Source organism: Symphalangus syndactylus, chromosome 4 (genome assembly GCF_028878055.3).
Source record: "Symphalangus syndactylus isolate Jambi chromosome 4, NHGRI_mSymSyn1-v2.1_pri, whole genome shotgun sequence".
Classification (NCBI taxonomy): domain Eukaryota; kingdom Metazoa; phylum Chordata; class Mammalia; order Primates; family Hylobatidae; genus Symphalangus; species Symphalangus syndactylus.
This window is the reverse complement of record NC_072426.2, coordinates 128,984,154-129,090,314: the sequence shown is the minus strand read 5'-3', so window position 1 is coordinate 129,090,314 and position 106,161 is coordinate 128,984,154. Positions and strand designations below refer to the sequence as shown.

Below are 106,161 nucleotides of genomic sequence, written 5' to 3'. Positions count from 1 at the left end.
AGTGGCTTGTGGAGCTTCAGCCCTCATCAGCCTCATCCTTACACAATATGTGAGAAAGGAACTGCTCCTGTGAGTCACTCAAATTTTGAGTTTGTTTATTGAAAGATTAGGCTACTTTCAAAGACACAGTACCAGCTCAGGACCTTGCAGCCTGAAGATTGCTTACTGTGATAACTCTGCTTCCATGAACATCCTTCTTAGGGCAAGAAGCTGAGTAAATTGTTTATCCCACACTCTATCCATCCAAACAGGTAAGGGGCTGTGCCTTGCCCTTGTGTGAAGAAACCAGGTTCTATTCAAAAGTGTTACTCTTTCTGTGAACAGGAGGCAAAGGTATGAGCTGAGACTCTACCTGCTCTCAAAATCATCAGAAAGAGGGCTCAGAAGGAGTCACGATTACGGAACTGTTGACTGAAAGACTCTCTGGGGACTCAACCCATGGCTATTAATGTCAGTGTCACTGGGCCACCTCAGATGCAAACCCACCACTGCTGTGTCATCCACAAAATACATACGGCTATCTCATATCAGCATTGTAGGAGAACCGTATTAAAGTGAACCTCACTTTATAGAAACTGTATTCCTGACAGCCACATACAGTTCTTATGACCTTGAATCAAATCGCATTTATATGAACCAAGGCAAGTAATTTAATAGAACCCTATTACAGAATATAGGATTCTCTACAGGACAGACTTTACACAGTGAACATTCACACATAGTTTTATCATTAATTTTCATAGGGCAAGTTTGCTGTACTAGCTAGACATGCAAAGACTATGGGGCTCAGCAGGTAATATAAAGTGATGAGGCAGGTTGGGTGGGTTTGAGGTAAAAGTGAGTGTTGGGGAATGCAGTAAATCATGAATATTTACCCCACCCAAACGAGGCAGCTCCCACTCAGGGACAACGATTCATTGTAGAGACATTGTGGGCCAACTGATGCTACATACAATGAGTGATCTCGACTTCTTTGTGAAATCATATGATTTAAAAATGTTAGCATGATAACCTGATCCTACTTGGAAGTTAGTAAGTTAGCCTGCTGCATTCTGTAATGCTGGCAAAAACTATCAGATTTCTGGGTCAGTGAGTAAAGAATGTATTACTCACAGCAATAGCAATAGCCAGAGTAGCCAGTTTCTTGAGTCCCAAGTCCACAGGGTGACGAAAAGAGGTCCAGGTAACACCTGTCCATGCAGTAGGTTACATTACAAGAGAAGAACCCTGAACTTAGGGAACCTGAATCTTTTATACTGAACAGTAAGCATGCCGGCCCTTTGTTTCAGAAAGAAATACTGTCTCTGTCTTCCAAGACAATTTGCTGTACAAACACCCCAGGAAAGCTAGTGCAGAACAAAGACACTCAGAACCTCTTCTCATAAGACATGCATAAATATGAGAGACCACCTCCCAACAATATTCTCCCCTAGTTTCTACAACATCTTGTCTTCTGGAGAATTTTCCCATGGATACATCACTCCATCAGCACTCTGATTAATCTGATCAAGAGAGATGGGCCTAAGTCTGTTCAATTTGGGTTATATAGCATTTAACTGCAGTTACTATCAACAGGACTCCAAGCAGTAGAATGAGGCCAACCTGCAAAATTGACCTGTCATGCCCTGCCTCACCACCTTATCCAGTCCTGGACTCAACCAGCTGAACTAATCCCCAAACCACCAAGTCTACCTTAGAAAAACAGGTATGTTTCTCCTCAAGTTTCTCTAGTGATCTTTCCACTTAGCCAAAGGCATTATTGCAGATACAGCAGGGTGTATTTGCAATTACACAGACTCCACCTTGGCCTGCAAGGGGAAAGTATAGGGTGATTTTATTACCATTCATAAGGACCCTGGCCAGCAAGTTGTGCATTAGCTGAATGCCTTTGGCAGAAAAGGTGGTATATTTAATCCCTTCAGCTAAAAGGGAAAATTTTTAACTGTGTGATTCCCATCACAGGGATAACTGCTTGCATTGTGTGCATAAATGATTAATTAGTTATTCCTCAAGGAAGCTTCTCTAGAAATCAAGGATGGCTTCCCTTTGGAAACATCTCATAGTCTCATGCAGGTATCATGATCTACTCCTGGGATTTCCTTGAAGACACTTGAAGATCTCTTATCCTTCCTATGATGGTTACTTTTATGTGTCAACTTGACTTGGCGTCGGAGTGCCCAGATTAAACATTATTTCTGGGTGTGTTTGTGAGGGTGTTTCTGAATGAGATTAGCATCAAATTGATGGACTCAGTGGAGTGATTGCCCTCCCCCGTGTTGGTAGGCATCACCTGATCTGTTTGAAAGCCTGAATAGAACAAAAGGCAGAGGAAAGAAGAATTCAGTCTTTTTTTCTCCCTCGTTGCCTGAGCTAGACCATCTGCATTAGTCCGTTCTCATGTTGCTATGAAGAAATAACTGAGACTGGGTAATTTATAAAGAAAAGAGGTTTAATTGACTCACAGTTCCACAGGACCAGGGAGGCCTTGGGAAACTTACAGTTGTGGCAGAAGGCAGCTCTTCACAGGGCAGCAGGAGAGAGAATGAGTGCTCAGCAAAGGGGGAAGAGCCCCATATAAAACCCTTAGGTCTCATGAGAACTCGCTCACTGTCAAGAGAACAATGTGAGGTAATCAGCCCCAATGATTTAATTATCTTCACCTGATCCTACCCTTGACATGCGGGGATTATTACAATTCAAGGTGAGATTTTGGTAGTGACACAGAGCCAAACTATATCACCGTCTCATCTCATTGTTTCCTGCCCTTGGACTGGGATTTAGATAAACTCCCCTCAGTCTCAGTTCTTCAGATTTGGATTGAATTATACCACCAGCTTTCTTGGGACTCTGGCTTGCCTGCAGACAGCAGATTGTGGGACTTTTCAGCTTCCATAATTACCTGAGCCAGTTTCTCAAAATAATATGTATTTTTGGAAAACTCTAATGTAGATTTTGGTACTGAGACTGACTCTAAAGGAACGTATTAAGGATGAGTTTTCTGAATTCATTCCAAGGTTTATGAAATTGGCTGTCTTATCTGATTAGATTTAAAGATACCAGACTCTATTTCCTGCAGTAAAGAGTGCAGGGATAGTCAGTGGCATGATCTGGCAATAGAGATATGCAAAATACCTGCACTATATGCTTCCAGTGAGCCACTAATAAGAAGTAAGGAGGTGGGAGAATTTCTATACGATATTTTTGAACGTTTCTGGAAAACTAATGCATATAACAACATAGACTAGTTTGTCCTAATGTCATTGGAAAAGTTGCACAAAAAAAGAATGAGCTCAGGGATTCAAATTCCCAGCCATATAAATAATCAAAGAGCTTCTGTGTGTACCCTGAAAAAGACCCTTATCTCCTGCAGCCACAGGACTCAAACTGCTAAAAATTAAACACAAAACCTCATTCTGCAACTGGCTAAATTACAACGAAGTTGACTTTCCAGCTTTGCAGGATTTCTACACTAAAGTGAGGGCATCAATTGGAAAGAATGGGATTCTGTAAATTAAAGATAAAGACATGAGCAAAGATCCTGATGAAGCTGGAGACACTGAGTCCCTAAATTCCGATGAGTCTTCTTTGCCAGTGGAAGAAGTCTTCTGATCCCCACTGAAAGCGGCCTCCCCAGCCCCAGTGGAACTAATTCCCTAACCCCTGGCAAAGCGGCCTCCCAGCCCTCCATGACAGTGGCGTCCTTACCCCCAGTTGTATTGGGTTTTCCATCCTCATCTGAGGGGTTAACTTTGCATTACCTGACAAAATGGTAATAGTCTCTCTGAGGCATTGCTATGCAAGACAATGCTGTTTCTTCTCAGGGCCCATCCGAACCATCCCTCTTTCCTTTTAGACCTATAACTAGACTCTAGTTTTAGCAGGCTCCTGAACGTGAGGTACAATATATGACCCATGAGGAGGTGCATCACACTCTAAAAGAACCACTTTTGCTTTCTAATTTATGCAGACAAAAATCCAGAGAATATGGTGAGAATGGATACGAAGCGTGTGGGCTGATAGTGGAAGCAGTATACAGTTGGATCACGCTGAATTTATTGACATGGGCTCACTATGCAGAGATTCTGCATTTAGTGCCGCAGCTTAGGGAGTTAGAAAGGGCTCTAAAAGTTTCTTTGGTTGGTTGACTGAATCATGGACCACAAGATGGCCCACAGAGAGTGAACTGGAAATGTCAGACATTCCTTGGTTTAATGTAGAAGAAGGGATTCGAAAGCTTAGGGAGGTTGAAATGTTAGAATGGATTTGTCATGTAAGACCTACTCACTCACACTGGCAGTGTCCACCAGAAGACATACCTTTTGCCAATACTGTGAGAAATAAATTTGTGAGAGGAGCACTGGCATCCTTGAAGGGTTCTGTAATTTCTCTTTTCTGTAGGTCAGGCCTTATTTTGGGATCTGCAGTCACTGAATTAAGAAATCTACAGACAATGAGGGTAATAAAATCTGGAGTGGCAGGGGCCAAGTGGCAGTACTCAACCACCAAGAGCAAAGTAGACGTGGTAACCTTAATAGAGAGCAGAGTCAAAGCATCCATCAGACTAGTGTGACTCATGTAGATATATATAACATTGGCTACTTAATCATGATGTTCTTATAAATGAAATAGATAGAAAGCCTACTAAATTCTTACCTGACATATGTAAGCAAAAATTTTCACGTTAAGCAAACAAAAGTTTAACTTGAATCTTAAAAGCAAAGAATCGTGGCCCTCAATCAATTCCCGGATTTGAGCCAGTTTACAAAGCCAGAGCCCCTTGATTGAAGGGAATGCTTGGCCCCCTTGAGGATGCAGTCAGTATACCACCAAAAACATATACTGGTAATGTTTCTCTCATTCTTCCCCAAAGGAATCTCCAGCCTTTTCCCAGTGTAGTTGTGCAATGGGGAAAAGGAAATCATCAGACCTTCTGGGGAAGGAGATACTGATATTGATTTGAGAGCCTTGAAAGGTCTCTGTGGTCCTTTAGTTAGAGTATGTCCTAATGGAGGTCAGGCGTTCAATGGAGTTTTAGCTCAGGTTTAAATCACAATGGGTCCATTTCATCACTGAACCCATCCCGTGGTTATTTCCCCAGTTCCAGAATGCGTAATTGGCATATACATAATTAACAGCTGGAGGAAGCTCCACATTTGTTCCCTGACCTATGGAATGAGGACCTGGTAAGAAAGGCCTTTGGAACTTCCTCTACCTAGAACAATACTAAACCAAAAGTAATACCACATACCTGGAGGGATGAGAAAGATTAGTGCCAATATAAAGAAAAAAGATACAGTGGATGGCGATTCTCACCATATACCTGTTCAACTCTCCTATTTGGCCTGTGCAGAAGACAGATGGCTCTTGGAGAATGACAGTTGATTATCTGAAGCTTAATTAGGTGGTTACTTCAATTCCACTGCTGTACCAGATGTGGTTTGATTGCTTGAGCAAACTAACACATTTCCTGGTAACTGGTATACATACAGCTATTAATCTGACAAATGCCTTTTTCTCCATACCTGCCTATAAGGCCCACCAGAAGCAGTTTGTTTTCAGCTGGCAAGGATAGCAATACACCTTCACTGTCCTACTTCAGGGGTATATCAACTCTCCAGCTGTGTGTCATAATTTAGTTTCCAGAAATCTTGATCACTTTTCCCTTCCACAAAATGTTACACTGGTCCATTATATTGATGACATTATATTGATTGAACATAATGAGCCAAAAGTAGCAACTACTCTCTACTTATTGGTAAGACATTTGTGTATCAGTGGGTGGGAAATAAATTGGACTAAAATTCAGAGGCCTTCTATCTCAGTAAGCTTTCTAGGGGTCCAGTGGAGTGGAGCATGTCAAGATATTCCTTCCAAGGTGAAGGATAAATTATCGCATTTGGCCCCTTCTACAACCAAGAAAGAGGCACAAGGCCTAGTGGGTCTATTTGGATTGTGCAGACAACATATTGGGATATGTTGCTCTAGCCCATTCATCCAGCAACCCAAAAAGCTTCTAGTTTTGAGTGGGGCCTAGAACAAGAAAAGACACTGAAACAGGTCCAGGCTACTGTTCAAGCTGTACTACCACTTGGGCAGCATGATCCAGCCAGTGTCCTTACAGAACAGGTCCTTGCCATTGTAATTTACATGAATAATACAGACATAATCAATTACAACTTGTTTCCAGAGTTCATGATCCCCAAAATGGGTGCCTTCAATCTTCCAATATGTAGTATTCCAAATAGCAGACCAAACAGCTAGGACATTAGCAGCAACCTAAGAATAAGTAAAAATAGGACACAATTGGGTTTCAGGTTAGCTGAACTATCAGGGAAACAGGCATGGACACACAGGAAAAATCTGTGACTTGAAGGTTCCATTGAGCCAGCACCTTTGCTGTAAATGGCAAAGTGACGAATAAAGGTTTCCCCAGAGTGATAGCAGCTACTTTTTATTTAAAGACAAGGTGCTGCTAGCAGTGGGATAGCTGCATTCTTGAATATACTATTTCCACTTACCAAGTAGGGATTGTCAGGCCCTCTCCATCTTATTAATCATTGAGTCTGAGTCAACCCACCCAAAATGAAATTATCAGGCTGGAGAGTCACAAGACTTTTATGGGTCAGGTATTTGGTTTTGAAGGAGCATAGTAGCAAGCCAAAAATGCTTTAAATCAAAGTGATTTAACAGCTGTGTCAAGGAGGTGATGAGTCAAGACTTCAACAAAGACTTCTGGGTGAAAGCTGACCCCCTTTATCAGAGGCTCCAATCACCAAGACTATCAGACATGGAGACTTGTATCTCAGAGAAGTCATGAGGGTTGTGGAGCTCCTTTGTTGCTTGCACTTATCTACTTACTGCTGTTACTGATCAGGAGAATTTTCCACCACTTCCTGGATAAGGCGTATGAGCACATCAATTTCTAATGTATATTCAGACATGGATATGACAAAAAATAATACACTGTATTGGCCAAAAAGACCACAAACACAAGGTCACCCTTGCCTCCTTTCCCAACTCTAATTCCTGACAAAACTCTGTTAATGGAAGGTTTGCTGTCCCATTCTGACAAGGGCCCTGAGTGTCAGTATATGACAGAGGCATAAAATTATGATTCCCTCTCCTCCCCAAAGTCTCTGCCCCCGGCTGTACTTGGGCAGTTGCTTGTGGCCTATGATTCCACTTGGAGGCAAGGAGAGCTTGACCTCACCTCTAATAGTTTATCTCCTTAAAGTAGCTGAGATCAGAGTAGAGAGAGAGGGATGGGTTAGGTGTAAGATGTAGAGGGTAGCTTTCCACCAATAAGGGAGGAGCACTTACTTTTAGTTATGAGCACACACAGGCAGCTCAATCAAATGAACTTGCAGTGTATTCGACCTGCCCAACACTCTAATAGGTGGCAGAGTCCTCATAACTGACACCATCTGTTTCAGCTTTGGGGGTCCCTTGACCAAGCAGCCATAGCAGCATTGTATTCCAACTGTGGGTATGGATTTGTACCCATCACCTGACATGGGATTGACTGGCACAGAGACAACTTTTTAAAAAGGGATGCACCTTAATCTGAGACATTTGGTGCCCCATTATCAAGCAAATACACTTAAGTTCTTGTCCAATTTAAATGCAAGTGCTATAGGAGTTTTCCAAGGCTACAGGTCTGACCTTAGCAATTTATCTACAATGTCAGTCTCTCATTCTCCAGTGAGTCACTTTCATCAGCATTGCAAACCCAACTCAGGGGCATTAAAAGACCAAAGATTAGTCAATGCCTGTATTCATTTGTTAGGGTTTCCTTGATAAAGAACCATAATGCCTGGGTGACTTAAATAACATAAACTTATTGTTTCTTAGTTCTGGAGGCTGCAAGTCCAAGATCAAGGTGTCACCATCATTGGTTGCTTCTGGGGGCTGTTGAGAAAGAACGAGTTCCATGCCTCCCACCTAGCATCTAAAGGTTTGCTGAACATCTTTAGTGTTTCTGGGTATATCCAAGTAACACTGACTCTCTGCCTTCATCTTCACATGATGTTCTTCCTGTGTGTCTCTATGTTCAAATTTCTCCTTTGTATAAGGACACCAGGTATATTGCATTAGTGGCCCACCCTGCTCTAGTATGACCTCATCTTAACTTACCTCATTATATTTGCCATGACCCTATTCCACATAAAGACACACTCTAAGGTACTTGAGGCTATGACTTCTGTGGGGACACAGTTTAACACATAACAATGCCTTATGTATGCTTTCCTGTGGAAGTTTGTCAGCTCCAGAGAAATCTCCCCAAAAGGGACAAAGCTCCCATGGGAGCCAGGACCTACTGAAAAACACTCTGAGATCTTTGACTGTCATCTCTGAAAGAATCCAAGGTTGGCATGAAAGACTGCAAGAAGGGCTCAGCCTTAAGACTTCCCAGCTGTTGCCATTCTTCCTCAACAAGCGTTATGCATCTACTGCCCTCATCTCTCAAATGAACTGGCCAAGTTCTAATAACTTACTCAGTTTCTGCTCATAGGGGCCATATATTTTCTTCTTTGTGGTCAGTGTAAGTGTACACTGTGTTGGTCAAAGGATACAAAATTTCACTTAGGAGAAATAAATTTAGGAGATCTATTGTGCAATATGGTGACTATAGTTAATAACAGTGTACTGCATATTGGGAAATTGCTACAAGAGCAGATTTTAAATGTTCCCTCCAAAAAAAAGTGTGTGAGGTAATGGATATGTCAATTAGATTGACTTAGCCTTTCCACATATATCAACAGATCATGTTGTGTATCAAAAATATGTACAATTTTTATTTGTCCATTTAAAATAATTACTTGACTAATTTTTGTTTTTAAAATGGATATATCTGTAACTCTTGTCTGAAGAAGGTCAGAAACTTCCTCTAACCCAGGATGGTTATATGTTATGACCTATAAGAATTTTCCAGGGCTACAGGTCTAACCTCAATTGTTTATCTCGTTGACTTGAGGCTTGAGGAGTAGACTTGAGGCTGACATCCAGTGGAGGGAGAATCTGCTCACCCAGTGAGAGTTAACAACAACCAAGCCACTGTTTAGGCCGCTGCTTTTGAACCTACTTTCTGATGCTTGAGATGCAATGTTTTCTTAATTCATTCTCAATAGCAGGTGATAAAATTGGGGACCATTTCTCACTCTGCTGATTTATAATTTGGTTACCACATTTGCCATCGATTCCCATGAACTTTTTCCTCCAATCTCATTAATCAGCTCACAATACCCTTACTCTTTCTCTTCCAGGAAGCCAAGTTTCTGTCAGCATCCCAACCTCATTTCCAAACTGTCAATAATTGTGAAGGATCTGAGATTTTACTCTACCTGCAAGTTAAACAGCTAGACTGCCACAATTTCATGGATGCTGGCAGAAGACATGAGACTCCTGGGTCAGAGAAAGAGAACTTCACTGACTCACACAACTATATCACCTGACCAAGGGCATCAGCATTATCTTGCACTGGTTCACTGGGTCACACACAGCAATGTGAAAATAAATAAACTACACCTGCACACAGTGAGTTGCATGGCAGAAGATAAATCCTGAGTTTAGGAACACAAATCTTTTATAATGGGCAATAAGCCTGCTGGCTCCTTGTTCTTGGGAGAGACATTATCTCTGTCTTCTAAGGCTGCTTGCTATACAAACATCTTTGAAAAGATAATATAAAACAAAGGCAGTAGGTATCCCTGCCCTCTATAACATTCAAGCGACTGATAGAAAACTGTCTCCCAACAGAGTGCAATGGAGACACATTTATCCCCCAGTTTCTGCTACAAACCACTACACTTGGATAAGCCAAGCACAGTTTTATTTCTAAAGTTGGTGTTTTTTAAAAAAGTTTTGACTTTATATATGATTTGAAAAACCGAGATTTTTTTAATTTTGTTTTTTATAAATAGAAATTAAAATGTTATTTTTAAATTTAGGTTTTAAAACAATTGTGATTTTATGTATAATATGAGTTTTGTTGGAAATAGGAGCTTTAGAAATAAATGTATTTTGATTATGTTAGTACACTATTTAACAATAACTTTTTGAAAAGGGATTTGAATACATTGACCTGTACAGAGCAAATGCCTGACATAATAGTTGTTAATCCTGGTTTTCCATACTGTTACGTTGGAAGTTTTCTCTCTCTTTAGTAGCAAGACCTACATCAAAGCAAATATATTTGTATAACTTGGGACAGTGGTGTTTTTCCTTGATATAAAGTTCATTTTTCTTTTTAAACATAACTCATTTTAAATTTTAAGAAGATTTTTATTTAAACACTTTTATTACAATATTTAGTTGGCAGCAATATCTAACAAGCTTCTGAGACAGGAGGTAACATTCTCATAGACTTTGCAACTCAGCTAGAAGTAAAACTCGAAATAAATATGCCATTTAAAGCAACTATGAAGGTAATAATAAAAGGAGTGTTGTTAGTACTAAGAAGGTTCTCAATGCAGGGTCCAATAACTATATTTATATATACAGAAAAAATGAAATTAGTTACTAAACATAACAAAAAAACTTAGTATACCTATAGCAATGCATATTTACCAAAAACTGGTGAAAAATATATTGAGAGGTATGTTAAATATTTGCTGAAAAGAAAACTACTTGTCTGTATGTGAAACCCCATGAATCATTTCACACGTCAGGACCAAAAAACTAACTCCTTTTATTCCTCAAAAATCAAAAGTGGTCTCATCTAACCAAAAGTCACAGACTTGTCAGTTATTTATTGTCTTCTCATTTTGAACATTATCTACTATTTTTTCTCTCTACACAGTAAGTTCTTCATCAAAATTTATTATTTTGTCCTATCTAGACAATATGGTCTGTGGTACTTCACTAGGGTGGTCTAAGAGTAGATTCTAGGGACTTCCCCAAGCTCTGGCAGTACATATGTCTTGTACGGGGCCATATGCACATTTTTGGAGGGGTGATAGTCTATGTCTTTTATCCAGTTCTCAAAGCGATAAAAGTGAAGACCCACTAGCCAACTGTAGCAGTTTCCCAAGTAAAATATAAAGATGATTCACTGGGGTAGGTGAAGAAAATACTAGAATTTCTATTTATATTCATGCTCATTTAGAAAAGAAAAGCTGTCCTAATATGTAGTATATGGATTGAGAGCAGCATGTATGAGTCTACAGAGTTGTGCTACAATATTAACAGATTGCAGGAATCTAAAAGGTTGGAGAATAGTGCTCTAGGGCAGTGAACATCAAGTTCTCGTATTTTCCAAAACATCTTTAATTTACACGTGCAAGGAGGTGAAGGAATAGTAAATTCTCAAATACTAATACATTTTCATTCACTTCAATGTTATAAGATACAATTTATTCAGGGAAGATGGCAGCTCATTGTGTTTAAGCAGTGTCTGGATGCTGCACATCGCTGTATCACTGAGAGTCATTATTTCTAAAGGCCCAGAATTCCCAGACCACTGTTGCCATAACTTTCCAAAGAGCTTCAGTTTTGCTGCTCTTGTTCCAGGTGTATAATACTTAACACATTGGGCTGTCCAACTTCTGTAGTAGCATTTTTGTTTTGCTTTGTTTTGTTTTCACTTTCTCTGAAACTACCTCATAGCTCTTTCCTCAATACAGATGGATTTGGCAGCATTTCAGATGGAACAAACATCTGAGCAGATACTTTAAGATTTGGACATTATGCAAAGTCATTTTTGGCCAAGTAATTTTCCTCATAATCTGGAAGGCTCATTTGTGATTTAATTTTCTGACATAATATAATTTAAAAAATTAAAAAACTTGACAGGCAGCCACAACCTTATCTAAATATCTTCTACCAGAATATCTCAGATTAAGTCCTGGATATGCCATTTAAATTTTGTCCTGATTTCTCCCCCAGTGTTTAAATCCAAGATATTAACATTTTCATAAAACTAAGTTTATGATGATGGAAAAAACTGCACTGATGATAAAAGAAGTGTGGCTTTTAGAATATCACATTTTTTTCCTTTTGCTTAGGTTTTTCTGATTGAAATCTACACATTGATAAAACTTTTGCTACTATTTTGGCAGATACTATATATGAAAATAAATGGACATAAATAAGGTAATGGGATAGTTTTGGATGAAAAATGTGTGGGTTATGTGGGCTAGTCAAAACAGATGCAGGTGTGGCTGTAATAAGCAAAACTGCTTCGAGGGAAATACAGATGGCAATCATATGTACAGTGATTACTGCAGCTTAAAATAAGAATACTGAATGAGAGCACATCATCAATATAATAAAAGAAACATTTAAAGAGGAGCAACAGTTCATCAAAGATCTACTAGCTGATGTGCAAACAGCAGAAGAAAACTAAACAACAAAGATGACAAAGGATTAATTGCCTCCGTTACTGTAAGCTTACGGCTTTCAGTAATTGATTCTTCCCATTTTCACTAAAGGATACAAATATTTCCCAGGTCTTGAAAAGTATCATAACAAAGACCATAAACTCTAACAGTCAATTTTGGTTGAAAATGACATTCTGGTTTTCTCTGCTTAATAAGTTAAGCAGTCCCTACTTTTAGCCTGTGTTTTAACAAGAGAATTGCACTTTGCTACCTTCTCTGCAGCACTGAATTTCTGTTTTGGAGGAGATGGTTAAGCTCACAGGAATTGCAAGGCGTCTCTGCCCTCCCGCCTCTCACATATGCTGTGTTCTCCATCCCTGCATCCTTAAAGACAGTCTTCATTTAACTGTCAAAGTACAACCACCTAAAGAGTGAAATTGCATCCAAGTGCAAAATGAGGTGAAATAAATGATCCATGTTTTACTGTTCGGTGAAAGGTAGTGATCTAACAAGCTCCTCAACAAATATGTATCAAAGATTCAATTTTACTTATTAAAATGATTTATGTGGGTCAAACCCATGCACCTAAAACCACTGCAGTAATTCATTAACCCATTCTGCTTTGGGCTTCTAACATTTGCATCAACAAGGGCTTGACGGTGGATTTAAAGCGTTTTACAGCACTAGACTTCATTGGAGCTTTGCATGTAAAGCTCCATCTGGGCAGTTTTCCAGCTGGGTAATCTCAGAGGACTGATGTCTATTCCTCAGGCACTACTTAGACTAGACACTCTTGTTTATTCATCTCTTTCATTTCCTAGGCCTACCACAGACCACCCTCTTCCATCCTATGCCTTCTTTTAACCTAACCTGGGATGGAGCTGGGAAGTCTTTGCCTTGGTGTGGCTGGAAATATCAGGGAGAAGAAATTTGGAAGAAAGGTTAGTAAAAATGCTGAAGCAACTCTTCTTTCCTCCCTACCAAATGATCTGAAAGACTAATAGCCTTGAGAGTGATATAAAATTCTAATGCCCGACATCCCAGCTTTATGCTCATACTTATGGTAAAATATCCAGGATATAAAATGAATCATTTTCCCTTGAGGTATAAACAGATGTTCATTCAGTCACCTGTGCAAGTAAATATCCACCCTATCCTTATCCATGCTGTTTCTAATAGTCTTTGGAAAACACACATCTGATTATACCATTCTCTTGCTTTAAGACTTGAGAGAGGGAGTCAGTAGCCAATGGATCTAATTTTACTCATGTTGCTGCTGCTTTTTTTCTTTTCTTTTGTAAGATCTATTTTGAACAAGTGCCTCAAGTGAATAATAATAGCTCTTATTATAGTTATTAATATTACTATTATGGTAATGATAACTATTTAAGGTCATGTAAAGCTGTGTCATGTGTAGTTAATTACTATATATTAATATTACAATAGCAATATTAATAACTATCATGGCACCCCTTCGTGATTTTTGCCCAGATGGTCTTTTGTCCTTATTCTCCTCCCTCCCAATTCATCCCAGTTAACTGGCTGTCCAGAATGCACTATGCACCCCCAAGACCCCATCTTTTTGTGTGCTAATTTATTTTCCTGGACCATGTCCTTCCCCGTCTCTGCTTGATGAACTCTAAGACCAAAAGACTTCTCTCTAAGAACTGAGTCCCCTACTTTGTGCTCCCACAGAATGTTGCAATTATGTCTTACATTTGTCTTTCACTTTGCTTTCTTGATAGATTGGGCCATACTTTATCCTTAAATTTCAAAAATATAGCAATATTCCTGGCACATAGTAGGCATTCAATAAATTCTTCATGAATGAATAAATGAAAATGAGTAAATGAATCTATTCTTATTTAGGTTTTCTTAAACATACGCTTTGCATTTTCCTACAAAGTCTAGATAGATATAGAAAGACAAAGCAAAACGGAAAGAAACATTTTAATTCTGTATTTCCCTTTGCTTCTTGATGCAAAGCATCTTTAGAAACCTTCAGTATAACTCTGTGCTTGCCTGAGAAATATGTATAAGAAGCTAATTTATATAGTGTACCCAACACAAAAAAAACAACACGACAAGAAGCCATGAATGGAAACTATATAACCAGAACAGAAGGAACAGCCTCTGCATTTTCAGGAGAAACAGTCTGTTAGGGAAGCAGTCTTGAGACCCAGTCTTATTTTTTAGAATAGTTAAATGGCAACATAATTCATTACCTGTAGTCCCCAACCTGATTACAGGCTGTTTGTCCACTATTTTTCCATCTTCAATACCTCAAAGCTCTGACTTGGGCCCCTTATTTATTTTAAGAATCTATGCTCCAGGGTCTCTACTCGGCTACCATCAGTGGTCTGGATCTGAAAAGTTTCTCCCTAATCTCTATGCTTCAAAGCAGGTTAGAGAAAAAAAGAAATTCCTTAAATTTTTTAGCGTCTAAATTGTGAATTTTCTATGGACTCTGTCATGGAAATGTATGTTCATCCTCTTTAAGATCCACGAATTATTCTGTATTTAATGGGCCTTTGTAGGCTGGTCTGGGGAACCTATCACAGATGATTTAACTTCTCTGTGAAAATATATTTTTTGGTAATTTTTTATTTAGATATAATGCCAAATTTATAGAAAAGTTGCAGGAATCATACAAAAAACTCCCATACAACTTTTCACCAAGATTATATACATTCCCCTCATTTGTTTTGTGTATATGCTAATACACCACAAACACACAAAATACTTTTTGAATTCGGATTGAATTTTAAACTTTTTGAGTACAGATGGCAAGCAAATTGAGGTCTGCTGAAATGTTTGATCAAGACTACATTCCATTTCATGCTTTTACATTTTCTTTATTTCTATTATTTCCCCATAATAAGAGTTCGGTTCCAGAAAGAAAAATGTATTTACATTTTTATTTTCCTTGTAAGTAGTGACTTAACTTCATATATTTGTGAGGATGTAACTATACTTTCTCAAGGCCTATGGCACTTTCCAATAATAGGGTGAGTGTTTATTGAGTCAAAGTCAGTCCTGTAAGATACTGGGTTATCACTTAGTAAACAGCATCATTGTAATATCTATAGTAGTACCCTTGGAATACTAGAGGCCAATCAGTAATGAATATTCCTGATGTCACCATGGGCTAACCTGGGCACTAATAGAGGGAGTTAAAGAACTTTTAAACTCCGTTATTTCTCAGAACCCCAAATAAGAGTTCAGCCTATCTATGGCTCTGCTAATATTGATTTTAAAAGTATAACATTCATCTTTTTCTTGCTTTAAATTCGAGCTGTTTTTAAAATCAAATCCTTATCCCCAACCAAAATGTAGATTTTTTAGTTCACCAGAGAACTTCAACTGACCTAATTAAAAATAAAAGTTCCTAGCTGCTTAAAGGTTTATGTAAAACAAAAAGAAAAAAGTTGAAGCTCCAGAAAAAATACTTAGACATTTCCATAATGTGGTCACTGCCTCATTTGCTTCATCAATACTAACAGTTTTTTTTATCAAGATATTTCAAGTAGAATAAAAACACTTCATATATGTACATTTAATGCGACAAAAAACTTGATTCTTAGTTCATAGACATACACCAAAATGTTCAGCACAAATACTCAAGAAAAATGAGATATCCACCAAAAGAACAAGTCTTATTTTCTACTTCCGTACTTAGATTTTCTTCTTAAAACTTTAAATGGCTCAGCATGGCAACAGAAGATGTCTGCTGAAGTAGGTCCATATTGTTCCAAGTGTGCCTGCACGTGTGTGTACGTGTGTAAATGTTTTACCAATGTCCTTTATGGTGGGTCCCCTGGATGATTACTTTACTCCCATGTTGCTTCCAGCTAAATTAGATTTGAATAGTATTACTGCATTTTAACAGAAGATATAAACCTCTTTTATTCTGAATACTTTGCTATTATGATAGTAAAATGAATTAACAGGAATTAAATTGCTAATATGGATTAAAATAGCTTTTACCATTGTAGAACTAAAAAAAAAGTCAAACAAAAGAAATATGTATTATTAAAACACACGTTACTATGGGGAGTATTTTTAACTTCCAGAGCTAAAAATAATATTTGAAATTTACAGAACTATTTTATATTCATATTGCATCTAACCCCTAATTGCTTATTTTCTAAGAAGAAAAAAAGAAGAAAGTGCAATAGAGAAAAAAAGTCAGCATATATTCAAACATATACCAACAGTTCAATGAGAAAATGCAATAAAATGCAGAGTTGAAAGTTTGAAAGAACCGAGGGTGACAAAGAATGTAATTTCTATTCAAAAACTTTTTTTTTAGACAACACTATCACAAACACACTTTAATAACCATGGCATTCCACCAGGATATGAGATTGCAGGTGACTCCATCAGTTTGTACAATTGACTACAATTATCTGATACATGTACAAGGTGCTGAATTTTGAGTACAGGTAGTAAGTGCTGGTTATATAATAGAAATACTCCCCCAAAAGTAGTTTTTTAAGGTGTTTTTTTTTTTTTTTTCCAGAAAAGCTGAAGTACTGAAGTGAGTACATTTTGTCATGTTAAACAGGAGAAAGAGTAGATTGTGACTCGGCTCCTGAAATTTTAATACTGCTCGTTAGCCATCTACAATCCCTAAAGTGCTTTCAGAGGCTCTACACATCTTCAATGAGTCAAACCCCAAAGACTTATAAATAGGTATATAGGTTGCTAATCTATTCCCGATGCTTTGCCTAAAAAATTGGCGTTGCCATCTTCCACATCTTTCTTTTGGAAGCATGGTTTTGAGTTTGTTCCTTGTTGGTAAGCATCCAGAAAATGGCAGATTCCGGGGATTTCACTAGGGAAGTTTGGTGGAAGTTCCTCCCTTGATCGAGGGGTAAACACAAAACCAGGACAGTCTTTGAGTAATCTGAAAATATTAAAATAAAAATATTAAAATATAATACTGGCATAAATGTCCACTCAAAAAAAGAAGACAACATAATTAACTGAATGTTACTGAGAACATTAATAAACCAGTGATTTTAGGTGTGACAGAAAAAGTCTAATGAGGTTAACAGACATCTTCACAGAAGTACAATGAAGAATCAATTCACAGTAAGAAAATTGTGTCAATTAATGTATTTCACTTTACATTATAAAATATTTTTGCAAAAATAATATCCACACAACAGTGCAATTTGCAGTAGTGAAAAAATAATCCAAAGATTTAATAGTAGCAAAGTATTCACACATAACCATAACAGTATTAAGATTTCCTGAGTTGAAAGAGGTAAGATGTCCATTTATCAATTCATTAATTTTGTAAATATTACCGTAATCATAGGCAAAAAAAGTAATCATGGGCAAGAAATTGTGAACCAAAATTACAATGACAAAAATGATGTGAGAACAACTTTTGAATCTTTCAATAAAATTTTTATGAATTCTAGATTAGTAGGACTCAAATGAGATTTAATTGTACATATCACCACTCTACTTACTAATTGTTATTAGCAATATTTTTTCTCTTGAAATTCATCAGTTTACCAAATTACATTGTTTGCTATTTTACTACTTGTTCATTATGCTAAACCCATTTTAAATTCTAATCTTACTGATTAAGCTATTGGCGTCTCTTTCCATTTGCTTCCCTAGCTTTCCGTCAAATGAGAACGTAATAAGCCTTCTCTCTAACCTAATATTCAGGCCATAGATGAAAAATGTTGCATAGTTGTGGGCTCTCAACCAACTTCTACAGAAAAGCATTTATTATATTTACCCAAACAGACCATGGTCTTCTGCTCACTAGTCTCTAATGTCATGTCTACATTAAATAGAATGATGATGTTGAATTAGATTTTGGTACTGTGACAATGTCTATGTACTGAAGACACCAACTGAATAGAAATCTGTCTCAAGAATGACAGTTTAATTTTCATCAGTACATCAATAAATATGTAATCTGCTAAACAATAAAACTAATGAAAATGATGCCTTAGTCATGAATTTATAAATATTTTTGAGTGACTATTATCTGAGAATATATAATGAAAGGTATAGAATTAGACAGTATTAAAAGTATAAACTTCAAAGTCTGATAGCTCTAGCAGCAAAGATGTCCATTATCCAGACTTTAAAATGGGGAAAATAATAGTACATATTCCTCAGGACAGTTGTGAAAATTAAATAAATCAATTTTTAAAAACTGACTAGGCATCAGTTAGAAATCACACCACACCTATCATATTGGTAACAGTAAGTCTGACAATATCAGGCCTTGGGGAATAGCACCCTTCATACACTGTTGGTGGAGCGTAGATTGGTAAAATCATTTTGAACAGCTAATTAATGCTTGGTAAAGTTGAAACTGGGTATAGCCTATGGTCTGGGAATACCATTTTTAGTTATGTTATCTAAAGACATATGTATAAAGATATCTATTGAATCACTTTTTGTAATAATGAAAAATTGGATACACTAATTAACCACGGGTAGAAGATAGAGTCTGGCTCATTCATACTCTAGAATACATCTTATATCACATGCAAATATAGTAACATGCTATATCTGGTTCATACTGGCTTGTGAGAGCCAATTGTTAAACATTCAGGAACTTTGTAAGACAGTTAAGCCATCCATAGCCTGAAACCTGCCAGAGTGGACATAGTAACACCACAGAAATTGGCAAATGCTAGAATCATGGATTCTCTACCTCATCCTCCAAAGCTGATTTACCAGCAAACAACTCCATTAGCAATAGATAAAATGAATAATCTAGATTTATGACTAGATTTACATTTTATTAAGGAAACTATCACAGAAACATAATACTGAGTGGATTCAAGGCAAGTCTTAAAAGGATATGGACATGTTGACTGGGAAACTACTTTCCTCTGGCTTTATTTTTCTATCTGGCAGGACCTAAATGAAAGTGATATTCCTGCCTCTCTCTACCCATTTTCCTTCCTGGAAAGCAGAAGTGACATCTTACTGATGAGTTGTGGAGAAGCTGCTGAACATGCATCTATATTTGGGAGACTGTCTGCAGAGAATACATATTCTCAGCTCCTACAAGCTATACAGCACATAGGATCCATTGTGTCAGAGCATGTGACAGGGACCATGTAATAGTTTATATTTATATTTTATTATATTAATAGCTATTTACTTCACATTTTATTTTATTGTTTTTATAAAACAGAAACCTGAAAGAAATGTGGCAAAATGTTGATACTTAAATATTAGTATTGGCTACATGAGTGTCATCTTGTTTGCTTTGTTTTTTTTATATATTTAAAAATTAAATATAAAAATGTATACAACTATAAGAGTCTAATAAATAAAAACATATAAAACTATAAGTGATTAAAAAATTTATCTATTATTTTTTCTATCTATAGCAACCCAACATTTCCTACTAAATATGGTAATGACAATTATAATCTCTTATTTAAATGTATTATATAAAAAGATTCAGCCTTTAGAAGTGGCTTTAAAGTGCATCATTTGAATTTATTAAGGGCCTTGCTCTGGATCGCACGTCTGGTAAGTGCTGTGTGTGGGAATCTAAGGCATGTGTTCTGAATACTATGCTTTTTAAAGAAACTTAACAGACAAACATAATTAGAATGCTATGGAGTTAGAAATGTTCATTATATTGTCTTTCTTAAAAATCAGAATATATAAGAAAAACCATTCAGAAAAACAAACCATTTAGATGAAAGCTTGATGATAGCAACACCCAAAAAAGGCAGCAACAGCCCAGATGTCCTCACAGGTGGACATTTTTCTCTACACCTTCTTCACCAGACACCATTTTCCCCAAATTACTGCATCAATGCTCCAATTCTCTGTTATCTTTCCTATATTCCTTTATTCACTTTGTTCTTTCTTTTTACAGAAGTCAATTCTTGCTTCTCTAGCACAATATGCTCAGACTTGTCCTAAAAATAGGAGATTCTAGGCCTGTTTACCCCACACACTGGACAGCATCCATGCATCCTCCCCACTTGCCATTTTTGTTTCTAATGATCCCTGGATCACCACATAAACCTCTAACATTGACCCACTGACCTGGAACTAATGTAGTAGACCTGGATCCACTGACCCACTGATCTAATGTAGTCTCCATTATTCTCTATTAGTTTTCCTTACTTCAAAAAAGCAAACAAAATGCAGAATATTATCCCCTAAAATTAAAGTAAAACTCCTGACAATGTTTAAAAGACAGGAATGTATAATTGTCATTACACTGCTACATTCTGAATCACTGATTAGAATTTGGAAGTGGAAATTTGAAGATACAGGTTTTTGTTTGGTATAGATATGTATTCTGTGTCCTAAATTTACCTGTGTTTCAGAAATATATCATGGAAGCTACATTCAGTATTACACAGATTATTTTATTATTAAAGAAATATCATTCCAGAATTTAATGTATTGTCAATAAAGCTCTCCAAAGAAAACTGAGTTTTGTATCTGTACACCTTCTTTAGCATCCGCTTCTTGTACTGTACTTTGAGTAAAACTAAAATTATGCCCCTACTGTTGACTAAATTTCCCAAAGCATTGGATGTTTAATTGAAATTTAAATTATTTATATTATTTTAAGTTTTCCTAGCATATGGAAAAGTGAAGTATCTCTCAAAGAAAGGAATTTAAAATGCTGTTAAAAGCATTTCACTTTAAGTATTTATATTTTGCCTAAATAAGCCAGTATTAACTACTGCTTTCCCTTAGGCAAGACATAAATATCTCATATATGAGAATAAAAGGAAAGTAAATTATTATTGAAATCAGTACAAAAGGAAAAAAGCTATATCATATTTGTCTATGAAAAGTAGAAATGACTTCAGCAAATGAGCTGAAGTTCAATATAAATTAAATTAAAATTTCAATGTCATTCATGTATGTGCATATAAACGTAACTGAAACAAAGAAAGGCAGAAATGTTAATAGTTACTATCTCTGGGTAGTGAGATTATGACTTATTCCTATTCTTTACCTATTCTTTATAATTTACTAATTTTGTAAATTTTCTGAAATGGGCATGTGTTACTACGGTAATAAAAAATTTATTTAAAAGATAACACCATTTATGCTATAAAAACCTATATGTGCATTTCTAGTAACATTGCCAATATAGTGAATCTAAGATTTAAGTCATGAGCATTGTCCTGTTGCCAGAAATATATGTCAACATGTTGTGGTCCTCTGCTGAAATACATGAGATCCTGAATTATATTTTGAAGAAAAATGAGTAGTTAATATCAGTGCCTCCTAACATGACTCAAGACCACCAGACTTTGAGATACAAAATGCAAGATTTTTAAGGAGTTCAGTTTTATACTGTTAAAAACAATCAATATCGAAGAAAAAGGAAAATATGGTTTTTATATGTAGAAGTTTTGTTTTAAGGTAGGATTCCTCAGTATGCACATATACACATAACACATCACTTAACATTGAAAGAGAAACAGAGGTATCAGTGAAAGGATAGGCAACTGACTCCTACTTAATAGGATGATTCCTCTTAATGCCTACAGAGAGAGTAGACTCATATTATCCCAGGGCATGGATTCTTATCCCTACCTATTATACCCGGTAGGACCATAGGCCAATTACCATTACAATGAACCCCAGGGATTTTTCCAATTCTTAGGTTATACCGAGTTGTTTTCATATCCAGGAGTCAACGGTCAACTGGTAAATACTTCTTGCTTTCCTTCTGTGTTCCACGTGCTGATCTAGGAGCTGGGGATATAGAATGTGTACCACAGGAAGCTAACATTCTGCAAAGGGAGGCAGGCAATCAACCCATAAATAAATACTGCATAAGACAATTTCAGATACAGGTGTGAACTGAGAAGATGAAATAGGATAATGAGAGGGTATGTGAGGAGAAGGTTGTTGCTATAGTTATGATAGTTAAGGAGTGTCTCTTTAAAGAGAGGAGAAGAAATGATCACTGTTAAGGTCGATGGTCTGAGTAACTAGGTGGATGGTGATATAATTTTAAGGTGATTGGTAAGCTTGCCCGGGTGGGAAGTGGATTTCATCAGTCTGTGTGGGAAATCACTCATCTTAATTCGGTCCAGTTCATTTTAATATGTGAATTGGTCATCCAAATGGAAATATGGAATAGGATATATGAGTCTGTAGCTCCGCAGAGAATCATAGGATGGGCTAAAGACTTTTTTAAAAAAAAACAGTTAGAGTCATAAAAGTTCAGACACAGAAGAGAACAGGAACAGAGGCTCTGGGCACTGCAACAAAAGGTTTGGTAGGGAAGGAGTACCAAGAGAAGACACTGAGAAGGTATAGACATGGGGTAGTGAGAAAACTAGGTGAGTGTGGTGCCAAAAATTTAAAGAAGAAAATATTTAAATGAGGGAGTTCTCAGCCTATTCAAATGCTTCTGAGATGATAAGGAGAGAAAACTGACAGTGATTTTAGCAGGGCACAACGAAGACCTTGATAAGAACCGTTTGAATGGAGTAAACGCTGACTGGAGTGAGTTGAAGAGAAAATAAGAGGTAGAAAAATACAGAGAGTGAGTATAGACAACTTCTTTCAGTTTTGCTATAAAACAGAGCAGAAATTTAAAATTGTAGCAGAAGCCAGACTTGGAAACAAGGAAGTTTTTATTTTTCAATTCAGAGCTTTAATAGATATGGTTGTATTCTGTTGGGAATAATCATTTCATCAAAGAGAAATTGATCATAGAGAGAAAGAGTTAATTTCCACAGAAAAGTTATTGAGAAGGTGAGAGGAAATAGCACTCAGAGTAAAACTGTATCAACCAGGGGCAGGAGGGGAGCTGGCCCAATGTAACGGGAACAAAGAAGGAGGAGATGGGTACTGGGGCAGCTCTGCTGAGAGAACCTACAGCACAAAGATGGCAAAGCTCCTATCTGACTTCTATGCCGGTGGTGAAATATGAGGCGAGATTATCAACTGAGAGTCTGGGCTGGAAAGGAAAGGATGCTGGTGCTTTAAGAAGGGAGAAGGCCAGGTGCAGTGGCTCACGCCTGTAATCCTGCAATTTGGGAGGCCAAGGTGGGCAGATCACTTGAGGTCAGGAGTTCGAGACCAGCCTGGCCAACATGGCAAAACCCAGTATCTACTAAAAATACAAAAATTAGCCAGACGTGGAGGTAGGTGCCTGTAATCCCAGCTACTTGGGAGGCTGAGGCAGGAGAATCACTTGAAACCGGGAGGCAGAGCTTGCAGTGAGGCAAGACTGAGCCGCTGTACTCCAACCTGGGCCATAGAGCAAGGCTCAGTCTCAAAAAATATAAATAAATAAATAAGTGCAGAAGAAGAAGGGAGAAGATGCTATTAAAGAGTTATCTCTGAGAATAGGAAAGCTAACTTGCTTGGTGTAATTTAGCTACTGTATAAATCTGAAAAACTTTTTTGTTACTTAAGAGTTTCCAATATAATTAGACAAAATGTACATGATAGATATATTTCTACTTACCACAGATTGGTTTATTTTCTGGTTAAAGGTGGATAAGTGACACAAAAATGGTAGATTTTATTGACTCAGGCTGTACACTACATGTTGTCAGGGTGACAGTGAAAATAGAGGTTCTTCTGATGCTAGATGACACATGGCTCCTCTGACCATGTTAACACTTGCTGCCAGTCCATAAAACTGCAATCTTTGAAAAATGCTTGATGACCAGCTAGTTTTCCTCTGGTAAATTCTTCCCTGTATGATAGGGAATTTGACTGGCTGTTGTCCTTGATTGCAGGGAGGGAGCTTCTAAAATTCTTGGATTTTTTGAGTTATAGGAGTATCTGTTTTCCATGAGGCCCTTGGATCACTTTTGAGTTTATATTAATGAGATGACTCAGAATGGGGGCAGGGCCCCAGAAAAATCAATTTTGTGGATAAAAGGTGGGGGTTTTGTGCTAGCCTAACCTCTGGGGAGGAGAGTGGGGGTGGTGACTGAGTTCAATCACATGGCCAATGACTCAACCAATCATGCCCACATAATGAAAACAATAAGACTCCATAAACCAAACTCAAAGCTCAATGAGGTGGAGCTTCCTGGTTTGTGAACCCACTGATGTGGTTGGAGGGAGATAAGTTCTGATTCTATGGAAGCTCTGCATTTGGGACCCTCTGAAACCTTACCCAATCTGTTTCCTCATTTGGTTGGTTCTGATTTGTATCCTTCAAAATAAAACTTTAGTAGTAAGTACAGCAATTTCCTAAGTATTGTGAGTCATTTTAGCTAATTGTCTAACTTGAGAGGCTCATGGGAACCCCCAAAATTGTAGCTCACTCAGTCTAAATGCACCCTTAGGTCCTGAAGGGTGGCTGGCATCTGAATTAAGGGCAGGCTTGTTGGGTTCTGTGCCCTGTAACTTGTGGTTATGACTGTACTCATTCTGGGTGGTTACTGCCAGAATTGCACTGCAGTGTATTAGTTGATGTCAGAACACCTATCTACATACTGAGAGTATTAATATGTGCTTCTAAATGAAGAATGATGGAAGAATATGTAATATCTGTCATGGATTTATGGCTGGGCCACAAACACCTCAGGCGAGTCATTCTTAGGAGGCTAATAAGCAGTGTAAAAAAGTTAAAGTGAGGATGATAAAAGTTATCACGTTTCTTTTTTCCTTATGACTAAGGAAGAAAAAAGTTATGAAGAATGAATCAAATCAGTGGGGCAAAAGGCAATTGAATATAAATAAAAACAAGAGATTTTAGGTGTTTAACATAATTACTACCTGTAAGTTGTTGGGCTGACATTGATTTTTCGTGGTACACTGCAGGACTCAAATTTGTTAGCCAGAGTGACATTGTTTCCAAAAAGACAGTAACGGGGCATTTTAACTCCAACAACGCCAGCAAAAACTGATCCAGAATGCAGTCCAATTCGCATCTGAAAGCAAAAAATGACATGATGTTCCCAATCACTAGTAAAACCCTTCCTACTTGTCAGTGTCGTTTGAATACCGTCTAAATTATTTTACCATTCACCCTCAGGACACTACCCCTTTCCTCAAAACCTTCAGCCAACTTCCCTCTACTCCTCACATGCAATTAAAAATTACTAGCGCAGAATCAATAGTCACACTTCTTAACTCTTTTCCATTTAGGTTTATTACACAAACCATCTTAATTGTGTCTGTCTTCAACATCTGAAACAAGTTTTCATGCACAGGGATCATAGTTACCACAGCAACATAGCAAGGGGGATATGAGCTGTTTATGTGAACCTGCCACCTCTCATTCAAGTGAGATAGACATAATTTCTGGACTCCTGGAATCGTTTTCCCAAACACTGACAAAGAAGGGCAAATGAAGCTAGCTCTAAGGATATTAAATATGGTTTTTAGGCATTTTACCTCAAAATAGCTTTATACCAAACACTATCTCACTGTTCTAATGACTTACAACTGAGGAAATGAAATTGTAATATTTAAGCAGAAATTGACAGAGGAAGCAGAAAGTGGAAGTTACTCGAGTCCGATGACAATGTCTGTATACATGAAACTAAAAATCCAGACTGATGAAAGATCAGATTTGTGCCACGCCTAGATATAAGAGGTAGTCTGGGATGTGTTGTGGCAAAATTTTAGGAATTCTGGAAGTCTCCAGAGATTTGGAAAGCCACTGAGACAGAATATTTTATTTTATTTATTTTTTAGAGATAAAGTCTTGCTCTGTCACTCAGGCTGTAGTGCAGCAGCACCATCATAGTTCACTGTAACCTCGAACCCCTGGGCCCAAATGATCCTCCCATCTCAGCCTCCTGAGTAGCTGGAACTACAGGCATGCACCACCACACCTGGTTAAGTTTTAAATTTTTTGTAGAGACAGGGCCTTGCTATGTTGCCCAGTTGATTCTCAAACTCTTGGGCTCAAGTGATCCTCCTGCCTCAACCTCCCAAAGTGCTAGGATTACAAATATAAGTCACCTTGCCTAGCCAAAGCAGGATATTTAACAATGGAATCTTCAAAGGTCTGATTACTTGATGATCTTAAAGGATTCACAAATACTTAAATAACTGCTACTACAAAACAAGCTAAAGTGGGGATATTTTAAATGACAATGATGATACCATGTTCATTATTTTCAAACTCTATGTTTACTCAACCATTTTAAAAAGTTGTATTAGATGTATGCCTTTTGAATGAAGACCAAGAACTCAGTAACTTAGATATAATTTAGAAATCAGAAGAATTCAGTTATGTCTAGTTTTAATAACTAATTTCAGATATCTGCTAGAAACTTTCCAGACTCATTTACTTTTAAGATGTCATATGAATTCTTCAAAATTTTCAAACAAAAGCACTAGATTGTGAATCAGGAACTTTGTATTCTAACAAACTCTACTAGTAACTAGTAGTCTGGCTTCCTTAAGTCTCTTTACTTCCCTCTGATGATGTTTTCACCTATAAAATGCAGGGGTTTGATTATTTTTAAAGACCTTTCTTCATCAAAGTTTTACTTCAACAAGCAAAACTTAAATGTCTGTTATATATCTGACTTTCTCTCTTTTAGGAGAATACTAATTTACACCTATAACAAGTGATAGAGAGAGAGAGAGATAGATAGAATAAGGCTCTTCTGCCCATAAATATCGACTACAACTTTAGCATATTTAGATTGAGGAACTTTTGCTTTCTGTGAGCACTCTTCTGGTTAAACCAGTTTTTCTTCCTATACTTAGTTACTCCAGCTTATTATATGTTAAATTTACCATAGCATTTTAATCTTATTTCATGATTAAAATGTAAATATATTCTGCCTGTAAAAACCGAAGCCGTGCAGACAAGGCAAGTGTCCCTCCTAGTCCTTCCACGCTGTGCTGCCTTCTTCCCCTTCTCCAGTTTTGAAACTCTCAACCCTAACATTTTCTTACAGAGCTTTTCAAATTCATCAGCAAGATTTAAAACACAACGTGTTTAAGACACACATCGTGCCCCGAGCATATCTCTTTTCACTGGTAACAGACTTCCGTGTGAAATAGTGAAAGGCAAAGGCAGAATTCTGGCTCCCAGGAAAAGTTTGAATGCGAATCTACTAAGGGCATCTTCTATTTGGGATCACTTGTGGCATAGTCCATTTCTCATCATAAGCTTCTAGGCTTATGAAAGGAGGGGTACTAGAAGTTTGCTTCCGTGTTCACTTGTCACCTACTGACTTTCATGGTTACACTCAGCCCACTGGTCTCTGTCACCAACCCACCTGCTGCTTTCTAAGCCTGACTGGATGGATGTTAGTGAGGAAATCAATAGGAATAAGTGAATAGATGAATGATTTGCACATGTGACGTGCTAGAGGAAACCATAGTGTTTGAAAAATAAAAAAAGAAAATATTTTCTATTCTTTCACTTCAATTCTATACCAAGAGGTAGCAGGGCAAGAAGCAGAAAAAGCCTGGGCTTTGAAGCCACATGGACATGACACAAAATACTGACACATAGGAGACTTGACTGCTCCTGTCTGCAGGTGAATTGTAGATTCCTCTTTAAAGTGTTATTATAAGGATTAAATGAGACGATGTTTAAGTCACAATATGCTCCTTTTTGATACATGTTAAAGTTTCCCTACTAAAAATACTCTCCACTCTGCCTCTGTGAGGTTTCACAGGTATCTCTTAAGGACATCAGATATTTCCCAGGACTGCAGGTTAGTACAAATAAAAAGGTATGATTAATGACTCCCTTTATAGGTCTTTTAAACTAACCTATCATTACCCAGGTAACTATATTTGAAACTAGCTATAAATAATTCCTCCATCTTACAAAAATCTAAAAATACATTTCTACGAATAACAAAAATGCCATAAATTCCCCCACCCCAAACATACACATCTTAATTATAAAATGCATCTGTGTGAAAATCACTTAAAATGTTAATAGTCTAGATATTTTTAACATTTGCGTTGATGCTACAAGCCCCCTCAAACAAATCAGAAAGAGAAAGAAATATATAGTCCTCCTCTAAAAAAATGCAATTATCGAAACTAAATCTGAAAAAGTCAGGTATTGTGATGCTTTTAAAACACACTTGCAAATTATTTTACACTCCTTCTATTGATTCATGGGCTCTGAGCCCTCTCTCCTCTGGGCAGACTTATGATTGCTCTGGCTGATAGAGTACAGTGGAAGTGTTGCTGTGTGTCTTCCAAGACTAAGTCATGCAGCTTCCACCAGTCTTGTTCAGTGGGACAAGAACCACCTCATAAAAAATACGTATTAGCGCATCACATGTAACACTAACAATCCCAGCTGAACCCAATCTTTCAGCCATCCCCACCAAGGAATCTGACATATAAGTGAAGCAGCAGTCTTGGAATGAATCCTCCAGCTCCAATCGTTGCAATCCCAGCTATTCCAGGCACCCTCACCCATTTCAGTATTCCCAGCTGAGGTCCCATAGATTGTAGAGCACAGACGAGGTATTCCTGCTATGCCTTATCCAAATTTTTGATGCACAGAATCCATGCATAATAAAAGTTTGTGATTTTATATCATTAAATTTAGAAAAGTATGTTGCACAGAAACACATAAATGGGATGACAATAGACTTAGAAAATAGTTACGAAGGTTTAAACCTATGGCTTCTATTAAGGTTAAAGAGAGTTAAGGATAAACCTCTAAATATAGTTTTGTTTTTAAATTTCTTCTTTCTTCTCTATATGTTTTATAGCATATCGGATAAGATTTTACAATACCTCAAAGGCTTATTTCTGAAGGTAGTCAACTGTGGACTGTCCTATAAAAATTAAGGGGCAGATTCAATGTGAGACAAATAAAGGTAATCTGCTTATATTCTATCTGTTAAACCAATGCCTACCATGTTAACTTTATTTCCTCATGTGTGGTGAGATATTAGTCTGGAATCTGGCTCATCTAGAAATTAACTTTATTTCTCCATGTGTGCTGAGATATTATTCTGGAATCTGGCTCATCTAGAAATTAACTTTATTTCTCCATGTGTGCTGAGATATTATTCTGGAATCTGGCTCATCTAGAAATTTTGAAATGTCATGTGCCTTGGAAAATATTGGTGAATTAACAGTCAACATCCATTCAAATGTAATATCCTCTCCTCCAGGGATTGGAAAACTAAAACTACATTTTCTAAACTAACTTGCAGCTTCTAAATGCGTTAGGCTTGGTAAATCAGATGCACAGTTGCATGGGATTTGGCAGGCACAATCTCCACTATAACTCCAGCACAATTGTGGAAGCCTTTGTGCTTTCTATAGCATGCTTAGTAGAGAGTCCATTTTCCCGTTACTCATTTTGTAAGTCATGATGCAGGATTGCCATCTTGCTGATTATACAGTAGACGTGGTTTTGGAGAGGCAGCAGCTTTCTGAACATGGCAGTTTCCTGACTGTGGCTTTGGTAGGATAGTTTTGGAATCAGCTTCCAGATTTTTGAAAATGCAGTTGTTCTGAAGTTTGCCTTTAGGAGCCATTTTATTTGGACAATAGAAAATCCCCATGCTGTGGGAGACATTTTTTGAAAGCCCAACTTATAGATGGGTTCTTCTGTCCTCTCAACGATTCTGTAAGCCATTTAATATCCTATAATAAATTTCTTCCGATGTAAACAAGTTAGAGAAGATTGTGCTCTCTATATAGATTTTGCTTTCTCTCTCTCTCTCAACTAACCCCCAACTGATACACCACGGTTTTGGTAATCAACTAATACGCATTTGCTCTTGTGACATCTCCTGGACTATATATCATCTGTCTTACCTTGATAGGTTCTCCATGGGGAGACATAACTTCATCAGAGAGCTCCATCATCTTCAGGGCCATCAGCGCTATCTGAACAGCATGAGTATCACTCTCTTTGTGTAATCCCCCAGCTACACAATAGGCATCGCCAATGGTCTCCACCTAGACATAATATAAATGCTCAGGAAGAATCACAGCCTACATTGGATAGAAGAAATTAAGTCATATAGCAGAAATCTCATTGCTCAGGCCTTCTGGAGGATCAGGGTTAATCAGATACGCCCAGAAATGGCTGTCTCAGGAAATGCACAAGGTTTAGACCCATTACATTGAGGCACTGCACTGAGAGGCAGCACAGTCCTATGAACACAATAACAGCTGGCTTCTACTCCCAGATTTGCCACGGACTCATCATATCATTTCATCTCTTTTTTTTCACCATATAAGATAGTTTTTGTAGAAACAGTGTATTTTTGAATTATAATAAATTGTTTAAAGATGTTGGGATCATTTACTCATTTTATATCCTCCTCATCATAAAATAGTATTTTGCCTCAAGTCACTACCCAATAAATGTCATATGAACGTAGTAAAATTGTGCAATGTAAAACCAAGATATTAATAGTCATAAGAGTAAAGAGAAATGGTTTTTCTAAAGGACCCTTGGGGTCCTCACAGCAATTACATGTCTACTGGATACTAATTACAATTATAGAAACCAAGATGTTGAGCCAGCAGGTAAAAACAATGGTGGTGTTTGAAAGACCACTGGAAATCAAGCTATTATCAAAACTCTAAGTATTAACCTTATCATTATCATCATCATTATTGTTTTTGTTACAGGCAATTTTTGTCTGTCTGTGATGCTGGCTGCAGAAAGCAGATAGTTAATTTTAGTCCACAAATAACCCCCTAATTCTAAGAGCTGCATTTTTCTTCTTCTCCAAATGTTTGTTGTAATTATAAGACCCTATTATTCTTATGCAAAGCCTCAATTGTGAAAGGATGAGGGTGAGAAAGGAAACAAGAAAGGAGGTGCAAATCTTCAGAAATTCCCTACTCAGAGTAAATGCTGATATCCTTATTATGGCTCCAGATTTCTTCTTGACTTGTCTTTCTCCTAATCTCTGACTTTATCTTCTTATTCTCCATATTGCTCACTTAGTTCCAATGTCACTGCCTTCCATTATCCCTTAAGCACATCAGACATGCTCCCACTTGCTATTCCTTTCTCCTGGAGCAATCTCTCTGCAGATAACCAGTTGGTTGTCCCTCCTTTCTTTCAGTCCCTGCTAAAACCTCACCTTATCAGAAAAGCTGATTCCTACCACCCTCTAAGAAACAGCAATCACCCCTTACCCACTGCCCTTCTTCTTCCCCTTAACCTACTTTATTTTTCTTTCACATTATTATACTAACTGAAATACTATAAATTTGCTCATTTGTTTATTGTCTTTCTTCCCCCTAATCATATGTAAGCCCTTTGAGTTTGTCTAGTTTATTGACTCCTACATTACCTGTGCCCAGTAATGAATGAACCAGGTGGCAATGCCACCCATAAGCTTTTTCTCAGCAATGAGTACATAAGAAGTGCTCATCATGATGGCCATCACAGGTGCTCAATAAATATGCTAATTAGAAGAAGTCCTACCCCCACCCCTACCTGATGTTAGGGGCCTACCATATCTGCTTTTGCAGCCCCTTGTGCATGTTGCATCCCTTTGTCACGTCATATGGAAATCTGGCATTGGTCCATTCTGCCCTCTTCTGCCTCTCCATATGTGAACTTTCCTCACAGGGATTGTACCCTCTAGCTCTGTAGCCATTGCCCACCCATGCTGGCAAATGCTGGATAACCAGTACATATTTGCTGAAACAATGGGTAAATGAACACAGAGAGAAACAGAAAAATGGCCAAAACCCCCAGAAAGACAGAGAGAAAATAAAATTAAATAAAGCCCTAGTATAGTCCAGTCTCGGAATAAATAAGGTTGACTATTCTTTCAAAGCCATTTGCACTCATAGGGTAGGCTATGATTATACATTTTGTGTATCTGAAACCTTTCTATATTTATTTTCGGCTATCTCCAAGTAATCTCAAGCAAAATCAGAAGTGAAAAAAAAGTAGAAATGAGGACTGGCATAGAAGGTAATTTACTATCTAGCTACAACTCTAGTTAGATTAATCAGGGAACTCTGTGGCTGTTGTTCTTATAACTTACAGTGAGGAGCACAGTTTCAAAATGGTTGTTAGGATATTTAAAAACTATACCCTATATCCTTGATAGAAATAACCAAAAGTAGAAGAGGGCTACTTCTGTTAGCAATTACAGCAGTTTGCAAGGAAGAAAGACTTCCTTCTCACAATTCTAAGAGGGGAGACAGTCTCAAGATAGAAAATGTCTGCAAATAAATACAGTAAATTCCACAAGAGGCCATCAAACTTAACCTAACTGAAGCCAATTATTTTTTCTGTAATTATACATGGACCTCTTTTTCCCCAAGGGAATCATGGCTCTGTTTGGAATTTCCTGTTAGGAATTTTTAAAAGTAAGGTTTTACTTCTAGCATCTAGAACAAAACAAGAGAAGAGCTTATGTATTATCATGAATAATATTTGTTTCTTCCTCAATTATTTATTTCCTGTTGGGTTCAGCTCTGAAATGTGAGATTGTTATGTGGCAAGTTAAGAAGATGATTCAAGCCATACAAACGAGAAGTATGCTTTATTCTTAGTGCCAATGTCTAAAAGAAAGCAAAGTAATTTAAATCAGTAAAAACTTTTTATTCTAAAGAAGCAGGCAGAACTTGAAATCTCTTCATTAGCTCTCTTACTAATAGTAGTTACGTTTAAAAAAATAGGTATCAGGGACGGTCACTGCTGTATCCCCAGTGCCTACAATGATGCCTAGCTCATCCTGTATGCCTGATGAATATCATGTATTATCTAGCATAATCTTTATAACAATCCTGTTCATGAAGATTATAGGACATAATGTGTGTTATTCATGCGTATAAACTCTGTAAGTGAACATTATTTTCTCTGTCTTAGAAGTGATGAGAAAGGTTTTTTAACTTGGTCAGTTTACAAAGCAAGTAAGGCAGAGAACAAGATTTAAAGACAGGTCTTTATTTTTCAAATGTCTCTGCCCTTGGCCAAGCTGCAAAAGTGCCTTAAGTAGGTGATTTTGATTTCTGTTAACTGGCCATGAAAAGTATCATGTTAACTCTATATTGAATTAATCTATTTAAAGGCAATTTTTATAATCCTCATGTGTCTTTACTCTTACAGATACAAAGGATAATGTTTCCTTGTATAAGCCATACTTTGAATTATCTCACACTTAATAATTCAGCTCGGTTTCCACAGTGAAGTGGCAGGTTCACTGACTATTAAACTTCTCCTATTCACAGGTCCTACACCCCATCCTCCATTCTTTGAGCACCGTATCCTCCCTCCATTCTCTGCTCATTCTTTGAGAAGACAGTGTGGCAGTCCTCCCAGAACAACTATTTCTGTCTCTGGGCAGATCCAGAGCTATTTCTGGCTGGAAAACACCCACATAATGAATGCACCATACCTGCTCCCAGGACTGGGCTTGCAAGACCCTACAGAGGTGGCCTTTCAGTTGCATTATAATTCAGGTCCTAGGCACAGTGCTTGTTCCCCAGTGAGTTTGCTGGTAAAACAATCATTGCCCTGGTCCACCCCTACCTTGTAGACATCCAGCTCTCCACACTGCTGGTCGAAGCGAGTGTAGAGTGCATTGAGCATGGTGATGACCTGCAGCGGTGAGCACTGGGAGCAGATGGCAGTGAACCCAACGATGTCTGAGAAGAGCATGGTGACATTACTGAACTTCTTGGCTTGCACAACTTGCCCTTGCCACAGCTGCTGAGCAACCTCACAGGGAAATATGGAGCACAGAAGATCTACCGTCTTTTTCTTCTCCTCCTCCAGGGCTTGGTGGGCTTGCTCAAGGGTGGCCTTCAGCTTCCCCAGCCTCTTCTTCAGGCCGTCTTGAGCTCGGGCTTGTTCCCCTATTAAGACCACATCCCTCAGTGCATTGTGAATTGGGATGTCTGAGAGGTAGAGCCCTCGTCCTGTAAAATCTTCTAATCTGTCCACACAGGGTGACCCCAGAAACAAGATTGCACTGGATTCAACAATGTAGATCATTTGGCCTTTGAGGTCCATAACCTATGAAGGAAAGGATAACCAACTGTGGTTTATTCAAGTTTCCAACATCTTTCTGAGACAAAAGAAGGGGAAGTAGATACAGTAATAATCCCTTTGTGTTTAAACCTGCTGAAAAGGAACAATTTGCTTTCTTATAGTTCCAATTTTCTATGAGTTCTAAAATGAATGCGGACGTTTGAAGAGTATCTTAGAGTATACTCTACACAGAAATCAAGATTTACAATGAACAATGCAAAATGCTCTTGCTTCAAGGCTGATGCTTTTGCTACTATATTCTTGTTAATAGTCTCACTTGATTAATCTGAAGTTCTATTTTTTGTATAATATGCTACTCATGAAAATGTGTCCTTCCTTTCTTCCTTCTTCCCTCCCTCCCTTTTACTTTTTTCTTTGTTCTATTTTTTTGGCTTCCTTCTCTTTTAGCATGTTTCTCTTCTCTTCCGCACTTCTCCCATAAGTACTTGCTCCATCTGGCAGGTGTGGAAGTGAAAAAGTCTCTAAAGGTAAGATTTTTATCCTAATTTTTTTTCTGTCGTGAGAGAGATGGGGCTTCAAGTGATCATCCTGGACCACAAGAAGGTTTACTTCCATATGTGTGGACAAAGATGTGCATGTGTGTTCTTGCGGCAAAAAGCCAAAAGCAACCCAAATATCCTTCAATTGGGTACCAGTTAAATAAAGTAGAGCTTGGGAGTCCCAGGTGGGCAGATCACCCGAGGTCAGGAGTTCAAGACCAGCCTGGCCAATATGGCGAAACTTCGTCTGTACTAAAAAATACAAAAATTAGCAGGGTGTGGTGGTGCATGCCTATAATCCCAGCTACTCAGGATGCTGAGGCAGAGAGAATTGCTTGAACCCCGGAGTTGGAGGTTAGAGTGAGCTGAGAACACGCCACTGCACTCCAGCCTGGGCGACAGAGCAAGACGCCGTCTAAATAAATAAATAAATAAATAAATAAAAGTAGAGCACAACCATATAATGGGATACCACTAAGACTCCAAGAAAGCCAAATAGACCTATATCTAATGACATGGGAGGATGCACAAAATATATTGTTTTGTGATAAAAGAAGTTATAAAATAGCATTTTTTTGTTTTAAACAAAAATATATAAAAATAGTTTTTTCATTTTTTTTGCTACAATAAACACCTTTCAATATTACTCATTTTTTAAACATCTCAATATATTTCATTATTTTTTATGATAGAAAAACAATAATAAAGCTGTTTTCCTTTTGGGGAACAAATGGTGCTTCTGCTAAACTTATACATGTGTGAAACCTCTCTCTTAGCTTTGCTTGTATTATCAACTATGAGTTAGCAAACTTTCTTCCCTGAGACTAAATAATTACCAAAGTTCTCTACCATGAGATGACAGAATATGTTTTAACCTCCACATTTGCTAACAATTAATTAAATAAATTATTTGTTTTTTTCATGTCTATTAAATGTTGATTACAAGTCCATTTAGTTGCCTCCTACAAGAAACAAGTGACTTTTCTTCGTTGTAAAACAATACCTCTTATTATTCAACCTAAGTCAGCTATTTGGTAATTGAAAAACATATTTTTATATAAACCTTTATCAAATTTCATTATAAAACATTCCATAAAGATACTAAAAGGCAGACTGCATTCAATAAATATTTTTGGAGTAATTAATCAAGTAAGCAAACAAATGCAGAAAGAATTTTGTGTTAAGTTTACTACAGCTTTACAATTCTTTCACCATTGTTTTAAATATGTTTTATCAAAACATTTGAAGTGATGCATATATTTTTACCCTTTTGTTTCTTGCTCTTAAATATGAAATAGCTTTCATATTCAAGATAATATTATGTTTTCCTTACCCTCGAAGATTTCTTCACAGAGTTGTCCCATCTCCTCACTCGTACAACAAACTGCATATTCAACATAGTCATGATCCCGCTAAATGTCTGGTTGATTTTTGGAGTCAGAATTTCAAAGTATTCTTCAAAATTAGGCTTTCCTTGAAAGTCTCTCCTGTTCATCAGCCTTCTGATGCCATTGCCAAATTGCAGAATTGTCATATCTTTGTCAAACATGAAATGGAATGGAAATGTCTTGCAGAAGAGCGATGTGGGAATCACCAGCGAGGACTGGGGTTTGCTGGGGGACAGGGATGGCTTGGTGCTTTTCACGTGAACGGAGTACAACAAATAGGGCTGATTCACAAACTCGCTGCAATCATTATGGAAGCAGGGAGGCATTAATGACACTTCCACTTCCGTTTCATATAATACGCGAGCAGCTGCCTTTATGATGCCGGGAAGAATCAAGGAGGTGGTTCTCTTAGGGAAGAAGTAGTAAACATGTAGAAAATCATCCTCCTTATCCAGGCATAGAATGGAGGCGTCCTCAAGCCTGCCCCTTTTTCCTGCTTCTTGGCAATGGCTGCTCTGTTTCAGAAGGGTACCGAAGCTATTTAAAAAATCTTTAAGGGTGCCTCCAACCACCCCAAGGATGTTTTCATCTTCCTCGTAACATATTTTAAAAAGTTCTTCACCAAGAGATTCTTTGATAACCTCCACTGGAACTCCTGAAATCACATAATACATGTTCTGCCATAGCAAATATGCCACCTTGGTAAAGCTGTGCCATTATTCCTATTTTCAACTTGTGTTATTTGCTGATTTAGCTCCCTTTATATCTGCTAATAACATTTCCAACCAAAATAACAGTTCCAACCCCTATATCCAAATTATCTACCTAGGTTAGCTTCTACAATTCTAGTAACTGAAGAAAAATCCCAAACTAATTCATTAAAAAAGAATGACCAGTTGAGTATAATACACAACTTTTTATCTCCCTGAAACCTAACTATAAAAGAACAATTTGAATTCCAGTATTAAGTACATTTTGGCAAAAGTCCTCCAATCTTTCTGTTAACAACAAAAGCAATCCATCCTCATGAAGAGGAGCTTCCTCTATGAGGGTTTCCAGCAGCAAAAGGGTCAGACACGGAAGTTAATTTAAAATTACTGGCATGAAACTCAGTTTTGTCTAGAAATGATTACAAAGCATTTTTTTCCTGAATAAAATAGCATTCTTGTTGTTTAGTGTTAGCTGAATGAATATCTGCCTGAAATATATAATTTACTTTCTGTAGCATTTTCATGAGTGCTATAAGGTTAGAAATAAGCCTCTGTATGTCTGTGTCTTTTTACAATGTTAGGCTTTTATTAATTTTTTTTTTACCATAAAAGCCATGAGTTACATGAACTTTTTAAGGAGGCAATTTTTTTTTTCTTCTTTGAGACAGGGTCTCGCTCTGTCGCCCAGGCTGGAATGCAGTGGTGCGATCTCTGCTCACTGCAAGCTCCGCCTCCCAGGTTCAGGTGATTCTCATAACTCAGCCTCCAGAGCAGCTGGGACTACAGGTGCACACGGCCATGCCTGACTAGTTTTTGTATTTTTAGTAGAGACGGGGTTTCGCCATGTTGGCCAGGCTGGTCTTGAACTCCTGACCTCAGGTGATCTGCCCACCTCGGCCTCCTAAAATGCTGGTATTACAGGAGCGAACCACCGTGACTTGCCAAGAGGCAGTTTTTTTTAGTACTTTCTGTTTACTTGTTTCTTTTTTTTTTTTTGAGACAGAGTCTCGCTCTGTCGCCCAGGCTGGAGTGCAGTGGCGCAATCTCAGCTCACTGCAAGCTCCACCTCCCGGGTTCACGCCATTCTCCTGCCTCAGCCTCTCCGAGTAGCTGGGACTACAGGCGCCCGCCACCACGCCCGGCTAATTTTTTTGTATTTTTAGTAGAGACGGGGTTTCACCGTGGTCTCGATCTCCTGACCTTGTGATCCGCCCGCCTCGGCCTCCCAAAGTGCTGGGATTACAAGCGTGAGCCACCGTGCGTGGCCTGTTTACTTGTTTCTTAGAGCTACAAGCACACAGGCTCAAGTCACTCCACAAGTCAGTATTGTAAATGATACATAATAGTATGCTTAATTAATATAGAAAATACAAATGTTATAGGTTAAATATTTTGTAACAAAGTAACATTTAACATCAAAAGGAAAAAGAGATAGGAGAAAGAATTAACAAATGAGGGTGGGTATGGTGAAGAAGACAAAAGGAGTCTTGGTTTGGGTCAGGCCGTCTGTTGGTCTTATAAGAAAGACTCTTTGAGGTGGCAGAGGCTTTGGTGGCATATGTCTAGTTTTTTATCACGAGTGAATGTAAGAAGGTGTCAGTTAGGACGACCGTTTTGAGTTGTTGAAGGTTTAATTTTTTATAGTTACAGAGTCCTCTGGTGAGACCTGATAGTGGAAAAGTGTGTTTGTGTTTTCATCTGGTTGTACGTAGTTTTCATTTTTTAAATTTTGTTTATTAAATAAAACACGTTATTTTTATTGGCAAAATACCCTACAAAATACAAAATGGAGTCTTTTTTAAAGATGGAGTTAGTTATGTCAAGGGTGCTCTGTATGATCTTCCCTTTCTATAATCTCCTTTAATCTTTAAACTCTGAGTACCACATTTTTTCTTATCTGTAATATGGGAAAAAGAATAGTGCCCTCTTCATAGCACTTTGTGGGGCTTATGTTCAGAATAGGGCCTTGCTCCTAGGAGGGGCTCAATATACATTAGTCATTATTATTATTATTATCATTATTATTATCAATATCTTATACTTTTAGAAAGATGCAACCTTGTGGTTCATGTACTGAAACTTTGGAAAGGACAGTAAGACAGTCACACATCAATTTTTTCTCTCAAACTAATGATTAATGTGAGAACACTGTTAACTTTTTTCCCATGACTGTTCCTAACCTTTAAAAGCGTTCTTTATTTTACCTTGTTGAGTAGAAATTTTCATGCATAAATGAGGAACACTTAGTTAGGTTCAAGATCAAAACCTGTGAATGTCTGTGAGTCAGCTTCCCATCTAGCCTTATCTACTCCTCAGCAAGTAAACATAAACAGAGAAAATGCTTTAGGTCAAACAAAAAATATAGTATCAAAAAGAGTTACTCTTTACATTAACAGAATACATAATATTGAACACTTCATACTGGGAGTCACCAACAAATAAATATGAATATTTTTGGAGAAAATGTGAGTTCTACAGGTATACGACATGCTTTCTAATTACATAAACAATTCTATTACCTGCTGCAACTGCTTGCTCTGCAATTATTTTTTCAAAGTCTTCTCTTTCCAAAGATTTCCTGGAAATATTTCAATATTTTAAGTTATAAACTTATAAATACATGCTAAAAGTTCAGATTATAATATACAGAAATAATGATAGAAAATAGTTTAAATTAGGCCAGGCATGACGGCTCACGCCTGTAATCCCAGCACTTTGGGAGGCCGAGGTGGGTGGATCACAAGGTCAGGAGTTCAAGACCAGCCTGGCCAACATGGTGAAATCCCATCTCTGCTAAAAATACAAAAATTAGCTGGGCATGGGGGCATGTGCCTATAATCCCAGCTACTTGGGAGGCTGAGGCAGAAGAATTACTTGAACCGGGACCCAGGGGGCAGAGGTAGCAGTGAGCCGAGATCGGCCACCACTGCACTCTAGCCTGGGCAACAGAGTGAGACTGTCTCAAAAAAAAAAAAAAAAAAAAAAAAAAAACGAAAGAAAATAGTTTAAATTCCCTTTTCTGTAGAAGCAAATCTTGACTATCAATTTTATGAGAAAGGAGCAACGACATGTACCATCCCGAACAATGTTGGAAAACCCCAAAATATACATGACATAGAATGTTTTGTTATTCTTCATAAGAAATATTTACCTTTTAAGTGAACTTTACATAGACTAATACAGACAGTCTCAGACTTAGCATTTTTTTTTTTTTACCTTTATATCGGTTCAAAAGCTGTAAGCATTCAGTGGAAACTGTACTTCAAAGTTTGAATTTTGATTTTCTCCCATGCTACAGGTATGGAGTACAATGTTCTCATGTGATGCTGGGTAGTGGCAGTGAGCCACAGCTCTCATGTGGCCATGAAATTGTGAGGGTAAACAACCGGTACTCTACAGTGCACTGTGTTGCCAGATGATTTTGCCCAACTGTATGCTACTTTAAGTTGCTGAACACATGTAAGGTAGGCAAGGCTAAGCTATTCAGTAGGTTAGGCGTGCTAAATGCATTTTCGACTTAGGGTGTTTTCAAGTTATGATGGGTTTATCTGGACGTAACTCCACTGTAAGTCAAGGAGCCTCTGTACTCAAGAGAACCTTCCCTGGCTGGCAACCTCAAACATGAAATGACCAAGAAGAGGATGGTAATTCTGATAACCAAGAAAAACCTACATACAGATAGAATTCACTTTTAAGTAATATTATATATTTTCCTAAAGCAAATATATAGAATCTTTTGCTTCTTAGTTTAAGTCTCTATTTATCTCTCAGATATCATTATATTAAACTTTAATCCTTGATTTTGTATAAAAAATTAGTAATGAAAGAAACCTATTCTTCATTCAATTACTGCACTTGTTTTACAGCATAGAAATTGAGACCATAATAGCATGCTTTTTTACTGATAAAAATTTTTTGCCGTTTTAACTGCACAGCTTGTTGATTCATGTTTGCCTAACTGTTTGTGATGATTTCTGATAGTGATGAGTGATTATGACAAAATTTGCCATGTGAGCAAAGCTAGTTTGTCCAAACAGCACATAGTGCAATTCAAACTACAGTTCCTACCCTCACCTTCAAAAAATACAAGTGGGTGTAAGCATTGCACATGCACCAGCAAACACATGTGTGCCTCATACAAACACACACACACACACACACACACACACACCAGCATGAGTTCATACATCTAACGATGTGATCAAAAGATCCCAGAAAAAGAAACTAAGCAAGAACTCTCTGAGCAACCAATCCTGAGGGACATGATGGCTGTACTAACACTCATTCACTGAAAAAAAAAGAGGAGGGGGGCAGCTCTAGTCCTTCATTCAAGGGCAGTTTATTGGTTGATATATTGGATTTTTGTCTGTCAATTCATAGAAGAGAATAAGCAGCACAAAAAAGAGTTAAAATTCAGCAGTTGGCAAACTGACAGCAATAAAATCGGCAGTGACTTACCAACAAGAAAGTGAAGTAAAAAATCTTTAAGCAAGAGGATACTCCAAAACTAAAAAAAGCACAGAGGAGCCACTTAACACATCAGCAGGCAGCCTTATGAGCAAAAATCTTGTTTCAACAACTGAATAGTTCTCATCAAGACAATTTAAAAGTATAATCAGATTTCTTCTTTTATATTTAAGGAAATCAGGGAAGTGGTAAACAGAAATTTCAAAATTTCAAAAAAAATTATTGTTGGCTTAAGTTTATTTTAAGAGATATACTGCTGGAAACACATCATAACTGACTACTGCAAGAAGCTGTAGGAACAATTCAGAACACAAAGCCCTGAGAATAAATTTTGAGTAAACTGGCTGCCAAGGACTTAAGCAGACAGACACAGTAGCACAGTGAGAGACTTGAGGCTATCTTATCAGCTTGACTGGGAATTAAGGTCAGAGGTGTTCTGGAATGCTTTTCATATTACTCGTGTAAACAAAGCTTCTGTCAGACGCACAGATTCACACTCTCTACTTCTGGACCTGTCCATGACCCCTTCTTGGCTTGGTCCTGCTGCCTGCAGTCTGGGACCAGCTAGTCAGCAAGGAAAATCAGGCACATATGATCCACAGAGCAGATGATCACTCATGAGTAGGAGACAGATGAATGAATTGTTAAAACATTCCTGACAATAGTACTGGTTTGTAAAACTTCAATGACCAGCTCTGCAGATTTCAACACCAGCATTTATTCTATTATTTATAAACTAAATAGTCCTTGAAATTTCAGGGAATCAAAAACGGGGCCTATTAATTTTTTTTTTTTTTTTTTTTGAGACAGAGTCTCGCTCTGTCGCCCAGGCTAGAGTGCAGTGACACAATCTCGGCTCACTGCAACCTCTGTCTCCCGGGTTCAGGCCATTCTCCTGCCTCAGTCTCCCGAGTAGCTGGGATTATAGGCATCTGCCACCACGCCTGGCTAATTTTTGTGTTTTTAGTAGAGACGGGGTTTTGCCATGTTGGCCAGTCTGGTCTTGAACTCCTGACTGCGGGTGATCTGTCCACCTTGACCTCCCGAAGGGCTGGGATTATAGGCATGAGCCACCGTGCCTGGCCCCTATTACATTTTCTGTCAGCAGTAAATGTGCTAAATTGTATTTGATTAACTAAATCAGATTTTAAAAATGTAACTTTAGAGACAAGGGGCAGTGACGCATGCCTGTAATCCTAGCAGTTTTGGAGGCCAACGTGGGTGAATGCTTGAGCTCATGAGTTTGAGACCAGCCTGAGCAACACGGTGAAATCCCATCTCTACAAAAAAAAAAAAAAACCAAAACAAAAATTAGCTGAGCATGATGGCATATGCCTGTAGTCCCAGCTACTCGAGAGGTTGATGTGGGAAAATGGCTTGAGCCAGGGAGGCAGAAGTTGTAGTGAGCCAAGATTGCACCACTGCACTCCAGACTGGGCAACAGAGCAAGATCCTGTCTCAAAAAAAATAAAAATAAATTTACAAAAAGTAACTTCAGGCCCATGCCCGTAATCTCAGCTTTTTGGGAGGCTGAGGCAGAAGGATGGCCTGAGCCCAGGAGTTCTGGGCAGCAGTGAGCTATGATCACACCACTGCATTGAGCCTGGATGATAGAGTGAGATCCTGTTTCTAAAAAAAAAATAAAAATAAAAAAATAAAAAGTAACTTTATATTAAGCCTCTTCAGAAGCGCTTTAAAGGAAAATTTCAAAGAATACTAGAAAAAAAGTGTAAACAAAGCTGATGTTCTGCAGTGCAAGCAAACTAGTTAGGAGAATACAGAAACATTTCCCTAAGGATGAATAAACAGCTGCTACCCCCGGAACCCGGAGTCCCCCTCCTCTTAAGGCCTTGATCCTTCTACCTCCTCCTGATGCAGATACTAAAGTATTAACATGTTGAGGTGTGTGTTGGGGATGGGGTACCTGCTGGGACCTGGCTCAAAACTTTGGCAGCATCCTTCAGGCAAGAAGTCTTGATCGTTTGGGATCCATGACTTACCTGTTGTTAAATATTTTAGAAGTTACCGATTAGTACGAAAGAATTGGCCTTGCAGGAGCTTGTTAAAGCAGCAGTTTATAACCACAACCACACGTTTAAAATAATGGGCTCTGAAAAACCCAGGCTGGAACCCCAGCTCTGTCTTTTCCTCAAACAGCTATAAAATTCTAAACACTTCATATAAACCTGAGTTTAATCATTTATAAAATGTGATAAATAGATGCACTTACTATGAAATTAGTATCAGCTAACGCGCTAAGTCCAGTTTCTGACGTACCACAGTGATTCAATAAAGGGGTGACACATGCAGTAAGTGCTGGCCATTAGTAGCAGTACTAGTCATTGTAATAAGAGGTTCACACAACTAAAGTGGTTTGACTTACCTGCTTTCTTTTATTTTGTGCTTTGCCAATGTTCTCTGAAATGCAAGGTTCAGCCGTTCAAACTGAAAGTTCAAAAGAAATGTTTTAAACATTCCCTTAAATAATAATTTGTTTGAAATTATATATTTAAAAATGCATCCTGAAGATTTATTTTAGAGAAGCAAACACATTATACAATTGCTTGAATGATAAATGTTGTGAATTTTCACTTTGGAAACTGGAAGTGATTCTCTATGTGTTTTGCAAACTGGAGAAGAAGCAACGTTCTGAGACTAATCTGAGATTGGATATGTGTTGTGGCCCACAGGTTTAGCCTTTGGTGGTGGTCTCACTGACAGCCACAGAATAGTTGAGCTGAGCATGAATCCAAACAGAAGATTTCAGTTTGGTACTGTTAGGTCTTCTGCAATATAGGATTCCACGGGCATCGCTTCCTCTGAGTCAGGAAATCCCTCAATGGGCAGTCAATACTTCAATCTCAGCATGGACCAAGCCAAGCAAATTTCTGTTCCTTTCACAAACTCCACACCCAGCTGCCCCAGTGACTCTCTGCCCTTAACTATACATTCATATCATCTTCTTGTCTAGCAAACTCTGGAGTTATCTCTGTCTCTTCCTTTTTTGATCTCTTAAATCTAATCTGTCACCAAAGTTAGTTGATCATTTATTTGAAATGAGCCTTGGGTTTACCTTGGCTTATACTGATTTCCTTTCTTTGAACCAATAATCCTCATCAAATACTTATGGTTTTATTTTCTTTTATTGATTTCTGAGAATTTCATGAGTTTTCTTATTTTGCAAGACATTTGTATGTAAGCTTTTATATTTAATAAATACATGTTGAGTAGCTATTAATTTATCTTAACAGCTGATTGTCTCTAATAAATAAGTGGAAAGTAGAGCATTGATAAGCAGTATTGTCCATTTTTATGCATTCCATGTAAAAATCATATGTATCTATGTATGTACCTCCCTCTTGCTATATATGTGTGTATATATATAGATATGTATATAAAACTATATATTATATATATAGAACCATTGATTCTATATTTTCCCCAGAGGAAAGTGAAAAATTTTTTGCTGTTCCAAGTTAAGAAATTCCTTTTTCCTTAAGAACTATTTATATCTCTTGTAGAGTTTCCACCAGTCAAGTGAGGCACTGGAGTAAACCAAAATAGAGCAAGGTTCTGTTTTAATGACATGAGTTATGAAAAGGGCTTTTAGTTTTAAATATACACATACAAAGCTTAGAAAGAAAATTTAAAAATGTATTGAAAGAAAACACAATTGCTGAAAAAAATTAAAGAGAATTTAAATTTACAATGTGGAACAATTTTTCAGTCTGTTCAGATATAGAGAGAAAGAATACTATCTGCCACAGGATGAAAGAAAAGCTGGTGGAAGACACACCCAGAGGGCAGATTTTGACTCGGGCCTGGTGAGCTATGTAAAGCCAAAGGGCAGTTGAGAAACATGTTCAAGAAAGAAACTATGGGCATATTTCCTAGACATCTTTCTCATCAAGGAAAAAGGAAGGTAACATTAAATTAGTGATACTGTACATGAAGTAAATCAGCCAGGGTGCTTGAAATGTTTAAATATCTCAAGAACCATCTACTTGGTACAGTAGAGAGTTACTCCAGTAACAGAGTATTAATGTGGATACAAATCCATGAAATCATGAGTGGCTATGAATTATTTGTTCCTGCAAAATATATTCATATGAAAAAAGAAGTCTTTAATAAAATAAGGGTTGCTGCCTTTGTGCTTGAGCTCTCAGTTTTTCTTCATAGCATTTGCTCACCAACTTTGTAAATTTTTCATAATCTGTCTCTTCCATTACAACAGAAGCTCCAAAAGGGCAGAGAGTGTCTGTTTTGCTTACCCATCGATCCAGAACCTACAATGGTACCTATCCATAGGAGACGTTCAATACATATTTATTGAATGAATGAATGAATGAATGAATGATGTCCACCTGCCAGCTACTCAAAGTCTTGAAGGCTTAATCTATAAAATTTTATCTGTGAATTGATAAAGCCAAATATAGAGGCATTACTCTCTTAGCTTGTTTACAAACAAATTTAGGTTGTTTCCAATGTAAACTATTTCAATTATATTTGTTTATATATATATTAATTGCTTCTCGGACCAGGAACTTCTTTTTTTTTTTTGGATATAGAGTTTTGCTCTGTCGTCCAGGCAGGAGTGCAGTGGTGATCACAGTTCACTACAGCCAAGAACTTCTGAGCTCCAGTGATCCTCTTGCCTCAGCCTCCCAAGTAGCTGGGACTACAGGTATGAGCCACCATGCTCGCCCTGACCAGGAACATTTTATGGGCCAGGGAGAAAGAAAACCCAACCAATTCTGCTACTGAAGAATGCTTTCTTCTTCCTCTTCAATGCTACTGGAGATACTCTACTCCTCTTTATGTCTCTGATTAAGCCATTGGGTATACTCTTTTACCCTTTCAGTCAAGATCCTTATTTCTCTTTCATTTCCTTCCTGCTACCACCAGAAATGTCTTTTTCTGGTCTTTTCCTCCTAACGTATACACTATCATTGTAAGAGGGGAGGAGAAACGGTCTCTTCCAATTGCTAAGGTTGGTGGGGCAAATGTATTTTTGGCTTTCCATTTTGAATCAAAATTTACTTTCCTAAAGCAAAAAGGAATAAAGTCCATGCAAAGCATTAGTAGCATACTTGACCGATATTATGAGTGAATAGGCTTTTATGGAAATTTACATTCATCTTATACCATTGCTCCTCTGGAAAATTTTTGTAAATTCAAAACAAAACCCATAAGAGACAGAACTCACATGTTTTCCAGGCAGAATATTTATTGGTAGAGGCTGCTGGTGCATTCAGTTTCCTACCTTGGTGCTGTACTTCCTGTGATATATCCTGACCCTGAGATGGTATGAGTCCACAATAAAATTATAAGCAGGATTCAACTGTAAGTGAGATCTGTCACACACAGCCAAACCTCAGCGCCTCATGACATAAAATCAACCACTTCAGGACTGCTCCATACCCCGACAATTCTATATATTAATTTTTGGTTTCAGATTTTAGAACTAAATCCAATATTGCCTTCCAAATTCATTCCTTACAGTTCAATATATGTAAATACTGTGTAGCAGTCTTTTGTAGATCTTTTAGTTGTCTATCACTAAAATGCCCTACTATTTGGGAAAGCCTTTATTTTGAATTTTGGAGGAACACATCCTCTTATTTGCACAATCACTGGAACCTGAAGTATTGTAGATTGTGGACTTTCTGATTCACAGAGGGGACACTTGTTCCCCAATTCAAATAGTTTGTAATGCTCTCAAGTTTGTTTCTCTTGACTAAACAATTATCTTTTGGCTTCATAAAGAATAGATCTGATTAAATTGTTAAAAGAAGTACTTTTGCCACAAATATACCATATATGAATACTTCAGGAATAACTGCTATTTGATGCAACATTGCGGTCAACAATGTGAATTTTAATGAAAATATCATTGGTGTGGTTTATGGATAAGTCACTATTTTTATTGGCTTTTAAATTTTTCTATAGTGTTTAATGTTTTTCTAGACCAAGGATATTTTAATTCATAAGATAAATTGTAATACTGTTTCTTTATTTCTTCTTTCAACCTAATATTCTAGAACACATCTGCAGATCTCATGATTCTCTTCAAATCCTCCTACTCTTACTAGGTACTTGATTTGGGATCTTATCATTTATGTAAGCATATCCAATTCAATTGATTCAATTCAGTAAGTGGTTTCTGATTTGCTGTGACTGTGGCTCCATTAAAAGCTCCTTCAAGACAGTATGCCTGAAGGAGCTTACAGAATTATTGGGAAACAATACCCATGAAAAAAGAGCAAACAATATTATATTATGAAGAGCAATGGATTATGAATGAAATGCAGAGAGTTTTCCATTTCTCCAGTTATCTTTTGCTTTAAGCAAGAGATCTAAATTTATGTGCCTCCATTTCTTAAAATAGAAATGATAAGTTTGCATTAGATGATCAAGAAGACTTTTTAAAGCTCTAGTATTCCATTACTTGGGAACCTCCTCTCACATGTTACATTTGCTAAGGATAATACATTTTTATACTTGCCCGTTCACTAATAAAAATATAACCAGGAAGTTAATTCTGATTCTCTAAAACAAAAATTGTGATGTCAAATGCTATTTTAAGTATCTTCTTTTGGATTATTAATACAACTGAAACTAAATAGTAGTCTAAGAATTAAATCTATAAAATTAACAAATAATCAGTAAAAAAACATAACAAGTATTTATCAAAGATAAGTAGATGTTTGAAGTCATCTAGATTGACTACTACACAGCTCAAATGTATTCAACACTGGAACATTTACTGCCATAAGGATAATGTCTCAGTTGGAGAGGAGTTTTAGTCACTAAGGCCAAACATACCTCTTCCATCTCCTATAGTCTTGCCCTCTCTGTTGCATGACACTGTAGTCAAATCTTAATGCTTATTCTTATAAACTCATGAACAAACAACATAGACTACTAAATTTTTTATATATAATTTTAACCTGGTATTGCATCCTAGTCTTTCAGTACATTTTCCTAGGAAAAAGGGAAGCGAAGTTTACAGCAGCCTGTATGGCTCTTCAGGATCAGGAGAAGGCACATCACCCAGAAACTTCTCTCTCAGCAGGAAAAGAGAGGAATGGAACATGCACATCCACAGAAAATGTTTGAAAGGCTCTCAAAATCTCTAGCTGAGCCAGCTAGTGAATGTCTTTTCCTGTCAAAACCAGTCTAAAAAGAAGCAAAGAGGTGACTGCATACTCAAGTGTGCAGGCACCAAAGCAAAGCTACAAGGAACAGGAAAAATCAGGGAAATATGACACAACTAAATAAATAAATAAATAAACAAATAAATAAATTTACAGTAACCAGCTCTAAAGAAATGAAGAACAATGAATTCCCTGACAAAAAATTCAATATAATGAAATTTAGTGAGTTATAAGAAAACACAGACAACTAAATAAAATAGCAAAACTATGCATGAGCAAAATGTAAATATCAACAAAGAGATAACCACAAAAATAGAGCCAAGCAAAAATTCTGGAATGAAAGAATAACTGAACTGAAAAACTCAATGGAAAGGATTAATAGCAGACTTAAGCCGAAGAATCAGCAAATTCAAGGGAGGTCATTTGAAGTTATTCAGTCAGAAGGGCGAAAAGAAAAATGAATGAAAAAGAGTGAAGGAAGCCTGTGGAACTTTTGAGGGCACCATCAAGTGAACCAGAATTTTTTTTTTTTTTTTTTTTTTGAGACGGAGTCTTGCTCTGTCGCACAGGCTGGAGGTGAACCATAATGTTTTTTAAAAAAGAGTCTTCAAGGAGAACTACAAACCACTGCTCAATGAAATAAAAGAGGATACAAACAAATGGAAGAACATTCCATGCTCATGGGTTGGAAGAATCAATATCGTGAAAATGGCCATACTGCCCAAGGTAATTTATAGATTCAATGCCATCCCCATCAAGCTACCAATGACTTTCTTCACAGAATTGGAAAAAACTACTTTAAAGTTCATATGGAACCAAAAAAGAGCCCACATCTCCAAGTCAATCCTAAGCCAAAAGAACAAAGCTGGAGGCATCACGCTACCTGACTTCAAACTATACTACAAGGCTACAGTAACCAAAACAGCATGGTACTGGTACCACAACAGAGACATAGATCAATAGAACAGAACAGAGTCCTCAGAAATGATGCCGCATATCAGGGGCCGGGCGCGGTGGCTCACGCTTGTAATCCCAGCACTTTGGGAGGCCGAGGCGGGCGGATCACAAGGTCAGGAGATCGAGACCACGGTGAAACCCCGTCTCCACTAAAAATACAAAAAAATTAGCCGGGCGTGGTGGCGGGCGCCTGTAGTCCCAGCTACTCGGAGAGGCTGAGGCAGGAGAATGGCATGAACCCGGGAGGCGGAGCTTGCAGTGAGCCGAGATTGCGCCACTGCACTCCAGCCTGGGCGACAGAGCGAGACTCTGTCTCAAAAAAAAAAAAAAAAAAAAAAAAAAAAAAAGAAATGATGCCGCATATCTACAACTATCTGATCTTTGACAAACCTGACAAAACAAGAAATGGGGAAAGGATTCCCTATTTAATAAATGGTGCTGGGAAAACTGGCTAGCCATATGTAGAAAGCTGAAACTGGATCACTTCCTTACACCTTATACAAAAATTAATTCAAGATGGATTAAAGACTTAAATGTTAGACCTAAAACCATTAAAATCCTACAAGAAAACCTAGGCAATACCATTCAGGACATAGGCATGGGCAAGGACTTCATGTCTAAAACACCAAAAGCAATGGCAACAGAAGCCAAAATTGACAAATGGGATCTAATTAAACTAAAGAGCTTCTGCACAGCAAAAGAAACTACCATCAGAGTGAACAGGCAACCTACACAATGGGAGAAAATTTTCACAACCTACTCATCTGACAAAGGGCTAATATCCAGAATCCACAATGAACTCAAACAAATTTACAAGAAAATAACAAACAACCCCATCAAAAAGTGGGCGAAGGACATGAACAGACACTTCTCAAAAGAAGACATTTATGCAGCCAAAAAACACATGAAAAAATGCTCATCACCACTGACCATCAGAGAAATGCAAATCAAAACCACAGTGAGATACCATCTCACACCAGTTAGAATGGCCATCATTCAAAAGTCAGGAAACAACAGATGCTGGAGAGGATGTGGAGAAATAGGAACACTTTTACACTGTTGGTGGGACTGTAAACTAGTTCAACCATTGTGGAAGTCAGTGTGGCAACTCCTCAGGGATCTAGAACTAGAAATACCATTTGACCCAGCCATCCCATTACTGGGTATATACCCAAAGGACTATAAATCATGCTGCTATAAAGACACATGCACACGTATGTTTATTGCGGCACTATTCACAATAGCAAAGAATTGGAACCAACCCAAATGTCCAACAATGATAGACTGGATTAAGAAAATGTGGCACATATACACCATGGAATACTATGCAGCCATAAAAAATGATGAGTTCATGTCCTTTGTAGGGACATAGACGAAACTGGAAAACATCATTCTTAGTAAACTATCGCAAGGACAAAAAACCAAACACTGCATGTTCTCACTCATAGGTGGGAATTGAACAATGAGAACTCGTGGACACAGGAAGGGGAACATTACACTCCGGGGACTGTTGTGGGGTGGGGGGAGGGGGAGGGACAGCATTAGGAGATATACCTAATGCTAAATGACGAGTTAATGGGTGCAGCAAAACAACATGGCACATGGATACATATGTAACAAACCTGCACATTGTGCACATGTACCCTAAAACCTAAAGTATAATAACAAAAAAATAAAAAATAAAAAAATAATAATAACAACACTTAACTCAGGGGGGGCTTTGAAAATATGAAATGAAATAAAGTAAAAAATTGTAACTAAAGTAAAAAAAAAAAAGAGTCCAATATGTGTATGACTTCCATTGTAGAAATTCAAAATTTACCAAACAAAATAATAAAGCCAACATAGTAAGGACAGGATTCAGGGAAAACACCGAAGCTATCTTAGCTTCCTCATCATCACCATCTGTTCATTTCTGTTCATTTCACTCTGTCCTTGGAAATGAGAGCACCGATTGTTTCCCAGACTGTGCCACAAACCAGCTCCCTGAGGAGGGCTATATCTCTTATCCTAGCCAATGCTGGCTGTCTAGCAACTAGCGTGGGGTAAGAGTAATTAAACATTTCCATTTCAAAGGTTATCTGCCAAAGTACTATTGTGTTAATATTATATCTGAAGTAAACTCCCTCAAATTTCTGCTAAGTCTAATTTATCCATCTTTCAAACTTCAATTTATTCTTCCTCAGTCATTCCAGCCTGGATTGTTTACAGCAGGAATTAATTGCTCTATCCTTTGAAAGCTGTGTAATTTTGGTCAAGTCACTGAACTTCCCTAGCACTTCCTGGGAGTGAAACAAGATTATCTGTGAAATTCCTTTCAGTTCTGAAAATCAGCCGGTCTGTGGTTCTTTGGTGCTTTGCACACAGTAGAGGGTTGGTATTGAGTCAATTAAAAATTATCAATGTATTATGTTAGCTGGTGTCTGATTAAGTCAATCTCCAGCCAAATTCATAGGTTAAGCAAATCTATATAAAACTATGAAGACTGACAGAGGGAGGAAGACATCATGAAGACCTTCAACTGCTCTTCTATTTATTTGGGTCTGTGTTCTCTTCCCAGAAGTTTCCTTAAAGGTGGATTGACAGAAGGTGCTCTAGATCTCAACATGACACTATACTATGCAGCTTGCAGGGCTATATGAAGAAGTGTGAGAGCCACAGGTGTAGGCAATCACAGGCTCATGACTCCAACCCAGGGGAGAAGGTCAAGACTGGTTTGAGCAGAACTTCAGAATCAGAGCAAGCAGCCAAGCGAGATTTTCACAACTATGAAAATTGGCAGGGGACGTATGATGCTCTTTAAAATTAGGAGAGAAAACCCCAGCAGAAAATAAGTTATTCTTTGAAGAATTTAATTTTAAGATAATAGCTAACAACTACTGACAGCTGATGGTATTGCAAGAGCTATGGATAGTTTCACTTAAAACTCATTAAAACTCTAGAAGGCGGGTACTATTATCATTTCCATTTTAGGGATAAGGAAACTGAGGTAAAGAAGCATTAAGCCTGTTGCCCAAAATCATAAGGTTTGTCAGACTGCAGTGTTCTTTTGAAAAGAATTCAAGATCATAAATATTTTAAGATAAAACACAACCTAAGAACACAATTGCTTTAAAAGAATATTTTTATGTGTTTCAAGAAAATATTCTACATTTATTGTAGCCCTGAAAGTGAGAAAGGAAGTGTTTAAATTCTCCTTAGAAAAACATTCTTCTACAATTTCAAAGTATTACAATTTCAAAATCTGAAGAGCAAGTACTCACCTCTGGGAAAATCAGTTTGCAAATACTCTCTGCCAAAGTGTGAAGATAGACTCGGCTCCGACTGGTTTTTCTTTGAGGAAGACTTTCTTGTATGTTCTTCTCAGGAATGTCTTGACAGATGGGCACGGTTGCTTTGCAGCTCTCTGAGCTTCCTGCTGCCTCCTCTGCAGACTCGTTAGGAACTTGACCTGGTGCCAGTAAGGAGAAAGGACACTCTCCTGTGATCTTGAGATCCTTGAGCTTCGTGCAGAACATGGTGTTGGTGTCTCTTACCCTGCTGCGATCTCCTCCTGATGAGCTGTAGTTCTTATATGAGACTGACAAACAGAAGCCACTATCAATTCAAGGACACTGGTAACTGGGATGTCTATGGGCAGCAAAAAGTCAGAACAGAAAGAGGAGTGACTTTATGCACTGATGAAAACAGAAAAAGACAGGTGAGAAAAAGCAATAGTCATGTCATTTTCAAGTTAAAAAAAATTCTGCTGGAAATGCCACTTATAAAATGAGCAGGACATTTGGCAAAGATCTTTACTTAATATGTATGAATTTCACTATATTAGCAAAATACTTGCTGTTACTATTTTAACTTTTAAAATAAAAGATATTTTTCCAAAATGTTCTTAGCATCAACTACTGATTTCCATTTTTTATACTCATCTGGTCTAGTTTGATTTCACAAGAGTGGAACACCACGGTTTTATGACAAAAGCCACATCTAAGTCTATGTTTTATTAATGCTTATACTACTACATTCTCATTACGCTCTCCTTTCTGAAAAGTCAGAACAGTAAAAACCAATGGCTTCCAAAAATACCTAAGAGAAAACAATATGTGTAATGATCCCCAAGTACATGTTTTCAGATTTGAAACACCAACTTACAAAAAAAAAAGTTCAATGAAAAAAAAGTTCAATGAAGATGATTATGGCAGAAGAGAAATTTTATCACTTTAAATAGTAAAGCAATTTAAAAATATTATCATCAAAATGGAAAAACATCAGAACTCCTGATCCCCAAGAACATACGATGGGATTTGCAGGGGTCTCTGGATCCAAATCTAGTCAGCACTGTGGTGAGGCAAAGACTACCCCACTTCCCACTGAAATCATAAGCATCGCCATTCCAGCGTATTTTCCCCTGTAGTTTTGTTTTTTTTGATGTTGTGGTTGTAAATTCTCTCACAATTCACAACCCATTTATCATTAGCTATTTGTTACTGGAACTGTCAAGTTGTGAATTCAGTTCATCAACAATACTAATTATCTTGATTAACTGGGTCTACCAGCTATTTCCTACTCTTGGGGAAGAAAAAGAGTGGAAAAGAACTCATATTTGCTAATCCCCACATGTACTAAGTACTATGTGCCTGACACAGTGCTGAAAACTCTATGTTTACAATTAATCCTCACAGCAACCACGTAACACAGGGATTATTATCCCCAATGGGTAAGAAGCTCAAAAGTTTAGGTAGTTTTCTCTCATTTGAAATGCTAGAGAATGACTGAACTAGGGTTCAAATGCAGATTCAGCTGACTCCGAAGCCAATGTGTTTTCTTATAACTCCAAACTATTATTACTAAATTAGAGCAGTTTCCACATAATCGGGCTTTGTTTATCAACTAAAAATAGATTTGTATCTTGAAAATATGGTTTACAAATTTATATTAAAATTCAGTGAGGAACATAATTTCCTGCTCATTGGGTGGTGGTATCTGAAACATCTAAGATACAGCCTTATATTTGAATCTTTAGAGTTGGGGTTCAATTAGTTTTTTTTTATTTTCTATGCTCCTCAATGTCCTTAATATGTTCCCAGTATGTAAAAGCAACAGCTTGTAAATTGTCACATGTAAGTCATCTAATAAGTTTAGAACAATGAACAACTCATTTTCTGAACTGGGACAAACAAGGAAGCTAAATTCAGTATCTGATCCCCATGGGATGTCATGGGACATTAGGTATAGAGGAAGATTATGGATGCTGGCAGGCCAGAAGAAGCTGCCGGGGCTCTGTTACCTAAAGTTATAACCAAAATCTATGCTCATATATAATTTATGAATCTTCAAGAAGGGACAAAAGAAAATCCTATGCATTTATGAGTAGAAAATTTGTTCTGCCAGAATAGAATGGAAGCGGTCTACCTCAAAAGACTACTGAAGTGGTCCAAAGGTAATATGGCTATAGGGGGAATGATTACTTAGATTCTACAAAACCTAAATATCTAATAATTTTACCCACATTTGTTTTGGGACTTAATGTAATAAATATTTGTTTCTTAGTCTTTACTACATCTCAACATAATTCTATTATTGTTTAATAACTTCTCTTCCGATTTAAGCTTCAAATCAGTGATCAATTTTAAGCTTTAAAAGTGCTTTAACCTTTTCTGTAAAGGGCATGAGAACAGATACTGTCAGCTTTGCAGGTTACATGGTCTTTATTGCAACTATTCAACCCTACCATGGCAGTGTGAAGCCAGCCAGAGATGATATACAAATGAATGGGCACAGATGTGTTCCAATACAACCTTGTTTGTAAAAGCAGACTGTGAACATAGCCAGCAGTTTGCTGACCCCTGGTTGTAGAAAGCTGAGTATATTAACTAAAGCATTTTAATTAAAATATAATTTTGACTATAGGAGCAAAGTTATTTCCTCATCTCCTCTAGTCACACCTCTCCAAAAATAACAGCCTATGCAGGTCCAGTTTTGGCTGGGGTCGGGGAGCTTGGAGAGTTTTTTTCATTATTATTTGTAGAGAAAAGGTCTCACTATGTTGCCCAGGCTGGTCTCTAACTCCTGGGCTCAAGCAATCCTCCTGCCCTGGCTTCACAAAGTGCTGGAATTACAGGCATGAGCCACTGTACCTGGCTGGGATCCAGTTTTTGAACAACTTCAACATAATCAAAGAGAGTGTAATAGATAATACTAAATAACTATTTATACAAAAAATAGTGCCATTATTTTATATTAATTTTCAGGGAAAAGAGCTGTATTAACTGAATGTCACTATTTCAGTTATATCAAAATCTAGCTACAATAACCAGCAGAAAAGGGTACACAAAAACAAAAGGGAGACAATGAGAAATGGCAGATTATAGGTTAGGTCTGAGGATGGCATAGAATTATTACTAAAACAAATTATTCTGGTATATATTAGAATTTTAGTATTGGACTTAGAAGTTCGCCATAATATAGTTTGTAATAGATCTTTCCATTAAACTTAACTCTCTCATTCACATTGGATTTCAATGCTGGTACCCAAGCCCAATATTTTAATTCTTATCTTCCTACTGAATCCAGCTGCAGCAGAATACAATTGACCAGTCAACCTTCCTTGAAATAATTTCTTTTCCTGTACCGCACAGTACTATAATTTCCAGGAAATGTGCCGAACAGTGTTTTTTATTAAAGCAAAAACAGCCAACAGGAAGCAAGTTGTGCTTACTTTAAGATAGTTAAGTGTTTGGTCTCATTAAATTACATATGTATAAACAAACTAATTAGCATACTTCATCTACTCAACTGATGAAATTACACTATGAAGCAGATGCACGCAGTGTTGATACCTTGGAAACCTGTTTGTCTTGCTTTTGCCTGCCAGGAATATTCTGTATTCCTGGCAGGCAAAACATTGTTCCTCAACTAAACTAGTGATGATTTTTATGGGTAACGTTAGCAGTAACTTCAGAAATGGTTTGGTCAGTTGGTGAATTTAGTACATAGTTGGTTGTAGAAATGGTAGTAACATGGTAAGGGAAAAACAAATAAATTAAAATAATAAATTTGGCGACAGGCCTTGGCAAGAAGTGGAATAATATGTTCTCAGAAACTTGAAGAGGTACTTCTCATTCCAAAAGTTGATAATTAAACAGCCTCCAAATAAACTTAATGCTCGCTCTCTTTTTACTAGTGAGTGATTAACTTTGCCGTGGTGAGAATAATGACCCAGCTACTGGCCTAGTATTAATAACAGGGACAGAATATTGTCCAAGTAAGGCAACCCTCAATCATTTAAACTCTAGAATTTAAAATTTAATTAAGCATGAACTTTTTTTTTTTTTTTTTTTTGAGACAGAGTCTCACTCTGTCGCCCAGGCTGGAGTGCAGTGGCATGATCGTGGATCACTGAAAGCTCTGCCTCCTGGGTTCAAGCAATTCTCCTGCCTCAGCCTCCCAAGTAGCTGCGATTACAGGTGGCAGCCACCATGCCCAGCTAATCTTTGTGTTTTTAGTAGGGATGGGGTTTTGCCATGCTGGCCAGGCCGGTCTCGAACTCCTGACCTCAGGTGATCCACCTGCCTCAGTCTCCCAAAGCATTGGGATTACAGATGTGAGCCACCATGCCCATCCTAGAATTTAATTAAGCATGAACATCTTGTTTACATGTAACAAGATCATGTAGACATGTAACAATATCATGTAAGGAAAACACCCCTTACCACACTCTCTGGCACTGATATACTTTTCTCCAAAAGCAGGTCTTAAGGAGCAGATGAAAAGTTAGAAGAAGACACTTTTCAAAAGATGGCATACATGTGACCAACAATCATAGGAAAAGAAGCTCAACATCGCTGCTCATTAGAGAAATGCAAATCAAAAACACAATGAGATACCATCTAACACCAGTCAGAATGACTATTATTAAAAAGTCAAAAAATAGGCCGGGCGCGGTGGCTCACGCTTGTAATCCCAGCACTTTGGGAGGCCGAGGCGGGTGGATCACGAGGTCAGGAGATCAAGACCAGGTTAAACCCCGTCTCTACTAAAAATACAAAAAATTAGCCGGGCGTGGTGGTGGGCGCCTGTAGTCCCAGCTACTCGGAGAGGCTGAGGCAGGAGAATGGCGTGAACCTGGGAGACGGAGCTTGCAGTGAGCTGAGATTGCGCCACTGCACTCCAGCCTGGGCGACAGAGCGAGACTCTGTCTCAAAAAAAAAAAAAAAAAAAAGTCAAAAAATAACAGATGCTGAGAAGGTTGTGGAGAAAAAGGAATGCTTTTTAATTTACACTCTTCATGGGAGTATAAATTACTTCAGCCATTGTGGAAGAGAGTGTGGCAATTCCTCAAAGACCTAAAGACAGAAATACCATTTGACCCAGCAATCCTACTACTGGGTATATACGCAAAAGAATATAAATCATTCTATTATAAAGACACATGCACACGTATGTTTGTTGGAACACTATTCACAATAGTAAAACATGGAATCAACCTAATTGCCCATCAATGATAAACTGGATAAAGAAAATGTCATACATACACACCATGGAATAATATGCAGTCATAAAAAAGAATGAGATCATGTCCTTTGCAGGAAGATGGATGGAGCTGGAGGCCATTATCCTGAGCAAACTAACCCAGGAATAGAAAACCAAACACTGCATGTTCTCACTTATAAGTGGGAGCTAAATAATGAGAACACATGGACACACAGAGGGGAACAACACTCACTGGGGCCCTTTGGAGCATAAAGGGTGAAAGGAGGGAGAGGATCAAGAAAAGTAACTAATGGGTACTAGGCTTAAAACCTGGCTGATGAAATAATCTGTGCAACAAACTCCCATGACACAAGTTTACTTATGTAACAAACTGCACTTGTACCCCTAAACTTAAAATAAAAGTTAAAATAAAGAAATAATAAAAAAAATCGAAAAAAGAGGGAAGAGGCAAGCCTAAAAATTATGTATCCATCACAAAAGCAATTAGCTGTATTAAATGTCTACCATCAGACCTGGTAGCTGGACATGCCAATATCTGTGATTAAAAAGATATGAGCTTTTTAAGATTAAACTTAAAAGTGCAGATTTTTAAGAGTAGCCAAAAGGAGGAGAAAACTTAAAAGCAAATTGCCTTAGTAAGGATAAAGTTTGTATACTTCAGTACAAATTGTAACAACTATTTTCATAAATAAGGAAAAAGGCTTAATTTTCAGGTAGACTGAAACTTAGAAAGTTTTCCTTTCTCAAAAATTGAAAACTATTACATAAAATCCCATAAACCAGTCTTTTAAAATAGGTTTCTTTTCACTGTGTAGTAGGAAATGTTTATGGAACTTTCCCTCTGATATATCAGGAAAGCAGGACAAAGTAGTAGTAAAATTGGTGAGCATGTCCAATTCTCTCCGCCACAAAGTTAAAAAGTTAAAAAGAGACGAAGAAATCTCAGACTCCTTCATCCCATATTCCTCTCTAGCACTACCATTCTCTCTTTATTGTTATCTCCTTTTTGAAAGGTTGGCTTTATGGGCTGTGTTCATTTCCTTACATCATACTTACTCTTAAGCTTAAAACTATCTGGCTTTTGCTTTAGTATGTTAGTGATATCTCTTTATTAAATTTGATGATGCCTAAAAGTCAAAGCTTAAGACTCTTTCGGCTTTTAACATAAATTCTCCATTCATCTGCATTTTCTTTTTAATCATTTCGATTCCAATAGATTGCTTGGTATCACTGGATTGTCTTCTACGTCATTCATGCATTCATGCACTTGTTCATTTTTCTTCCTATTCAACAAATATTTATGGAGGTCCTGCTCTGTGCCAGGCATTCTTCTAGACATAAGGGCAGAGTGATGTGTAAAGAACACCCCTGGCTCTCAAGAACTTACAATCCAGGAGGAAAACTATTTCTGATGTGTCAGTTCCAAGGGTGGCCTGTGCTGCAAAAAGGGGAGGCATATAGTGCTCTGGGAATGTAAATCAGAGATCTGAACCTAGTCCTCTCAGAAACATCTGAGCTGGGCCAGGCCACGAGAGTTCCAGAAAGAACAGCATGCTTGGGAGCCTGTGTTCTAGGAACGGAAATAATTCCAGTGTAGCAAAGGCATGAATGAGGTTAAGAGGGAGCAAGGTAATGGTGATGAGAGACAAAATAGGCAGAGGTCAGGATTTTGCAGAGTTCTACAAATCACATTAAACAAGATAATACTCTATTCTAAGGGCAGTCAACTAAATAACTAATAAGCAAGAGAGTAAGTAAATTAGATTGCATTTGTAAAAGATTATTTGGAATGTAGAATGAAAAATGGGTCAGAGTAGGACAGATGGTAGATCTGGGTTGGGCAAAAACAGGACCCTGGGGGGAAAAATGAATCAATTGCAGAAGTGATTCTGAGAGAGAATCCGCAGGCCTGGGCTACTGACTGGGTGTGGGGGCTGAAGCAGAGGGAAGACACATTCCTCTGACTTTACTTCTCAATACCCCAGCCAAGGAAAACTCCAGGGACCATAGAGCACAATCAAAATAGTCCATAATACATTTCCCATAACTTTGGTTATTCAATCTTAACCAAGCCCAGAGCTTGGATTTCAAATATTATATAACACCTTGTGGGAGTTAGGTTACTCCAATTCTGCTGTTAAAAGCTCATTTTGGGAAGCAATTTCTCCTTGTTCAGAAGTCCAGAAATTGTTCACTCCAATTTCTATTACTGAGTAGGGCATTCACCTTCCTAATGGACTGCACCTACATGTAAGTGTGAGCTGTCTCAAGCTACTTTTAAGGAGGAGGATGCTTACCTTAATTTTTTGTAACTCAAGAGCCCATATTGATGATTCTCCCAAAACAGAGAGAGGTCAACTCTAAAGACAACGGCAACCTCACTTTCAATAATCATATTGGACACCCCCTGCCCCCCGACCTGCCGGGTGGCAACTGCCTTGACAAAACTACAGTACTGGACACAAATTGTGTTTAATAAGCTGCATTAAATATTTATTTAAAATAAGATGAGTGCAATCCATAATCTTTTAAAATTAGATTTAAGAGGCAATTCTGTGGCATCTTTGAAGTAATAGCAAAATTCAGTACACTCTATAGTAGGAGATTTTAACTATTTGAATTCACATTTTGTTTCTCAGTTTTTATCAAAGTAATTACAGAATGTTTTATAACTAATTTAAGAGCAAAACCCTTGGGATTATAAATCCTAAAATATATTTTAAAAACTCTCCAGTGTGATGACGACTACAATTTGAATACATGCAGTTAAACATCTTCAAATTAAGTATCATCACTACTTATGGTGCATCATGCTGATCATGAGGAAATCAGATAAACTTTTCAACCATTTTTCCCTAAAATATATAAAACAATTTCTTGCATCTTTTTCTATGATTCTCATCATAGTTACATTCCTAAAATAGTTCCTTGCAGAGGCTTAGTTACTTTAAAATATACTTACTGAAAATACACTAATGATTATGAAATGAGTTAAGGAAGAAATGTAATTCCTTTTTACTCTGTAAAATCCATTTTGTTTTTATCTGTTTTCAAATAAGTACTGTACATTTCAGGAATGTCAATTGGCTCAGGCACATCTATCGCTAGGGAAATAATGTCAGGATAAAATGGCAGGCATGCTAGATCCCCTTTGCTCCCCATTCTTCCTCTTAGCCCAGTCTGACCATATGCTCTGTTGCGCAATTTTCCTTTATTTTTCTCTTGTCTCCATAATTCAGCAGACTCAAGCCTTTCTTACAGTTCTTTCCTACCAACTACTTTCAATTTTCCCCTTAGGTCAAGGCCTACAATTGCTGAGGTGCAGTATTCATTAGAATTCAGTATGTCTTTTCACTAAACTGTTTGTATTTTGGGGATTTTTTTTTTTTTTTTGCTTTTGTTAGTGCTCTAAGCGTTGAGTGATTTCACCCAAACACATTTTTTCCCTAAGTCCTTTTATTTTTAGTGCACAGTTTTGAAGCATATGAGGTTTTCCAAGAACATCTATATTGTGTTATATCAGAAATACCTCTACACTAATCAATGTTTGATTTAAACTTGCAAATAAGGTGAAAAGCCAACCTACCAACCTGGAAGAAACAATCAACAAGATCACATTCTCTGAGACTCCACAGAGTACATTATGACTTAGGTACAATAATCTGACGAAACTTTTAAAGTGAAAACAAATCCTTGATTAAATAATTGGGCTAATTGATAGATTTCTTTCAGGTGACATAATGAACTTGATGATTACATGGCATCATAATTTCTCCATTTTCTCTTCTTTTAAATTTTGGTCACGCAGGAAGGCCTGGAAGTAAAGTAAAATCTCTACATCCTTGATGTGATAGACATACATAAACACACACACACACACACACACACACACACTAACATACACACACTTATTTTCCCTCTTCTGTAATGATGAGTTTTTTTGTTTGTTTTTTTGAGGAGTCTCGCTCTGTCACCCAGGCTGGAGTACAGTGGTGTGATCTCGGCTCACTGCAAGCTCCACCTCCCAGGTTCACACCATTCTCCTGCCTCAGCCTCCCAAGCAGTTGGGACTACAGGCGCCTGCCACCACACCCAGCTAATTATTTTTTTGTATTTTTAGTAGAGACGGGGTTTCACTGTGTTAGCCAGGATGGTCTCAATCTCCTGACCTCGTGATCCGCCCGCCTCTGCCTCCTAAAGTGCTGGGATTACAGATGTAAGGCACCTCACCCGGCCATGTAATGGTGAGTTTTTAAGTGCCTGATGTCTCATGTCTCATCAAGATAATTAGCATGACAGAGACTTCATAATTTGGAGGGTTGGGTTCACATAAATGTAGGTGCCATGCCCAGTTGTTCCCTGAGGCAGTGGAGTTGGCATAGCAGTTAAAAGCTTAGGCTACATGAACAGATGGCCTGTGTTTGCTCCCTGCATCTACCATGTGCTAGCTCTGTGACGTTAGTGAAGTTCTTAACTGAACTTCACCTCAATTTTCTCCATCTGAAAAATAAGGCTAATAATAGCAACTATCTCATAAATGTGTTGTGAGATTAAACAAAGCAATAAATAGAAAGCACTTAGAAAAGCACTGCCACCCAGTATGGGAGGAATACATGTTGACTATCACAACTGCTACTCAGTGGTAGTGTGACATTGGACAAGTTTCATAACTTCATGAATTCTGTTATTTCACACATAAAATGGTAAAGTCATGATGTAACAGATTCAAATTAAGAATTTGGAATAATATATATATAAAGTGCCTGGTCTTGCCTAGCATCCATAGGTCCATAATTTTAAAAAAAAGATAAAAGTCCAGTCTTGGATCAAGTCTTCAGTCACTTGCCTTACAAAAGCTGTGATGCTTCTTCTACTAGAGCTCTAGGCAACTTCTTGCAACAGGAAAAAAATTATCAGTGTCTGCTTGATAACTTCGGAGCAGCCCTAAAATTTTTTTTTGGTACATACAACCAAATGTAAATGCTCATTGCATACTACAAGAGAATCGTGCTGACATAAGTTATTAAATAAATGATTGACAATTTTATTCTATCTTCTCAGAAAGATTCCATAATGTTTTATACCTATGAAACCATTTTTTCATGCATCAAAACTTGTTTAAGGGAACTCTGATAATATATCCAATGCTCATTATCCTATAAATATAGAAAGCAATCTTTACTTGATGAGCATTAGAGAATATACCAAGAAAGTTATATCTAAGTAAATAGTTAGAGTTCTTTTTATTGAATTAAAAAATAATAGAATTTGCAGCATAGCTTAGAGCAGAAAGATTCTATTTTGGTTTCATCTTATCTAATTCTATGACATAATAAGTTGCATGTCTAATTCCTTTAATGAAATATTAGAATATAAAAATTGGGTGACTATGTTGAATTTTAAACCTCATTTTCTACTCATTAAGCCAAAACTATTTTATAAATCAAGCAAGCCTTATGCCATTGCACTACTCACTATTTTCTATTAGTTCATATTATTCCCAATGTGGAAATTTGAAAACAAAACAAAATCTCATAACAACCAAACTTAAATAGAAATTCTGTGGTATCTGATTTTCTTTTCTCAGAATGCCATATTGGGAAATGATTAGTATTTGTTATACAAGGAATCTTGTCTCCAATTGTTGCTTTTATAAGCTAATTGTTCTTCTAAATATGGATTCAGTGATAATTCTTTGTTTTGAGACAGAGTCTCTCTCTGTAGCCCAGGCTCGAGTGCAGTGGGCGCACTCTTGGCTCACTGCAACCTCTGCCTCCCGGGTTCAAGTCATTCTCCTGCCTCAGCCTCCCGAGTAGCTGGGACGACAGGCGCACGCCACCACGCCCGGCTAATTTTTTTTTTTTTTTTGTATTTTAGTAGAGACTGGGTTTCACCATGTTGCCCAGGCTGGTCACGAACTCCTGAACTCAGGCAATCCACCCGCCTTGGCCTCCCAAAGTGTTGGGATTACAGGCATGAGCCATCGTGCCCTGCCAATAATTCTTTTATCTACTTACTTTCTCAATGTTAGTTTGGTAGAAAGGTTTAGGTTGTGAGCAGGTAGAGGTGAGACACTAATTGGCGTGTTCACTTTAAGATATTTGTGCAAACAAGATAGGTCACCCAGCGTCCAGTTAAAGTAAGAGACACAGGGATTCCTGACGAAAGTGAAGTGACTCTGGGATTGACCTGTGGAACACTTGAATTACCTTTCTGAGCAATGAGGAGATACCAAGGTCAACTCATTCTTGATGGGAAGGAAGGTGTGACCTTGTGAGTAAAGAACTCACCCAATGGTAGGGGAAAGACAAACTGGCTGGACTCTAACTTGTCATATTTGGAAAGAAGATTCTGGAATAAGAGACACTAGTGACTCTCAGTTCTTCTAATCCAGCCTTTGGAAAGTTTTCCAAGCTCTTTGAGAGAAAGGACCAGAAACTTATACAGCTATGAAAAATTAAGACGTCTATGCAATGCTGTAGATAGAATCTTACCAAACCTAATCAAGAACATATTAATCGAGAAGTGGCTACAGAAAGAACAGCGAAGAGAAAAAAACAAAAACAAAAACACAAGCAGAACAAGAACAGATGTATTAATGGTGGAGGTTCAGGCGGTGGAGGAGCTGCAGAAGCTGGAGCAGGGCTGAGAGGGTCAGACAAAGCTAAGTCGCCATGCAGGAGAACACCAGGAGCTCAGTGATACATGAACATTATATGAGACCTAAATTTCTATGTCCATAAATGAACTTTTACTGGAGCACAGCCACACCCACTCATTTATGCACTGTCTGTGGCTACTGTGTTCAAACCGTGCAGTTGAGTAACTGCTATGGAGGTCACATGACTGCCAATGCCTTAAGTAGCTACTATCTTGTCTTTGATGGGGTCTGTTGACTGACTCCTGCTTTAAAGAGCTGTTGGGGACATCACATACATTATCTTATTTAATCTTCACAACAATCTTATGGGAAGGGTGTGTGAGTGTGTGTTTGTGTATTTTAGTATTTTTTACACATGAAGAATCTGAAACGTCGATCATGTAACTTGTCCTTGGCCATAGCTGGTGAGTGGCAGAAACAGGAAACGAACCCAACCCTATCTAACTACAGAGCTCATGCTGTGGAGCTGCCTTGAGAAACCAGGAGCTTTTGACATCATGGTGATCATTATTCAAGTTCCCCTACTAATAAATATAATCTGGGAAAACAAAGACTAAATTTTATCTGTTAATTAGAGTACAGAATAAAATGAAAGACCAGGTTGTTGGGCATGTCAATTAAGGTAATGAAGCTTAGATACTCCCAAAATGAAGGCATGAGAGATGCTTTCAGGGTCGCAGTGAACCCTAAGGAGACTCCCTTTGAAAACTTCACTTTGAGCCTCTCTAGTTTTAGGGATCAGAGAAGAATGGAAAGGCAGCTAAAAAGGCTGTTGGTGACTCTGCCACTTTTAAAGGATCTTTACAACAAAGCAGAGGAATAAAGTTTGGCAAAGTACGTTTCTCAGAGAAATTTTCTTTTATCACCCCAGAGAAAAGGCTCATAAAAGTGAAGTTAAGTGTGAGATTAGAGGCCTGGAGACTCAGTAGATGTTTTACTTTGGAGGTGGCCCAGGGGACCAGGCTAACTAAGGTATTAGTAATTGATGGGCAGTCAGATGCCTTTTCTAGTTTTCAGACCAGCAGTAAAGCTCTTTCTGATTCTTAAGACAGGAAATGAACTTTCGTCACAATACTGGGACACAGATCCTTGATGCTTATGCTGGAACCAGGTTAGCAAAAGACGTGGCAAATTACAACACAAATTCGATTCTGCCAAGTTTTTACATAATGATTAGTTTAGAAGAAATCATTACCAGAAATGAATTTTGACTTCTGAACATATACTTTGCAGGTATATATTTGGATGCTTGCAAAGTCCATGTTGAGAAAGGCTGAGTCTTTTCTCATGAAATCCAAATCCACAACTATATTCTTTTAATGCCTTCTGCCATCTGATTGATTCAAAATAGAGAAAGTTTAAATAAATACCAAACAATTTTTCCTATTCATTTCAGTACCTCTTACATAAAAGTCAATATAAAGACAGAGTCATTTGCATAATAGAAATTTAGAACTGAAAGAGGAGTTAGAGGTTATTTATTGCAATCCCTTCCACTTGCAGATGACAGAGTGCAGACTTCAGTGATGTGGCTCAAACCCCAAAGCTCAGGAGGTGTATAGGTGAGACAGGAACACAGGCAGTTTGACCATAACCCTGGAGTTCACCCAATATACCCTGATAACCTCCTCTACTGAAAATGCTGAGAAGACCTCCTCTCTTTGTGGACCACCAGCCACCACAGGGAATACTTTGAGAAAACTTGAAAACTTAGTTATTTTAATTCAAATTTCACACTTCGCCATCTTTTGAGGGTTAACATAACTACTTCATCTCAGACCAATCAGAAGATTATTTTTCGTCTATACATCATGCTAATGGTAACATACATTATAAAATTGCTTTGACTGTCTACAGTTCCCAAAATGTTGCCCCAGACTCTTTTTCACAATTTTCTCATCTTCTTTTGCACTTTCTTGAGAAACTATCTTTTAGTCCCTTTTCAAATCTCTCAATACATTTTCTAAATAACTTTCCTCATTATCTTGTCTTTGTCACTTAATCAAGTCTGCTATTTTCCAGCCTTAATCAAACCAGCCAATGCAGGTCACAGTTTATCCAACTTTGGGACTGCCAATAATTATTCTCTGCTGAAATTGCAAGAACTACTGGCTCTGAATCATCTGGTATAAACACGGAAGTGATACAGATAGGCTAACTAAATTGTTATTATCAAATTTATTCAATTTTTTCCATTTATTTTCCCTGGATTCTTTGTATGTGAAGACACAAACGCACCTATGTAAATGACACACAATTTGACAAGCAATTTTTTTGTTTTCCTATATATTCTCTTTTTCTATTTTACTTATTATTAGTGTTGTTTTTCAACTTTTTTCAGAAAAAGTGAAATCTCACTATACATAGAGTTTATGCATTTCCAAGGTCTGTGCTTGATAAAGAAATCAGCAATGCTCCTTTTTCACTTTGCTGTGAAATCAGCTAAATGAAAAACCATCCATGTTTCTATACTTGACTGCCTTATCAGAAACTTAGCACAGAATCAACCATCATTTGGCCATTCAATTAATATTAACCAATCTCAATAAAATATATTAATATTAGGCTCTTAGCCTAATAAAATATATTAATATTAGGCTATTAGCTATAAGCAATATAGGGGGCAAAACATGAACCAGAAAAAACATAAAATACAAATAAAAGAAAGCTAAATAAAAGAAAGCTAAATCAGAGTTTCTAAAATGTCTTGCTTATTGGAAGTAAATTTTAAAATGAGTTGTCAGTAAATCCATTTATAATTCAATCAAAATTTAATGTTTCATAAAAGGACAAAAATATTCCTTTCTTTAATTTTCTTCAAAGCCTGATATGAGTGGGGTATATATACACACACACACACACACACTGAATTTTCTTTTCTTTTTTTTTCTTTTGAGACGGCGTCTCACTCTGTTGCCCAGGCTGGAGTGCAGTGGCGTGATCTTGGCTCACTGCAACCTCCACCTCCTGGTTTCAAGCGATTCTCCGGCCTCAGCCTCCTGTGTGGCTGGGATTACAGGCACACACCACCATGCTCAGCTAATGTTTTTGTATTTTTAGTAGAGACAGGGTTTCACCATGTTGGTCAGGCTCGTACTCCTAACCTCGTGATCCGCCCTGCTCAGCCTCCCAAAGTACTGGAATTACAGGCGTGAGCCGCCGTACCCGGCCAAATTTTCTTATGTATATATAAGAAATTTTATTAAATAGCTAATGGCTACAATAAAAAGTGAGAATAAGTAAAGATAGAGAGTTAAAACTGTTTATAAGAAATATCAGATTTAGGCAGTGGTGGCAAAATAATGATCAGGGAAGCCTTCTTGGAATGCACAGAATTTGAGCTTATTTTTTTAAATGACTAAGTTCTGAAAATTAAGATTTTGGCAAGGGGCATGCCACAGAGAAAGAGCAGTGTAAGTGAAAGCAAGAAATGAAGGAAATTGTGGGAAAGAGGCAGGAAAAGATAGCTACTAGAGATATTATAAAATTAAAGTTGGCGTGATGTGGCAACTCACTAGATCTGAGGAATAGAATGACTCTGAAGTTTTGTGTAGAAAGATATAGTGCCAGTCATGGAAACAGGTAACAGAAGCAGAGCAGTAGGCCTGAGAGAAAGGATGTTGAATTTGTTTTAGATACATGTATCTTGAACTGTCAGCAGGGAATCTAGGGTAGAGGTGCTTTTGAAAATCGGAGTATTTACTTCAGAAGTGTGTAACAAATTAGAGATGAATTTGTGCTCCTCCCCATAGCAGAAACCATTATAGTCAGGAGTTTAACTAAAACTGTTTAAGATCAAGAGGCTACATATATAGAGAGAAGATAACCAAATTTAGAACTCCAGGGAATCCTCACGTTTAAGGACTAGAGAAAGTATTCTGACTAGGACAGAGGAGCAGCAATTAGAAAAGTATAATGAGAATGAATATGAAAGAGGACATGTGTTCGAAAAGAAGTGCATGCCAGAAGTCTGAAGAGGGTAAGGAGGGCTGAGAAAATATCGTTCGATTTTTAAATTAGAAAGATGTTTATGGCTTTTAAGACAAAATTTTGAATAAGAATAGTAGACTGAAAGTGGAAGAAAATAAGGAGTTATAGTGATAAAGTACTATACTGTAACTGAGTACAAATTACATTAAGATCCGTGGATTGGGAAACAGCAAGTTTGAAAGAAGGATTGAGAGGATATGAAATCCTTTTCTTTTGTTACCTGTATTTGTAGCTTTCTGTAAATAGAAATACTTACTATACAGAGCACAAAAATTAGCTCAAAGTACAGGGCCTTTGACTTCTGGTTAAATTGCAGAAAGTCACAAGAGACTCCCACTCCAACCCTAATAATGAGAACAAGTGAGACAAGCTATGCAATCATAATTTTTGTAAACCATCAGAAAGCATCTATGAAAACTATAATTATTGAGTCATACTTGATGATGAAAGACTGAACACTTTTCCACTATTATTCAGGAACAAAGCAAAGATGCCTGCTCTCACCACTTCTCATCAATATTGTACAGAAGTTAGGTCCTAGCCATTGCAATCGGTTAAACAAAAGGCCAAAAGGTTGCAGGTTTATGCGCATGTGTGTGTGTGTGTGTGTGCGCGTGTGTGTGTGTGTGTGTGTATCCAATCCACCCTTGAACAACACAGATTCAAACTCCATGGGTCCACTTATATGCAGATTTTCTTCTGCCTCTGCCATCCCAGATGCAGCAAAACCAACCCCTTATCTTCTTCTTCCTCCTCCTACTCCAAATGAAGACGAGGGTGAAGATTTTTTATAATGACCCACTTGCACTTAATAAATGGTCAATATATTTTCTCTTCCTTTATGATTTTCTTTTCTCTAGCTTGCTTTATTTTAAGAATACAGTATATAATATATAATACATGTCAATCAACTGTTTATGTTATCGGTAAAGCTTCCAGTCACCAGTAAGCCATTAGTAGTTAAGTTTTTGAGGAGTCAAAACTTTTATGTGGATTTTTGACGGTGCAGGAGTGTCAGTGCCCCAACCCCTGTGTTGTTTAAGCATCATACACGCGTACGTGCACACACACACACACACACACTCATATATACTTAAAATTGTTCATGTAGGAATTCCCAATGGATATACAACACAACTAGAACTAAGGAGTAAATTAAGCAATGTTTCAGGATACAAGACTGATATGCAAAATTCCATTATAACTTCTGTACTAGCCACAAATACTGGAAAATAATTATTTTAAAAACTCATTTATGATACCGTTAATAAATATAAAATACTTAGCAATAAATCTAACCAAAGGCTTATAAGACTTTTACACTGAAAACTACAAACATTCACGAGATAAATTAAGGAAGGTCTAAATATATGGAGAGATATATACCATGCATAATATTGTTAAGGTACAAATTTTCTCTAAACTGGTTTATAGATTCAGTGCAATTCCAATCAACATCCCAGCCATCACTTTGGTAAAAATTGACAAAATGAGGCTAACATTTCATTGATGACATAGGATAGCCAAATTAATATTAAAAAAGAAAAAATAGCACTGAAGGACTTATATCCCTGCTTCAAAACTTAAAAAGTTAAAGTAATCAAGACAGTGAGGTATCAGTTTGAAAGGAGTGACACAGAGATCAATGAGATAGAGATAGATAACTGGCGTTTGCAACAAAGGTGTCAAGGCAATAAAATCAGGAAAGAAAATATGTTTGTTTGCTTTTTAATAAAAATGCCATTGGAACAACTGGAAATCCATATAGAAATAGAAATAAACATGTATCCACACATCATACCATATACAAAACTTAAATCTTAATAGACCATGCCATGGTTTGGATATTTGAACCTTCCAAACCTTATGTTGAAATCTACTCTTCAGTGTTGAATGTGGAGTGAAATGGGAGATGTTTGAGTCATTGGGCAGATCCCTCATGAATGACTTGGCACCGTTCTCATGATAGCCAGTGAGTTCTTGCTCTGCTAGTTCCTTCAAGAGCTGGCTGTTACACAAAAGCCTGGCATCTCCTCTCTCTCTCCCTTGCTTCCTCTCTCTCTGAGTAATCTCTGCACACGCTGGCTCCCCTTCACCTTGTGCCATGAGTGGAAGCAGCCTCATGCTCTCACTAGAAGCAAATGCTGGTGCCATGCTTCCTGCACAGCCTGCAGAACATTGAGCCAAATAAACCTCTTTTGTAAATAAACTACCCAACATCGGGTATTCTTTTATGGCAAATCGTAAACCTACGACAAATCGTAAACCTAAATACAAAAGTTACAACCATAAAACTTACAGAGGAAAACTTAAAAGAAATTCTTTGTGACCAGGTTTGAAGCAAAGATGCTTAAATTTGAAAAAAAAAAATGAAATATTTAAAAAGAACATGATAAAGTGGACTTCATCAAAATAAAAAAAATACTTTGGCTCTTTGAAAGACATTATTACATAAACAAAAACACAAGTCACATACTAGAAGAAAATATATGTAACACGCAACAGCAAGGGAGTTTAATCCAGAATATACAGTTTTCCAACTCAATAAGAAACTAAACAATTCTATTTTAAAATGGGCAAAACATCTGAATAGACAATTCATTAAAGAAGGTATATAAACAGTCAATAAACATTTCTTCATATGCTCAATATTATTAGTTATTAAACAAAAACCCATTAGAATGGCTAAAATTCTAGAGTTCGGCAATGTCAAGAGTTATTGGCAATGTGGAATAAATGGAATTCTCATAGACTACTGGTGGGAATGGAAAACAGTTTGGCAGTTTCTTAAAATGCTAGACATTCAACAAATGCTATTGTTTATAAGCAAAACTTGGGTAATTCACAAATCATCAGGAAAACTTGCAATGTGGGCAGAAAGGTTACCATAGTGATTACCATAGTAAGTAAAAGTGTGAACCCTGCCTGGCTACAAATACCGGTTCCATTATTAATTAAATGTATGACATTAGGCAAGTGACTTATCTACTCTGTGCATCATCCATTTTTTCATCTGTAGAACAGTGATGAGAATAGACCATTCCTCAAGGGATTTGATTAAAGTAATGCAGTTGTATTAACGCTTGGAATGTAGTATGTACTTAAGAAATGTTCACTATTATTAACTGGACTTGACATAAAATTATTGTAAAAACCTTTATGCTTACCTTGTTCAAGACACATTTGAGTTAAAGCAGCATTTCTCGAAATGTGGTTTGTAAACTCTTGGGAATGTCCTGAGACCTTTTCAGAGGATCTGCAAGGTCAAAACTATTTTCATAACAATACTCTAATATTATGCACCTTTTTCATTCTCATTCTCTCACAGATTGCAGCAGAGTTCTCCAGAGACTACATGACATGTGATGATGTAATCATTCTAACGGAACTTATATTTGTGTAGAATTTTCTAAATTAGTAGGTTTAAAGCATAAGTGTACATTTTTGGAGATTAACGCAGCTTGTCCTCAGAACTTCTATTTTGATTTTTCCTAACTATCAGTATACTTGCTATAATGTTTGTAATTTCATTATTGTCTAATAATTTATTATTTTGAAATCTTGAAGTTTTTCTGGGTCTTAAATGTAAACACAAGAAGTAATTCCACTTTGCTAAATTTTTTATATAAACTGTTATTATTTTAGATTTTAATATTTATTCTAATTTAAGACCAAGTCTATTGATTTTTTCATATACATATATATATATTTTTGAAATGGAATCTCGCTCTGTCAGTCAGGCTGGAGTGCAGTGGCACAAACTTGGCTCACTGCAACCTCTGCCTCCCAGGTTCAAACAATTCTCCTGCCTCAGTTTCCAAAGTAGCTGGGATTACAGGCACCCACCATCGTGCCTGGCTAATTTTTGTATTTTTCATAGAGACGGGGTTTCACCATGTTGGACCAGGCTGGTCTCGAACTCCTGACCTCAAGTGATCCATCCACCTTGGCATCCCAAAGTGCTGGGATTACAGGTGTGAGCCACGGTGCCCAGCCTGATTTATTTGTTATATTTAAGGATTGATTCTTGGCTTAAAAAGAGGAAACTAGAACATTTTTTCAATCCACAGCTGCAGTATCTAGGACTGCCATTGTTAGCTTATAGCTATCCAATACTTAAAACTTCCTGATGAGATCAGTGGTGGTAGTCATGAAGGCTAGCTTTTGACACTGTATAATAAAGTGTGTCACCATTTGGAAAATGTGTAAATTTTAATGGACCAATATTTTCCCAATGACTGTGATCCTACATATAAGCTGATGAACAAAATCATGTATGAATAAAGGATCCATTCCCAAGCATTCTTCAGGACCTTTCTCTTATAATCACATTACCTAATCTTCCCTTAGAATCTTTCATCAACTCATCTGATTATTTATTCACTCATTCATTCATTCATTCACATATGCCAAAAATATTTATTCGGCACCTATTACTACATTCTAAAGGATGAGATTTCAGGGATTAAAAACAAAAACAAAGAAATAAAAACAATCCAATCCTAGTTCCTTAAGGAATGTTTTGAGTAAAGGTTGGGGCGGACAGACTTAGACCACACAAACTCAGTTCAGTGTGATGTCATGACAGGTTGTGATGCGGACATGAAGAATCTGCATCTGCCCCTGTACAGTACACTGGTAAACTTGTCCTTGAAAAAGTGACACTTAAGGTGAGCTTTGTAGAATAAATAGGAAATAGCAAGGCAGAGACAACAAAACAAGGCATTGCAGGAGCAGAAAAATAAATGCAAAAGACAAAGACCTGAAAACAAAAAAAGATTGGGAATTAATTGCAGCGAAGACAACATGACCATAACACACTATTCAAGGAAGAGAATGATCAAGAATAAAGCTGCAGTCAGGCAGTAAAATACAGCTGTCAGACTACCCACTTAAGTGATAAACACTGCATGACTCCTACACCACTTAAAATGAGTTTTAACACATGCTCTGCAGCAAAAATTCTTGAGACTTACAGTCACTGGCCAATTAGTATTTATCAAGGACAGTGAATGTAAATAGAAACATAGCCAAATACCTTTTCACTGTGTACAAAATAGACGGTGACAACATGCAACTACCAATTTCCAGGACGCGCTGAAACAGATCCAATGTTAAGATAAAAATAACTAAACTAAACTGATTTTCCTCTGGTTTGATTTAGGGAGAGAATCAAGGCCATAACATGACGATGTGGAAAAATGTCCTAACTATCCCCAGGAATTAAGAAAACTAATAGGCAACGAAAGCGTTAAAAAAAAAAAAAAAAAAAAAAAAAAAAAAGCTCTTCTTAGGACATTCTTTGCTTTCTTTTGGTCTTCCTCTTTCTATTTAAGCCCTGTATTGTTGCCCAATACACCCTATTTAGGTCTCATTTTCTTATCTGTGTCCCACATACTGAGCCTTTCAGTTTCCTTTTTCTCTTTACTTTAAAAAGCTATGTCCAAGTGTCATGCTCTTGATTGAAGGCAGAAGACAACGTAATAAAAGTAACGACTGCTATTGGGCAACCAGGTTGTGCTGCTCTTCATGGTAAAACAGGCATCTTATTGACTCCAGGAGATACTCCAAAAGATTGCATCAACCCAAAGGAGATTTAGACCTTAGGGCAGGACCAAGTGGGAGAGCAATTTTTGTGGAAGGTGGCCTTGCAATATCCCTCATACACCACTTTCTTGCTCTCAGCCAAGCCAGCAGGCAAGCCATAAAGCCATAGGTGGTAACCAGTCTAGGTTAAGATAAACTCTCATAGCTTCAAAGAGGAGGAGAGACAGAAGAGAAGAAAAGCAGTGACTTTAATTAGGATAATTTGTTCTCCAAAGTATAAACTCTTATCAGGGCATATCACAGCTCTCCTACATGCCACTGCTGGATTTTTGTTAGCATAAGATGAAACAACAAGGGCTTATGAATTATTCTGAGCCAGTGACACAGAAAAGAAGCAGAAACAGATGCTCTGGTGTATTAAACTGTTATTTGGGATAGAGCTGGACAAAGAGGAATATGACTTACAATTAGTGACTACAAATATTTTAAAACATTAAAAGAAATAGAATTTTACCCAAAGATGTTTGTTTTTACTGGGAAGCCTGCCTTTTGCTAATCATATTTACAAATGTATAGTGCTAATCTAATATATGAATATCTTGCTTTACAACTCTTGTACTGACAATTTTATTGCATTTACCCAAATTTCCTTCAGTGCTACATTTGTAACTCTCTAAATACTTCACATATAGTGCTAAAGATCTTGATATAACTTTATGCTCACAAATACACAATTTAAAAGTTCATGTTATACTATGGAATACTGAAACTCCTTGTCGCATATTTTATTAACTTAATAATGTAATAAAAACCACATATCATTTAACTGCTTATAATGAGCATATTTGAAGCTGCAAAGTGATTGCAAATTGAGAACAATACGCAGCTAAAAAATCCAGTGCATATACTGTCACACGCCAAATAACAATGTTTCTGTCGGCTATGGACCACGTACACAATCATGTTCCCGTATGTTTATAATGGGGCTGAAGAATTCCCATTCCTTAGTGACTGATAGCCATTGTAATGTCATAGCACAATGCATAACTGAAATGCTTGTGGAGATGTTTGTCCAGGCAAACCTACTGTGCTGCCAGTCATATAAAAAGCATAGTACATACAATTACCTACGGTATATAAAACTCGATAGCGATAATAAAGTACTATTTTATTGGTTTATGTATTTACTATATTATGCCTTTTATTGTTATTTTAGACGGTACTAGTTTTACTTATAAAAATAACCGTAGAACAGCCTCAGGCCGTTTCTTCAGAAGGTATTCCAGAAGAAGGCATGGTAATCATAGGTGAGGACTGCTCCGTGCTTGTTATTGTCCCTGAAGAGCTTCCAGTGAGAAAAGATGTGGCAGTGGAAGACAGTGAAACTGCAGATCCTGATCTTGTGTAGGTCCATGCTAAGGTGTGTGTTTTTGTCTTTATTTTTAATAAAAAAGCTTAAGATGTAAAAAGAAATAAATTTTAAAAATAGAAAAAATCTGTTAGAATAAGCGTATAAAATCCTGGACTTGTAATCTAACCCTTCTTTATTTTAAACATTTTTTTTAACAAGTATTCTCCATATAACTTCACTGTTCCAAGTAGGCTCATCATAGCACATGTTTTCTTTGTTTCTTTCTTTCCTCTTCTTTTTTTTTTTTTTTTTTTTTAGATGGAGTCTCGCTCTGTTGCCCAGGCTGGAGTGAAGTGGCGCAACCTTGGCTCACTGCAAACTCCACCTCTCGGGTTCAAGCAGTTCTCTGCCTCAGCCTCCCAAGTAGCTGGAATTACAGGCACCCACCACCACGCCCAGCTAATTTTTTGTATTTTTAGTAGAGACGGGGTTTCACCATCTTGGCCAGGCTGGTCTTGAACTCCTGACCTCGTGATCCACCCGCCTCGGCCTCCCAAAGTGCTGGGATTACAGGCGTGAGCCACCGCGCCCGGCCATAGCACACATTTTCGCTGAGTGCCTATGAACCGTTGAGCACTTGTATTAGATGACTGTGTATAAAATGGGGAACTAAACAGAGATGGTACCTCTCTCCACAAGTATCAGTATAATAGTAAAAATTCAGCAAGTAATTATTCATATCATAACAATTCTACAGAGGAAGCACAATGTGTTACAGGAAAACATAGTAAGTCATGCAATTTAGGCTTGGAAGTTCAGGGAAAGGTTTTAAGAAGCAGAGCTTAGTTTGAGATCTACAAGATGTATAGGTGTGGGCCCCACAAAGATTGAACAAGGGGAAACGAAAAGCTAGAAATGGAAAAGTGGTGTTCTTCACAAATAAATACTTCAAAGCTATGGCTTGGGAAGGCTCAGCATTACCCGTTCTGCCATACACAGGGTACACACGCACACATCAAACACACACACGCATCCCCCCACACACATGTGATCCCTGCAGTGAATCGTTTCCTTTCCTCTGTCTAGAATACCCTTCCTACTATTTGCCACATTTAAATCCTGCAGGTCCTATGATGTCCAACATCCTGATCTTGTTTTAAAACCTCAGCTAAGTCTTAGATTTCCTCCGGAAAGCCTTACTCAATATTTCCATCTTACCGAACTCTCTTCCTTCTCCTAACTTCTTTAAAACTTATTAAAACTATTCTACAAATATTATGCTCATTGTTAAGTGCTGACATGTATAATTCTGAGACTATTTCTTGGTTTTGTTCATGCAGACTTTAAATTCCTTCAAGTCAAGGAGTGTATGTCATAAACTTTGCTTTGTATCTTCCTCAGTGACAAGCATAATCCATAATAAACTTTATTGCAAGAAGTACAAAATAGTGGCTGAGTCTCTAAGAAGAGTGTTATAAAATATAAGACATATAATAAGTTGAAGCTTGCAAAAAAAAAGAAAAAATGTCCTTTTAATTCTTGCTATGATTGCCAGATAAAGTGATGATAATGGCATTTTTATTAGATATAGGAAGAGTGCACTGGATAAAGATATTCAGATCACAGTACATGAACAAACAGGCAGAACTACTCTGCTCTTGTTTTGTTTCATATCCATTCCTTAAGAAAATAATATCCATACTTATAAAAGTAGGACAAAACTAAAAATAACAAATTTAAGGTCCAGAATGTAGAATGATATCAAATATTCTAAATGAGTTTAAATCCATTAATTTGGAGAAATTACACTACAAATATTGAAAGCACGCGTGGATAAAATAAAGGAATTGTTAAAGTCATCTTTAAAAATATTGTGATGAAGGGAAGTGTTGACAGAGTCCAACCATTGCCTCAATTTTCAAAACTGGGAAGGTGGATTCCATCAGCTATAATTTAGAGAGCTGGACATTAATTGCAGGTACTATTCCAAAGAGATGATTACAAACATGGCATGCAAGCATTCAAAATGTGAAGTGCTGTTATCTACAAGCTAAGGAGAGGTCACAGGAACCTATCTTTATCAACTAACCTAGTTATCTCCTTTTGTTTTTAAAGGCAGTTACTTGACATCTATTCTGCAGAAAATGGAGACTCATTTCAGGGAGGAATTTGATGAAGTCTATCTCAGTATACCCTCTTAAGTCATACAAAGGAATGCAAACTTCAAAGAGAGTTATTTGACTATATAACTGGTTGAACGGCCTTATAAAGAGGAATAATTTATGGACTAATGTAAAGCAGGAGTCTAACGTAAAGGAAGGTGTCTAGGAACATGTCAAAGGTGGTTCCAGTTCAGCATTGTAGATAGTTACTTGGATGAAGATGTTAATTACATCCTGATCAAATCTGTTAATTCCTCTAAATTGGTGAGAATGGCTAATCTGTATCAAGGACTCAGAATCCAAGACGACCTTGACTTTCTGGAACAACAGGCTAACTAAAGGTAATGATTAAATTTAATTGCAGTAAGTATTTGTAAAAGTCCCAAATCAAGTGGCCAAACATAAAATTCGGTGGGGAAAATAAGTGTATTTGCAGAAGAATGTGCAAAAAAGATACATAATTAAACAGTGTTGTATGAGTGCAAAAAAAAAGTGGGGGTGGAAAGAGTTGAATAGATTTCAGGTTGATTTACTATATGACATCCAGAAAAGATAAATATATCAGAGGACAATCCTCTATGTTCAACTCTGGGGATCACACTTTAATAAAAACAGAAGTGCATCCAAAAGAGAAAAGCCCTGGTAACAAAGAGACTCAAAACCCATGATAAATAAGCATGGGTTGAAGAAACTGAGTATTATCTTAGACACTATTAAGAGTTGTTAGATGTAAAAGCATTTTGTATAAATACTCTAAGAGGTAAAAATTAAAGATATAAATATTATAGAGACAAATTTGATAGCTGAATATAAGAAAAGAGTTCTTATGCTCAGAGTTGGTCAAAGAAATGCTTACTGTATTCAAGATGAGTGTTGACAAATAATTTGCCAAAACTGACCTTAACATCCTCTGTGAATTAAAAAGTATGGTCCTCCGCTAAGAATGAAGTCTGGAGATAATCTGAGTAGACAAGAAAACCTGGAAAAATCCAGAATATGTACCATGGAGAATTTGATATGAAATTAACTAAAAAAGAATAAAATAGCTGCATAGCACTGTTAAGTATCCTCTAAGCTGAAATTGAAGTGAAGCAATTGGTAGTTGGCCACAAGATACAGTTATGTCTCTTTGTCCAGCTAAATCAACAGCAAGGAAGGTAAAGCAAACATTAAAAGTGAAGCTGACATTGGGAAGGCAGGTTCTGGTAGGTCTAGTGGCAAGAGATTTAAGGGTTGGAGCAGAGTTAAAATTGTTGGTGAAATAAATAACAGTTTACAAGCAATTCTGAAGAGGCTACAAACTATATGACAGAAGAGTACACAAGGTTCTCTGTCACCAAGACCATAGCTCCATGAGGTAGCATCAAAGCACAAACAAGCCTTAATTCAAGAAAAACATTGACAACAATGTTAAGCTCTTTAGACACCTACTATGCACCAAGCACTATAGATCCAACATTGGATACCGTGAAGGAGATTTGAATTTAGTGGGAGATGCAGAGGTTTAAATAGGTACTTTCAATGTCATGTGACATAGCAAAAGGGGATAAATAGATAGGCTGGACCTAGAAAAAAAAAAAAAGGTCAGGATTAAGAAATGGGTCTGCCCCATTTGCTTCCCCTAAGAAGGTGTTCACTCTCAAAGCCATTGTCTCGCGTTGGCTTCCTGCTAATTCTTAGTACGGTGAGATAGAGGACTTGGTATGTGAGTTAATTAATTTGACTTGGCCTCAATTTTATAAAATGAAAGATTTGTTTTAATGAAATATTATTTAATGGCCAGAAAGCATACCAGAAGTTAGAAACTACAGGCTGTGAGGCACATTCTTGTGGCAAGGAAGAGCCTGCTCCAGAGTCTCTCAAGTTTTAAGATGTAGCCATTCTCTCCTACTGTGGGCTGAGGGGGAAGCCCACTCTACAGCTCTTCCTTCACCCCTCCAAAATAACTCTGTTCATCCTCTGTAAGCCTTCGAGGCTATAGGGAGATGAAGCCTATTGGCATGAACCCAGGGAAGAAGAAAAAATACATATATAATAGGTAAGACATTTCAAAATGTTCTGAAAGAAAATAAAAGAAGCAGATATGATTCAGGATAGCCAGGAAATTACTTCACCCAAAGTAAATCAACTAGTAACTAAACATTGACAAAAGCTCTTCTTGTATCAAGTCAAGATGTAGACACCCAAAACAAACTGTTCCAGAATGAATGTAGATGGTCAAGAGCCAAAAATATCTTTAATTATTGATACTTTAGAAAAAAAATTTGTTTTTACAAATGTGCAGAAAAGTAATAAATGGAAATGTTTAAGAAAAGTGGCTTGGGTAAAAATTTTTAATTAACCAGTGTAAAAATAACGCCATCAAAATGGAATATTCTCACAAATAAAAGCCAAGCAACTTCTTAGTGAATCTGACAGAAAAAGTCATTCTGAGTAACAGCTTCCTCCAAAAATTTTTCCCATTAATGGGCATACTTTTTGGCTTGTATTCCTGCAATATTGCTTTACCTTTCCATTTCCCCTTACTTGTAGAGATTCATTCTGGTGGCTAATTTGATGTTTATTTAGTTCTGAAAAAAGGTTAATTAGAATTATGGGGGTACAGATCATGTTATTTTAAACTAACCTGTAAAGAAAGAAATATTATCCTCAGTCCACACTCATTAATTGTTAGCAAATGCAAATGCAGGATTTAATTTCCCTTGTATAGTTTCTGAAAAAATTCAAAGTTATACACTATCAACGTGTCGATAAAAGTGATGTTAGATAAAGATTTAATTTTTTTCAATTTCATTTGAAAAATATGACAAAATTCTTAAAATTCGGTCATAAAATATTTTACTGATGTATTTGTAATAGATATACTTTAATATTATCACTTAAGTTTGTAGTGAAATATTAAAATAGCTTTTCAAAATGTCTTAAGAAAGATCCCTTAATAATACATAGTTATAAGAGTTATAAGTACTAAAGCATTGTGAAATTTTTCACACTTTTGTTTTTGGTATTGCCATAAATAAATAAAATAATTTTATATTTCCTTCCTCATTCTCCGAATGACAGAAAACTATTTTAATCATGTTATTTAATACCTGAATATCTAGAAGCAAGACCTTTAAGGGGCTATTTATATTTCATACACTGAGACACTATACCAAGCATAAGTACTTTATATTTTGATTGGATTTCAAAGACAAAAATATAATTTTTATTTTCTGTCGTATAATAGAAAGAGATCTTACAATATAAAGTATAAATATACCTTCTAATTATAAATATAAGGTACCATCTATTAATTACAAATTTCTACTAAATACACTTCACAGACCTGTTTCCTAATACATTAAAATACATACATCTGGTCTATTTTATGTGAAATATTTAACTACTGTAACACCATTTAATTGTTCTAGAATTTTCCTTCTAGCCTATGTCTGCAGGCTGTATGTAGACAGCCTGTTGTTTTGATAAGAAAAAGTGTGGCTTACGTGTTTTTACCCCATGGTCCTTAATTTTCTATTAGGACACAGGTACATTTTGGATATTTGACTCTGTACTATCGCCCTTAAAATGCAGCCACTCTAATGTTTAAATACAATTTTAGGGACTTCACGGCCCCTTGAAGAAGATCCATAGACCCAGTTGTTTAATGGCTGAACAAAGCATAGACTGCATAGACAATTTCCACTGAAGGAATAATAAAGCTTATATATATAACTTTCAGACCAATCAAGTGTTGCTTATTTTGGTTACATCGTTGCTATCATAACGTGTTAATTTTTTACCCCTGTACATAATAAGGTACCTGAAATGATTACTCTTAAAGAAAAAATATGTATAGCAATTTTAGGAAAAGCAGCAGACCACTTCTACACTATGAACCAAGATAAAAAAAAATTATATCAAGTGCTTCTACGCTTACCTATACGTAACAGGAAAGTTTGACGTTCCTACAAAGACAGTTCTAGCAAGTGGTAGAGATGTATGAAATCAAATCAATAATTCATTAAATAGGCATTTAGTGAAATTACCATAGGAGGACTGATCCTAAAACATCACTATCGATATGTTATAACTGAAGTTCAAATGAAAGAAAAAAAAATCTGTCCTATTTAAAACTCAGCACTATTTCCATAGGTTGGAAATCAAGATGCCTTCAACCAGTCATCGTTAAGTGAGCTGTACAATCTTCTGGCTTACTTCAGAAGATGTAAACTGTTTATCGAGTGCAAAATGAAAGAATAACCATGTGAAAATCAGTGAGCAAAGAAAGACGCACGAAATCCATAGCCTGAAATCACATGACCACATTGCAACGCAGCCCCTCACACCATTGTCACTGTCAGGAGCTCAGGCGACAGGGTGCAGACAGGCGCGGAGACCGCGGTGGCCCCCTGCTCACGGTTTCTCCAAGAGCCGCAGTCCTAACGAAAACAGAAATGGGACTGCTAAGCAGTAAATCATTCTGTCTCTCTCGCACACACGCGCACACCTCGTGGAGCCGCTCCGCAGCCGCTGGAAGTTAGCCGGCTGCTTTCTCTGGGCAGCCCAGCGATCGCAGCTTTTGCTGTGGAGGAGGACGTGCCTCTTACCCACGCCGCAGCGGGCCGGGTGAAGTTGCCCTGAAGCCCGCCGCCGCCTCCAGCCCTGCTGCCTCCGGGGTCCAGGCATCCCCCAGCTGCGCCCGCTCGCTTGCCTGCCGGCGCGCTGGAGGCCGCAGCGCTGCACGGGGCTGGTGGGCTCTGCGGCCCGGGCGCCCTGGCCGTGGGAGAGCAGCTGCCTCGGCGCGCCCCGCGCGTTCTCACGGCCCGGCCCCGCGAGCGCAGCAGCCGGCGCGGCGCTGCCCGGCGCCCAGCCCCGTCAGTGCTCCTCCCTCGGGCGCCGCGGGTCCCCCGGGCCCTGGGCCGGCCCCTCGGGCGTCCTCTCCTTTCCTCTCGCTCCTCCTCAGCGTGGGAACCCGGCGCTGGCTTCCCAGGGCTGGGCAGCTGGGAGCGTACCGAAGGTTTCTCAGGAGAGGAAGGAGACCCAGCCCAAGCCGGGGTCCCGGAAGAGGGACCGCCTGTCTGAAGAGCCCCAACCCGCGTGGGGATGCAGCGACCACTTACTTGGTGGCTTCGCACACCTCGGGGCTGTGCTTCCGGATCTCTAGCAGCTCCAGGGCGCGCCTCGGAAATCCGCACTGCGAAGGGAGAAAGAGAGCAAGCGTCAGGGGTGGCAGGCGGTGAGCGGGAGAGGGGACCCTGCAGTGGCACCTGTCAATCCCCGCGCGAGTGCACCCTGGGCACTCGCGGCAGCGGCACTTACGCTTGAGTCGCTCGTGTCTACCTGCTCAACAGGCTGGGCGGGACGCGGCGTGCCTCGGAAACTGTATCGCCCGCGTGGCTCCCAGACAGCCCTCCTTGCCTTTGTCTCTCTGTGTCTGTCTGTGTCTCCCTCTTTGATCACCCCCAAGGAACCCTTGCAGTTCCTTTCCATAAGGCATTCGATTTTTTCAGACCTCTCCCCGCCTCCTCCCCTTCTCTGCACGGAAAGACTGAAAAAGAAAGTAGCAGCCAAAACGCACCATGGTGAGATCACGCAGGGCTGGGGTCCCTAAGCTCCTCCAGGCGCTCCCTCCCCCACAGGTGTCCTCCGCCTGGGTCTGTTCCAGGCTGCTCGCTGCTCTAGCGCAGAAAAAGTGTAGGAAAACTCTGCACCGAAACCTGCTTCTGGAAAACTGACTCTGCGCTGAGTCCCACCCACTAGGCTCAGACTAGGGCAGGGGAACTGAGTCTTGGTCTCTGCAGCCGCCCAATCGCCATGCCAGAAATTACTGTGTGGAGACAGAGACCTAGGGGCAGGGGACAAAAAAAAAAAGAAAAAAAAAGAAAAAGAGAAAAATTGGAGGGGACTCCAGGAAAATTTGGCCCACTTAAAAAGAAAAACAAAAACATGTCTTCTCCACTATGTACTGGTCTGGAAAAACTGTGGTTTTCCACAGTTAAAAGCTCCAACATTTCTGCTAGGGAAGTTGACATCTGCGCTGATGACTTTCTTGTTATGGTTTTCAGATTTGAAGCCAATCTACTCATTTGCAGATGCAATTTTATGGTTACAGAGATTTTACATCTTTTCAGTAAGGTCTGGCTTCCGTCTGGTTCAGTGCATTTAGTTCTATTTGTTACCTATGTGTGTGTTGTGATATTAAGCTTTTAGTCACCTTTCTGACTTAAAAAAGTCCCATCTTCCTGTTCCATTGTGAATTAACAATTAATCATGATCTTCATGTGATCTCTTTTCAATTCAATTCAGTTCATGGTTATCTTCCTCTTTTATATCTTCCCCAAATACACCATCTAATCTGGTCCCATTTTAAGCTAATCACATTTGCAAACTTTCTCCCAGTCTTGCCTACTGTGCTTATCTCATAGTGAACATTAATCAGAATCAGGAAACAAAAACCATTTAAATAAGTCAAGAACAGTTAAGAAAGTCAGCAATGTAAGTACAGGTAGTCACAGAAACTTTTGCCTTCCTGCCATCTCAGAAACTTCTCTTCCTCTACATTTAACCCATGATACTCTTTTAGATCAGTAGGACATTTGTACTAAGAATATTTAGAACTTCAGATGTAGAAGGAAACTTAAAAAATACACAGTAATTCATTAGTAAAAGGAAGAGGGAAGTCATACTATTTTTAAGTAAATGCTATGAACATTCAGAAGAAAATGAGATATTGTCTGACAGAGTTCATAAAGGAACAGTATTAGAGATAGGACTTGAAGGATTGGTCATATTTGGAAAAATATAAAATAGAGGACTTTGTTGTTGTTTTTGTTTTTTTCTGACAGAGGGAAACTTCTGAGCAAACATATAGAGGTTGGAAATGCATGGCACTGTTATTCAAGAAACAAGGAGTAATACCATCTGGTAGAAATAAAAGTACAGAAAGAAAAGTGTAGGAAGATATGGTGGAAAGATAGGCAGGGTTCAGATGCCTGATCCGCAGTTGTCATGTGTGGCAGGTTTGTATAAAGACTTTGTTGTTGCTGTTGTCTTCGTCTACTGATACCATCACCAATATTCCTTTCATTCTGGAAAATGACTTGTTTAACCCATTAATTTCTACTTTTACTATTCTCAAGTTTTATAGCACACCAAACTCCTTGATTAGTATTGCATTTGACCCCAGTACATTCTGCCAGGAGCTACGGAGTTTTACCAAGGGTAGGCTCTCAACTGGAGAGTATCTTGTCTTCTTCCTCCTCTATCCTTTCTGACTGTCAGACAATGGGGAAGAAGAGGAAGCAACCAATCTAAGCATAAGGGTGGTTAGAACCACCAAAAGGTGACTGCAAAAGACATTCTGTAATCTGGATGTTTGATATGCTCTAAAAAAGTAACAAGAGTTCCTTGATGTTAGGGAAATACTAATCTTCACAGCCTAATTTCCTAGCAATGAACATGGTTCATAACGGGATTCACTGAAATGCCTGCTGAGTGGATAAATGAATACCTGAATATTTCATCATCTTCCAGGTCCAATCTTCTTTCTTAAAGTTGACTTATGGGTTAAAACCTACTTTCCTCCACTTTATGGAGAATAAGAAAGTTGTCATGACAACTTAATAAAAATGTTAACAGGGAAAATTATTCAGTGTAAAGCAATCTCCCTGGCCATGTTGATGCTGGCAGAAAAGCTCAAGATATTTTTATCTCCTCTCAAGATGCTTTGTTTTTCTTGTACCTACAACCCACAATTGACAACAGTACGAAAGCATTTAAGTGTACGTTACTTTCACACTTGCAAATGAAAGGACAATGGCAACTAGAGATAGTATCTAAATCCTTGCTACTCAGAGTATGGTTTCTATATTAGCAGTATCCCATAACCTACAATCTTGTTGGAAGTACAGAAGTTCAGGCCCCTCTCCAAACCAACTGAATCAGAATATCCATTTAACAGAATCCTCAAGTGATTCCTATGCACATTAAAGTTTGAAAAGCACTGATCTACTCTCAAGGCATTAAGTATGATAAGCCTCAAAACACATTGTATGAATCTTTCTAAATTCAGGGATTTTTAGAACCCACATTTTATTTTTCTGGGTTATTATTGCCATGTCAGTTCAAATAAAGTAATGGGACTAATGGTTTCATCTCTACTGACTTTGTGGACCATAATAAATTCATAAACCAAGGGGAATTAAGAAAGAGAGAACAGCAAAAGGGTAGAAATGAGAGAAGTGTTACATATATGTCAGGGGCAGAGCTTTGTTTTATTTTTAGCAAACGAACAAACTGTGGATTGTATTGTTTACCAAATCAGGATAACCTCTCAAATATAAGAAAAATAAGATAAACTTCTGGCTCCTTATTGCCTCCTTTTCTTAGTATTATTCATTTTCAATTTGTTTTAATGTACCTGGTTAAAGTTTACACTGGTAACTTGCAGTAAGATGATGCAAAGACTCCAAAATGTCTCTTTTGTATGAATGTAAAGCTCTAGTTAGAAAAACTAGATTTTATTAGGTTGGCGTCCATGCATTTCTAGTACTGCTATAGACATTCACAAAGCAGCCTGGACTAGAAGAGATTCTGATGGTAACAGAAATATTGTCCACTGTATTTTTGCCAAGTAATTGGTGTTTGTGAGCAGTAAATACAGTGGTAGGTAGAATAATGGCACTCCAAAGATGTCTACCTGCTAATCCTTAGAACCTGTGAATATGCAGTTTTACATGGCAAGAGAGAAGTAAGGATGCAGATAGAATTAGGGTTACTAATCAGCTAGTCTTGAGATGGGAATATTATTCCAGATTAGGTGGGTGAACCAAATGCAATCAAAAGGGTCCTTGTGAAAGAAAGATTAAAGCAATAGAGTCAGAGTCGGAGTGATGCTATGTTAGAAAGAATTGATTCAGCAATTGCTGGCTTTGAAAATAGAAAAGGGGCCTGGTGCAGTGGCTCACGCCTGTAATCCCAGCACTTTGGGAGGCCGATGCGGGTGGATCACTTGAGGTCAGGAGTTCGAGACCAGCCTGACCAACATGGTGAAACCCCATCTCTACTAAAAATACAAAAAAATTAGCTGGGCATGGTGGCAGGTGCCTGTAATCCCAGCTACTTGGGAGGCTGGGGCAGGAGAATTGCTTGAACCTGGGAGGCGGAGGTTGCAGTGAGCCAAGATCACTCCATTGCACTCCAGCCTGGGCGACAAGAGCGAGACTTCGTCTCAAAAAAAAAAAAAAGAAAAAGAAAAAGAAAAGAAAATAGAAGGGGCTTAGCCAAGGAATATGTGCAGCCTCTAGAAGATGAATAAGGCTAGAAGATTGTCCTCCCTTAGAGTCTTTGGAACAGAAAGTAGCCCTGCCATCACCTAGGTTTTAGTCTAATGAGACTCATTTCAAACTTCAGACTTCCACAAACTGTAAGATAATAAATGTGTGTTGTGTTAAGCACCAAGTTCGGGAGTAATTTGTTACAATAGTAATAGGAAACTAAATGTCAAACTGTCTTTGGTGTTGGGCAATGGCAAAGGCTGGAAGAATTGTGTGGAGCCAGCATTTTAAAAACCTAGATTGCAGGGTGGGGGGAGGGGGAAGGGATAGCATTAGGAGATATACTTAATGTAAATGACGAGTTAATGGGTGCAGCACACCAACATGGCACATATATACATATGTAACAAACCTGCACATTGTGCACATGTACCCTAGAACTTAAAGTATAATAATAAAAAATAAAATAAAATAAAAACCTAGGTTGCCTTGAACACATTATTAGTAGAAATATGGATGTTAACTCTGCTAGTGAGGCCTCAGAAGACAGTGAGAGGCATGGTAGAGAAAATCTGTATCATCTTAGGGAATACATAAATCATCCTGAACAGACTGCTGGTACAAATATGGACATTAAAAGTGCTACTGAACAGGATACAGGTGGAAATGAGGAAAGTGTTATTGGAAATTGTAGGAAAGGAGATCATCAGTTGATATGGTTTGGCTGTGCCCCCACTCAAATCTCACTTCGAATTTTAACAATCCCCACATGTCAAAGGCAGGGCCAGGTGGAGATAATTGAATCACGGGGGCAATTTTCCCCATACTGTTCTCCTGGTAGTGAATAAGTCTCACGAGATCTAATGGTTTTATAAATGGGAGTTCCCCTACACAAGTTGTCTTGCTTGTTGCCATATAAGACGTGGTTTTTCTCCTCCTTCACCTTCCGCCATGATTGTGAGGCCCTCCCCAGCGATGTGGAACTGTGAGTCCATTAAACTTCTTTTTCCTTAAAAATTACCCAGCCTCAGGTATGTCTTTATTAGCAGTGTGAGAATAGGCTAATATGTCAGTATACGGTGGCAGAAAACTTAGCCGAATTATATCTCATAGATATGTGAAAATATTGATCTTGGATATTTAACTGAGAAGATTTCTAAGCAAAATGGTGAAGGCACAGCCTCCTTTCTTCTTGCTATTGTAAAATGTGAGAAAAAAAGAGAAAGATTGAAGGAAGAACTGTTAAGCCAAAAAAGAACCAGAACTTTATCTGGGAAATCCTCAACCTATCCACACTGCAAATTTTGCTTATGTCATCTTTTGTCATGGTAAACGTGTCTTTTTACTTTGCAAGTCTGAGAGATTTTATCATTTCTCACATTTGAAAAGCCTGCTACATGTCTAGATACAGGAGACCTCTATATGTTTAACTTATATAAAATAATAGTTATGCTGACTCTTTTAGTTGCCAATAGTTAGCCCTGATATCTTTACATAGGCACTAGTATCCCATAAATTGTATGCACTTTGAATTAAAACAAAATGGTATCCTGTAGGCCCTGATATATTTAATGCTGTTTCAAAAATACTCTACCATAGGGGTAACTTAAAAATTCAGTGATTTTGGAATACTGAAAAAATATAGAGTGGATACAGTGTCATATAAAAAAGTAAGATGAATGAGTTAATGGCTACTGCAAAATAAATGTTTGTGAAACTTGTTCAAAGGTGTTTTTGAGTATAACTCAAGATATGTCAGCACAAAATACCTCAAAAAAGTTGATCAGTTTCAAAAGAAAGCTTCAGCCAAACGAAGAAATGGTATCTGTTAAAAAAAAATTCCATGGAAAGATAGCTGTAGTTAAGCTCTCATTCTAAGTTGGTTCAACAACACTCTGTTTTCAATATTGTTTTTTTTCCTCCAGCTTAGTACCCATTCGCTATCTTGCTTCTTATGAGATCTCTAGACTTTCCAAAATCGTTGGTCATTTGAAGACAGAGTCTGTGTTTTATGGGTCTTTGACTTTACTATTTTTTTTACATAGAAAACTAATGCCAGGTGCCAATCAAACAAAAAAAATTATCAAAATAAGGATGAATGATCTCTTTGCTGTTGTTCTAGCATTTTAATTGTCAAGAGAGAATCATCATTAATCATAATAGTTAACATAATAGGATGATAATTATCCACCAGGCATTATTCTAAGCACTTTGTATGCATTACATTATCTGTTTTCCCTAAAATCCCTTTGAAGGTGAGCATTATTATCATGTCAGCTTTACAGATGAGAAAATTGGGGTATAGAGAGATTAAGCATCTTTCCTAAAATCACACAGCTAGGAAGTGGCAAAATTAGGACTCAAACTCAGGCAATCTGGCTCATAAGCCTGGGGTATTAATAATTCTGGTTACTCTGAAATGAGCTTGTGAATTATCAAAGATCACCAGTTCAGATTTATTTAGTCATATTCTTTGAGTAGGCTCCAGACGCCTGTATTTTAACAAGCATCTGTAGATCATTCTGAGAGTTGAGGATCACACGAACACTAAAAATGTCAAGGTTGTAATCTTATTGAAGAAGCCTTTGGGCGTTTGCACTCTGGTGATGCCATTATGTAATAGGCTTGAGTTTTCAATATTAGCACATCAAACCAATCTCTTGATGTCTTTGCTTAACATAGTTTCAGCTACCAAGTGACTAGTGGAGAATATGAGTTTCAATAGCTTGATTTCCTAATAGAATGGCTAACTACATAGGTGTCTTGTGTTTTCATTTAATTATGCATTTGTAGAAAAGGAGGGAGGGAGGGAGAGAGGAAGGGGAAGAAGGGAGAGAGGAAGGGAAGGAGAGAGAAACTTTACTGACGGTCAGCAAAGCATTGGAAATATATCCAATAAAGTTAACTTATAAAAGAAAATATTAAGGAAAATATACTTAGGTAATTTTTTTCCAATTCTTCAAATGTCACAAAAGTTGTCTTATTCTTTCTTCCTTTCATGGCAAAGCCTATTCAAAAATAATCATTGATTAAATGAAAGCCTTTTACAGAGAGTTGAAAATTTTTAACATCTTCTAATTTTAGACACTGGACACGTAAACAACCCGAAAGTTCCTGAAGTTGAAACTCCAAAGCTTCTTCCTCAACCATATGGCTGTCTGCTAGTTCAGGAGGTCTTGCATAGTTGAGTTGAAATAGAATTAAAAAAAAAAATAACAGCCTTAATAGAACATCACATTTAGAAGAGCACATTTACTCAAAATTATTAGAGAAGGTTTTTTTTATTGTGGAGACTATGAGCATGAGCCCTTATATTTTAAGAAATATTCCAAAGTAATATGATCTTCTGATCTATAGGAAAGAGTCATCTGTATAAAAAAAGTTTGCAAACTTTCAAAGAATTTTTTTTAAAAAAGTAGACTTTATTTGCTAAAGTGCCCTCTCTTTAAAAATATTGTAAGAGATAAAACATTTTCTACTTCTTAGATTATACTTTCATAATTTAAAGCTGCAAAATATGGTATGAGAAAAATCATATGCCACTAATTAAGCTGTTCTGTAAAAATAAGCCCAGGAAATTTTCATTATTCTCACACAGGACACTCACTTACTGGGGATGTTTTGTATTAATGAGCTAATGTAACTGTATCAGAAAAATCTAATGAATGGGTATGAGTTTTGCTTTTGATTCTCACTGTGCCTTAGAAGTCAAGATGTTTTCTTTGAACCTAGCTCCTAAGTGTGTTTCATGCCTGCTTCTCCTCCTGGAAAAAAGGGAAGCACATAGATTTCAAAACTGTAAAAGGCAGCCAAAAACACTGAGATACTCTTAAATGACAGTCTCACCAGACAGGGCCAAAAGGCATATCCTGAGCCATGGTTTAAAAAAAGAAACTGATTCAAGTCTGAAAGTAAAGAGAACTCTGTTTTGACATAGGGAAAAGGCAAATTATGCAGAGGCAGGCTTGTTGAAATCTCATTTTATGAAAATGACAGCTATGGCTGCCGCTCTCATATTTATAAAATACTTTGTTTAAACAGTTGACAATATTACCTAAGAGAAATAATGTCTTACCAAATCTTTCTTATTACTTTTTAGAGTATTCTATTTTGGTCTCATTGTAAAATTAATGCAAGGAGCTTTCCCTTTCCAACACTATGGGAGATGTGCAGAGAAACCCTTCCTAGTGCTGAAAAGCTGACAGGCTGAATAAAAATTTAAATATGCTTTTAAGGCTTAACCAGGCTGCCTATTCAGAAAAGGTAATGTGCTGAGACCAGAAACAAGGAGAAAGGATGCCATTGGTAAGCAAGCATGGTGTCCGGCAATTGCCCTGAGGTCACCTACTTATAACTGGTGGGCTTAGAGCCTCGGTTATCAAGTGACATGTGCAGGGGAGATAGAAGACAAAACTAGCTGTGCAAATCGAAAATGATACCACACTAATAGTAACCTTGGGTGGGGAAGGAGAGTGTTTGCACACAAAGTACCTTGTCTCTTTAAGTATTGGCTCACAGTGGAGCAGGGGAAAAAACACATCTCTACTGAAAATTTCTGATCACAAGCCTCTACTTATACAGTTTTTTATTGGAAATTTATACTAACTCTGTGGCTTGAAAATCCCCAGGCAGAAACTGTATTTGAAGTGGTCATGTGTTGAGAATGCCCCAGGAGCCAGGCAGAAGCAAACATAAATCCTCACTAGGAAAATACACTTTAAAGATAAGCTTCAAATAATCACTACAAATAAAGTATGAGGGAAAATGAGTCTGTAATAAGGAAGTTATCAAATACATGAGGAAAAAAGCTGCCATAAATCATAGACAGCAGAACTAAAGAAATTAAATCAGACCAATAAGGATTATAAAAGCAGAAATTATTCACAACAGAATATATGTTTAATATATATATATTTGAATAAAATGTATTTGTAGTATAACAAACCAAATAAATAACTTGACCAGTTTGAAAGTAAAACCAAAAAGAACTCCCAGAAATTAAAAACACAATAATTAGAAATAAAGTTTCATGAATGTATTAAATAGATAAAACTGAAGAGAAAATTAATGAACTGGAAAATATATATAAAGAAATAATACTGAATTTAGACAAAAAGATGGTGAAAATATGAAGGATAGGTTAAGATGTTTGAAAGGTACTATAAGAAGAGAAGAGCAATTTAGTGGCAAGGCAATATTCAACGTGATAGTGGTTAAGAGTTTCCAGAATTTAGTTCAGTCACCCATCCTCTGCTTGGCCCAACAATTTCCAAGAAAGATAAATATATTTTAAAATATCTAAAAATCCACTTACAAATACATTTGGTAAAAGGACCAAACAAAGATAAATCTTAAATGCAACCAGAGAGAAAATCAGATCACCTAGAGTGGAATGACAATTAGACTGACTATCAGCTTTGCTAATTGCATAACAGAAATAATTAAAGGTGGAAGAAAACAATCTTCATAGTGTGAGAAATGCTGAGAGAAAAATTACTGTCTTTAGGATTTTATATTCAGCAAAATTGACTTTGAAGAAATGGTTGGTGGGGATGGAAAGAAGTTAATCTTTGAGATTTTAAAACCAATATACCTCCTATAAAATAATTTCTAAAGATGTAGTACAGAAAGAACAATTTCCAATCAGGAGATCTAACTGCCAAGAAAGAATAGTGAGGAAAAAAACAACAATAAGTAACATGTTTCGGTCAAATACAAACAAAGAAATAGAGTGATAAACTTTAAGTACTTCCTTTCCTCAAAAAGAATAAAGCAAAGAGCTACAAACTAACTGAAGTTATTTGCAACAAATAATTAAAAACAGATTAACAACTTTGTAAATAGTCCACATGTCCTACATTTTTCTTTGATATGTTCCCAAGAGTTTGGGTTTCAGAGAATGAGTTATTTAACTGTGACTAATACCACTAGCCAGATCATTTAATATTTTAATCAATTTATAATCTTGTCTGCTTTGTGTAAAGAATGAACTACATGGTTGCTATTATTTTTAAGATTTATGTTTGATATTTTTCGTTAAAAGTGAATCTCAAAGTATATTTCTTTCATAAGTGATTTTAAATACCTTACATGTTTATTTAGTCATTATTACCACAACCCCATATTTTTTTGACTGTCAGTTGATGTCCTTTGCCCTTGGTTGAGTTATTAGTGTTTTTCTAATTCATTTGAAGAAATTCCTCATATAGTGAGATTATGCACCTGAAATATCAAAATTATGAACCTCAACTTTGAATTCATCTTGATTAAATTACAAGAAACTATAGATTACAATAGAATTTAATGAGAAACCATGGACAAAAAGTACTCAGTGTTGGGCTGACTAACATCCTTTTCAAACTAGTTAAAGACTATTTGCATTATGGTGATCATAATAGGACAATGAAAGAACGCAGTTGGAGAGCTAGGCAGGTAAGGCAAGGACTTATTTAAAATTAAAGTATGCACGCTCTGATTTTCCGTGTGATAATTACAGCCCCCTTTTATCTGTAGACTGACATTCAAAAAGAGGCAAAATCCACTCTTGTCAGATTCATTCATTCATTCATTCATTCAAATACTTTTACCGAATAACAATCATATACCAGGCACTACTCTGTAAACTGAGGAACAAGCAAGGATCCCTTGCTTATTATTGTGGCACCCCACAATGACAAAACAGATGATTAAAAAGATTAACAAATAAAATATCAGGATGTCAGGTGGTAATATGTGCTATGGAGAAAAACAGAGCAGAGAAGGATGGTTGGTGGGAAGTGGTTAAGGTAGGAAGAATAGGGAATGTCAGCTGTGCGGCCAATAGATTGTTATTTCTTAAATCTCTCAAGTGTGAAATATTTAAGTTTTGTTACAACCACTGTATCTGATTTCATTTTCGTTTGGAAAACCTATCACTTTACGCATTTCAAACAGAAAGGGATGCTAATAGAACTACTGAAAGACCTCAGGAAGGAATGTAGGGATGCCAGGAGGAACATACCCTTGAGGATGTCAGCTGCCTGCAGCAGGCATGAGGTTGATACAGATCTCAACAAGGTCCTCTGCCCCTGCAGGTGTCTTCTGCTGCCAGAGGAGAACAGTGCTTCTCCTGTTCTCTTTCATCTAAATCTGACACAAATTCTGAATCCAAATTAAACCCTGTTGGTGGAGGATTCTGGGAACTGTCCTTTCCATGCTCCCTACTTGCATTGCAAAAGCAAGTATAGAAAAAAAGGAAGTACAGGCCGGGCATGGTGGCTCACGCTTGTAATCCCAGCACTTTGGGAGGCCGAGGCGGGCGGATCAGGAGGTCAGGAGATCGAGACCATGGTGAAAACCCATCTCTACTAAAAATACAAAAAATTAGCCGGGCGTGGTGGCCGGTGTCTGTAGTCCCAGCTACTCGGAGAGGCTGACGCAGGAGAATGGCGTGAACCCGGGAGGCGGAGCTTGCAGTGAGCCGAGATCGCGCCACTGCACTCCAGCCTGGGTGACGACAGAGGGAGACTCCGTCTCCAAAAGAAAAAAAGAAAAAAAGGAAGTACAGAAAGGGGCAAGAATGATGCAGAGTTGCTAACAGCAATCTGATACAACAGCAAAGTTTCAAAATACATTTATTAACACAAATAATGCAAAAGTTTGTTTTTGTCCAATTAGTCCATACGTTTATTACAGAGTATTAAATTTTCCCATCTAAGTTGTAAATAAATTCCCCAGCTTTGAGATGATTAACCAGAAGTTTGAGGCATAGAGAGATAATATTAGAAAAAAAAGCAGGCTAAATAACGAATAACATAGAGAGGTAGAGTTGGCACTGAGAGGAAACACGGTTCTATTGCAATTTCTTTATGATTCGATTAGGTAAGTTTAATTTGAGTAGTATGAATATTAATCCAATCAAATATATTGTATATTCATTAACTTCACACACTTAAATATTTATTCTACCTTTCCATGAGATGAATTAATGTAATTAATGATATGGATATCATGAATGGATATTAATTTATCTATTCAGTCTTTCCTTCATTTGATTCAATTATATTTTATTCTTTGTTAACCTAACTTCTGGGGATTTATTTTTAATTAATTAATTTATTTTTTTGAGACAGTCTCGCTCTGTTGCCCAGGCTGGAGTACAGTGGCATGATCTCTGCTCACTGCAACCTCCGTCTCCCAGGTTCATGCCATTCTCACTCCTCAGCCTCCCGAGTAGCTGGGACTGCAGGTGCCCGCCACCAAGCCCGGCTAATTTTTTGTATTTTTAGTAGAGACGGGGTTTCACCGTGTTAGCCAGGATAGTCTCGATCTCCTGACCTCGTGATCCTCCTGCCTCAGCCTCCCAAAGTGCTGGGATTACAGGCATGAGCCACCGAGCCTGGCCCACTGGGGATTTTTTAAAACTGTGATCTAATCGTGGTTCCCCAGGACTTCACAGTCTAGAGGTGGACAGGAAATTTGAAAAATAATTGCAGCACAGTGATACAAATGGTATCATAGAAATGCTCAGAGGGTGCTTTGGGAACTCATAAAGGGCCATGAATAATTTTGAAGAGTTGATGTTTCAATTGAGAATTCAGTGCTGTCTAGTAATTTTCCAAATAGAAGTATAAATAGTCCAATTTTATAGATTAGGAAATTGAAGCTCAGAGAGGCTAAATATGTGAAGTCATACAGCTTGACAGCATAGTGACTGATGCAGATTAGGAGTTCCTAATGTTAAGATTTGTTGAATGTGTGGAAGGGAAGGGTGAGGGATGATTTGGTGACTAGAAAATAGGGTATGAGGGTATGATTGTATTTACTAAAGTTTTCTAAGATTGGTATCTTCAAATTTCAGAAAATCAGATGTTTTTTGCTTGGTTCAGATTCTTTTTAAAGTCTCATGACGTATTTTAGGAGGAAAAGAGTAAAATTCTTATTGTAATAGTAACCTGTCAAACAATACCAACAATGAACATAAACAAACAAAAATTAAGAACTTCTTAAAATCCACACATAATTAAGTTAGGTATTAGAATAAAGGGAACCAAGGAGACAAGGAAAAAGCTTATAAGAAAACACGACTATATCCATAAACTTTAATTGTGGTTTTTGCATCTTTGATAATTCAACGAATACTATTAAGAAGCCCCAAATATTTCATATCTGCTTTCCTTGCAGTTTGTCATCTAAGTCAGAGATTAAACGTGTAAGAACAGACTGAGACTTCCAATCTTACTTGTATTCCTTTTACAGAACAATAATTTTAGCCTACAGGCCATGGAAAATAAATGGCCAATGTCCAGGCACTTTTAATGAGCTATATGATGATATTATCTATTTTAACCACACTGAAGTGGAGAGAACATTTTTTATCTCATTAGCTATCTGCTTTCCTTCTGCAAATAATGTTTGTTTTATTTTGGAGTTAAGATTAGTAAATAAAAAAAGAAAGAAAAGGACTTATGGGGTAAAACTTGTCTTATAATTCTATCTTTTCACAGGTAGCAATTCTTCCAATAGACATTCTTTCAACTATACAGAACAAATACACAGACTTTGTACACTTTTTTTTTTAACACATCTCTTTCAGAGGGGAAGAACAGTTCAAGAAACAGTGACTATTACGAACATTAATTCAAGAAGAAGCATATTTTAAATTTTGCATTTCTTTAAAAATGTTCTTCGGTAAAAGAACAAGGGCAACTATAACTTGAGTTGATAAAATATTAATTAAAATAGGATTCATAACAATCTAAATTTTGAGTCTTTCAGTATAAACTTTATTTTTAGATCTTGTTCACTTTAACCTTGGTTTTATTACATAACTAAGTGAAATAAATTCTTCTAAATCATTGTACCTTCTTACAGTTGAAGTCTCTTAAGGATTATTTAAATTTCCTAGTAGATTGACTAGTCATATAAACCTTTGGAATTAATCTACTTACTTTTCAATTGCTGTAAGGAAAGAAAGAATGCTTTCTGTAATTTTAGGAAAAGCTCTAACTCATTTTTCAAGTGTTCTCTATCTAATTTCAGGTTTTCTGCACATTTCCCACTTCTTAGTCAGAAATTGATAGTGAAAATAAATACCTATATAGATGTCTATCACTAGTATGGAAAGTTTGCATAAATGCTTATTTTACTGGTAATAAAGCAATTATCAGAAAGCTATAACTTGTTTAGGTCATAGGGCATGAATCTCACCATTTGAAGAGGCCAAGTTTATTCATCACAACCCAAAAAGGGAGATATCACAATTATACAAATGCTTAGGCTGTACAGATAGCAAAATTGAGTTATTCAGATCCCCAGCATTCATCTTAGTCAACTTAATTTAATCAAATGAGCATTAGCCTTAAGATAACTGAAAATCTCCATTAGAACAGCCTCTTGTTTTGGATATTTAAAGACAGCAAGATAAATGTAGGTCTTTTCCTAATGACTATGCGACTTCACTCGTATTCCATTCCACCTTAGGATAGCTGCTGGAGAATCTTAAATCTCTAAACCGTTCCATGAAGATTGTTATTTGTATTAGTTTCTTAGGGCCACTGTAACAAATTACCGTGAACTTGGTGGCTTTAAACAACAGAAATTTCTTCTTTCACAGTTCAGAAGCCCAGTATTCTGAAATCAAGGTATCTCCAGGTTTGATTCCTGCTGGAGACTCTGAGGGAGAATCCTCTCTGAGCCTCCCTCCGAGCTTCCGATGCCGCTGGCAATGCTTGGTATTCACTGGCTTAGAGTTGCCCCACTCTAGTCCCTATCTCCATCTTCACATGACCTTCCCTCTATGTCTCCATAGCTTCTCCGTTTAAGTTTCTCATAAACTCTCATTGTTAAATTTAGGGGCCACCTTAATCCAGGATGATTTCATTTCCAGATCCTCACCTTAGTGATATATGCAAAGATCCTTATTCCAAATAAGGTCACATTCTGATGTTCCTGGTGAAAATATTTTTGGGGAGCCACAATTCAACACACTATACTATATTTGTCAATAATTGAACAGTTTATATGTAAACTCCATGTTGCAGGAGTTTTGGTGAATGTTCCCTAGGCCGTTTTGTCATAGACACGTTAACCATTATGTCATTTGCAACATTTATGGTCTCATAATGTTATCCTTTCATTTTGTGCTATATACAGAACATGAAAATCCAATCTATTCTTTTCCTTTTCTCTGAACCTAGTTTGCCATTTTATTAAAATGTTCAACTGCTTCTCCGGAAATCTAATCGTATCGTTGGAATATCATGATTGTAAAGAAATTCATCAACTGCAAATAAACAACGACGTGATGGTTAATTTTTTGTGTCAACTTGACTTGGCAAAAAGGATGCCCATATTGCTGGTAAAATATTATTTCTGGGTGTGGCTGTGAGGGTGTTTCTGGAAGAGATTAGCATTTGGATTGGTAGACTGAGTAAAGAAGGTTGCTGTCATCAGTGGGAGAGTGGGCACACTCTGTGATGGGGGAGCGAATTTTCTCTCTCTCCTTGAGCTAGGACATCCATCTTCTGCCCTGAGATATCAGAACTCCTGGTTTTTGGGCTTTTACACTTAGACTGGGACTTATACCATTACCTGCCCACCACCCCAACCCAACCCCTCACTCTCAGACCTTCAAACTTGAAGTCAAAAAGTTTTAATAAGTTTATAAACTAAAAAGTTTAAAGCTAAGATTAATGTGTTATTGAAGAAAGAAAAAAGTTTTAAATAAATTTAGTGTAGCCTAAGCATACAGTGTTTGTAAAGTCTACAGCACCGTAGTCATGTCCTAGGCCTTCACGTTCACTCACCACTCACTCACCAACTCTCCCAGGGCACCTTCCTGGCCTGCAAGGTACCTCGATTCATGGTACCAGTTTTTATCTTTTATGTCATATTTTTACTGTACCTTTTCTATGTTTAGATGTGTTTCTATATGTTTAAGTATACAAATCCTTACTGTTGTGTTACAGTTGCCCATAGTATTCAGTAGAGTAACATGCTGTACAGGTTTGTAGCCTGGGAAAAATGGGCTATCCCATCTAGCCTAGGTGTGTGGTAAGCTATACCATCTAGATTTGTCTAAGTACATTCTATGATGTTTGCATGATCACAAAATTGACTAAGAATGCATTCCTCAGAACATATCCCTGTTGTTAAATGATACATAACTGTTCTGGTTTACCCAGGAATGTCACACTTTACATGTGATCATTTTTATGTATGCCTGTCGTTCGGTTGTCACATGTGGATTAACCTTTGTTGAGATTTTTCAATATTTTGAAATACAGCATTGTTAGTAGTAGTTGCATTATAATGATCACAGATCATTATAATGTGCCAGACCTCCACTTTGTGTTTACAGCTTCTGCCATGCTTCATGACAATGATGTGTATTGATATGGTTTGCCCATGTCCCCACCCAAATCTCATCTTGAATTGTAGCTCCCACAATTCCCATGTCTTACGGGAGGGACCAGGTGAAAGGTAGTTGAATCATGTGGGCAGGTCTTTCCCAGGCTGTTCTTGTGATAATAAGTCTCACGAGATCTGATGGTTTTATAAAGGGGAGTTCCCCTGCATAAGTTCTGTCTTGCCTGCAGACATGTAAGACAGCCCTTGCTCTTCCACAATGATTGTGAGGCCTCCTCAGCCATGTGGAACTGTGAGTCAATTAAACCTCTTTCCTTATAAATTAACCAGTCTTGGGTATGTCTTTATTAGCAGTGTGAGAACAGACTGATACATGTGTCCTATTGCCAAAAAAAAAAAAAATTTTTTATTTTAACATGTAGATATATCTGAAAGGCAATTATTTATCTGTTTTCAGATGCAAAATGACTGATATCTTTCTTTCAAGGAAGCTATGAAGGCACTAGCTGGTAAAGACATGTGCCCAGACCATAAATTGATATTTTGAAGTAGTTTGTGGGTAATTTCATAAATAATTAAATGTAAGAATAATGTATTATAAAGGCAAATTCTTTAAAAAGTATCCAGTTACATAATAGAAGCCAAAATAGATAAGAAATTGACTAAAGCTGGTGAAACTATACCAGTTACATTTATATTACGTGTTGCTTATGCTATTTTTAAATCAACCTTTTATTTTAGAACAGGTTTAGGTTTTACAGAAAACTAGCAAAGATAGTACAGAGTTCTGATGTACTCCACACCAAATTTCCCCTATTATTTACATCTGACATCAATATTGTACATCTGATATAATTAATGAAGCAATGTTGATACATTAAAGCTTATACATTAGGATTTTCTTAGTGTTTTTTTTTTTTTTTTTTTTAATTGGAGTCTCGCTCTGTCACCAGGCTGGAGCACAGTGGCGCGATCTCAGCTCACTGCAACCTCTGCCTCCCAGGTTCAAGGGATTCTCCTGCCTCAGCCTCCCAAGTAGCTAGGATTACAGGCACACGCCACCACGCCCAGCTAATTTCTGTATTTTCAGTAGAGACAGGGTTTCACCATGTTGGCTGGGAGGGTCTCCATCTCCTGACTTTGTGATCTGCCTGCCTGGGCCTCCCAAAGCGCTGGGATTACAGGCGTGAGCCACCGCGCTGGGCCATTTCCTTAGCTTTTAACTGTCTGTTTTTTTTCCTTTTCCAGGATACTGCATTACATTTAGTCATGTCTCCTTAAGTTTGTTTTGGGTTTGACAATTTTTCAGACTTTCTCTTTTTTAATGACTTTGATAGCTTCAAAAATTACTGGGCAGGTATTTTGTAGAATGGTCCTCATTTTCATTTGTCTGATACGTTACTCATGATTAGATTGAGGGTTTCTCTTATATGTTTTTGGAAAGAATCTCAGAGGTAAAGTGCCATTGTCATGACATCATATCAAGCGTACATCCTGTTGATCTTAACCTTGATCACCTGATTGAGGTAGTGTTTGTCCGGTTTCTCCATTGAAAATTTACTCTTCTCCCCGTTTCCGTACTTTCTAGTTTGAGAGGATGTCACTATGTGCAGCCACTTAAAGACTGAGGAAATAAGCTGCACTTCTTTGAGGCTGGAGTATCTACATCAATTATTTGAAATACTGCAGGAAAATTTGCTTTTTCCTCCTCCATTTATTCACTTATTCAATCTATTATTTATATTAGCATGGACTCATCCATATGTATTTTATATTTTGGGTATAATCCGATACTACTCTTATTTATTCTGTTGCTCAAAATTTTCCAGCTTTGTCCCTTGGCCATACATTCATTGTAATGTTTTGTGAGTACTTCCTTACTTATTGACAGTAAAAGCTGCTACAAGCTAATGTTGTAATGTTGTATATTTTCTGCTGCAGTCCTAGATTCAAGCATCTCCAAGGAGCCTTGGTTGCTCTTTATTGAGGAATGATATTAGGATCCAAAATCTGGGCACTAGTTTTGTTTGTTGCTACTAGGTTTGTTTGTTGCTTTTAGGCCCCTCAGCTGACACAACAAGGAAATATATGTGTGCTTACTAACCGCTGGATATACCTGTATCTATTAGTATTTCCATATTTAGTCATCTGTATCTATATTAAGTTAAACATGAGTTCCTAATGCTGTCTCTGATTCTAATCCGTTACCACATGGATTATTCTAGCCCCTTTCCTTTGCTTATTGTAACCAATAACAGGGAAAAATGGCAGGAAAAAACTGCCATTCATTTGCTTTATTGCTCCATTGCAGTATTAGTAATCTGTATCCCCATAAAAAAAAAAAAGCTTTATCAACTAAAGTACAGTGTTTATGTAGTTTCTTTTGCCTAGTCTTATAGTCTACTCATTTCCAGACTTAGGTTAACACCTATTTTCCCGACCTCATTCAGTGAAGCCTTTTCATACATTTGTGATACAGTTAGATTATTGTGTCATTTTGTGCATTCCATTCTGGGATCCTTCACCCTCATAAATAATTTTATGTTAATTTGCATACATTAAGGTTCCCTCTCTGTGCTGTAAAATTCTTAGTGAAAATGCATGTTGCTGTGCATTCACTATTACACTATCATATAGACCAGCTCTAAAAGTCCCCTGTGTCTCACCTGTGCAACCTTCCCCCAGAAGCAATTGATGTTTTACTGTTTCTATAGTTTTGCCTTTCCCACAATGCCATATAATTGAACCCATGCAGTATGTAGCTTGATACAGACTGATTTGTTTCATTTAGCAATTTGTGTTTAAGATTCAACTATGTGTTTTTTATTTGTTTGATAGCTCATTTCTTATTATTGCTGAATAATGTTCCATAGTATTAGGATGGACCACAGTTTGTTTATCCATTAACTTCTAAAAGAACATTTTGGTTGCTTCCAGTTTTTGGTGATTATGAATAAAGTATCTACAAATGTTCACATGCAGTTTTTATGTGAACCTAAATTTTCAATTCAGTTGGTTGAATACGTAGGAATGCAATTACAGGATGGCATAGAAAGATTATGTTTATTTTTGTAAGAAACCGCCAACTGTTTTCCAAAGTGGATGTAACATTTTGAATTGCAATCAGCAATAAAAATGAGTTTCTGTTGCTCTGCATCCTCACCAGCAAGCAGCACTGTCAGATATATCATTTGTAAGTATTTTCTCCCAGTCTGAGACTCATCTTTTCATTTTTTTCATTCATTTTTTCCAGTGTCAAGATTATTTTTAAAAATATTTTAAAAAACAGTTATATATTTACAGAAAAAATCAAACCAGTATAAAGAGTTCCCATATACCGCACACACAGTTTCCCTATTAACTTTTTACATATAGTATATTTGGTACAAATCAATGAATAGCTATAGACAAATTATTTTAACTAAATTCCGTAGTTTATTCATATTCTTTGTTTTAATGTAATATTTGTTTCTTTTCTAAAATGCTATACAGAATATCCTGTTTGTATCCTATACACTTTGGTCTATAGTTTTCCCTTCTTGAAGTGTCTTATTTTTTTGAGACAGAGTTTCACTCTTGTTGCCCTGGCTGGAGTGTAATGGCATGACCTCGGCTCACTGCAACCTCCGCCTCCTGGGTTCAAACGATTCTCCTGCCTCAGCCTCCTGAGTAGCTGGGATAACAGGTTCCATCATGCCCAGCTAATTTTTTGTATTTTTAGTGCAGATGGGGTTTCATCATGTTGGCCAGGCTGGTCTCAAACTCCTGACCTCAGGCGATCCACCCGCTTTGGCCTCCCAAAATGCCCGGATTACAGGCGTGAGCCACCACACCTGCCTTAAAGTGTCTTTGTCTGGTTTTGGTATTAGGGTGGTACTGGCCTCATAGAATGAGTTAGGAGGTACCTCTTTTGCTTCTATTATCTGAAAGAGATTGTAGAGAATTGTTATCATTTATTTCTTACGTGTTTGATGGAATTAGCCATCTAGGCATGGTAATTTCTTTTTTGAAGGTTATCAATTATTTATTAAACTTATTTAATAGATAAAGGCCCATCATGTTATGTATTTATCCTTCCTTGTGTGAAATTTTGGTAATTTGTCCTTCCAGGAATCTATCCACCTCATCTAAGTTATCTGTTAGATGAAACTGGCCCATTTCATTTAAGTATATCCATACTTTGGGCATAGAGTTATTCATAATATTTCATTATTACTTTTAATATCCACAAGATCAGTAATTATAAACCTTTTATTTCTGATATTAGTAATTTTTGTCTTCAATGTTTTTGTCTCATTAGACTGGTTAGGGAGATTTTCAACTTTGTCTTTTTAAAGATCAGCTTTTGGTTTTATTGACTTTGATGTTTCATCAAAGTTTATTAATATCGCCACTAATTTTTATTATTCCATTTCTTCTGCTTGACTAGGCTTAAATTTCTCTTCTTTCTTCAGCTTCCTAATATAGAAGCTTAGATTATTTATTTTAAATCATTTTTCTTATCTAAATATATGAATTTAATGGTATAAATTTATGTCTAAGCATGCTTTCAGCTTACTATACATTTTTTTAAAATTTTCAATAGTTTTTGGAGAACATGTGGTTTTTGGTTATATGAATAAGTTATTTCGTGGTGATTTCTGAGATTTTGGTGCACCTATCACCCAAGGAGTATACACCGTATCCAGTATGTAGTTTTTTTATCTCCTACTTCTCTCCCAAATCCCTTATAACATTCTTATGTCTTTGCGTCCTCATAGCTTAGCTCCCACTTACAAGTGAGAACATATGATATTTGGTTTTCCATTCCTGAGTTATTTCACTTAGAATAAAGGCCTCCAGCTCCATCCAGGTTGCTGCAACAGCCATTATTTCATTTCATTTTATGACTGGGTAGTATTCCACAGACTAAACAAATTTTGGTAAGTTAGCTTTCATTTTCATTTAGTTAAAAATATTTTTGGCCGGGCGCGGTGGCTCACGCTTGTAATCCCAGCACTTTGGGAGGCCGAGGCGGGCGGATCACGAGGTCAGGAGATCAAGACCACGGTGAAACCCCGTCTCTACTGAAAACACACACACAAAAAAAATTAGCCGGGCGTGGTGGCGGGCGTCTGTAGTCCCAGCTACTCGGAGAGGCTGAGGCAGGAGAATGGCGTGAACCCGGGAGGCAGAGCTTGCAGTGAGCCGAGATTGCGCCACTGCACTCCAGCCTGGGTGACAGAGCGAGACTCCGTCTCAAAAAAAAAAAAAAAAAAAAAAAAAAAAAAAAAAAAAAAAAATTTTAAATTTCATTTGAGACTTACATGACTCATATTTGGAAGTGTATTGTTTAATTTCAAAATATTTGGGGGAATTTCCAGTGACCTTTCTGTTATTAGTTTCTAGTTTAATTTTATTTTTGTCTAGGAGCGTCTGCTCTATAATTTATATTCTTTTAAACCTTTTAGTGTGTGTTTTGTGGCCAAGAATGTGTTTTATTTTGGTGTATGGTCTACAGAGCCTTACAAAGAATGTATACTTGTTATTTTTGAATAGATTCTTTTATAAATGTCAATACGATTAAATTAATTAATTAATGGGGTTAATCTATTTAGGGTTAACCATATCCTTATTGATGTTCTGCTTCCTTAATCTGTTAATTACCAAAATAAAGATGTTGAAGTCTTCAACAATCTGTTGTCTATTTTTCCTTTCAGTTCTGTCATATTCTGCCTTATATATTTTGATGCTGTCTTCTGTACATTCAACTTTAGGATTGTTCCACCTTCATGAAGAATTGATCCTTCTAACATTATCTAAGGCCACTCTCTATCTCTGATAATTTCCCCATACTGAAGTCTGCTTTATATGAAATTAATATAGCAGTTACAGCTTTCTTTGACTAGTGTTAACATGGTATATCTTCCTCTATCACTTAATGTTTAACCTGTATTTGTCTTTATATTTAAAGTGGGTTCCTTATAGACATCATATTTGGGTTTTTAAAAACATTTACTCTGACAATCACTGTATTTAATTAGTATATTTATATAATTCACATTTAAGGTATTTCTTGATATACAGATACCTTGGTGATATTGCAGGTTTAGTTCCAGACCATCATAAAATCTAAATATTGCAATAAAGAGACCCACACAAGTTTATTTCATAGTGCATATCAATATTTATATTATATAGTAGTCTGTTAAGTTTGCAATAGCATTATGTGTAAAAAATGTACATACCTTAATTAAAAATAATTTGTTACAAAATACTAACACTCATCTGAGCCTTGTGGAGTCATTATCTTTTTGCTAGTGGAGGGACTTGCCTCAAGGCTGATGGCTGCTGACTGATAAGCGTGGTGATTGCTGAAAGTTTGAGTGGTCAATGGCAATTTCTTCTTTTTTTTTTTTTTCCTTTGAGACACATTCATGCTCTGTCACCAGGCTGGAGTACAGTGGCGTGATCTTGGCTCACTGCAATCTCTGCCTCCTGGGTTTAAGTGATTCTCCTGCCTCAGCCTCCTGAATAGCTAGGACTACAGGCGCATGCCACTACGCCCGAATAATTTTTGTATTTTTAGTAGAGATGGGATTTCACCATGTTGGCCAGGATAGTCTTGATCTCCTGACCTTGTGATCCACCTGCCTAGGCCTCCCAAAGTGCTGGGATTACAGGAGTAAGCCACCGCACCTGGCTGACAATTTCTTAAAATAAGAGGACAATGAAGTTTTCCTCATTAGTCAACTTTTCCTTTTATGAAAGATTTCTCTGTAGCATGTAATGCTATTTGATAGCATTTTATCCATAGTAAAATTTCTTTCAAAACTAGACTCAATCCACTCAAACCCTGCCATCACTTTGTCAATCAACTAAGTTTATGTAATACTCTAAATCCTTTGTTGTCATTTCAACAATGTTCACAGCAGCATCACCAGGAGATGATTCC

The 106,161-nt window shown here is 37.3% G+C and overlaps 1 protein-coding gene across 6 annotated transcripts; it reads right to left on the bottom strand.

Moving 5' to 3' along the window:
- Positions 1-10,260: 10,260 nt before the first annotated feature.
- GUCY1A1 (guanylate cyclase 1 soluble subunit alpha 1) lies at positions 10,261-83,411 on the bottom strand. 6 transcript variants are annotated; one of them, XM_055276215.2, is made up of 10 exons: positions 83,183-83,408; positions 82,725-82,798; positions 52,685-53,051; positions 43,691-43,752; positions 39,360-39,418; positions 36,076-36,785; positions 33,742-34,227; positions 30,045-30,188; positions 25,050-25,204; positions 10,261-17,226 (listed from the first exon to the last, which is right to left on the bottom strand). In XM_055276215.2, exons 3-10 carry the CDS (start codon positions 52,937-52,939, stop codon positions 17,025-17,027), a joined length of 2,073 nt encoding a protein of 690 aa, XP_055132190.1. In that variant the 5' UTR covers positions 52,940-53,051; positions 82,725-82,798; positions 83,183-83,408; the 3' UTR covers positions 10,261-17,024. The 6 variants fall into 6 exon arrangements, with proteins under 6 accessions (XP_055132190.1, XP_063494382.1, XP_063494380.1 ...); XM_063638312.1 differs by lacking the exon at positions 83,183-83,408 and adding an exon at positions 82,924-83,151; XM_063638310.1 differs by lacking the exon at positions 83,183-83,408 and adding an exon at positions 82,945-83,131.
- Positions 83,412-106,161: the final 22,750 nt, after the last annotated feature.

What these genes read in the sequence shown, in the direction of transcription:
- GUCY1A1 (XM_055276215.2), bottom strand. Translation starts at nt 52,939, where the DNA reads ATGTTCTGCACGAAGCTCAAGGATCTCAAGATCACAGGAGAGTGTCCT. An exon ending in GCAAACTGATTTTCCCAGAG is followed by an intron (nt 43,753 to 52,684) that starts GTGAGTACTTGC and finishes TTGAACTTTCAG; the next exon opens with TTTGAACGGCTGAACCTTGC. An exon ending in CTGTGAAGAAATCTTCGAGG is followed by an intron (nt 34,228 to 36,075) that starts GTAAGGAAAACA and finishes TTTCCTTCATAG; the next exon opens with GTTATGGACCTCAAAGGCCA.